At 37.0% G+C, this 139,372-nt stretch overlaps 12 protein-coding genes, 2 long non-coding RNA genes, 1 other non-coding gene and 2 pseudogenes across 18 annotated transcripts; 10 read left to right on the forward strand and 7 right to left on the reverse strand.

The window, feature by feature from the left end:
- Positions 1-14,094: 14,094 nt before the first annotated feature.
- LOC131018341 (protein LNK1) lies at positions 14,095-18,306 on the forward strand. Of its 4 annotated transcripts, none has more exons than XM_057947079.1 (8): positions 14,170-14,347; positions 14,939-15,034; positions 15,188-15,771; positions 15,846-16,164; positions 16,272-16,346; positions 16,564-17,253; positions 17,467-17,618; positions 17,700-18,306. In XM_057947079.1, exons 2-8 carry the CDS (start codon positions 15,011-15,013, stop codon positions 17,860-17,862), a joined length of 2,007 nt encoding a protein of 668 aa, XP_057803062.1. In that variant the 5' UTR covers positions 14,170-14,347; positions 14,939-15,010; the 3' UTR covers positions 17,863-18,306. The 4 variants fall into 4 exon arrangements, with proteins under 4 accessions (XP_057803052.1, XP_057803062.1, XP_057803056.1 ...); XM_057947073.1 differs by having other exon boundaries at positions 14,945-15,034; XM_057947069.1 differs by having other exon boundaries at positions 14,095-15,034.
- A 2,175-nt stretch (positions 18,307-20,481) lies between these two features.
- On the forward strand, positions 20,482-20,553 carry TRNAE-UUC (transfer RNA glutamic acid (anticodon UUC)). The gene has a single exon. It is a non-coding gene; the product is annotated as a tRNA-Glu (tRNA).
- A 3,062-nt stretch (positions 20,554-23,615) lies between these two features.
- LOC131018361 (uncharacterized) lies at positions 23,616-26,052 on the reverse strand. Its single transcript, XM_057947091.1, has 4 exons — positions 25,603-26,052; positions 25,351-25,471; positions 24,073-24,247; positions 23,616-23,970 (listed from the first exon to the last, which is right to left on the reverse strand). Exons 1-4 carry the CDS (start codon positions 25,870-25,872, stop codon positions 23,745-23,747), a joined length of 792 nt encoding a protein of 263 aa, XP_057803074.1. The 5' UTR covers positions 25,873-26,052; the 3' UTR covers positions 23,616-23,744.
- A 9,399-nt stretch (positions 26,053-35,451) lies between these two features.
- On the reverse strand, positions 35,452-37,633 carry LOC131005638 (probable inactive receptor kinase At2g26730). Its single transcript, XM_057932645.1, has 2 exons — positions 36,400-37,633; positions 35,452-36,332 (listed from the first exon to the last, which is right to left on the reverse strand). Exons 1-2 carry the CDS (start codon positions 37,631-37,633, stop codon positions 35,641-35,643), a joined length of 1,926 nt encoding a protein of 641 aa, XP_057788628.1. The 3' UTR covers positions 35,452-35,640.
- An 805-nt stretch (positions 37,634-38,438) lies between these two features.
- LOC131005644 (uncharacterized) lies at positions 38,439-42,035 on the forward strand. The gene is made up of 3 exons (XM_057932653.1): positions 38,439-38,625; positions 41,045-41,589; positions 41,703-42,035. Exons 2-3 carry the CDS (start codon positions 41,059-41,061, stop codon positions 42,033-42,035), a joined length of 864 nt encoding a protein of 287 aa, XP_057788636.1. The 5' UTR covers positions 38,439-38,625; positions 41,045-41,058.
- Positions 42,036-42,353: 318 nt separating this feature from the next.
- On the reverse strand, positions 42,354-44,254 carry LOC131005650 (uncharacterized). The gene is made up of 3 exons (XM_057932668.1): positions 43,699-44,254; positions 43,013-43,365; positions 42,354-42,923 (listed from the first exon to the last, which is right to left on the reverse strand). Exons 1-3 carry the CDS (start codon positions 43,757-43,759, stop codon positions 42,354-42,356), a joined length of 984 nt encoding a protein of 327 aa, XP_057788651.1. The 5' UTR covers positions 43,760-44,254.
- Positions 44,255-45,844: 1,590 nt separating this feature from the next.
- Positions 45,845-49,682, forward strand: LOC131018366 (uncharacterized). Its single transcript, XM_057947099.1, has 4 exons — positions 45,845-46,384; positions 46,458-46,518; positions 46,614-46,758; positions 49,239-49,682. The coding sequence occupies exons 1-4, from the start codon at positions 46,156-46,158 to the stop codon at positions 49,497-49,499; spliced, it is 696 nt and encodes a 231-aa protein (XP_057803082.1). The 5' UTR covers positions 45,845-46,155; the 3' UTR covers positions 49,500-49,682.
- A 7,486-nt stretch (positions 49,683-57,168) lies between these two features.
- On the reverse strand, positions 57,169-62,491 carry LOC131018375 (uncharacterized). The gene is made up of 3 exons (XR_009100073.1): positions 62,368-62,491; positions 62,078-62,272; positions 57,169-57,548 (listed from the first exon to the last, which is right to left on the reverse strand). It is a non-coding gene; the product is annotated as an uncharacterized LOC131018375 (long non-coding RNA).
- Positions 62,492-64,664: 2,173 nt separating this feature from the next.
- LOC131005654 (uncharacterized) lies at positions 64,665-66,224 on the forward strand. Its single transcript, XM_057932680.1, has 3 exons — positions 64,665-65,049; positions 65,514-65,626; positions 65,786-66,224. Exons 1-3 carry the CDS (start codon positions 64,996-64,998, stop codon positions 66,222-66,224), a joined length of 606 nt encoding a protein of 201 aa, XP_057788663.1. The 5' UTR covers positions 64,665-64,995.
- Positions 66,225-71,353: 5,129 nt separating this feature from the next.
- On the forward strand, positions 71,354-72,925 carry LOC131018381 (uncharacterized). The gene is made up of 4 exons (XM_057947111.1): positions 71,354-71,914; positions 71,986-72,093; positions 72,169-72,372; positions 72,455-72,925. The coding sequence occupies exons 1-4, from the start codon at positions 71,396-71,398 to the stop codon at positions 72,908-72,910; spliced, it is 1,287 nt and encodes a 428-aa protein (XP_057803094.1). The 5' UTR covers positions 71,354-71,395; the 3' UTR covers positions 72,911-72,925.
- A 124-nt stretch (positions 72,926-73,049) lies between these two features.
- Positions 73,050-75,687, reverse strand: LOC131005664 (uncharacterized). Its single transcript, XM_057932692.1, has 2 exons — positions 73,485-75,687; positions 73,050-73,386 (listed from the first exon to the last, which is right to left on the reverse strand). Exons 1-2 carry the CDS (start codon positions 75,659-75,661, stop codon positions 73,050-73,052), a joined length of 2,514 nt encoding a protein of 837 aa, XP_057788675.1. The 5' UTR covers positions 75,662-75,687.
- A 2,205-nt stretch (positions 75,688-77,892) lies between these two features.
- Positions 77,893-79,275, forward strand: LOC131005672 (uncharacterized). Its single transcript, XM_057932704.1, has one exon. The coding sequence runs from the start codon at positions 77,893-77,895 to the stop codon at positions 79,273-79,275; it is 1,383 nt and encodes a 460-aa protein (XP_057788687.1).
- A 14,236-nt stretch (positions 79,276-93,511) lies between these two features.
- On the forward strand, positions 93,512-95,295 carry LOC131018390 (non-specific lipid transfer protein GPI-anchored 11-like). The gene is made up of 3 exons (XM_057947118.1): positions 93,512-94,121; positions 94,553-94,579; positions 94,910-95,295. The coding sequence occupies exons 1-3, from the start codon at positions 93,779-93,781 to the stop codon at positions 95,083-95,085; spliced, it is 546 nt and encodes a 181-aa protein (XP_057803101.1). The 5' UTR covers positions 93,512-93,778; the 3' UTR covers positions 95,086-95,295.
- A 3,267-nt stretch (positions 95,296-98,562) lies between these two features.
- On the reverse strand, positions 98,563-104,318 carry LOC131018396 (sulfate transporter 1.3-like; annotated as a pseudogene).
- A 3,059-nt stretch (positions 104,319-107,377) lies between these two features.
- Positions 107,378-108,012, forward strand: LOC131005680 (phosphoserine aminotransferase 2, chloroplastic-like; annotated as a pseudogene).
- Positions 108,013-121,488: 13,476 nt separating this feature from the next.
- On the forward strand, positions 121,489-123,817 carry LOC131018406 (pentatricopeptide repeat-containing protein At3g18020). Its single transcript, XM_057947132.1, has one exon. It carries the CDS (start codon positions 121,592-121,594, stop codon positions 123,641-123,643), a length of 2,052 nt encoding a protein of 683 aa, XP_057803115.1. The 5' UTR covers positions 121,489-121,591; the 3' UTR covers positions 123,644-123,817.
- Positions 123,818-137,228: 13,411 nt separating this feature from the next.
- On the reverse strand, positions 137,229-138,110 carry LOC131018412 (uncharacterized). The gene is made up of 2 exons (XR_009100074.1): positions 137,889-138,110; positions 137,229-137,471 (listed from the first exon to the last, which is right to left on the reverse strand). It is a non-coding gene; the product is annotated as an uncharacterized LOC131018412 (long non-coding RNA).
- Between the last annotated feature and the right edge of the window lie 1,262 nt (positions 138,111-139,372).

The raw sequence follows: 139,372 nt of genomic DNA on the forward strand, positions 1-139,372 counted from the left end.
AGTATGTGATACTCGTCAAAATACTTTTGAAGGTGATAATCGTGTGAAGGGACATCGACTTCAACAACTCACTTTTAGATTTGAGATGTTGAAAATGGAAGAAGATGAGACTATTGGTGAGTTTCATTCCAAGCTTCTCACAATTTTCAATGAGAGTTTTTCATTGGGTGTGCGAGACTTAATGTGTTTGGATAGATGAAAATTTCACTTATGCTGATTAGATTAAATAAGGATTAAACATCATCGTTTTGAGACTAAATTAATTAGGGCAAATAGCGTCAAAATTCAACAAGTTTGAGCGAGTTCTTGTTTTTCCCATAACTTTCGAATTTCTTGAGTTCATCTTGAAGCTCTCTTGCACCAAAGTCTTCAAATCTGAATCATCTTCTCCACAATCCATTTCAGTGTTTGGTTTTTCTTTCATTTTGCTGTTATTGAGAAAACCCTAATCCAACTCCACAATCCACAATCGTCCTTCTATATCAACGCTATGAAGCGCGAGGACATGTATGAAATTGACGCTCTGGATTTTAATCTATGTGCAAAATTCAAATCACAGATGACAGCCCATGGCTACAGAGTATTCGAGCGTTAGGATGAGAGTGAGAGCTTGATGATGAGCGTGAGCTAGACATGGGAACTCCAGATTCGGAATTGAGAGTTTTTGGGGAATTGCTCTTCAAGAACCCTAATTTGAAGAACTCATCTTCAGAATCTGATTTAATCCCTGAAATTAAACTAAAACGACGACGTTTAAGGGTTAATTAAACGAAGTCGTTTTACTCGCTGGATGACGTAGCTTACGTGTATTTTCTGATTTTCATGTAAGCATTAATTTTGGGGGAATTTTCAATTTATGGGAAAATTACAAATCAGATCAAAGGTTATGAATTTTTATGAGAAGTTAGAAAGTCATGGGAAAATCAAGAATCAACTCTAACATGGTGGATTTTGACGCCATTTGCCCTTTATTTAACAATAAAAATAATTTTGTAGAAAAATCTGTTGCTACACGATTAGTTTACTTGAGATTTGAGAACTACAAGAATCTTCTCAATTTGTTCAAGAATAGCTCCTAACTTGGATTCTATATATAATTCAATCATCTACCAATGTAAGAATTCCTATTCATTATATTTCTTCAACTTATCGATATATTTATATAATTTTAATGATACAAGTTGGCGTTGAATTTTATATACTATACCGAAATTTGGCTAAATCTTTCTAGAGTAAGACTTGCTACTTAATTGCCTCTGTATTTCAAGCAAGAAAATGAAGTACCCAACAACCGTGTGTGGAGCATGGCGTTCCAATATATGAGAGTTTCTTAAGTGAATATAACTGAAATTTTAATATTTTCTTTTTTAAAATAAAATATTATGTGTTTACCCTTGGTCTTCAGTTGGTTGTTCAAGATCCCAGAAATAAATTGCCCCTCGACTACAATTGAAAATGTGGAAGATCGAAGTATGGATTAGTTGATGACTTTGATACATCTCTTATTTATTTTATTTCTATAGGCAATTCAGTATAAATGGTGAACTGTTTATTGGATATTGCAAACAAAGTTCAAGAGAGTCGTGTCACCATTAAAGATTATTATAATTTTATTTGCTACAATTAGAGAGATGGGAGCGCCAACAATATGAGTAGATGCACGGGCTCTCAACAGGAGGCCCCCTAGTCGAAATGTAAAAATTGATTAGAAATGTATAAATAAATAAGAATGAATGAGAATTGAGGAAAATTAGAATGGAGATTATACGATGCCACATAGGATATGATTTATTTTGTTATAATATAAAAATCGATTAGAAATATATATAAATAAATAAGAATGAATGAGACTTGAGGAAAATGTAAAAATTGATTAGAAATATATATAAATAAATAAAAATGAATGAGAATTGAGGAAAATTAGAATGGAGTGATTATACGATGTCACGTAGGATAAAATTTATTTTGCTATAATATATGTAGGATTATAAACTTTATAATTTCTAAAAAAATACAGAAATAACTATGAGTGTCTGGGGCTCGGAGTTTGGAACGGGTCTGATCTGAACTCGCTGCTCTGGAAGTCTGGAGAGGAACTCGCTGCTCTGGAAGTCTGGAGAGGAACTCACTGGACTGGAAGTCTGGAGGAGAACTCGCTGGACTGGAAATCTGGAGAGAAACTCGCTGCTCTGGAAGAGTGACTTCGCTGCGCTGGAATGATTTCGCTGCGTTGGAATGACTTCGCTTCGCTGGAACGATTTCGCTGCGCTGGAATGACTCCGCTGCACTGGAACGATTTCGCTGCACTGGAATGAGAAAGGGAGAACGGGGAACGCCGAGTCTAGATGAATCTCTTCCCGCAAGAAGATTATCGCCCCGGTAGTGCTCACGGAGTTGGCGAATCTTCTCCAAAGGTAAAACGGCGACGTCTCGTTGAATGTAGCACCACAATTCGACGAGCTCCGACGAACGGAATAGGATTAAGAACTGAGTGTTTATGCAAAATGACGTGAGGGAAGTATGCAGTGTTTTCTGGTAAATCTCGGTCCTTAATGCATTGCTCTAGATGCCTATTTATAGACAACTCTCACACATATGGAGGATTAAAGCACAATCAATAGCAAAGAGCTGTTATGGATGTTACACAAATCAAAACATTTGAATTGTAAACTGCAAATTGATTTTCCTTCAATTGCATCATTCAAAGTGTTGTGCAGTTCTGAAACTGCCATTGCCACTCTTTGCAGCCCTGGGCTGATCTTGGTGGGCTTCGATGGTTGGGCTGGAGACAAGCTCAGTTGGGTCAACAAGAGCCCAGTTCGCCCAACACTTCCAAGTGTTATTCCACTACTCAACATCCAAACATCGATATACAATATCTCACTCACCGGAAATCGGTTTTGAGACTTCAAGTATACCACGTTCATCTACTCGAAACGTAGATTAACCTCCAACAATTATTTCAATTAAATAATAAATATTTAATTAAATAATTAAATTCACATATGGTCAAAACCATATTTCCAACAATCCCCCACATGAGTGAGAAAGCCGTATGCAGATGTATGCAGACACTTCACCCAGTCCTCTTAAGAAACAATATTGCATTTGGAAAGGTGGCTTGTGACTTTGAACCTACCATAGTCAACATTATCGAGTATACCGGCGGCCTAGTGGATATGGTTCCTTGAACTAGTCCTCCTTGGTGTATACTAAGTCAACAATATTGACACAATATTGCTCCAATCCTCATTCGTTCTCACGTTTGTGTCCATTACAGGCCTTGGAACACCCCTTTGGATTCATAAGTGTTTCAATCGAAGCGGCCACACTTCACACTTATATAGGTAACTCTTAACTCAAGCATCCTGCTATACTTGTCCTCATTGAGGAGTTCTAGAGTTATTAAAAGTCAAAGACTTAACCTCACCACATGCAGGTTCTACAAGGAATAGGTAACTCGAGTGTTCAACACACAGATTCTCATAGCTTAGTTATCCCATTGAACCAAGTTCTTGGGATCCTCCAGTCATCATGGTTGGGTATCCACTAAGATCATCTTTAAGATGTGGATTTCAAACCCATTCCCCCTAACAGCCTATATATTTGATCTCGATGGATACTTTTAGTCAACGGATCGACTATATTATCAATTGATCTTATATAATCAATTGTGATAACACCATTCGTGATCAAATGTCTCACGGTATTATGGCGTCAACGAATATGTCTCGACTTACCGTTATACAAATTATTTTGTGCTCGTTCGATAGCAGCTTGACTATCACAATGAATTATTACGGACGACACAGGTTTCGACCAACATGGAATATCCTCGAGGAAATTTCTAAGCTACTCGACTTCTTCACCAGCTTTATCCAAAGCTATGAATTCGGATTCCATGGTCGATATAGCAATACAAGTTTGCTTCTTGGATTTACAAGACACAGCACCACCCCCACAGTGAATACATAACCGCTCGTTGAGAACGAGTCTTTGGTATCAGATATCCAATTTGCATCACAGTACCCTTCAAGTACAGGGGGCTCCCTAGTATAATGAATTGCATAGTTCTGAGTATATTTCAAATATCTCAAGACCCTTTCAAGAGCTTTCCAATGTTCATTACTAGGATTGGCTGTAAAGCTGCTCAACTTGTTGACCGAGCATGCTATATCAGGACGAGTGCAGTTTGTTAGATACATCAAGCTCCCAATAATCTTAGCATATTCTACCGCATCAACAGGTTCTCCCTTATGTACATTCAAATGTACACTAGGTTCCCATGGAGTCTTAGTTATTGGCTTGTCAAAAGCATTGAACTTCTTTAACACTTTCTCAACATAGTGAGATTGTGTTATAGCAATACCATCAGACTTTCTTAGAATTTTAATTCCAAGAATTACATCAGCTAAGCCCATATCTTTCATGCTAAAGTTTTTACTTAGCATATTTTTCGTTTCTTGAATCACTCGGGAATTACTCCCCATGATGAGCATGTCATCTACATAAAGACAAACAATAACATAGCCGTTATTGGAATTCTTAATGTAGACGCACTTGTCACACTCATTGATTTTAAACCCATTTGACAACATTACGCCGTCAAATTTCAAATGCCATTGAAGTGGTGCTTGCTTCAATCCATATAAAGACCGTTGGAGTTTGCATACTTTGTGCTCTTGTCCAGGTACTACAAACCCTTCAGGTTGCTTCATATATATTTCATCTTCCAACTCGCCGTACAAGAATGCAGTTTTCACATCCATTTGGTGAATCTCGAGATTGTGCAAAGCAGCAATAGCGAGAAGCATCCTAATAGATGTCAACCTAGTCACAGGCGAGTAGGTATCGAAGAAATCGTACCCTTCTTTCTGCCTAAAACCTTGAACGACAAGTCGGGCTTTGTACTTATCTATAGTACCATCAGATTTGTACTTCTTCTTTAGGATCCATTTGCATCCTAAAGCTTTGCTTCCAGGTGGTAGATCCACTAACACCCAAGTATGATTCTGCATAATGGAATCAATTTCAATATCTATGGCTTCTTTCCATAGAGCTGCATCAGAGCCAGATAAAGCTTCTTTGATCGTCACCGGTTCGCCATCTAACATTAAGACAACATAATCCGGTCCATAGACCTTAGTTTTTCTAACTCGTTCCCCACGTCTTGGTTCTACATCCACAGGTTTAGACCTTGGTCTTTTCCTATTAGGTGGTACAGGATTAGAACTCGTGGCATCATCTACTTATGTAGTACTGCTCGCTACGTCTAGAGGTTTAGAACTCGTAGCTTCACTCTCAACTCCATTGTTTGAGTTAGATACACCCTTATCCTTATTGGGATAGATATTTTCAAAGAATATAGCATTCCTTGATTCTATCGTTGTCCCAACATGTATATCGGGTATCTCCGATTTGTGCACTATGAAACGATAGACACTGCTATTAAGTGCATAACCAATGAAGATACAATCTACCGTTTTAGGTCCAATTATAACTTGCTTTGGTAAAGGCACTTCTACCTTAGCTAAACACCCCCACACTTTGAGGTATTTATACGAAGGTTTCCTTCCTTTCCATAACTCATAGAGAGTTACGTCTTTCCCTTTGAGTGGGATTTTGTTCAAGATATAGTTGGCCGTTAAGACAGCTTCCCCCCACATGTTCTGGGGTAATCCTGAACTAATCAACAAGGCATTCATCATCTCCTTAAGAGTTCGATTCTTGCGTTCAGCAACGCCGTTAGATTGTGGTGAATAAGGAGCCGTCGTTTGATGGATTATACCACTTTCGTTGCATAATTCAGCAAACGGAGCTACATACTCTCCTCCTCTATCACTTCGAACCATCTTAATTTGACATCCAAGTTGATTCTCGGCTTCATTTTTGAAGTTTTTGAAAGCTTCAATCGTCTCATCTTTACTTTTTAATAAGTAAAGGTAACAATATCTTGTGCAATCGTCTATAAAAGTGATAAAGTACTTCTTACCACCTCTAGTTTGCACAAACTTTAAATCACAAACATCGGTGTGAATTAATTCTAATGGTTTAGTGCTCCTTTCAACCGATTTAAACGGTAACTTAGCCATTTTGGCTTCAACACAAACTTCACATTTTTCTTGTGAGTTAAATTCATCAACTTTTAGTAAATTCATTTTTACTAATCTTTTTATAGCATTTAGATTAACATGTCCAAGTCTACAATGCCATAAATCGGAACACTCAATCAAGTAAGCAGAAGAAGTAGATTCTTTCTTATTGATAGTTGTCTTGGCAGGCTTACAAGCTCTCACGCCAAGTTTGAAAAGCCCTTCGGAGGCATAGCCTTTCCCAAGGAACTTTCCCCACTTGCGAATTACAACATAATCAGCTTTGAAAAACAATTCAAAATCTTTCTTAGTGAGCTTAATGCCCGAAATCAAATTCTTTCGGACGGTGGGAACATGCAGCACGTCCTTCAAGGTGATCTCCACGCCTGAAATGAGTTGAAGAACCACATCTCCCATGCCAAGGACTTGAGAAGTCCGCTCGCTAGCCTCCATGATCGTCTTGTTTTCCACTTCTTTGTAGTTGTGGAACAACTCACGATTGATGCAAATGTGGACGGTAGCGCCGGTATCCACGAACCAAGCATTTGGGCTATCAACATGATTCACCTCGAAAATCATCGCAGAAAAGTCGTCTTGGTTCCAATCGTCAAAGTCCTTCTCGACGTTGTTGACGTTGTTCTTCGCCTTCTTCCGCTTTGGCTTGCGGCAATCCTTAGCCATGTGACCATGCTTGTCACAATTGAAACATACACCATCAAACTTTGATGGTTGACCTCCACCTTGCTTTCCTTTGCCCTTGTTGTTGGGGTTTGGGCGACCGCGCTTGTTGGAAGGACCGCCTTTCTCGGTGAGATTGGCCTTTGCATCCATCGGCGCTTTTCCCTTTTGATCACGACTTCTCACGTGATCCTCCATTTGAAGCTTTGACACCAAGTTTGCCACGTACATCTCCGAGCGCTCATGCTTCAAAAGGTTTTGAAAACTCCTCCAACTTGGAGGCAACTTCACAATGATGATCACTACAAGTAGCGCATCTGCCAAGGGCATTCCTTCGGCTTGAACTTCGTGTGAAAGAGTTTGGAATTCTTCCACTTGGTCCATCACGGGGCGGGAGTCGACCATCTTGTAGTCCAACCACTTGGCGACGACATACTTTGTGGTATTCGTCTTGTCCACTTGATATTTGAGATCAAGTGCCTCCCACACCTCTTTCGCGGTCTTATGGACCTTGAAGACGTTGTAGAGCCGCTCGTCCAAGGACATGAGAACGGTGTTGCGGCACAAGTAGTCGCCTTAGCACCAGTTCGCATACCCGGCACGAACCTCGAAGCTCGTCTCCCCTTCACTCGGGGTTGGAGGTGCATCCTCCGTCAAGAAACCGGCAAACCCCACGGTTGTGAGGTAGAACAACATCTTTTCTTGCCAGTACTTGAAGTTCTTGCCCGAGAAAATGGAAGGTTTCTCGGCAAGACCCAACGTCCTCGACGTTTGCAACGGGGCCATGGTGGAAGTGGAACCACCCGTTGAGCCAAAAGATGAGCCGAAGAAGGTGGACGGGGTGGAGCCGACAGTGGCGGAGGCAGTGGAGCCAATAGTGGCGGAGGTGGTTGAGCCAATGGTGGCAAAGGCGGTGGAGCCGTTGGTGGCGGTGCCGGCAGTAGGGATAGTGGACGCCATTTCTCCAAGCAAAGGTTTTAGGTTTCAAAAGTTTTAATGTAAATTAAAGTCCAAACTCGAGCGTGCGACAACAGCGGATAATCTTCTTGCGATTGTGAGTGTCTGGGGCTCGGAGTTTGGAACGGGTCTGATCTGAACTCACTGCTCTGGAAGTCTGGAGAGGAACTCGCTGCTCTGGAAGTCTGGAGAGGAACTCGCTGGACTGGAAGTCTGGAGGAGAACTCGCTGGACTGGAAGTCTGGAGAGGAACTCGCTGGACTGGAAGTCTGGAGGAGAACTCGCTGGACTGGAAATCTGGAGAGGAACTCGCTGCTCTGGAAGAGTGACTTCGCTGCGCTGGAATGATTTCGCTGCGTTGGAATGACTTCGCTGCGCTGGAATGACTTCGCTGCGCTGGAACGATTTCGCTGCGCTGGAATGACTCCGCTGCACTGGAACGATTTCGCTGCACTGGAATGAGAAAGGGAGAACGGGGAACGCCGAGTCGAGATGAATCTCTTCCCGCAAGAAGATTATCGCCCCGGTAGTGCTCACAGAGTTGGCGAATCTTCCCCAAAGGTAAAACGGCGACGTCTCGTTGAATGTAGCACCACAATTCGACGAGCTCCGGCGAACGGAATAGGATCAAGAACTGAGTATTTATGCAAAATGACGTGAGGGAAGTATGCAGTGTTTTCTGGTAAATCTCGGTCCTTAATGCATTGCTCTAGATGCCTATTTATAGACAACTCTCACACATATGGAGGATTAAAGCACAATCAATAGCAAAGAGCTGTTATGGATGTTACACAAATCAAAACCATTTGAATTGTAAACTGCAAATTGATTTTCCTTCAATTGTATCATTCAAAGTGTTGTGCAGTTCTGAAACTGCCATTGCCACTCTTTGCAGCCCTGGGCTGATCTTGGTGGGCTTCGATGGTTGGGCTGGAGACAAGCTCAGTTGGGTCAACAAGAGCCCAGTTCGCCCAACACTTCCAAGTGTTATTCCACTACTCAACATCCAAACATCGATATACAATATCTCACTCACCGGAAATCGGTTTTGAGACTTCAAGTATACCACGTTCATCTACTCGAAACGTAGATTAACCTCCAACAATTATTTCAATTAAATAATAAATATTTAATTAAATAATTAAATTCACATATGGTCAAAACCATATTTCCAACAATAACGCCTAAAAATGATACAAAAATAGTGCATCAGTAGGAAATACAACATTCTATCCACTGCGCCCCTATATTATTTTGATATTCTTTATGAAAATATTTATTATATACGTTATCCTTACAATTGATCTCACATGCAACTTGTTTCATATATGAGATCAATCGTATGCAAGTATCTGCTTTCTATTAATCATGATCATTTTAATTGAATAGAAATTCCCTATTACGTAGAACTAGCATTTGCATGCACGAAAAATATTTTTATATTTTATTATATATAAAATTGATTATAAGTTGATTATTATATAAAAAATTTAAATATAATTAAAAATACTATAATTTAAGATAAATATATTTTAGTTTAATATAAAAATAATAAAGAATAATTCATATTAATAAAAAATGATATTGTGAAAAAAGAAAACAATATAAGTTAGTAAAAGATAATTGAAAAAAATAGATTTATTAAAAAAAAGAGGAGAGATGAGAGAGAATTTTCTTAAGTTTTAATCTTTAAATAAATATAATTTTTATATTTTAAATCCAATATTTACATAACATATATCAAATTAAAGCTCTTATGATGATCTTTAATTTGATATGCATATCAAATATTTTATAATTAGTCGAATTTCACAATTTTAAAAAAGAAATAAAATAGAAAAATAAGAAGTTAAAGAAAAAGAAAAAAAAAGATGTATAGCTTATAAATAAACCTTCAATTTTATTCTATTTACAAAATTGTCACTTAATTTTGAAATTGATTTGAAATCAATTTAAAATTGAAAAACTCATTTTTTTAATATAGTATAGATATAAGGAATTCATAAAGCTTTCAAAATTGTGCTAGTCGTTTTCGGTGTTGGCCTTGTTCATTTTATTTATTTATTCATGTTTGTGGGTGATTTTGGGCCTCGCATAGTGGATAGTTAAATGGATGGACAATGTGCAAAATCATATACTGTCTCAATTTTCCCCCGAGCTGTCAAAATCTTGCGTATTCGTATTCGGAGTCAAATCGTATCGCGATATTCTTTATCTAAGTGAAGGAATTTGAGTTGTACTATTATTCAAAACATCTAAATGGGATTGCAGCTTTGCCATCACAGTGTTTATTTGAGACGTTTAGCATATCAGAAGTCAACCTTCAACCCCTATTGATCGGAATAAGTGGGAGTTTGAAGGAAAACATCAATATTCTTGCGTAATACTAACATATTGTTGATATATATATATAGGAAAGATAGGAAAATTTTGTGCAGTGAGTCTGATCTAAGTGTATGTAAAGATTGTGATAATTAAATCATTTATTTGCTAAAAGATTGTGTAAAAAAAAAAGCGTTATGGCCCAAAAATACACGATTTTTTTTGAAAAATTTGCAATTTTTCACTTGAACTTTCAATTAAGCCAAAAAAATACATGAATTTGTGTTTTTGTTGCAATTTTCACCTAAATTTAACTTTCAATGAAATTAGAGCTTAATTGACAGTCGAAATTAAGTCAAATATATTAATTTTTATTTTCTTAGATCTCCGAACTTCTAAATACTTCTCATTATCATAAGTTAGACCAACAACAGATGAACTTACGACTGCCAACTAAGCTCTAATTTCACTGAAAAGTTAAAAACTTAGATAAAAATTACAACAAAAATATAAATTCATATATTTTTCAGCTTAATTGAAAGTTCACGTGAAAATTATAATTTTTTTTAAAAAAATTTGTGTTTTTTTTGGCCATAACCAGAAGAAAATAACAAGTCATACAAAAATAAGGGATTTATTAATTAACGGTTGAGATTGTTCTGGTAGTTGTATTCCATTCCCCTTGTGTGTAATAAATAATAACAAATGAGATATTTGCTACTTTAGGGTCCAAAGTCCTGGTCTTGTTGTGTGGTGAAATTGTACAACCTTATTCTTACATCATGCAAACAGATAAGCGTGAAAGGGATGTTTTATTATTATAAATATTATTATAATATTACTATATCATAAGATTCATAATTTTAGTTGTGAACTTTAGATACTTATATCTGACAATTATACATAGAAGATGATTATTCATCTAGCTAAACAGTACCAGCCCACATAGATCTCGTCTGTCCAGTTAAATTATACTCCATTTGTCCCATTACAAGTGGTCTGTATTTTATTTTGGTTCGTCCCATTATAAGTGGCCTGTTTCATAAATGAAAAAATTTAATCCTTAAAAAATTGTAGGTCCTACCACTTTTAGTCAATTTACATTTTCTCCTTAATTTCCGTGCTGAAAAATTTTGAGCCACTTATAGTGGGACGGCTTGTTCGCTAATATTTTCACCACGCCGCAAGTATACGGGTAGTTGTAATATATGGAAGCAAGGTCGTATCCCACAAGGATTAGTAGTTCAATCTAGTGATTATCCTAAGTCATTGTGCTATAGCTATTTAGACTAAACAATGAGGTAATTGGTTTGATTATCTACTAATTACTTAACAAGTTCAAAGACAAATAAAATCAAATAAGCAAAGTGGATTAATTAAGTGATGAAGGTGGTTTAGGGATTAGGCAACGATGGATTAGCAATGGACTTCAATTAGCTCAATATTAGTCTTGATATTCCTATTTATCTAGAGTGATCTCCCCACTAGTTCTAGCCCCCTCCCGGACGACTAAAACTGTAGATTACGGGTCATAGTTGCCGTCCCCGGTCAACTTCTAACCTATAACTCCCAAGAGCACAAATGATCGGTAAACTCTCACCCAACTCTCAACCTCCCGGTTTATTGAGTCAATATGTTTCAAGCTCCTAATCTATTATGATTATCCTCTCCCGATTCAAATCACAAATTAGAAATGCATAGAAAGTGGCCAACAATCCATACAAGAATTAAAGCTATGGCTTGAAAAGATAATAACAAGGAAATAATCAATACATATATTAAGCATAATAATCAATCCATCACATAATCAACTAGCCTAATCCCCAAACCAATGGGGGATTTTATCCAAACATGTTCACAAACAACAAACCAAAATCAAAGAAATACATAAATGAAAGAGAGAGTAAGAAGTGACAAATCCTATTAATGAGCTTTCTTCAATCTTCTCTCCTCTTCAATGCCTTCAATCTTGGTAAAAAGATGTGGTAATGGAGGCTAGGGTTTGGTGTGGATGAATTGGGGAAGATGGAAATGGGTGAATATGAGGTTGGGGATGATGAATAATGTGAGGAAAAGGGGGAGAAAGGGGTTTAAGGGCTGAAAAACGCGACTCCGCTCTTTTCCCGCGGTCATGGCCCGCGCCCGTGGTGCTCAAACGTGGGCAAAACTCAGGGAACCCGCGGTCCCGCCCCGCGGCCGCGGGTGGTGACCGCGGTACACCCCTGGAATTGGGAACAGCTGACCCGCGGTCCCACCCCGCGGCCGCGGGTGGTGACCGCGGGGTACTGGGCGTTTTGCACAGTCCGCTCGTTTTGCTCCGTTCTCCCTCGTCCGGACTCGGATTTGGTCGCCGTTTGCGCTCACGGATTCCTCTCGAGACGTACTTCAATCTCATATCTTCAAAATGCTCCAATTAATCCTTTATTTTTCCTGAAATTACTCCAAAACTACACCAAGATATCAAATCTTCATAAAACTAAATATTCGGGCACAAACAAGCATTCACAAGCAAAACATGAAGGGAAATGACAACAAAACATGTGGAATTGAGGTATGAAAACCATGTTTGTCAATGGAGTATATTTTTTTATTGATAAATTTATTATAAAAAATAAAAGATAACAAAAATTTCTTTAAATTTTTTCTTTCTCTTTTCTCATTTTTTACAAAGTAGAATTATACCCTCTCTTTTTTTCTCCCTTTTCACTTCAAGGAGAGATAATAATATTATCCCTCCATTTTTGATGTGATAATATTATTCTTCTTTGAAGTGAAAATGAAGAGGGGAGAGGGAGAGTAGAATTCTCTTTGTAAAAAATGAGGGGTAAAAAAAGAATTTAAAGACAGTAATATTTATTATCACTCATTTTCTCATGATAAATTTATCAATCAAAGATAACGAACACATAGTAGCTAATGATGATTGTGACATTTGGATCTTGCTGAAATGCAACAGGATCAATATCTTCTGACAACACATATCTCACTTATTAATTAATCCATTCGTTTATGAAAATTTTGTCATAATTTCTTTTGATCCGTTTACGAAAAATTTGTTACTGTAATTTATAATAGTAGGTTATATACAACTTCAGTCACATTACTCCATTAATAACTTCACTCACATTTTATTAAAATACATACTGTACATGATATGATAAATTTTTTGTGAACGGAAGAATATTATATATGAAGAATTTAACAATCTCAATATTCTCCTTTAAAGCCAAAAGAAAATCTCAACATTAACATCATTATTAGTATGCTAAAAAAAACATCATTATTAGTGCAAATTGTGCTTGACTTCTTGTTTAGAAGTGAAAAAAAGGAGGAAGAGATGTAGACATAAAATTATACCGACTTTCGTTTTGCAACAAAAGAAAAAAAAATGCTCATAAAATTATACTCTCTTCGTCCATGAAAGAACTTTTTAGGAGGGAGTGGCACGAGTTTTAAGAAGAAATATTGTTGAGTGTATTGAGAGTGGATAAAAGGTAATTGAGTGTATTAGGAGTGGTGAAAATGTGTTATAATTAATATTGGGAGTTGTGAAAAGTGAAAAGTAAGAGGATTATAAGAGGTGGGGTATAATCCAAAAATAAATAGGAAGTTCTTTTGTGGACGTCCCAAAAAAGAAAAATAAGAAGTTCTTTCGTGGAAGGAGGGATTAAAATTTACTTCACCAATAACAAAAAAAGAAAATTCACTAATAAGCATTTCCCAATAATAATCGAAATCCCAAAATTCATCGAAAGTCTCACAGTCACAATTGCAGATTTAAATCAAATTCATGGCAATCATTAAGGCGATAATGTAGGCCATCTCATATTTTATTACAAAAATGGAAATAAAAAAGTGGGGCAAGTGTTGCACTAAAACAAGCAACTCTACACATATGTCCAGAGCCGAGTACCACGTGGCCCAGCCGCACACCGGCTCCACTGACACGTGCCCTTCGCACAATTTCCCTCGCAAGCCTTGGACCAATCAGAACGCAGAAACAGATCGTATCTCCAACACCTCTCTCAACCACGAGTTCCGATACTCCAACTTCCAGCCGCCCTTCCTCCGCCACGTGGCTGTTTATTGGCTCTCCGTTTTCTTTAATATAACCCAACTTGACATTAACAAACATTTTTTCCCCCAAAATTCAAAGCGACAAATTCTTCTTCTGTTCAAAAAGCCTCTTTTGCTCTCTCTCTAGAACTTCCTCGATTAAGAATCAGAGTTAGGGTTGCTGGACTGATTTTGTGGAGCCGAGATTTCTTCAGCGGTGGATTTTTCTACTCGATTTTGCGGTGAGTTTTCTAGCGCGGTTGGCTGAGTATTAGTTAGTTACAGAGCATGCTTTAATTTGTTTTTTTGCTGTTGTTGGTTTGGAATTTGGATTGGTGGATCCACTCTGTAAAATAGAGCTGCTTAGATATTTATATCGGTAAAGAGGAGATCGAAACTTGTTGATGAGTTTTTGTTGGTTATGTGCCTTAGCTTTGAGATTTTAGAGGATTGGGGGTTTTGGTGTGATTCAGTTGATTAGTTATTTTAGATTTACCTATGTTGAAAATTTTCACTTGTAGTGACTTCGTATTCGGCTGAAAATCACCGTTTCATTTTGGCGTGTGCTAGATTCTGTTCTCGCAGAGCTGCTGTTTTTCGCTTTCTATTATGTAATTCCCGATGCTATGAAATTGAGGAACTTGATTTTGTTGGAATTCTTTTTCCTAATTTACCTTGTTGATATTCGTTCTTTTCTTGTTATGTTGTTTCCTTCTCTCTGTTTCGGGAAATAGGCAGGTAATTTCATGTACCAGGGAAGATTATTTAAGTTTCAATAAGTGAATTCTAATATTTTTTATTTCATTGGTTGTTTTGCGGGTTTTTTGATGGACGGAAAGGGAAGATTCGGAACTAAATATGAAGAAAACGACATACGGTCTGACTGCAGGCTGAGGATTCAAGGAATGTCGGACTTGTTCGCTCATGAGGTAAGTTTAACATAGATAGCTGGGTCCTGGTTGCATCATTCGTGAATATTTCTTCTCTAATTTCTGCAATGTTCAGTTCTTATATCTTCCACTCATCATATGGAAGTATTTTCTGCAGTTATTACAGCTAAAATTCTGTAACTGCTGTTACAGTGTGTAGACATTGCTTGGGATGATTTCTTCCTGGATGATGATCGTACAGTGCCCCATCATGGTTCCAAGAGGCCCGCTGATCATTCCACTCTGGGAGAAAACAACAAGAGATGCCGCCGTGAATTATCTAGTATTTCGAATAATACTGGAGAATCTGCCACTAAATATGTTGATCACAGAAAGGAGAAAAGTGAAATTTCACCTCTGAGTAATACAAGGGATACTATGTTGGAGAAAGATTCATGGTCCAGCAAACCGAGTGGTCCATTTACTTCTGGATCTGACAACGAACTAAACAAAGAAGCATCAAGTTTGGCTTGTGATAGTGCCATACCATTGCCTCATGGCTTGAAGAGTAAAAATAGAGACTTAAATATTAGTGAACTCCGTAAGCATGACGCCATTCTCAATAACAATACCAGTCTAGTTGATGACAGCCCGTTCAGTTTCCCGATTGGTGATGTAAATCATACTGGCAATGATAATAGTTTCTTTGAACATGCTCAGAACAAAGATTCTAGTGATCTCCTGTATTGTGGTTGGTCTGAAATAGAGAACTTTGATGATATCGACAGGATATTTAGGTAACCATGATCCACTTCCTTGCACACATTTTATTGTTTTCATATTCTCTTCACTTATGCATGTGCCATTTCAGAAGTGATTCAACGTTGGGCCTTGGGGTGTGTAAAGAAGATGAGTTGAGTTGGTTATCATCATCACTCTATATAGGCGGGCCTGGGGATGATCTAAAGTCAGATGCTAAGTTTCCATTACCTGATCCATGCGAGGTGAAAACTATTTCAGGGAAACATGACTTCTCAAATGGAAACTCCCCAAATAATTTTGCCATGACCAATGCGCCCATTACATACAAGGATTGTTCTTGGACCTCAGAAAAGTCTGATTCTTATACGTCTTTTTTGATTGGACCTGATATTGAGGATAGCAAAGATGGATTCGCCCCTCCGGAGCAGGTAAATATATGCATATGTTATCTGAACCATGCTTCTGTTCTCTTATAATTTTCTCAACAGTTCTGGAAACGACTTCAAACACTCATCGCTGTCTTGATATTTTGCAGGGAATAGGATCCAATGCTAATAAACAGCCGAGAATTTCAACTAGCAACCATTTCAGAGCAGGCGATCCTGCAGTGGTAAGTTGGGTGTCTTTCATTATTGTTTGCTTTTGTTAATTTTCACTCAGCTTTTGCACATGATAGTGGAATTAATATTGCATGATCATCCACCTCCTTTAGCTGCAGCATGGAGGAGTATGGGATTCTGCGGTTTTTGAAACATTAACTCTATTTATGCATCTGTATGACCTATTGTAACCTGTATGACCTTATAATTTTATGATATTCTTTTCAGACCAGTAAGCACAAAAAACAGATCAAGCTCCAGAGTCAACCTGAGAGTAAAAGCAACGTACATCGTCTTGAAAATGGTGGTCTCGCTCAGATCAGTGATCTTCAAAATGAAATCATGAAACCTCGTTCTGGCTTGACTTCTGACGAGGCTTTGGCATCACTTCATGTGCAACAACAGCCACTTACTCCGGCTTCCGATTCAAATAGCTGTTTAGAGAATCCAATCTCTAACATGCACATAAAGGACAATCATCCGTCTAATCCATCTTCTGTAAATCTGGAACAACCAATTGTCAAATCTGAGACCAATGACTTGGCATCCATTTCTTCAAGGGACTCTCACCATGCATCAGGCCAATTGCAATATATGGACGGTTTTCCTGGCCCTCCTTCTAAGGAAACTGCTCTTGTAGCATGTGGACAAAGAGAAAAGCTAGAAAGTTGTCAAGGTAATATAACCTCTGAACTTGACAGCTTGAGAACTGGAAGTGTGACCATCCAGGCCTCGATGTCTGATCCTGGCTTAGTAGGGAAATATGAGAATCACTGTGATCTCCAAGGAGTTAGCTCTGTTACTGCAACTGAAATGGGTTCCTCAAATATGCAAGAAAGCTCAACAATGGTTCCTGATTTGGATGATATTTCACTGGAAGCAGCTAGTTTTCATCAGCTACAACTTGTTACAAAACAGGTATCTACTTGATTCCTAATTTAATAAATCTCCTATGGTCCCCATGTCATATAATACTAGACCACACTTCTGCACTTATCTGCCTCGTATTGTTTTGGTCTAGATTATTTTTCTAAGAGTGTTATCTCTTATTGTGAGAAACCAGTCTTTCAAAAGTGATGAATATGTAACATGCCTATCTGTTGAAACTAAACTCTTCCATTTTTGGTTTAGTTGGATATAAGGACAAAGTTATGCATTAGGGACAGTTTGTACCGTTTGGCTCAGAGTGCTGAACAAAGACGCAGGAATCCAGACCTGAACGATAGCTTTGGAGATGAAAGCGATGTTGCTGGTGGAGCATCCGAGGCCGAAGGAACAAATAGGTAGATGACTTGCTTCCTGATTTCTTTTGTTAATTGCTCCTGTTCAGTTTGCAGTGACTTATGTACTCTGCTTCCTTTTAGGTGCACCGGTTTCATGGATATTGAAACAGATACGAACCCCATTGATCGCTCAGTAGCGCATTTATTGTTTCACAGGCCTACAGATTCATCTACCACTCCCGCCCGTGACTCATTTAATTTCAAGTCGCCTAGTGCAGTAAGCCTCTTTTGCAGTGTGCCATGAGCAGGTTCATGGGTCTGCTGCAAGGCCGACCATGTTGTCCGACAGTTTGGTGAGTGAAGGAAAGGTGTCCGAGGTATAGAAGGTGTGTATGACTGCTGAGAAGGAAATGCTCGAGCGAATATGGTTAAACGGCTGTAAATTATCATGTTTGAATATTGTTCAGGCTTAGTTAACTTAGCACACACCATGTATAGAAAGTGCCTTAGATCATATAGCAAATTCCCTCATATTTTTGTTGTAATGTTTTTCTTTCCTTGCTTCTAGTCTGCTATGGTGACAGCCCCATGATTGTCTCTTTTATTTTGTTTTTGTTCTTTTTCGATCGTTGTATTAAGCGTTACTAGAGAGACTTCATCACGGTTCTTGTTTACCTTTTTGTGTGCGTATTATGTCGTCGAGATGAATCCAGAGCTGTTCGATTTCAATAATACTTGGATTTGGATTTGGATTGTGTTCATGTATAAGGACTTATTTGATCTCTTGTAGTATTTTTAAGAGTCAATACATGAAACCATCCCTTCTCATATAATAGAATAAAAGGTATCCATTACGATAAAAAAATGTCTAAGCTTGCATAATTACCTCTCAACAAATCCTCCAGGTTGAAATTAAGTAAATTCCTTGTCTTTCCCCTTTCTCCTCATTGCAATGTATCATCACCATAGATGAGAATTATAGTAAGAATACATCCAGTGAAACAAGGAGAAATTTGAGCTGGATCGCTGCAAACCAAGCTGATAAAGATAATTTCTGAGCTTGCCATACCAGACCTTTGATGTCTACTTCAATCTATAGAGGGATTTCTGAAGTTTACACATGTATATGATCGCAATATTATTATTGTAAATACTGGTAGGGATGTTCGTGCATGCGACACCTTCTAAAAAATAATAATTTTAAAATTTGTCATTGATATAAATATTGAACGCAAGTTTTTTGATGCAAAAAAATTTCGTTTTACTCCCTCCGTCCCATTACAAATGTCTCATTATTTTTGAACACGAAAATTAAGAAATGTGTAGAAAGTAGATAAAGTGGGTTGATGAAAATTATTTAAATATTAGGTATAGAGAGAAAATATATTGTCAAAAAATGAATGAGACATTTGTAATGAGACAGAGGGAGTATCTTTTTTAGAAATAGCGCTAAAGAAATAAGAGCAATTTTTTCAATGTATGAATTTTATGTAGAACACATATGAATTCGATGTATAAAGGTATGAATATATATATATATATATAGGGTGTGGTTCTAGAGAGAACTACATTATTTGTGAGAACGGGAGAACCATCAAATCTAATGCATCCACTGTAAAAATTAATGCATTCGCTGTTAAAATTAATGCACTAAAAAAATTAAAAAAAAAAATGCTCCCTTCAGGATTCGAACCCAGGATCTGCATTCATCCAACAAGATGATGCATCCACCGTAGATCTTGATGATCGAATGGCTGAAAATAGTTCTCCGGTCTTCTTTTATTTATGGTTCTTTCTTGAACCTCTCCCTATATATATATATATATATATATTTGACATTAAACGTGCTTATACTGCATTCTCGGCTGATCATTCAATGATCAACGTTGGGTAACGATTGCGATTAACTTTCTAATAGTTTTTTTAGCACAAAATATCCTGTACACACTGGGTGTACAGTTCACCCAGGTTGACCCGTACCCAGATCCTGACCCGTATGTTAATCCAAATCGCATCCTGACCCAAATCGTATAAATGACACTATTCAGTTATACAAATGACACCGCTTATAATTGACAATGTTCAATTATATAAATGGCACTATAACATCTTAAAATATTATAGTGTTATTTTCAATTTTATGGTGTTATTTAAAATATTATAGTGTCATTTACAATTTTATAGTATCAATTACAGGAAGTGCCATTTATATTTTTTAATAGTGTCATTGTATAGCATAATAGTGTCAATTACATGTAGTGTCATTTGTATAATCGAATAGTGTTATTTACACGATTTGAGTCAGGATGCAGATTTGTATCAGGGTACGGGTCAGGATCTTGAAGACACTTGAATACTAGATAAAATTCTTGAAGATACTTGAATACTTGACAGAATTCTTGAAGATACTTGAATACTTGGAAGGATACTTAAGCTCTTTAGTTCTGGCAAGACTTCAACTTATGATACTAGAAGAATACTTTGAGCTCTCCATTCTTCCACCACTTCAACTTATGACCTCAACACCCTTATTTATAGATGTAGCAGATGGGTTTCATGGCCTTAGGGTTTAGGTGCCAATAGGCCCATATATTTATTTATATTAAATATTAATTATCTATCTATTTAATTTAAAAATAAAATTCTATTTAATAAAATAAAAATTATAATTAAATATTTAATTTATAAATTTACACGCGACACGATTTAATTCCACGAATAATTTTTTAATTGTCTACCCAACTCTACAATGATATAAGGAACCCAACGAATGCTTCTCTTTATCAGTTTTGACTAATCATCGAAGACATGAGAATAATGACGGAACCATGTGAAATCAACGGAAATATTGCCATTAATATTAAGAGGCCTTTTGGATTGGATCAAAGAATTATTTGTTAATATGTCGTAAAGCATTGTATAATCCGTTGTCGTCCAGCGGTTAGGATATCTGGCTTTCACCCAGGAGACCCGGGTTCGATTCCCGGCAACGGAATTTTTGTTTTTGCCGTTCTTTTTTCTTTTTCTATATATTTATTGATAATTCAATCTTATTGTCGAGGTTCCTATATTTTCCTAATAATTCACAAAAAAAATTGTGAACGATGCCAAAATAATACAGTCCTCAACTTATTATACTAACTAGTTTACAACCGTCGTGAAATTATTAGTTAATAATAATAGTGAAATAATATACAAAAATAAGATTTTTAATTTTTAACTTGATTTTTAGTTATATACAACATAATTATTTTCAGAATAATAAAAAATTATATATGTAAACTAATGTGTAAATTTTTCAAAATTTAATTATAAACACCACATGTATGATTGACAAAACAACCAAGTTTCATGCAGTCCACTTGGATATAAATTGCATTCGGTTCAAACTATTTATTTAGTTTGAAAAAATACACAATAAATTCATCGTACATATAACAATCATTTGACCAAAAACATTGAAAATAATATTGGAAAATACAATTATATCTAATCATTTGAAAAATACATATAATGTGTATCATTTAATATAGGCTTTCTAATTAGTGAAAGGTGATTTACCATTCATTCTCTTCCAAAACACATATAATATAATAAAGTAGGACATTTTTAACATACAACTTAAGGAATATGACATTTTTACCTATTAACATATAATAATATCTGCTAATTGTGTACCTGTACTGCTGTACCCTTCTCAAGGCGTGAAAGGTGATTTACTATTTATTCTCATTCCAAACACATATAGTACTCCCTCCGTCCCACTATAAGCAGGGGCGGAGCTACACTGTATAATGGTGGGGCAATTGCCCCCCCTCAATTGAGTTCTATTATACCCCCATATATATTCAATGTTACATAAATATCTAAGTTTGCCCCACCAAAAATTGTGAAAAGTAGGGGCAAAAGTTAAAAGTCAAATAAAAGATATTTTTCGGTGTTAGATGAAAGAATTCATACGTATCTATCTAACAAAAAGGAGTAAATTACATTCAAATAGATAAACTAAAATAAATTCAATTCAAAAATTGCACAAATAAAGTATTATTCCTAATTTACACAAATTTTAATTATTTTTTATATTGACAAAACAAAACTCTTTTGGTATTTTGAAACTCTTCTTTGTTTTTAAATATTGATTTCGTCTTACTTCTCCAATTTCTTATCCAAGTGAAGCCCCAATGTATATTCAATAATCTAATTAATTTATTGAATGATCATTAACTTTGAATTTTATAAAAGTAAATTTTTTCTATAATTCGTTCTAATCCTCAATTTTTTTTTTTTACTTTTCTAGCTTTCCTTTTGGCATAATTATTTGTTTATTATTATCAGAATTTTAGTAGTAGTATTTTTATTAGTAGAATTTTAGTAGTAGTATATGGGTCTTCCTTTTACACACATGAATCTTGTTTGAATTTTGTTGTAAATAATAATTCATAATTATATATATTTACATTATCCAAATTCCAAATTCTAAATTCCAAATTCACAAAATTATAGAATTATTGTGAGAGGACAAAGGGAATACAGAAATATATATACCTATGGCACTGTAGAAATAGCTTTTTTGCCATGAAAATTATAAAAATTCAGGTTCAAAATAGAACGAGAGATCGTCGTTGTCTTGTTAATTATATTGAGAAAATTTATTTTTACAATTAATAATGAGTTCATATTACTCAGTTTCATGAGTGATCATAGAGAATTATTTGTGGTTTGTAATAATATTATATTATATTATATTTATATAAATTATTTTAGTTATTTTAAATATTTTGCCCCCCAACGCCTTGGGGCCTGGCTCCGCCACTGACTATAAGTGAGACTCTTTCTATTTTGGGTGTCCCACCATAAGTGAGACTCTTTCTTTTTTGGGTAAAAGTTTTACCCTTTAAACACCTTTCACTTTTTCATCTACACACAAAATACACATTTCTTAATTCTCGTGCTCAAAAAAAGGGGTCTCACTTATAGTGGGACGGAGGGAGTAGTAATTTCTGCTAATTGTGTGCGCTTATCCATTAATTATGTTTAACTATTCAAACCAATTGTCTGCATGTACCCTTCTCGAGGCACATCAAAAGAATTTCACTGTACTTGTTCTTGTCTTAAATTCATATATAATATCTATTTATTTCTCAAATTGGTTTAAATTTATAAAATATGTGGTTAATCAAATAAAATTTAAAATAATATCCCCCCCCCTCCCAAAAAAAAAATCACAAAACATACATTAATACTCCCTCCATCTACTCATCTACGAAAAGTTGTCATAATTTGTCATTTTAGTCCGTCCACAAAGAGATATCCTAATCTATTTTTATTAACAATGTGTGGGTCATTTTCTCTACTCGCTAATTTGTGGGCCATTTTCTCCATCACCGATTTAATTAACTTTTTCATTTTTTCTTAATTTGTGAACCAATTGCTCCACTAACTAAATAAACAAGTTTTATTAAAGTTTGTGTCACCCTCCCTTTGGACATCATTTTGTCGACGGAGGGAGTAATAAATAGTACTCTCTATTCACGAAAATTGTAGTCTTATTACTCCTTTTGTCCCACATCACTTGACCTAATTTTCTTTTTGAGCCGTCACATCTGACTTGGGTTGTTTCCTTTTTAAGTAGTAATAAATTTTTAATACAATATATATGAGCACACATACTTTCCACTACAATATTACTCTATTTAATAACCGTGTTAAAAAGAACTAGGCTCGATCAAAAAAAAAAGTGAAATGGGACGGAGGGAGTACTATTTTCATCCGTCCACAAAAATTATACTTTTTCCTCTCTCACAAATTATCTTTTAAGTATTAATTTTAAACTATATTCACACTCAATAATCAATACGTACAAAAAAACAACTTTGAACTATTCATTAAACTCGTTTAGTTCAAATCACACTATAATTTTAAGGATGAACAGAGTATAAATAACAAAAGATTAAAAATAAATTAAATTATTTTTTATACCACTCTTTTTTCTATTAACTACATCAAGGCAACAAGAAATCGGCAATTAGTTATGGAGCAAACTCAAGAGAGATGGAATTGACGAATGAAGATAATATTTTATAGCACAGATGAGATTTCTCCAAGCCAACGGCTATGGAAGTTGAACAACACATAATCCCAAGTTGTTGAAATTCAAATCTAAAGGTACAGAATAGCAATTTTTTGCTAATCAAACTGCTGTCTAAGTTGCATTTCCGTTTCACTCTTCCAAGTCGCGTGTGATGACTGACCCTTCATTCTCTTGCTCTTTTCCTTATCTTTAATGGCTGAACCCTTCTTCTTCGCTGTGTCCTTATCCGAATCTGCCGGAGGAGGTCGATCACCGCACATAGGGCAGACCATTCCCTTCGTGTGAGAATAGGTTTTCGGAACCCCACATGCCAAGCACATTCTGGAAACACCGTGTTTACATATTAAGCACACATTTAATTTAATACTATGGTTCAAAGAATTAAATCGCGAGATTCAAGAAGTATATGTTTGGAATACACACCTCAAGAGCTCAGCAGCATCTTCTGCATTAGGATTGGCAACAGTTGCCACGCGTTTCCCAACTTTTGTGCCGATTGCAGAGTCACTGGATTGCCCTTCAGAGGCTTTGCCCACAATATCACTTCGCACTCTCTCATGGATCCCAACCAACTGCGCCTTAGATTCCAACACGGCTCCTGTGAATAACAAAGAATATATAGTGGAATATGTCTTACAGCGTCGAAAAATGAAGCAACAGAAGCATAGACAAAGATGTTGGGTACTATACTGCTCTCCTCTTCATATGGCTGGAAAGACATTTTTACATCTGTCGACATTACTACCTCCTTTGATATTAACATTCAGTCAACTTAACCATCAGAATCATCTAATCCAAATCCAATCAGGAATACCATACGTGTGACTATGTGAAGTCGACAAACCAAATAGGTGACATTGCAAGTGCGGATGAGACAGGAGATCGGACAAGACACATTGCACAAAAACGGATCAGCAGAACAGCTAGGAGTAGCAAATCACTTGCTACAATCAGGCAAAAACAAACGTGCTGATTCTTCTAGATTGTCATTGAAATCATGCACAGAAGAAGTTATATTAATCCAAATGTTTCAAATTTCAACACCATTAAAACATTTCTAATTGGCATAATGTCTGAACTAGCTTTAGTGGGATAATGAGCTTCACACAAGCCAAATCCATAAAAGTGAATATAAATGGATAAACGAAACATAAAAGAAAGAAACTTTATGCTCCCCTACTGCGTCATAAAGACAATGTCAAATTATTGATCTTCTTTTACTCCATACAAAGAACAAAAGGGAACTGAACCATTCTAAAAAAATTCACGGTTTATTTTAACCATCTGTGTGCATGAAAAGGATATTAGACTGAACTAAGGAGAGACGATTGAGTAGTGCATAGACTATTATATAGTAGTTATCATTATCAAACACTACGGATTTACTTGATAGCTTTTCGTAAAATGTATAACATGTCACTATTAGCTCATACAATACAGATTCAGAGATGAAACATTATTTATTCCACTAGAAACTCAACATCAAGATAACCATCCTTGCAACTTCAATCAAGACAGAAACTAAACTAAAACCCCATAAGCCCATAATTGCGCAGATGATGCAGAGCTCAAACAAAATTTCAAATTCCTACTCCAGAAACAAATCCACGCATCCAAGTGAATCTAATGAAAAGAAAAAGGGAAAAAAGAATGCCTAGACATCCATACTGACAGTTTCAACACAGAGAGAGAGTGATATACCTGAGGGCGCGCCTTTCTTCTCTTTACGCTGTCTTCTACCCCCATGCCTCCACCGCTGCACATCCTCTTTCACCGCCTCTTCTTTAACACTATTGTTCAGGAACTGCGGCGGCCCCTCAACCTACAACAATTTCCCCACCAGCCAAAAGAGGGTGAGAAATTCGAGTTTAATCCCTAATTTCAAAAAAATAGAGAAAGGGAAAGCGAAGAAACATAAATCAAAGAGAGTGATAAGGAAGTATTGATAATAACTTCAGAGAAGGCGTCGAGAGCGGAGGGCAGAGAGGAAGAGGAGGGCGGATCGGAATCGAACAAGGGTTTGTAGGAGCGGGTGGTGCGGGGAACGGCGTCCACACTCTCATCGTCGGAGGAGATTTCATCTTCTGACAATTGGTGGCGGACATCCTCTTCGTCTTCGTCGGCGGAGGAGTAGCTTTGTAGCAGAGCTAAGCTCATCGTTGCGGTGCGGCTGTCTGCAACGGCCGTCGCTCCCAGATTTTCCGATTTCAACTTCCAAACCATATAATTTATGTTTAATATAACAAAACTTTCTCCCTTTAAATATTCTTTTTTTTTTCCCTCATTCTTCACAAAATAATAATAATAATAATAATAATAATAATAATAATAATAATAATAGAATTTCGTCGCTTTTCATTCCTTTTATTCACACTAAGAATAATATTATCCTTCTATTTTTAATATGATAAATTATTATCTTTTATTTTTTTATTATAAATTTATCAATCGAATAGAACACACCTTAAAAAATTATTGCTTTTATTTTAGGACATGACCTCATATATTATTAGTATTTTTTTTAAATAGTGAAATTTTTTTATCCACTTAAATGATGCTCTCTTATGGGACGAAGAGAATATATACATTGGAGGATGAAAGTTAAGGGTTCTTGCATTTTCAAAATTTTGAAATTGGGATATATCCAAAGCAATCTTTAATTTTAAACAATTATTTTAGGGGTTATTGCCATAAAATACATCAAGTTTGCCAATTCCCCCCTCCCCGCCAATCCCCCTCACGCAGCAGCTGCCTCTCACTCTCCACCTTCTCTCTCCCTCCCTCGGTCCTCCTCCTACCGCCGCCACCGGACGACAGCGTCGTCGGCGGAGCCGGCGGCCCTGCCTTCTCTCTCTTCCCCCTTCGACCTATCTCCCTTCCCTCATTTCTCGCCACCCTCTGTCACTCTCCTCACCGCGCCGACGATCTTGGCCGCCCGTCACCATCTTCTCCTGCCCGGCGTCGCCGTCCAAACGCCCTTTCTCCTTCAATTCACGGCAAGACAACATCCACAGATTCCAAGCTTAGCAGTGAGAAGAACAAGACTGTATTCCCCCACCCCCGCCGGCGGACGAAACCTTCCCCTTTCCCCTACTGACGGAGCTGTCGTTTGAGCTTCGCGCAAATAAAATATCATGTACCCACAACTAGACTAGCTAGTGGTAAGTCCAGAGTCGAATCCACAGGGAACTGAGCAGTAACTCCTCCTGCAAGGGTGTCACTAAAAGGGTTTTGTATTCTGCAGTGTTCTGACCACAACGTGCATATGGGCAGAACGGGGTTTCCAACCTAAACTGAAATAGCAAAAGTAGATAAATCAAATAACAAACAATTCTGACTTGGGTTTGAATCACTAAACATGAACTAGACACTCGATCATTGGTGCAAAGATAAATCACTACACTCGCATACCAGTGGTTATAGGCATAAGAATTGTTGTGCCCCTATTGTCACTTGTCACGCACACAAAAACCCCTTGCCCAATCTATCCTTTCAGTTCATGATCCCTTAGAAGGGTCAGCTAATGGAAATCATCTACCCCGGGCAACATTCACGCTCTCTGCGATGGCCTATCGCTAGTTGTGCTTTGCCCAGAATGCTTTAAGATCTAGATAGACCCACTTGACTCTTACGTCGATATTTCACAGCAGTCACGGCTCCAACACTCGTTGTACTATTTTGGAGGTCGATGGCAACTCGCCTTATGCCCAAATTATTACTTGTGGCCAGAACTTTCTAGTTAACTAGTGATCAATTAATTAACCAAGTTGTTACAACCCTTTTGGAATCAAACCTAGTGTATCGGGAATATGCTCATACAGTTATTATGCCCAAATTAGACCTCTCGAGTTCATTTGTTCATGCTTAGATCATCTTGCCCAAATCAGAATATAAAATTTAGCCAAGCATAAAGTAAATAACACAAGCAAAAGACATAAAAGAAAACATAAAGTAAAAACTGAAATAGAAACTTACTTAAGGCAAAAGGGTACTTACGGCCAAAAGTGCCGCAGAAAACATGAACAGAAAATTAAACAGCTATGCCCATAAGGGGCGACTACTCCTACCTAACTATGGAAAGTAAAACTACAGCAATGGTCTCTCAAAATTCGTGCCTCCCTCTCTGCTCTCCCCTCTTGAATGGTTCACAGCTATGTGGTATTTATAGGCATGAGTTAGGGCTACTCAGGCTGGGCCCAAAGGAGTGGGCTGGAATTAGGGCTCCTTCTGCCCGAGATTGCATCCTGATCTGAAGGTTGATTTGTTCTTATCCAAGCCTCAAGGGATAAGGTTTTTGGATTTCTTTCCTTATCTACATCTTCTGATCAGATTATGCCTTTGCCCACAACACGAATTTATGTACTCCATCTCTTGCACTCTTATTCTCTGCCCCGTCTGTACCTTCTGCCCACGATCATCTTCTGGTGCAACTGGGTCCCGAACGGTACTTATGGGCAAAGGGTCGGTTTTGCCTTGAGCAACTCCAAACTTTATCTAAGCTTTTGTAACCTGCTGCTCCAATCTCCAATTGGCTCTGTAGCTGTGCTCATACTTCTTCCCCGAACCGAAGTCGCATTATGCCCAGAACCTTCTTCCGATGCAACTGGATCCCGCGTGGTACTTATGGGCAAAAGGGTCGGTTTGCCCAACATCCTGCTTTTCGGACTTTTGGTCTTCAAAACAAGCTTTTGAGTGTCCCAAACTCCTCTGCTTCAAACTCATGCCTCTTTCGTGGAATGCAGCAGCATTATGCCTTAAAAGCGCCTTCTGCCCAAAGAACGGGGCTGCCCTGGAACTACGCCCTCCCAGGCGACTGACTCTAGCAAAACAAAGGAAAAAGACTCTATCTAGACCTAAAACACACAAGAAAAATGAGCACAAACATGGGCTCATCACCAACCCCGCTGCCACCACTTCCCCTCTCGATCTCTGCCGCCTTCACCCAAAGTTTTCCAATTTGCAGATCTATAATTGAGCATGGTGAAATTGGTGGGTTTGGTTGAGTTTTTGAAGAAATTGCTGGTGGGGGAGACGGTGAGAGAGAGAGAGAGAGACAAGGGATGGTTAAGGGATGAGAGGGCGGCGGCGACGGCGACGTTATCGTCGCTGGAGAAGGAAGAAGGGGGAGGGGCTACACGCGCGTGTGTGTGGCGCAGTGGATGTGTGTGCGTGTGTGTGTGTGTGAGAGAGAGAGATAGAGAGAGAGAGAGAAGTGTGTGTATGTGTGATTTGAAAATTCCGGCAGCCACGTTGGCAATTCCGGTAGCCACCTCAGATTAGTTTGGGCGAAATTACAATTTATGGGATATTTAAGAATCAATCATAAATTCATGTATTTTTTGGCAAAAAAAAAAAGCTCATGATATAAACCAGAAAATTGACAAACTTGATGTATTTTACGGCAATAACCCCATTATTTTATTATGGTAGAAATAAAAAATAGTCATGATTCTAATAGTGAATAAAATTAATTATTGTCAATACTCTTCTATCAATAATAGAGAAACGACAGGAGGGAGGAGCGGCAGTGCCAACTTGAGGTCGGAGTACGGGGAATTGTAGTGGAGGAAGGGGGGAGTCTAGTGTGGGAGTCGGGAAAAAGAGAATTGGATTTGGGATTTGGAAGAGAGAAATATTTATTTTGTATTTTTTAAAATAAAATAAGCTATGTAGGATGTACATTGGCCATGTAGATGTTATTGTTAAAGGTAAAACCTGTAGAGTCTATATTATATATAAAGCAGCAGTACAATTGTAGAATCTATATCTATATTATATATAAAAGCAGCAGTACAACGGTAAAATATTACCGCCTTTTTTCAAATTTTAGTTTTGTTTTTAACTATCTTCGTTATTCATTCGGCCTAATTATTCGTCTTTGATCCCACTTCAGAAAAGTGGATATGACTCAAAAATCAAAATGAGCCAAACTTATCCCTTTCTAATTTCTTTTTTGCATTTCATTTATTTATTTTCTTTTCTAACTAATAATTATATAATTTGATCTATAATAAAATACTCAATATATATCAAATTAAATATATATATATATATATATATAAGACATAGATGATAAAATTACTGTAAGTTTTTTCATTTGCCAATTGTAGTAAATAAAGGCAAGATGATAAATTAATCAAAAACAACAAGAAAAATAAGTTACATTATGTCTTAATCAAGTTGTCAATTTTATAATGAAATCGAAACAATATTCAAAGTAGTACAGATCGAAAAAACAATTATTATAGCATATGCTATAAAATAAAATCAAATTGTGTTATTGTTATTGTTGGAACTCAGCTCCAACGATCAACAAACACACATCAACTCAATCAATGAAATCAGACTACCAAATCAGATCATAAACTTGATTCAAGAATTGAAACGAAAACCAAGAAAATGAGAATCGGACGCAAGCATGTACGTGGTTCGGTCTCAAAAGAGACCTACGTCCACGGAGGGTCAACAAGTATTTTATTCAGATCAACAAAAGGTATCTTCAACACAGCAAGAACAATTGGCAGAAAAATATAGAAACAAACTCAAGTTCTATCTCACTTTCCTCTCCAATTCTTATCTCTCTCTCGTGATGAAAACTGATAAAATCTATCTCTCTTCTAACTACAAATTATCAGCTTATAAACCAAGCAAGTAAACTCAATCTTAGCCCTTCATCTGAGAAAGATCAGAACAAAGATAATCGCCCCTTTTTCAGCTGCAATTCTGTTTTAACGGCTATATAAAAGTTGTGGTAATTGTAACTTAGATCCTTTCTCAGTAATTGCTAATAAGCCCCTGAAGACTATAAGCTTTGCAGTCATACCCTTCAAATCTCCACCTTGACTGTGAAGCATTTGAGTTGAACTGTAACACTTTGCTTTCCCTCATCTCTGCCCCATTAAAGGGCTTCCCTTTTACTCTTAGTGATCAAGAAGCTTCACCAACTCCATGCAATACTTGAGCTTTGGAGCTGGTAATGCTTTAGTTAACATGTCAGCCGCATTATCCAATGTAGATACCTTCACAATCTTCACCCGACCTTTATCTACCAAATCTCTTATGAAATGTATCCTTACATCGATGTGCTTGCTCCTTTCATGAAAAACTTGATGCTTGCACAAATGTATGGCGCTTTGATTATCACATAACACAGTGACTGATCTCTGATACACCCCAAATTCTTCAAGCATTCCTTTCAACCACACTCCTTCCTTCACAGCTTCTGTTGCTGCTAAGTACTCAGCTTCTGTGGTTGATAGCGCCACCACACTTTGCAATGCAGATTTCCAACTAATGGCTTATCCAAAAGGTGTAAAAATGTATCCAGATTGTGACCCCCTGTTATCCAAATTTGTGGCATAATTAGAATCTTCATACCCCAATAAAGGGTCTCCTTCATACTCATCAATTTTCTCAAATTTGATAAACCTGCCAGCTTCATTTTTCAAGTATCTCATTATCCATTTGAGCGCCTCCTAGTGATATTTACCAGGATCTAACATGTATCTACTAACCACACTGATAGAGTGTGATAAATCTGGTCTAGTACAGACCATAGTATACATTATACTTCCAACAATACTAGCATAAGGCAACCTTTCCATAGCTTTTTTTTCTTCAGTATCTTTTGGTTTCTGAACTTCTGATAATTTGAAATGTTGAGCCAAAGGAGTAGTTACTTCTTTAGCATTCTCCATGTGAAACTTTCTCAAGACCCTTTTGATATAATTTGCTTGACCAAGTCACAACTGACCCCTATCAGTATCTCTGTGAATATCAATACCAAAGATTCTTCTTACAGTTCCCAACTCCTTCATTTCAAATCTATCCTTTAAACTCTTCTTCAAAATGCCGATTTTTTCCTCACTCCTGCTAGCAATCAACATATCATCTACATAAAGTAGAAGATATGTTACTGGTACACCTTTCAAAAACTTCATATAAACACAATTGTCATGGGCTGATCTGGTATACCCTATCTTTGACACGTGTTCATCGAACTTTCTATACCACTGTCTACTGGATTGCTTCAATCCATATAAACTCTTCTTGAGTAGACAGAATTTTCCTTCACTTCCAGGCACAACAAATCCCTCTAGATGAACCATATATATCTTTTCTTCTAAATCCCCATTCAAAAATGCAGTTTTAACATCCAACTGTTCCAAGAACATATCATATTGAGCAACCATGGCTAGTAGAATTCGAATGGAGCAATGCTTAACCACTGGTGAGAACACTTCGTTGAAGTCTATCCCTTCCTTTTGAGTGTATCCCTTAGCCACCAATCTAGCTTTGTACCTTACTTGTTCATTTCCAAATTTGCTCATTTCTATTTTCTCTTAAAAGTCCACTTGCATCCAACTGCTTTTTGATTGTGTGGCTTGTCTGTTAATATCCATGTGGCATTTCTCATCAGTGAATCCAGCTCCTCTTCCATTGCTTTAATCCATTTCTCTCTATCTGGCCCATTTACAGCTTCTGAGTAGGTTATTGGCTCAAGGTACTCTATCTATTCGGCCAAACTTAAAGCATAAGCTATTTGATCAGCTTCACCATATCTGATAGGTGGTTTAGTGTTTCTTCTGGTCCTATCCCTTGTGAGCCAATAGCTATTATCTCCTTCTGTTTCAGTTGCTTGATCTGACTCTGTCTGATGTTCATCTTCAGAGCAGGATGAGTCATTTTCTTGAGTACCATTGTTTCTCTGCATCTCCACCTCAACTTGAGTGCTTTGTATATTGGCTTTATTGCCATCTTTTTGCTGATCAGATTGCTTCAAGAAAGGCATCACCTCCTCCTTAAACACAACATCTCTGCTAATTAGGACTTTATTGTATCCTGGTTCATAGCACCATAACTTGTATCCCTTAACTCCTTTAGGATACCCCAACATTATGCATCTTAGTGCCCTTGGATCAAGTTTGTCCTGTTTTATATGGATAAAAACTTGACATCCAAATATCCTCAAATATCCATATTCTGCAAGCTTCCCAGTCCACATCTCCTCTGGTGTTTTAAACTTCTTAGACTTTAATGGACATCTATTGATTAGGTAACAAGTAGTAGTCATGGCATCACCCCAAAACTTCTTAGATAAACCTGAACTGCTCAACATGCACCTTGCTCTTTCTAGCAAAGTCTTGTTCATTCTCTTAATGATGCCATTCTGTTGAGGGTTTGAAGGTACTGTCTTGTGTCTTTTTATACCCTTTTCTCTGCAGAAACTATTAAATTCTTCAGACATAAACTCCAGGCCATTGTCTGTTCTTAAACACTTGACTGTCACTTCTTTCTCATTCTCAACAGCCAAACACCATTCTCTAAATTTTGAGAATGCATCACTCTTGCTTTTGATGACATATAGCCATAGCTTTCTAGAGTAATCGTCTATAATACTGAGAAACCATCTCTCTCCTCCAATATTATCAGTCCTTGAGGGTCCCCACAAATCCGCATGTACATATTCAAGGGGTCGACCAACTGTATAAGAACTTTTGGCAAAAGGTAGCTTTTGGCTTTTGCCCAGTATACACTCATCACAAGTTTCAACTTTAAACTTGGTTGAGTTTCTCAGTATACCTTGTTTCTGCAATTCTTGCAACCCCTTTTCTCCCACATGCCTTAGCCTTTTGTGCCAAAGATTTGAATCATCCTTCTATGAGACATCTGCACTTCCAGAGATGGTTGTTGCAATGAGGAAGTATAGTCCTCTGACTCTTTCTCCCTTCATGACAACATTCTTTCCCTTTAATACTACTAGACCTCCATTGTCAGACTTCCACTCAAAACCTTTTTCTTCCAAAGTTCCAAGGAAGATAAGATTCCTTTTGAGTGAGGGTATATACCTGACATCAGTGAGTATTTTTGTAGTTCCATCATGAACTTGCAGCTTTATTGATCCAATTCTTTTGACTTTGCATAGGTTGTCATTCCCCAGCATGACTGATCCTTCATTTGTGGGCTTAAGATCAGAAAACCATGTCCTATGTGGACACATATGATAGCTGCAACCTGAGTCCAGCACCCATTCATCCTGAATCTGCATGTTTGTCACATTCAAAAGTTGTGCATCATCACAACCCACTGCTACCTCTGCTGCATCTTTCATATTTCTCTCATTTGACTGTAATTTCTTCCATTCAAAACAGTTCTTCTTTATGTGACCTGGTTTGTAACAATGGAAGCATTTTCTCGTCTCCTTTCCTGCCTCCTTCTTTCCCTTATTTGAAGATGACTTCTTCTTCTCTTGGTATGGTTTCTTGGACTTTTGTTTGACATTTAGTCCTTCCCCCACAGGTTCAGTCCCATTTCTTTCATGCAATTTCTGCAACTCCTTCGACTTCAATGCAGACTGAAGTTCATCTATAGTTATATATTTCTCTCTACCAAACAACATGACATCCTTCAAATTCTCGAAAGACTTGGGCAGCGCATTTAAGAGGATGATGGCCTTGTCTTCATCCTTTATTTTTACATCTATCTTGGCAAGATCATCCAGCAACTTATTGAATTCCTCTAGTTGATCTGAAATGTTTCTCTCTTCTTGTATTCTATAGGCATACAATCTCTGCTTCATGTAAAGGCGATTGGCCAATGACTTTGGCATACAATCTCTGCTTCATGTATATACTTCAACAGCTCCTTCACATTTAGCTACTTCACGAAGAACTTTATCTCCAAGGCACAAAATGATCGCACTATGCGCCTTTTCTAAGATCTCTTCGTGCTTCTGCTTGTCTCCTTCTTCCTTGGGCACTTTTTCCCCTATTATAGCGCTCACCAGTCTTTGCTGAGTAAGGATCGCACGCATCTTAATGCACCCCAATCCAAAGTCATTTTGGCCGGTGAATTTCTACGTTTCGAATTTTGCGGTAGACATCTTCTCCGATTATCTTGATGTTGTCGGCGTTAATCCTCTTCGTAGGTTCGATTCCTACAGACGGCGCCAAATGTTGGAACTCAGCTGCAGCGATCAACAAACACACATCAACTCAATCAATGAAACCAGACTACCAAATCAGATCATAAACTTGATTCAAGAATTGAAACGAAAACCAAGAAAATGAGAATCGGACGCAAGCATGTACGTGTCTCAAAAGAGACCTACGTCCACGGAGGGTCAACAAGTATTTTATTCAGATCAACAAAAGGTATCTTCAACACAGCAAGAACAATTGGCAGAAAAATATAGAAACAAACTCAAGTTCTATCTCACTTTCCTCTCCAATTCTTATCTCTCTCTCGTGATGAAAACTGATAAAATCTATCTCTCTTCTAACTACAAATTATCAGCTTATAAACCAAGCAAGTAAACTCAATCTTAGCCCTTCATCTGAGAAAGATCAGAACTAAGATAATCACCCCTTTTTCAGCTGCAATTCTGTTTTAACGGCTATATAAAAGCTGTGGTAATTGCAACTTAGATCCTTTCTCAGTAATTGCTAATAAGCCCCTGAAGACTATAAGCTTTGCAGTCACACCCTTCAGTTATCATAATTCTACTATTTTCTTTGTAATTTAATATTGTTATAAGATACTCATTAAATTTAATATAATATTCATTGAGTTGATAACATTATAAACATACACTACTTCAAATAAAATAAGAATATCGTTTAATTTCGATGTTTTTTGTGTATCACACAGGTGAGCGTACTAATTGTAGATAAATGAAAATAAAAACTCTCATTAAGCCACGTAGAAGAGTGAAATAAGGAGAGGCTAAATGAAAATAAAAATTCTCATTAAGCCACTTAGAAGAGTGATAAAAACTTTCATGAAGCCACGCAGATAAGGAGAGAGCAAGAATCAATAATTGTATTATATACTATAATGTTGTTTTTGGCTTTTCAAAAATAAAAATGACAGATTTGTCTCTACAATACAATGCTTGATGACTTATAAAATCATGTAATGAATTTGTACAAGTAGTAAGACGAAATAAAAAGATGGTTTGAAAAATTGACATAAGTTGGCATGCATTCCAATTCACACCGACGTAGCCGCTGAGGCTGAGGCTGAGGCTGAGATTGAAACTGAGACTGAATCATCCGTCAGCGACCGATCATACGACGAATACGAGTACTCCTCATCCTCCGATTCGCCGCCGGCTTTTATCTCCTCCACCTCCGCCGCCACCTGCCCCATCTCCGGCCGCTTCTCCGGCGACCTATCGCAGCATCTCAACGCGATCTGCATGAGCCTCAACATCCCCCTGTTGGCCCCCCTGTGCACCGCCATCTCCGCGTCGAATATCTCCGCCGTCCACTCCTCCCTCACGGCGCGGTGCACCCAGCTGCACAGATCCACCCCGCTCGTCCCCGCCGCCGCCGAGTGCGCCGACGCCCTCCCCGTCAGGAGCTCCAGCAGCAGGCTCCCGTAGCTCCACACGTCCGACTTCTTCGATACGCTTTTCTGCGATAAATATTCCGGGCACTTGTACGCCACCATGCGCTGCGCCGCGATCGGGAGCGCGATCAGCGATGTCAGCCCGTAGTCGGCCACCAGGATCTCGTCGTTCTCGTCGATCAGGACGTTCGACGACTTCAGATTCCCGTGGGGGACGGCGGTCTGCGACCGAGTGTTGCCGTGGAGGTACTTTAGTGCTCGCGCCACCCCGCGCGCCGCCGCCAGCCGCGAGCTCCACCGGAAAGGGAATCGCTCTCTCGTTCCTCTTCCTCCTGCGATATCACTCCAATTAGGGCAAATTTTCACAATCAATTTGCAGATTTCATGATTATTAATTACCGTGGAGGCGATTGAAAAGATTTCCATTGGCTGCAAATTTGTAGACGAAGAGCTTCTCATCCTTGGAGTAGAAGTAGGCTAAAAGAGGCAACAAATTAGGATGCTTCTGATCAGCAATGGCTGTGATCTGTCTCACAAACTCATCTTTGTTTAACGGTTTGAGATCTCTCAATCGCTTCACCACCACAGCTGGCCCCACCTCCATCATAGCCTTGTAGCAGTTCCCGAAATTTCCCTTTCCCAGCCCTTCAGCCGATGCTCTCAACAGATCGTCGAGATCAAACGTCGTCGTTCCCTCATTATTCTCCATGAACACCAGTTTCCCCCTTTCCCCTTCCGGGATCCTCCTCTGCATAATCCTGCTGTCGTGCTCTTCATCCTTAGTCGGGATCTCCTTCTCCTTCATCTCCTTCCTCAGCTTCTTGTATTTCTTGTAGTACATGATGAAGAGCAAGAGGATGATCACCATCACCACCGCATCAACCACCACCAGAACCGCCACTAAAATCCCGCTGGAGTGGCCCTTTTCGCCCGAACTTTGATCGCTATTTGCTTCCGAGACACTCTGTTTTCCATCAAAGCTGCAGCGTGTTGGAGTGGGAGGGCCGCACAAGTTTGCATTGCCTAGGTAGGATGAAAGGCCAAACGATTCAAGAGTTTTGGTGTGTGGGATTTCACCAGAAAGATCATTGTTGGAGACATTGAATCTTGTTAATCTGGAGTGGGTGAATCCTGGGATGGGACCAGTGAAGGCGTTGTCTTGAATCTGGAGGGATTCGAGGGAATCGAGGTTTAAGAGGGATGATGGGATCTCACCAGAGAATCTGTTTCTTGATAGGTCTATGCTTCTTAGCTTGTGATTGTCTGTGAAGTCCATCACGCTTCCCCTGATGGAGTTGTTGTTGAAGCTAAGAGTTTGTAGCTCGGTGAGATTGGCAAGTGCATCCGCCTTGATTTCTCCGGTGAGGCCGATGCTGTTCAAGACGAGGCCGGTGACTCGACCCTTAAGGCACTGGACACCATACCAGTAGGGCGTGTTGTCCATGTAGCACATGATGCCGGTCCAGTTTCTGTCGAGAAACGAGCTGTTGAGGCGCGCCTTGAGGTCTAAGAGCGCGTCCCTCTCATATCCGTGGAAGCCGCTGCCATCATCCCCGGCTGCGGCTCGTGTGTGTAGGACCAGGAGAGCTGCAGTGAGTAGGAAGAAGTTGGTGAGATTAGAGGAGGAGTGCATTGTATAGATGTAGAGGATTTTGAAAGAATTCCAAGTGTTGGAAGTGATATAAGTTGTGTTGTTTGAGACAGCTATAAGTTGGGTTTGTAGGAGGAAACAAGAAAGTTTGGAAGTTTAGTAGTCAGCTGAGAACACAATGAAGTGTGTCCATATGTTGTGGGCAGTTTTAGTTATTTTCACCACTTGTTTTGTGCTGGAAGGTTGAAAACATATTACCTCTAGTGGTTGTAATAAAATTATGGAATTGAATGTGTAAAACAGAACAGCAGATTAATTAGGTGAGTTTTTTAGTTGCCTATAGTATTGGGAATACAGTGTGGTGATATATCTAGGATAAATAAAACACATCCATGAGGGTTGCCAAAAAAAAAAAAAATACAAAATCCATGAGGGGCTACATGGTCATCGCATTAGATTCAATCGTGTATTTGTATCACGTGTACTATGTGTCATAATTGTGATAAAAAAGTACTATTAATTTTTTTAAACTATGTATCATAACAATAATGAATAATTAAGCCATCTTAGACCAGACCCCATACTCTTATTAAGTACCTAACCTATTTCCGTCATCCTTTTTTTTTTTTTTTTCACGATATAGTAAATAATGTATTTAGATTACTTTAAATAAGGGGAACTATAGGGCGTGTTTGATTGGGTGTTTAAGGCCATATTAGCAAAGCTAACCAGCAATTACTTTTTTATTAGCAAAGCTAACCAGCAATTACTTTTTGTTTGGTTTCCTGCTATCTTTTAATGCATGGCCCGTTTAAATCGCAAGGCTCGGACTAAAAGTGGAGTTTACACAAGCAAAGGAAACCGCAGCCCACCCTCGGTTAGTTTTCACGGGCATCCCGCTTAGAATTAATTTTCCCTTTGATGCCCTCTTCGAAAACATCAAAAAAATCGAAAATAGATTGTGGCGCTCATTTTTCGTCTTCATTTCTTTCTCTCTGATACTGAAGTCAAGCTTTCTCTCCATTTTTTCGAAGGTACACACTTTCACCTATCCTCTCCAAGTTATCTGAATATCCATCTAAATCCCTCTGAAGCTTGTTTATACGACATTTTCACCAATTTAAATCGATTTTGTTTTGCGTTGTATTTCCGATTTCGATTTTTAAGTTCAAAATTGCTTTGAATTTTACTCCCTCCGTCCCAATAATGAAGTCTCCTTTGTTTTGGGCACGTGTATTTAGGAGAGGTAAAGTTGATGTTAAATTAATAGGGACCACATAATTAGTGCTTTAATTAATGTTATTTTATTTCATAATTAACTGCGCCTCTCTCTCTCTCTCTTCAGCCCCAAAACTTCCTCCTCCAGAATCCGCCGCCGCCGCTGCCGCTGCTGAGGGGCCGGCGAGTCGCCGCCCTTATTCCTTCTTCGGTCGGCGTCAATTCCCCCTTCCTCTTCACTGTCATTCTCTCCATTTCTCTTCCTCACACTCAATTTCTCAAAATCGAGCCCAAAATCAAGCAGCATAAACCAAATGCTTTTATGAACATGCAATGCTACTAAAAAACTGAAGAAAATGAAACACCTTTTGGAAAAACCAAGAAAACCCAGATCCAGTGAAGCATTACCATCAAAATGTGGCCGAAAATTATGAACGGAAAACGAAAAGAGGAACGGTGGTGGTGAGGCGTTGGAAAATTCGAGCAGATCTGCCGCGGTGGAGGCGGAGGAGATCAGAGGTGAAGGCGGTGGATGCAGAGGGTTGAGGCGGTGGAGAGATAGGAGGCGGCGGCGCCTCGTCAAGATCCAAATTTTTTTCCCCCAAATCTGCAACAGAGCTGCCGCCTCGGTTGGTGGTGGCGGCGGGAGGAAGATGGCGAAGGAAGACCAGGCGAGAGGTTGGTGGTGGCAGCGGCGTGAGGAAGAAGGCGGAGGGAAGACCGGTGAAGGCGCTCGGTTGGTGGTGGCGGCGGGAGGAAGAGGGCGAAGGAAGACCGGTGAAGGTGCGAGGTTGTTGGTGGCGGCCGCGTGAGGAAGAGGGCGGCGGGAGGAACGGTGGAGGCGCGAGGTTGATGGTGGCGGCGGCGGGAGAAAGAGGGCGAAGGGAAGACCAGGCGAGAGGTTGGTGGTGGCAGCGGCGTGAGGAAGAGGGCGGAGGGAAGACCGGTGAAGGCGCTCGGTTGGTGGCGGCGGCGGGAGGAAGCGGGAGGAGGGAAGACCGGTGAAGGCGTGAGGTTGGTGGTGGCGACGGCGGAAGGAAGATGAGAGAGAGAGAGAGAGAGAGAGCAAGGGTGGGGATGAAATTGGGGGTGGGTGGAGACCTTTAATTAATTTACTAAGCCTTGCTTAATTATTGCCAAAAAAGGAAAGGAGACTTGAATATTGGGACGGCCCAAAAAGGAATAGGAGACTTGAATATTGGGACGGAGGGAGTAATATTCTAGGGTTTCGCTTTCATTGACTGTGGTTTCTGATAAATCGATTCTATGTTGTGAGCTATTTTTATTTTCTTTGTAATTGGTTCCAGCATTTGATTTAATTCTGATTATTCGTCATTTCTCTTGGCGACTATGGACAAATTTATATGGAGAAATTGCAGCTTATGCGTTCATTTTATATGTGAATCACTTTTTTGGCCGTATCTCCTTCGTTACTCGACGGATTGGGACGATTCTTGCGCCATTGGAAAGCTAATTCACAGGCCCACAACAATACTGAACTGTCCAAATCACAATTCCAGTCCGTTGAAAAATTATCGGGCAGGTTGACTGGTAATCCATGCACCGAGCGATCTCGCCCTCCCGGCCCGAACCGAGATGCGGTCGGAGCGTGGTTGGAACGTCACTGTATGTTTCCCATGACATATGGGTTCCAAAGGTGAAAGAATCAAGGCATTCCGACTTGTAACGAAGAAAAAGTGCGCATAATACCCGATTCATCGTTCGGAAGCAGTTCTGAACCGCACAATTTTCAAATACGATGCACTCGGGATCGTGCGGATCGGCCCGACCATAGTCGTAGCCCTCTGAGTTAGTTTGAAATCAGTATTGGTTTGACATTAATCCGACCCATAACGAATGAGTTATGGCCAAAACAATGGACGCCTACCAGCGCTGTTATGTATTCACGGTCGTGTCTCTTCTGCCGATTGTCGCTTCACCGTCGTGCCTCTTTTCTCAAAGAAGAGTTACGGGAACAACAATATGGGTGGCGACAAATAGATCAATGAGCTGATAAGAAAGAAAGCAAATATATATCATTAATTTTAGAGCTCACAGCAACATGAAAAGAAATGGCAAATAAATATTCATGCTCTAATGTTGTATGCATTATTTGACTTTTTTAATTAATTGGGTGAAGCATGCTCTGAGTTTACTGGATTATGATATTCTGTTTTCGATTTTGATTGTGAATTGTGCTGTTGTGCTGATAAATTGCTATTTCTTTTCTGTAAGATAATAACATCGGTATGCCGCCTCCACTTAAGCTGTCTGATAAGGACTATGTCTTCATAATACTACAAGAGATAATGCGTCAACACATTCATCAATTGTTCATTGTATTCGAATGTATTGCTAACCATACAGCAAGAAAGAGAAAGCGCAATACGAATGTGGCTCCCTATCGAATCATTCCCCGAATCCCAGACCAAGTAAAACATTTGAATAGGATGGTGGCTGTAAGTGACATAGATTGCATAGTTAATCTGCGTATGGACCGCAATGCCTTTGGCAGATTATGCATTCTATTAAGACAATTGGGGGGGCTGCAAGATAAGCGATATGTGACTGTAGAAGAACAAGTTGCAATGTTCTTGTCTGTTTTAGCTCATCACAAAAAAAATAGAGTTGTTAGGTTCAATTTTTGGAGGTCGGGGCAAACAATTTCACATTACATTCATGTTGTCTTAAGAGCTATCTTGCGATTACATGTGATTTTGCTTGTGAAACCTGAGCCCGTGCCGGATGATTGCACAGATAGTCGGTGGAAATGGTTCAAGGTACACAATAAAATCATTTGAAATATCTCAGTTTGCTTGATCATATCCTACTATTGATTGGTTTTTCTAATAGTTTTATTTCCTTTTTCTTGTTTGCAATCTGTTGTGAATAGGGCTGTCTAGGTGCTTTAGATGGCACCTACATAAATGTCACAGTTAGCAATATGGATAAGCCAAGATATAGGACCCGGAAAGGCCAAATATCTACAAACACCCTAGCTGTTTGTGACCGGAACATGAAGTTTGCATATGTCCTCCCTGGATGGGAAGGCTCAGCAGCAGACTCTAGAATATTACGTGATGCAGTAATAGGAAGGGATGACATTTCCTTAGCTTACCTCATTTTCTATGAAAACTATCTTTTCTATTGCACTGAACAAGATCAATACAAACAGGAGCGGTTATGTAGATCAAATTACTACACATGTTGCTTTTCACATAAGTAATTACTACACAAGTTAAATAGATCAAATTACATGAAAACAAAAAAATGCATTCCACAAATATGTTCAACATATATTCGAATAATTCATAAGTTAAAAGCTAATCTTCCACAAGATCATAATCAAAATATGCCGAATAATTCATAACTAAATTCCCAAATATGTCGAATAATTCATAACATAGGCAACATTCACATAAAAAAAGGGATAAAATGCGCATAGGCATTTGCAAGAATGTTTGCCAACAAAATGCAAAGTTAAAACATAAGAATATGCAAAAAACCAAGGACAAAACGACACCAAAATCCTATTGATTCAAAGCTAGTTGTATCTCATTGCGAGAATACGCAGCACATACTGTTCCTTGGCTTCATCAGGTAGGCTGGTGAAGATGTCAAGCTTCTCCACTTCCTTAGTAATCAACTTACAAGCGTCAAATTTGTCATTGAGAGACAAAGCTTCAAAGCGGCTTAACTGTGCAAAAATTTCCTTTCTCGCCTTCGAAAGATCAAAGTCGTAGCCAATTCTGCTAGCTATGGTCTCGAGCCTCTTGTCAGTGGTGCGATTGATTTCGACCAATAGCTCATGCATTCCAGGCAGATTATCATTCACCTTCCTCTTCTTAGAGGCCCCTCTTGAAGTTGCTTCCCCTTTTTGATTTTGACTCACACTGTCCTCCGATATATCTTCCGAAAAAGCATCATCTAGTTGCACATGGTAGCTTTCATCAATATGGGGTTGAGTCAAATCTGGATTGCGGTGAAGGTCATTCACAGCATCCATCACATCCTCGGCGTGCTCGCCCGTCGCCCTATCCTTGCCAAAAATCAGACTCCAATCATCTAAGTGAGGCCAACTTTTGAACCTCATCAACCTAGCATTTGCATCGCACTGAAAAAAAACAAAATTCGTAACCTCAACTGTCACAAACCCATATGAAATCAGAATTAAAAAATCCATATGTATATACCCATGTTTACCTTCACGATTTGTTGCCATTGATCATCATTGCACTCAATCATGTGGGTTCCTTTGAGATTGAAGCCAACTCCACTCCTGTTTAGGATAGCGGATAAGGAGTAGTAGTTCTTTTTCCAGGCAGTTGTCTTGGAGTTGATATGGGGCATCCCCTTCAAATCGGTATTTGGGAATTCCTTCCTCATGACATCCTCCAACTTATTCAGGTAACCTGCTCGGAAACCATTATCAGATTTCCATCCCTGCACCACTAAATCCTTCAAAGCCGCAAGTAAAACCTCTTCCTCTCTCATGGTCCAACTCCGACGAGTCTTATCGGTTTTGTTGCCACGAGCACGAACCATGTCACTGTTGCCTATGTAATGGAATATAGATATCCCAAATTCAACCAATGTATATGTCAGATTAATAAAAGCCCTTGTTTTATGTTTTTTGCTTAACACAAAACATCACAACACCACAAACAAATACTAGTTCAGCAAAATATCAAAATGCCATCAAATAGAACAGAACATAAGATAAAATATACAAAAACTACGGCTTAATGATATTTCACAAGAAATCAGCCTCATATTTGCGAAACTAAAGCAAAGAATACTACAAGATTTGTCATCAGTTCCAAATGATTCTGAATCTAGCAAAAATTCATAACACATTGAAATAATCACTATAGAGTAGAAGAACTTACCTTGCATCGCAGAGCTCATTGTTGCGCGAAAAATGACTTGGAAGAATGAAAAACACAACATTGATTTGAGGATATAAATAGCGCCAAAAAACCCTACACTGATTTGGGCCGCGCGAAAATCTGGAGTGATGAAAAAAACCCTACACTGATTTGGGGCGCGCGAAAATCTGGAGTGATGAAAAAAACCCTACACTGATTTGGGGCGCGAGAAAATCTGGAGTGATGAAAAAAATCCTACACTGATTTGGGGCTCGCGAAAAATCTGGACTGATGAAGAAAATCCTTCGCTGATTTGGGGCGCGCGAAAAATTGGAATGATGAATCGCCAAAAAATGGGGTATAAGAATCGCCAAAAAATGGGGGCATCATAGTACTTTCGAAAATATAATGGGGGTATATTCATCAATTATATTTGTTATCCAATGTTTTACCGTTTGAACCAAACATGCGAAATACTTATCAAGGCATTTATATATTGCGAATCAAACACAAATATACATTAGTAAAGTGGGCTTAGCCACGAAAGATAACCAGATTTAGCATATGTGAGCATAAACTACCTAACTAACCAAACACGGCCTAAAGGTAGTATCTAAGGGGGTGTAATCGTTCAGGAATTCTGTAGATTTTTAAAATTTATGGATTTTAAAAATCTACAGATTCCACACAGATTCTTCATGTATTTTGAAATTCTAAATAGATTATGAATAGATTTTGTAGGGATTTTAACAAGAATTTGACGTGATTTTTACGGATTTAAAATCTACCATCCCAGCGCTCGTTGGAGTTAATTGAGCATTGGAACAGCTCCCATCGATCGTTGGGAGCCAGCGATCGCTGGCTTTGATAAACCAACTGAGAATCCTTAAATCGATTAATGTTGATGGTGTTATGGTTGATTGCTGGTGGGGCATAGTTGAAACACATACCCCTCAGCAATATAACTGGTCCGGCTATAAGAAATTGTTTCAGATTGTACGAGATCTTGATCTCAAGCTGCAAGTGAGTGATTGAGTTTAGCTTTGAAATTCATATTGACTTTGTTGACGTTGCTTTTGTTTTTATCTGATTATTTGTTCACATAGGTGGTTATGTCTTTTCATGAATGTGGAGGCACTGTTGGTGAAATCGGTAATACAAATCCTGATATTTTCTTCATGGATAAAGAGGGAAGACGCAACCATGAATGCCAATCTTCTCGTCCCAGCGATCGCTGGGTGCCAGTTGTCGTTGGCTTCTTCGAGCCACGATCGCTGGAAACCAGCCAGCGCTGAAATATGAAATCTTTCGAATTTTCGTGGTCGGAGGTCGGATTTGTTCATGTGTATTTTTTGAATGAAATCAACGAAAATCAGTCCAATTTTAAAATCCATAAATTTTTAAATACCTCAAGATTTTCATAGATTTTTAAAAGTCTAAAACGAATATCTCTGGATTTTTATAGAATTTTAAAAGTCTTGAACGAATACCTCTAGATTTTCATAGACTTTTAAAAGTCTTGAACGAATACACCTAGATTTTAAAAGTTTGCAGAAATCTATTAAAATCCTGAACGAATACACCCCCTAAGTCCCAAATAAATGAATTTAAGCATCCCAACAATTGTGTGTGCCAGTAAATATGAATATGTCTCACAATATGATATAAATTCTTGCGGTTTTTTTAGTTACTAATAGTTACAATAAATTATAAAGAGATAGTGACGATGAAGTCCAGCCTGTTGGTAAGACGATTTTCCTTCAATCAATCAATAGGTCGGGGAGTCACCTATAAGGTTAGAGTGTGAGTGTGTTTTTTTTTTTTTTTGGTGTAATAATTTAAAAATAAAAATAAAAAGAGATAGAGCCGCAGTATTGAAAATTGGATTAGTTTGATGTTGGGTCCGGGTTAAGTGAGTGGTTCGATATTGTCCAAATTTTAAAAATATTGAGCTGAAAAAAATTTACAGTAGGTTGCGATTTGCGAATCAAGTATTTCTAGCTTAAATTTGCTTCTTCATTTTTCCTTTTTCTTTAAAGCTCAACATTGCTTTATTTTTTAACCATAAATTAATGTCCTTTTTGGCTTGTTCTTTTTTCCTTTTTTAGAAAACGCTTTTAAATATTCTGAAAAAGAATATCATGCTAAAAAATATTTGGACAGATATGTGAGTTTCGATAATAACTAAGACGGAGAAGAGCTCCACATGTGAATTGGCAGTCTTTAAAGCTGTTCATTCATTATTTATATTGAAAATAAAATAAGTTTTTAATGGGTCAAAATATACATAAAGATGTCGATATTTCCACAAGTAGCATAGTTATCATCACACTCTCATAACATAACATAAATCCCCCAAAATCCTACCTGCAAATCGCCACAACTCAACAACCCACCTTGGCGGCCACATCAATTTTGTCGCCCCATCGATACATTAATACCCTTTTCTCACACTCTCGCAACCGCAATCCTTCAGCAATGGCGTCCACAGTTTTCTCCCAATCTTTATTCTCCGTTCAGAGCTCTTCGTCGTCTCCAATTTCCACCAAGAGCATTGCCGGGGTGTCGCTTCCCTTCAAGCAACCTTTTGTTGCCCCCAAATCAGATATAATCTCCGCGCCTTCAAGGAAGATCCGCATGAGTTCTGTCGTCAGCTCCACCTCCACCGCCGGTTCATCCCACTCTGCTGATACCCCAATTGAACTGAGTATGACTGATTTATTTATTTATTTTATTTCATTGAAGCTACTCGCGTCTCATGTGGCCATCTCTCTCTACAGAGTTCCCCGCATTTCCGACGGTAATGGATATCAATCAGATTCGTGACATTCTGCCTCACCGGTTCGTGAAATCTACTTTAATTTTTAAAACATTTTACTCCATCAATCTGTTTTGCAATGCTTGTTAGAAATTTCACTCATCATTTTTTTTTTTAGGTTTCCATTTTTGCTTGTGGATAGAGTGATTGAATACACTCCTGGGGTGTCGGCTGTGGCCATCAAGAACGTGACGATAAATGATAATTTCTTTCCTGGGCATTTTCCTGAAAGGCCAATTATGCCTGGTGTGCTCATGGTTGAGGTGTGTCATTAGTTTTTGTTATTGAATTCATTGCTAGTTTTTCATCTTTTGATCGAAGCTTTGTTGTCTTGCTTGAGCTTCTGTTCCATTTTATTAGTATTGGTTGGGACGATTTGTGATTTTATGGCATGTTTTAAATTTCTGCAAGGATGTGAGTTGATGATGCTAACAACAATTTTCATGACATAGGAATCATGCTAATTAAAAGGTATTATAAATGAATTCAAAAGTCTTTCTGTTCCAATCCTTTGTCATCTCATCTCATCTTTGCTATTGCAAAACTAGGTCAACTGTAAACAGCCGGTCAATAGTGCTTTAGTTGTGATGGGTTCTGAAAGCCTCCCTTTTTGTGTCTTTGTCTTTAGACTGCAGAGTTTTGAATCTTGTTGATATATAGTAGGTGGTTGGTAGTTGACTGGAAAGTGATTATTATTTGTTGTTAAAGCTGAAGAGTTTAGAGAATTAATGATGTGAGGCGGCCATGCTATATTGAATGACTTGATTGCAAATTCTGAGATGTGCACAATAGTAGTTTCTTCACCAGTACCAGTTAGATGAATTTCCTGATGCAACGGAGATGCTAATACTGATACATCTGTCACAATTAATATATGGCATTGTATTTGTCATGTTACAGGAAAAACTGAAAGTTGTAATAGATCATTGCTTTTCCCTACGAGCTATTTAGGAACCTTTAAAATTCCCAGATTGAAAACTAAAAGCTACATGTTTTAAGTTTTTAATGATTCGAGAGCAAAGGTTGAAGTTTGGTATTAGTGACTCTAACATGGTCAGCATGAAACTTGCCCCTGCAAGTGTAATCCGACTAGTCCTAACCACTAAAAAGAAGGGTAGATTAAATCTCTCTCTCTCTCTCTCTCTCTGTAATCTGTATTGCTACTAGATAAATGATTTTAGATTAGGCAATTGATTGGTCAATTTCACGATGAGTCTAGTAGCATTTCTGAATAATTGTTATTAGAAGCTTCAGTGTATGAATTTAGGTAGTTAACATTGAGACTTATTGTGAGTTCATAAAACATGTAGATCAAATCTTGCAGTCTCAGAGTTGTTAATAAGTTCTTTAAGTTTCTATGATGCCTTTCCTAATGTTCATATATTATTGAGAAATACATTTTTGTCCTCTTAGCATCTATGGCATCTTTAGGCTTGTGCCGTGGCTACTTCACAAATCTATGATTAATGTTGGGAGGTCCCATAATATCACGGAGATGGAGCACATGCCTCTCGTTCAGAAAGTAAATCGTGAATTTATTTCTTCAACATACTGTCACAATCCTCAACTTTTTACATGAGGATGTGGCATATTTTGCCTAGTTCTTTCTTCCTTGGCAATGCTTGGGTCATCCCTGCATACTAAAAAATTAATTGAGTAATGATGAAGATATAGGAAGTAATTACAAAAGAATGAATATGATTTTTATCGACTGTCCTTTCCTCTTAGTTTCTCTATTGACCAATCTTCTTTTATTTGTTGTATCAGTTCCCAGTTGACCATTCTTATTGCTGACAATCGACAGTTTTTGACAAATTTCTCTCCAGAAACGAGTTTCAACGCCTGATCGTCTTGAGAATTCTATGCAAACTTCTTAGAATCTTAGTTATCATGTTGTCGAAAGGGGCACCCCATACTTATCCACTTTGCCCAAAAGTTAAAAAGATACATCTTTCCCTACTCATATTTTACTATTTTTTATTAACCTTTATGAGTTTAGTTCCTCTAAGACTAATTACACCAAGGGTTGGTCTCTCCCTGCTTATCAACAACCATAACTGCTACTTGCATCATCAGCTGCACATAATTTTATTCTCCAAGTTACACGATCTTCCCACATACTGCTTAGGGTGTATTTGGTAAGGTTCTGTTCTGTAACAATGAGTATAGGGGCAAGACTACTGCGCGTATCTGTGTTCTGCACTATAGGAGTTAACTTATTACGAAATTGGGTTTTTATTGTATTATGTTATAATTATAATATATTCACTTCGACATAGTGAGTTTTATGAATATACATTAGTGTGAGGATTAATATATATGTCGAAAATTGTGATTTGACACCGAAAAGGCTGATCATTTACAAATGAAATTAAACAATGAAAGTGTAGAAAGTTTAGTACTCGTATTATAAATTTTTAGTGAAGTTAAGATTATTCAGTTATGATTATTCATTAAATATACACAAATAGATAAAATAAAGCATATGCTACTAAAATTACAAAAAGTTCAGTTTTCTTGGGTGAGTTTTTGTCAGAAATGTGCCTTAGAAGTGTTTGTCCAAACACAACCTTTTTGTCCCAGTATAAAGGGAAATGAGAATTTCTGCAGTTCCTTTATTCTTGTCCACTGTTTATTATAGTAAATGGTCTATTTCTTGGATGTTTGAGCCTAACTAGAAGAGTTTAAAGCTTATTTTTGTACAAAAAGTGATGGATGTATGTATGTTGAGTGCTGGATTCAGGCAATGGCCCAGGTAGGTGGCCTGGTGATGCTACAACCAGAAGTGGGAGGGTCACGCGACAACTTCTTCTTTGCTGGAGTGGACAAAGTAAGATTCCGGAAGCCGGTGATTGCAGGAGACACATTAGTCATGAGAATGAACCTAGTGAAGCTACAGAAGCGTTTTGGGATAGCAAAGATGGAAGGGAAAGCGTATGTAGGCGGTGAAGTGGTCTGTGAGGGTGAGTTCTTGATGGCTATGGGGAGTGAGTCGAGTGGCTAATCTCCTCCAACACCAAACGCTGTGCAACTTTATTATTTCTCCGCGATTTTATTTTATGGCCAACCTGGAACTGCTTCTCCATTTTTATGAGGTTGAGATTGGATTAAGTTTAATTTGATGTTGTATAACCTAATGTTGATGTTAATGGGAGGTTGAATGTTAAGAATTTTTTTTTGGTTGGCATGGTATGTATGTAGAAACAGATGTCCGTTTATTCTTAAAGTGTAAGGTGGAATAAGAAGAAATTGCGGGTGATGATGAGATGAGGTGCTGTCAGCAATTGGTACGTGTTCTACTGGAATGCGGCTCGTCGCCAGATTTGCAAGGCTTGTTCGGAAAAGGGAACTTTCGTTGTCGCACGTGTTTCTTTTGTTGCAAGGGATGACACACTGCATCTTGCGGATCCAGAAGCTTTTATTTGGATTTAGACCTTGCAAAAATCGGACCTAGTATAGATTATTTGAATTTGGATATGGAGCAAGAGTTTTGAGACCCATATTTGGTTTAGATTCAGTTCGTGGATCCAATTATATATATAAAAAATATACTCTCTTCGTCTCAACTAACATGGTCTAATTCTTTTCGTCACGGATTTTAAGGAGCTAATGTTAGTGTTTTAAATGTGATTGATAATAAAGTGATTTAAGTGTTACTTTGCTTATATTTATTGTTTTTCATTTTATTTCTATTATTTATAAGCTGATTGTATTATGATTAATTAAATCATTTCTGCACTAATTAAATAGGATAAGGCAGTTAGGGCTGTAAATTCGGGTACTCGTAGGTACCCTACCCGCAAAATGCGGCTACCCGCGGGACAAAATCCACCGAAATCCCCACCCTCACCCGACCCTCCTGCATACTGCGGGTACCCGAATACCCGCAGCGGATACCCGCTGCGGGTATGAGGCTACCCTCACAGTCCCGCAATTTTTTTTAATTGTAATTTTGCAGGTTTTTGATCCTGCTGGAGGATATTTTGTCCCATGAGAGGGTATTTTGTCCCGCATTTCACAAAAAATTTGAAAATATCCTTTCTATTTCATCGATTATCCATAAAATCTATGACGAATAAGTAATAAATAAACAGCTGACAAACAAGCACAACAATCAAAATTATTCCTAAAATTCCTAAATATTCCTAAAATTCCTAAATAAAATTAGATGAGAGAGAGAGACGAACGAAAACGATTAGGGCTTGGAGGTTTTGGAATTTTAATTCCTAAAATTCCTAAATAAAATTATTTAATTTTAATTTTTAATATTATATTGCGGGTATGCGGGTACTCTCGGGTATACCGCGGGTACCCTCTACCCGCGATTTTTGAGAATATGCTATCCGCACCTGACCCTCCTCTTTAAATTTGCGGGTATCGGGACGGGTGAGGGTATACCCGATACCCGCAACCCGATTTTACAGCCAGTGGCGGATCCAGGGGGGCTAGAGCCCCCCCCCCCCAAATTTTGATTTTTTTTTTTAAATATAGAAATTAAAAATAATAATAAACTAAATTCTCTGTTAAGAAATACAAACGGGACAAACTGAAAGCTAGCACTAATAATAAACTAAATACTCTATTAATATTTTAGGTTGTTGATCTAACAATACAAGAGCTAAACACTCGGTTTTCCGAAGCTAGCACTAATTTGCTTAGATGCATGGCGTGTCTTGATCCGAGAAATAATTTCTCCCAATTCAACATTGATCAACTTTGGGCCAGGTGATTATTTATTATTTCCACAATTACTAGCTCGGGTTCGCCAAGTGTCTATTCATAGATTATTTGTAATGTAATAGACATGGTAATGAACCAGGGGGCTTAGCCCACTGGCCACCGGGTCCTCACTTAAGTGAAGTGACCCGGGTTCGATCCCTCTTGGGAGCGAATTGGAGATTGGAGATATAAGGTGGATTTGGTGAAGGGAGAGATAAGGTGGTTCTTGGAGTGGATGGGGAACTAATTACTAACATCTAACATGACTTTGCCCGATCAAAAAAAAAAAAAAAAAAAAAAAAAAAAAAAAATAGACATGGTAATGAATGAAACTATTGTAGGTTTTTATTATTGTTGTTGATCTAATGACAAAAAAACAATTATTTATTAATTACTATATATTATATCCCAAAAAAAATTTCCCGGGGGCTACCGCCCCCGAACCCCCGTGCAAGTTCACCCCCCCCCCCCCCAACAAAATTCCTGGATCCGCCCCTGTTTACAGCCCTAGTAATATTGCTTTCAAAATGGTGAAATACATGAATATTGCATAAACCAAAAAAACTGAAACAAAAATTAACAAAAAAAAAAATTTCATTCAAAACTTGGTCACAAATTACAAAATCAGCAACTTTTCAGTTTTTTGCTCTAATTTTTTAGACTTAACATTTTCAATTCTCCACCAAAATAAAAACTTCACTTCTATAAAATCCTAAGTCCAAGTTGATAAGCACAAACATAAACACCAAGAATGAAAAAAAAAAAAAAAAAAAAAAAAAAGGGAGGAAAGACTTTTCAACACAAACACAGAATCAATGTGTACAGTTCATACTCCAAGTTTGCATCAACGGAAAGCCGCAACGAGGGAAACTTTTGGAAGCAATGCGGAATCGCGGATTTGGGCTTGAAATTGTGAACACCTCCATACTCAAGGGTGTTGTTCCAAAATTGTGATGGATGTTGTCTTCTTCCCATACTAATAATAACGTGAGCTTATTCGGCTAGTCAGTTTCAAGTTAAGCATATTAGTAAGGAAGCTAATTTTGCAACTCATGTTATTGATAATCTTTATGTGTGGACTAAACACCTAAGTTGTGTGACTAATTTGTCTTTTTACGGGTGTACTTAGTATCTGGACTATTAAAATCATTATCTTTTTATTTAATAGAACTATAGGTTATAGCTTTATAATTTTATTCTTTTGAAATACAAAATACGTATCATAAATTTAAATACTACTGCAAATTCTAGCCATTCGCACAATATTAAGTTAGTACAGTATCCAAACAAAATGTACGGTCCAACCACATAATAATTTTATTCCAATTGTATTTCTTTATTTTAATAAAGAGTTGACGAAATGAGGGCAAAAAGTGAGTTTTTGAGTCAAACTTTGTAGTGTTTGCACCAAAAGTTGAGTGGCAAGGCGTGGTTTGGAGGGCCCTTCACCAAACTCACGCTTTTAGGCTGAATTGATGAAATCCCACTTTCTCAAATCATAACACCACTACTCTCTCCAATCTTTACACACTATTACAACACATGCCATCAAATTCAAAACACATTTCACATTATACATTGCAACTTTACTTGAAAGGCGCTCTGCTATATCTACTTGTAATTATATTTTTTGTGAAATTTATTACCAAATGAGTTTGGTTAAAAGATTATGTAGTTTGAACTGATGAAATTGGATTCACCGTTGCTTTTCGAATTTGTAGATTGCATCATTTCCAACAGTAAGATAAATGAGTTATACATCTGATTATCGACTCGAGTATTATTCAAACTTATCAAAACTAAGTGTTTATCTAAGAGGTAGATTCGTATGCATCCATCATAATTAATTTGAATTGTGATTAATAAATTCTAACTCAATATAACTAGAATTGATAAACCATGATTAAATGTAAATAGGATGTGTCCTAATATGCACAACTTTTTACCTTTATCTAATCAGGTTTTTAATTACCAAATTTATACTTCGTCCAACTTGAACAATTGAAACCTAGACATCGAAGTGTAACTCAATGGGTACACTTTCCCTTCAACTAATAAATTGGGAATTTTTGCATAACCACATGAAGAAATGAGGAATTTTTATTGGTCTCTTTAAAAAATAGAAAAAGAAAACTCTCACAATTTAATCCAACGGTTTGGAGTTCAACCACTCAATATGCTCCGACATATTCCTCAGCAGTCAAAACTTTTGTGCAAAAGATTGAGATACGCGTTTTAAAACCAATTAATAGATTTTCTGCCATTACAAAAATATTTCAAATGCATATTTCTACCATTATTGATCTAAGTGGGACTTTCCTTGGCTTTTTGAAATCTTTTTCCTCGTGTGCTGCTCCACCGGATGTTTGACCGCGAGTTGTCTCCACCGGATGTTTGACCGCGAGCTGCTCCACCGCGAGTTGTCTCCACCGGATGTTTGACCGCGAGCTGCTCCACCGCGAGCTGCTCCACCGCGAGCTATCTTCCTCGCGTGCTGCTCCACCGCGAGCTGTCCCTTGCCTTTGACCGCGAGGTGCTGCTCCACCGTGAGCTGTTTCCTCGAGTGCTCCACCGTGCTGTTTCCTCGCGTGCTCCTCCGCGAGCTGCTCGCCGCCCCGACACCGGACTTCCGCCTCCTCCGAGCAGCAGCAGCAGCAGCAGAGAGGAGAGCACGCAGCAGCCACCGCTGCTCGCCTCCGACGTCGTCTGGGTGTCACGCTGCTGCCTCAACCTCGTCAAGCAGATCTCGGCCACTCCAGCCGCACCGCTTGCATCTGCTGCTCGTCGCCTTCATCCACGCGTGCCGCTGATTGGTGTCGCCTCGCCGCTGATTGTGTCGCCGTGACTACTGCCGGTGATGGATTCGAGTTCGCCGGATATCCATCGTGACAAGGGGGGCCTCAATCTTCCCCTGGTATCTTCTAATTTTGACAGGTCTCGATCTAAGTCCCCTGCCAATGTTCCGTCTCAGCACCCGCCTCTCGTAAAGTTTTTAACCACTGCTGATCAGACGACAATGAACTCTACCACAGTAATGACTGCGCTTCTCTTCCCCGAGTCTGGGATCACGATGCCTCCGAGCATCACTGTCACAGATAGTTCGGCGGAGGCTGCTAGAGTTACTGCTGATGTTTCGTTCCCGGAAATCGCTGCGATGATGACTGCCCATACTGTTGGCGTCTCTACTCAGGCCGATGGTCCTAAGGGACTGATTCCGCTTCGCTCGATCGGGACTGCCCATCCGAAAGTGGTCAGTCCGCAGTCTGCTCCGAAGGTGTCGCCTCCTCCTCAGCCGAAGGCCTCTTTTGCAGATAAACTGAAAGCTAGGGATGGCAGTCCGACGGAACAAGTTTCCAAGCCTAGGGACGTCCCCGCTCATGACTTTACAATCCTCCGGCCAGAGTTGGTGGATCTCAAACGTTGTCTTGTTTTAGAGCCTTCTTTCCACCAACGACAAGTCCGGCGTTTCGCCCATGCGGTTCACGGCCGGCTGATCCTCCGCAAAGGTGAGTCACCTCGGTTTGCAGGGGATCTTTGGGAGGAACTTCAGCAACTTTGGAAACCGTCTTGTGGTTGGTCGATACATCCTCTCGGAAAAGGTTACTTCACTTTTAATTTCACCACCGACGAGGATAGGGCAGCGGCTTTCGCTAAAATGACTTGGCGTCTCCGCTCAGGTATACTCCATCTCCAGGCTTGGGTGCCGAATTTTGATCCCTACAAAGCGCATTCTACCCTTGTTCAGGTATGGATTAGAATCTTTAACTTGCCACATGAATATTGGCACCCAGAGGTTCTTTCCGGGGTAGCACGAGAAGTGGGTACGCCTATCTTGATTGATGGTCAGTCTGCACAGGCTCATGTGGGTCACTTTGCTAGAATTCTTGTTGAGTTAGATGTTTCGGCTGATATTCCTGAGGCTTTAGATATTAAGTGTGGCGACATTGATTTTACTGTCAAGTTTGGATATGAGAATTTGCCTTATTACTGCTCCGTTTGCAATGTTGTGGGACATATTTCTAACGAATGCAGAAGGAGTAAAACGACCACGACCGAGGAGGGCTTTACGGAACATCAGGGCCGGGAACGTGGTCAGTCCAAGGTAGATGACCACAGGGTTCATCCTCGTCCCTACACCGGAAATCAGGAATCTCCAGCAAGGGCTGGACAAGCTTTAGCTGAGGTTGGACAGAAACTGAACTCTTCAGACTCTCCTACCTCATCCAATCCCTTTGCTGTGTTGGTTTCTCTAGAGTTGCAAGATGAGCAGAGAGATAACATGGACAAGCCGCCTTCTAATGGAGGCCGAGCTTCAGATTCTTGCATCTCTCAGGACAGTCAGGGTAGAAAGGATATGGAACAGCCTGGGTCAGATGACGAAAAGAGCCAAATTGAGATAGTTGAGCAGGAACACGAGAGGACTTCTGCACCTCTGGTTGTTCAGCCGCTTGCTGTTCAGACTGACAACAACGCTGTGCTAACTTTGACTGGGACGACAGGACCCATTTCTCGTAGACGAGGGCGTCCGAAAGGGGCTATCACCAAGAAGGGGAGAGTTTCTGATTCTTCTATCAAGCACAGGCTCCGTCGTATCATAATCAATGGCATGTCTTCGGATTTCTCAGCACGCCGTGATGATATTCAGGGCCCTGTTCTTGACACTTCTTCGCCTGTGGAGTTCCTGAATAAAGTGAAGTATGCTCAGTCTGGAGGACAGATTCTGCAAAACTTTGTGATCAACTCCTCTAACTCTACTGATGCAGCCCATGCTATGTCGGTTGTGGCCTATTCAAAAAATAAGAAAAAATGGGGCGATATGTTGGACGATGAAGATGACTATGTTTTAGACGAGGACGACCCTCTTAATATGTTCTCTTAGTCTTGGTTTCTTTTTTGGTTACCCGGGGTTTCTTGCGGGTGCTTTTGCTTGTTTCCTTATTTCTCTTGTCTCTTTTTTTTTTCTTTTCTTTTTAATAAAATTTCTATTTCAGCATATTTCTACCATTATCATTATTGAGCAATATATCAAATATGGTCCAAAACGAGGGAAGAGCCTGTCCTCCCACAATATTAGGAATGTAAAGTTTTTTTTTTTTTTTTAAGAATTACAAGAGGTATCTAATATATAATTAATAAATAACTCGTACGCATACAAAACCTCTACACCACAAAGACCTCTCACAAAAGATGCCTCAACTTTGTCACTTAAACTAGGCCTCATTGACTAAATGTAAAGTTTGAATATATGGATAATTAAACACGAGCTAATTTCCAAATATTGCTATACTGTTTTGGTGAAGGATAACAAAATGATTGCAAATATTTAAGGGTATTACACTTTGATTTGTTTACTATGTGATATAAGATAATGTGTGATATTTTTTTATTCAGATGTCTATTGATTTATTAGATATTAATGTTGTGTTGCATAAGTTATTACATATTTCAGGTGTGATATATAATAAAAAAAATATAGATAATAGATAATGGACTATTGATTTATAAAAGACTTTAATTTTTGAAGCAAACAACATACTATTAAGACACTATAGATATTTATTCTACCATTATCATACTTAAGAAACGAGTCCTTAAGCTTTTCATTCTATTATTGTTGCATTCGAAGTGCATTAATATGAATGATTAGTTAATTATTCCTTTCAGATGAAATGAAAATCAGCACAATTGCGTTTGAATTGAAAGTTAAAAGTTAATTATACCGATTTGTAGGAGTCTATACAAATTTGAAAGTGACCAATCATATCTATATATCTATATATTATATTAAAGACCAGTTAAACGGTCATTTTTCCCGCCACCTACCTCTCTAAATTTTAAATTTTCAAATTAATATGTGTCATTTTTTCGAAAATAACTGTCTTAATAACATAAATACAATTATTTAATCATAACCCATTCAATGTATCCGAGTTAGTTAATTAACTCCCACTAACTTCCAACCATAACTGTCTTAATCAACGAATTTTAAAACAAAATAAATAATTTACACAATTTACAAATCTATTACAGTTATTTAGTTAAATCATATCCATAACTGCAGCAGTTACTCCATAATTTTTTAAAACAAAATAAATAATTTCCACCATCTATAAATATAACCTCACAAACTATCACAATACGAATTCTACCTATCACAATACGAATTCCATAGCCAAAAAATCGATCTCCACAAAAATCATTCTCATTTTTTCATTTTACGTTGAAATGGCTCCTTTGTTCGGCGTCATCAAGGAATTGGAACCGGGAAAGAGCAAGATTGCATTGCAATTGCGCTTGATAAGAAGTTATGACATCTTCAAGTTCAACAACAGATCTGAAACATTTTCTCATGAGTGTGTGTTCCATGATAAAGAGGTACTCACTCAATACACTATTTTTTTATATTTTCGAAAATTTCAAATATCTTACTAAATTTTTTGTTTATTTTTATAGGGCGATCGAATCCATGCCACAATTAATACTTCATCACTACAGCAAATTAAGCCACTCCTCACAGAAGGACATGTTTATGAATCAAGGATTTTGTTATCACCAACAACACCATGAAATACAAAACCACAGAGTCACAATATAAGCTTTTATTGTTCAAGCACACAAGAGTTGTAGAACTCGATGATGATACATTCCCAAATCACACATTCAACATCAAGAATTTTGGAGAAATTTCTTCTATTTCTGACGTCCAGAATGTGGTCATGTTTGGTAAAAACTTTTCAGCCATTTTATTTTAATTATTATTATCATCTTATGAATTTTAATTTCAAATTTATATTGTAGATATCATGGGAATCGTAGTTTCAAGTTATCAGCCAATAATCAAAGATTTCAATGGACAGCAAACAAAGCTTATGGATATCATCATAGAAGATTTGGAGTAATATTTATTATACTTTTAATTATGTTAATTGCATAAATAAAATATCTCAATATATGTGAATGACTAACCTAAATTGTATTTAATTGCAGGGGAAAGACTATGACATGCACACTTTGGGAACAGTATGCAGATAAAATGCATGAATATCTGTGCACAGAACCAAAAATGCCAATATGTATTATAGTACAATTCTGTTGCCCATCTATATTCAGAGGTAGAAAAAATAAAAAAATTTATTATCATTATCTATTATCTATTTGTGCTAATACATTTTGGTTTATGAAACAGGTGAAGTTTGCATATCAAGTTCATATCATGTGTCAAACATACTTTTTGATGAAAACATTATTGAAATCAAGAAGATGAAGGACAAGTAAGTATTTTAAAAAATAAAAATTAATTGCATCGGCATACATTATTGTTCACAGTATTTCCAATTGCAGTTTTATCAAACTTCACAAGGAGAGATCAATCAATCTCAAGTTATTGGCAGCACCAACAATTAGAACAATTGAAGATGAAATAAATGAAGGCAGTGCAAAATTCATGACTATTTCAGAGTTGACTGGTCAACAGGTTTAATATTATATAATTTTATATTTTTTAATATTAAAATTTTGAAACATTTAAATAATATATTTTCGTGTTTTTTAAGAGGGGAATGTACTGGATATATGGCACAATATGTTCTGTATCAACGCTTCGAGCTTGGGCTTACTTAGCATGCAACATATGCCTAAAAAAACTGAAAGCAAATGATGATAAATTTTTTTGTGACAACTGTGCAACCTTTGATGTTTCAGAAAAAATGAGGTAAATCCATTTTAAGATATTTGGAAAATACTATTGTTTATGACTTACTAACATGTTATCTAATAAAAAAATAGGTATAGACTAAGAGTATATGTTGCTGATAATTCTGGAGGTGTTTCTTTAAGCTTATGGGATAGGGAGTGCTTACAACTAATTGGGAAACCTGCTGAAGAAATAATATATGTAAGTGAATGCAAAATAAAATTGTAAATAAAATTATGGAGATAATTCTGAAGTTATTAATTTAAATTAAAAATTTTGCAGGATCCTAATAGCAATGAGTTGCCAATTGAGATAGATGCTATCACCAACAAAAATGCTCTATTTAAAATTAAAGTTGAAGAATCAACGATTTTTGATGGAGCATATGTTGTGACAAAAATCAACTGCGACCCAAATATTTTGAATAAATATTGTGGGTCAATAGTTGAAAGTGCGACCAAGGAAACTCAATTGAAAGCCAAAGAAATTGAAAACATTAAGGTATTGATTAAATAAATATTATATAGATTGGTTTTGAAATTGAAAACAATTATTATAAATATGAAATATTTCAGGTTCAAAATGATGGTGGGAGTAGCAGCTTTACCAATGTACATGAATCAGTGAACATCAATGACAATGAGGCAACAAAGAGACAACTCGAAGAAGAAACATCAACTGACCCAAAACTCGTGAATAAAAGAGGGAAGAGAGTTGTGATCAAGAAGGAGAAGCCCTAAAGTAGCATTTAGTTTTATGATGTTTTAGTAATTAGTACTTTAGGATTTGCACTTTCAAATTTCGTACTTTAGAATTGTAATTTTAAATTTCATTTTCAGGATTTCAGTTTCATACAATTTTAGTATTATGTTGCTTGGTTTTTTAGTATTTGCACTTTCCAATCATATTAATTTAGCCCATCAAATAAAAGTAAAAAAATACAGAATTAGTTAACCATAATATAATATACAATGCAACTACATCTTGACAAAATAACATATTTATATATTAAAACAAAATAATAAACAAACCGTTGACAAAATTGTAAGCCCATTAAATAAGATAAAGATGCAGACCAAATCAAATTGAATATATATAAACAATATACAACATAATATATAGCGTGAAAAATTAAAGATATAAATGTGATTACATATAGGATAAATAAATAAAATATTTTAAAAACTAGGATACAATTTTAATGTTCATATAATATAGCATAAAAACTTAAAATATTTAAAGGTGATTACATATAGGATAAATAGATAAAATATTTTAAAAACTAGGATACAATGTTAGAATACTAATAGTATATATAGGTAATTACATATTTTGATATCAAACGTGATATAATACAACTACAGACCATATAAGTTTACATAAATAGAAAAAAAAAATTATCCAATATAAAAGCTATAATAAAGATTGTAATAAAAATTTGGAACCAAAAGACCCAATAATAAATGTCGAAATTATATTTCAACTACAGGCCCACATGCACAGGATTATATAAAATAAATAATACCAAAAAATCTATATATATATATATATATATATATATATATATAAAAGCTCAACCTTAGCCAATTTATGCATTTTGGCGGGAAAATGGAGCATCTTTTTAACCAAAATGTTTTTCACTTACGTTTTGTCTCCTGTGCAATATTGAAAATATTCAGAGGATCCACATCTAAATGGTTATTATCCATTTCATCTAAATGTTTTTCACTTACGTTTTTAGAAACTAAATAGATAATTTTTTATATTGTATATATATAAATATATATATATATATAATTTAATTTTTTATTCATTTCGTCTACTCTAGATTATTCAGATATTTGTTTGTTATAATTTTTTTCTATTGATATAATTTATCACATTTTGATAGTTTTTTCAAAATAAAATATATGCAATTTTAGGAAATTTAAATGATGTGCTAATACAAAATTAAACTCTTCAATCTACTTTTATTTTTTATTTTTAAAGAAAAATTGATAATGGTTCTCCAATTAATGATTTTCCATTAAGTCATTTTCATAGTTTCTAGGTTGTATTATTATTTTATCTAAATACAAATTTTAAAATTAAACTATATATTCTATAAAAATAAAAAAGTGCATTAAATATAATATATTACCACTCACGTACACGCGCGCGCGCACACACAAACACACACACACACACATATATATATATATATATATATATATATATATATATGAGTACTGTATATATTTCAGTATAAATTTTGTATAAGTTATTTTTAATATAATGTGCATATATTATATCATCTTTAATTTTGCCATGTATGGTTTTGATTTGGACGAAATTAAAATTCAGTGTATTTATATCACAACTTTATGTAGTTGAAAAAGTACCAAAATTAACTAATAATTTGTGGATTTACAGTCAATTAACGCCTCAAAAAAATATGTTGTGAAATCCAAATCAGTAAAAAGTAATTAAAAGTTCCAAAAACCCTTTCAAGACTAATAGAAAATTTGAAAGAAAAATATCTATATATTTTGGTGGAAATTTTAAATAGATAATAATAATCATTAGATAAAAAGGTTTTGTCAAGATCTTAGTCAATTATTTGATAAGCCTCAAACTATAAAATGGTTTCATCTTCATTTTAATGCTGTTATCCTTATTAGATCTATTTTATATAAAAATATAAGTAATTTATAGAATTTTATTTTCTAAATATAATATTCTAAAAATATAATTTTTTTTACTATTTTAATTAAATAGGTATCACCGTGCATCGCACGGGAATAATACTAGTATATAAAAAAAGCCCAATGACAAATGCTTACATGATAATATAGCTATAGGCCCACATACAGGCCCACAAACATAAAATTACATAAGATTATATGCACGATTACATTAAGTATTAAGCAGTTACACAATTAAGCAGTTACACAATTAAGCAGTTACACAGATCATTATGCAGTTATACTCAGTTCTCATGTATCATTAAGAGGAACACGAATTATATGATCTAAAGATCCAACATATTTATTCAGGTAAGTTTTAATTCAATTATTCATATTTTCAAAGCATGTGATAAATATGAATTTGCATGAATATTGTTGTCTGTTTTCAAATTTTTTAAACATCATGTTCGATAAACTCTAGAGTATATAGATTTGTTAACTTACTTGTGATGCAGTGCTGCTCCGTTCAATATTTCTTGAATGATTGCCTGATGTCAAAATTAAAACATTCATTAGCTCAATTATTTGGCATATTATAAACTGCAGAGTAAATAGGTTTTGTTCAAATATATAAAACTAATAAGAGATTATACTTAACTTTTTCACTCTTGAATGATAGTAGGAAGAATTCATACGAATCTGGAAACAAAATAAATTTACAATTAGAAAGTCAGATCAAAAATTGTATTTCAAGAACATAAGATGATTAAACCGGTTCACATAATAATGTTTACCTTCTCTAATGGAATCCCACACTGACTGTCAAAATAGCTAATATTTTTCAATTATTAAAGGTTTCTTCCTCGACAGTCGAGATCAAAATACCAAATCAGCCCTTACAGAAGTGTTGGATCTGAAATATGAAACTATACTTGTGTTAGATACAAAAATTGTCCAAATCAGAAGAGAAAATATAATTAACATGTGATAGAAATGCAACTTGCCTCAATATGGAAACTGAACAAAGCCTCCATGTATAGGGATGAAGTACTAAAAATTGTGGAGATCCCAATTTTAGGAAAATAATTGTGTAGTATTATTACAAAATGATTTACCTATGTCACCCAAAATAAACAAATACAACAAAGGACAACTACATTTAGAAACAAATACAACAAAGGACAACTACATTTAGAATACAATGAAAATATAAGATGAACCTCACAAAGGAGAAGTTCTCCAAATGATACACCAATAATCTTAAAGGAAAAGAACAAAAAACTTTATTTCTTTGGACAAAACTATTTCTGCAACTCAAACATTAATTATGTATACTTAAGAAAAGATTGACAGTTAGGCTAGATTTCATATTAGTAAATTTTAATTTTTAAAGCACTTTGTGTAGAAATCATAGATCTACGAATATTCATAGATCTATAATCAGATCTTTAAATATTCATAGTTTTTTTATAGAATCAAATCTTTGAATATTCATAGATCTTTATAGATCTCGGATCTATGAATATTCATAGATCTTTATAGATCTCAGATCTACAATATTCATAGATCTTTATAGATCTATCATCTGTATTAATAGATCTACCATCTTTATGCAGATATATATATATATATATATATATAGATATTCAAAAGTGATGCACTTTGTGTAGAAATCATAGATCTACGAATATTCATGGATCATTATAGAATCAAATCTTTGAATATTCATAGATCTTTATATATCTCGGATCTATGAATATTCATAGATCTTTATAGATCTCAGATCTACAATATTCATAGATCTTTATAGATCTATCATCTGTATTAATAGATCTACCATCTTTATGCAGATATATATATATATATAGATATTCAAAAGTGATGCCTTAGACACAAAAATTACAAAAAAAAAAAGCACGAATTTGTGTACATTTTCTACAAATTTTGTTTTAAGCACTACACTTCTTATGTAGATATTCATAGATCTACCATCATGTGAATTTTGCGTTTAAACATTATTTTGTTTAGATATTGAAAAATCTAAACAAAATATGATATAAATCACGCAAAAATAAAATAAAAATAAAAGATTGCTTCGATCTGTGAAAGTATTTTAAAAACACAAGCAAAGATAGAACAAGAAAAAATACAACTAAACTCTGAAAAAGTCGAAATAGAGGTTGTGATATGTTTAGAGAGATAGAGGAGAGCAGGAATGTTGAAAGAGTGAGAAGATGTGATTTGTTTCGGACAAAAATGAGCTGAAATAGTGCAATCTACACATATTTATAGTATAAAAAATATTAGGGTTTAGGGTGAGTGAATGGGCCAATATTATGGGCTCCAATTTTAATTCCATTTTCATCTTAATTGAAATGGACGTGTCACGCATATATATTCATTCTAAAGGGCTGATGCCGCGTGTACATAAGCTATTTTAAACAAATAAACTATGCGGCGTGGAGTATGTAATAAAAGCCATAAACTCAACGAAAAAATTTTAAATTTGTAAAGTTACTGGGCTGATATTATGGGCACATTGATTTCAGCCCAATTCAATATTTTAATAAAATAATCATCCGAATTAAAATTAAAAAAGAGAGCTTCTCGGTCCATTTAAGATAGCTCCTAGGTCCATTTATTATTATACGTTATGTAATATATATATATATATATATATATATTTAAATGTAAATTAAATATGTAATAAATTTGTACTTTATATTTAGTCATATATTTTTGAATTGCCAATTCAAATATGTTTTATTTTCAAATATATTATATATTATCTTATATTTGATTGATTTTATATTATATAATAGTTACATTTTTAATATTAAATTTTAAAAATAAAAGAAAGTCCGTTGAGCCAAGAAAATAATTTAGCTCAAAGATTTTTTTATAGTTAAATATATTTATACATTTAAATTAGGAAACCAAATATTGATTTTTTTCTTAACCTTTTTTTTTTTGCAGATAACATGGAGCATGCTTCAAAAAAAATAAAATATCGTCAATCAGAGGATGAATTTGAGTGTGAAAGTGAAGACGATCTTTATGATACACCTAATGGTAATTATAGTTCTTTTCAAAATAGATATTAAAAATAAAAGTTGTTCATATTATTCATATTATAATTGTTATTTTAAATTGTAATATATTTTGTCATTATTGTAATGTAGTGGTTGGAATTAGACCACAAAATCCCATCAGAGTTTCTGTACTGACGAATAAGAGGAGGAAACAAACTAAAACTACATGTGAAGGGAGTAGTCAGATTCCAGAAATAATTGATTTAACAGATGACGAACCATGTCCCAAAGAATCTTCTTCATTTGTGGATTGTGCAAGCACGAGCACAAATGAATGTTAAACTCGAAGTAAAAGAAATGATGAAAGATCAGAAGTCACTGATTTAACAAATGAAGAGTCAAATGACACAGATTATCTGTCAGATTTGGTTGCTACGGAAGAAGGTAAATAAATTTTCTTAATTTTTAATATTATCATTTTACATAATATTTGTTGATAGTGAATGTTTTGGTATCAATTAGTTTTATTTGTATACTTATAATTTATATTTTTAATGATTAATTCTAAATTTAATTTAACAGAATACTACGATCTTGGTGATCCAGTTTGTCGGTGTGAATTTTGCAATGCATTATTTTGGTATGATGAAAGAAAAGGGAAGTCTTGCAATACTGAAAATCCAACATACTCATTATGTTGTCGTAGTGGTAAAATAGAACTTCCGAAAATTAATCCTCCTCCAACATTGTTGCATAACTTTCTTCATGGAAAAGATGCAAAGAGCAAACATTTTCGAGATCATATTCGATCTTATAATAGTATGTTTGCATTTACGTCAATGGGAGGAAAGATTGATTTGAGTTTAAATACTGGCAATTCACCGCCAACATTTCGATTGCATGGTCAGAACTATCATTTGATGGGCAGTTTGATACCGGCTGAAGGTACTACACCAAAGTTTGCTCAACTGTATATTTACGATACAGAAAACGAAGTTGCTAATAGGATGCAGTCTGTGAGGTAACTACAATGTTTACATGAAGTATGTAATGATTTTATTATTATTATTATTATTATTATTATTATTATTATTATTATTATTATTATTATTATTATTATTATTATTATTATTATTATTTCATTTTAGTTATGTAAAGTTATTTATTTTTATTTATGTAGGCAAAAAAGTGATAAAAACAATTTACATGCTGAAATTGTTTCTGATTTGAAGATAATGTTGGATGAAAATAATGTGTTAGTGAAGACATTTAGAATGGCAAAAGAGAAGATTATTGATCAAGGTCAATCTGATGTCAAGATAAAGCTTATTGGTAGACGACATGGTGATGCTCGAACATATAATCTACCAACCGTATCTGAAGTGGCTGCTTTAGTAGTTGGTGATTTTGATGAATCGATGGGGGATAGAGATTTAATTGTTGAAACACAAACCGGAGAACTCAAACGCATTAATGAATTACATGCAGCGTATCTTGGTTTGCAGTATCCATTGTTATTCCCATATGGTGAAGATGGATTTCGTGAAGATATTCCTTTAAATGTGCCGGGAAGTTCAAGTGGTAATAATGCTCGCAGTAATGTTACTATGAAAGATTAATTTGCTTTCCGGTTGCATGAAAGAGAATCTGATGCGACGATAATTTTGACTTCTAAACGTCTATTCCAACAGTTTGTGGTTGATGCATACACTATAATTGAATCATCTAGATTGATGTATATACGCATGAATCAGAAAAAAAATGCGGGCTGATTTGTATAAAGGCCTCACAGATGCTCTAATAAGAGGTGAAACAAATCCAGCAACCAGAGGAAAAAGAGTGATATTGCCATCAAGTTTTGTTGGGAGAGCTCGATACATGGTGCAAAATTATCAAGATGTGGCTATATGTAAATGGGCTGGATATCCTAATCTATTCATCACATTTACATGTAATCCAAAGTGGCCTGAGATTGTTAGATATGTTGAAAAACGAGGATTGAAACCGGAAGACCGCCCTGATATTGTTTGTCGAGTTTTCAAAATGAAGTTGAATAATTTGATTAATGATCTACGTAAAGAGAAAATATTCGGCATTGTGAGAGCAAGTATTATATTTAGATTACATTATTACTTTATGCATTATATTATTTTATTAATATTTATGTGATTTCGTAAATTAATTTATTATATTTCTATATTTATATTGTCACAGTTGTATACACTATTGAATTTCAAAAAAGAGGACTTCCACATGCACATATTCTGCTCTTCCTTTGGAATGAAGATAGAAATCCTTCACCAGATAATATCAACGAAATTATTTCAGCTGAAATACCGAACATGGATTTAGATCCAAAGTATTATACAGCTGTACATGATTTCATGCTTCATGGTCCATGTGGAGTAGCAAATAAAAATTCGCCTTGCATGGCAAATGGTCGTTGCACAAAATAGTTTCCCAAAAAATATGTTGAGACAACGAGTGTTGATGAAGATGGTTATCCAGTATATAGGCGTAGAAATAATGGGAGAACAATTCTGAAGAATGGTGTGCCTTTGGACAATAGATATGTTGTTCCGCACAATCGTTATCTTCTAATGAAGTATGGAGCACATATAAATGTTGAATGGTGCAATCAGTCACGGTCGATCAAATATTTGTTCAAGTATATCAACAAAGGAAATGATCGTGTTACTGCATCTTTCTATAAGAGCACGGATGATGGACATATGAAAAAGAATGTGGATGAAGTGAATATGTATTATGATTGCAGATACATATCACCATGTGAGGCTGCATGGCGAATCTTTGGATTTGAAATACAGTACAAAGATCCTCCCGTTGAAAGGTTGAGTTTTCATCTTCCGAATGAGAAAAACATAATATTTTCAGAGTCGGATACATTAGATGAGGTTTTGAGTAAACCTACAATTGGACAAACCAAGTTCTTAAAGTGGTTTGAGGCAAATAAGATAGTGTTAATAGGCAAAAGTGCCCCATTCCTTATTCATATTTTGAAAAATGCCCACCCTTATCATGCAAAGCTATCCATGCCCTAAATTACTAATTAACCCTTAAGTGGGTCAACATCAAATGTAATGATTTCGATTCTCTTACACAATCTTACACATTTTTGAGTTTCAAACTTTCAATGCATTTCTTTACAATAATGACCGAAATGATTTCAATCTGTGCATGCAATGATTTTGTAAGTCACTGTATATATATATATATATATATATATATATAGTGTTCATATCTTTAAATTGTAAATATATCGACCGGACACTAATTAACACTTAAACAATATATTAAATTAAATTCAGCAAAATAGTAAAAATTAATATAAAGATACAAATAGATAGAATACAAACTTTTATGTCGATATATCATCGATCCGGCCGGTAAAATGGCCAGAGAAATGTATCCGACCGGGTACATTTCAATTTACAAATGACCCGGCCGGATACATTTTTCCTTGACAATTACCGGCCGGATCGATGATATTTAGGCATAAAATATTCTATTTTATTCAATTTCATAAAAAAAAAAAATCAAGACGCTAATAATATATATCCATGCGTATCTATCTTAAATTTTTTATTTTTTTCCCTTTAATATCTTAATTTCAATACATATATTCTTTGAAATTATTTGTATATATATATATATATTTATATATATATATATATTGTGTTATTCTTGAATGTTGATATATAGTACTATATAACACTATATATATCGTGTAAATCAATTGATATCTTTAAATTTAAAATATACTCAATATCCGTCCCAAATAAATGCATGCTTGTTACCCAAAAAAATCATGCATGTTACCGATACATAAAGGTAAAAATATCTTTCTTCAAAATTTGATTCCCTTTTGATAGACATAAAGCCGATACAATCGGCTTCTTCACTTTTACCCACTTACTTTAAATACTAGGGTTTTTTACTCCACCACACACCTCTATCGGCTTCTTCACTTTTACCCACCGAGAGCTTCTTCACTTTTACCCACCGAGAGAGAGAGTTCAAAAGATTGAAGCACAGAGAGTTCAAAAGATTGAAGCACACTCGGACTCATCCATGGCATCTTCTTCACAGGTATTTATTTTTTATTTTCATGAAATTAAATAGAATAGAATAATGTATGCTAAAACACGATCGGTCCGGCCGGTGAAGTTGCCGGATAAATCGATCCGTCCGAGAACATTATTTAAATGAAACATACGGCCGGATCGATTTATCCGGCCACTTCACCAGCCGGACCGATCGTGTTTTAGCATAAATTATTCCATTTTAATTAGTTGTATGTTTATATTAATCATTAGAAATTTACTGAATTTAATTTAATTATATTTGTTTAAGTAATCATTATTGAATTATTATTGCGAGTTTTGCTGGGTATTACATTGCATTGTTTGTGTGGTTTTTGTGTAATTTAATAAAATAAAGTATTTTATGCCTATATAGAAACTATCTGGCCGGCACTATGCCCGGAATAATGCATCCGGCCGGAACAGTTTCAATCTGAAATGTACCCGCCGAATACATTTTACCGGACACTTCACCGGCCGGATAGTTTCTTTTTAGGCCTAAAATACGTTACTAAATATATCTGTATGTTTACGTTAATTATTGAAACTGTTATTTTACTGAAACTGTTATTGTTTAATTATTGAAACTGTTATTAAATAAATATATTTAATTGTTTAATTATTAATTATTGAAACTGTTATTGCTTGGTAAAATATTAAATTGCAGTTTTTTAATATTTTACTGAATTTAATTAAATTGCTTGGTATTAATTGCAGTTTAATAATTTACTGAATTTTTACTCAATTTAATATTAAATTGCTGAATTACTCAAATTTTACTGAATTTAATATTAAATTGTTGAATTACTCGAATTTTACAGAATTTTAATATTTTAATATTACTCAGAGGAAATGTTTTAATATTTTACTTGAATTTTACTATTTTACTGAATTACTGAATTTTAATATTATTTAATTTAATTGCTTGGTATTAATTAATTTCGTCTCTTTTTTAATTATGCCTATTTGTATTATTTTTAAATATTTTACTGAATTTAATATGTTTTCATTTTGTAAATGAACAGGCGAATGTCCCATATCTTCGTCGCGACACTATAGACCAGGCGGAGGTTGCTATCAGCACCTACTATAGGGATTCACATTTTCCGGAGCTGGTTGAAACTTTAAATGTGGTCGGCGAACAGTGCAATTCAGATTTATTGGGAAGATTTAGAGCATCATGTTTTGGGCATTTCACTGATTGGAGGCCCGGCCCGAAGAGCAATAAAGCATTACACCAGATTGTATCGAGGCAGATTGTGTCAGAAGAAAATGAGATGTGCTTCTTTCTGTGCGGAGCACGAGTCAGATTTTCCCCTGCGGACTACGCATTAGTGACTGGGCTCAATTTTGGGGGATCGAGGTTCGATGCGACATTACAGCACGACTGCAGTCGCGTGGAGGCATACCGACGATTCTGTGGTACGCGAAGCATGACCATACAGTCGCTCATCAAACGCGTGTGCGATTTGGATCGTCGAGTGGATGATGAGGATGGGAGCCTGTACCTTCGTGCTGTCCTCGTGTGTGTGGCTCACACCCTTGTTCTTGGGTTGGATGCGCGGGTACAGCCGTGGCTTTGGGTTTTGGTGGATGATCTGGCTGCATTTGATAGATTCCCCTGGGGCGCGTATTCGTATAAGATGTTATGCCATTATACGACAGATGTAGGAACCGGCGAGAAGTATCACTTCTACGGTCCTTCGTGGGCTTTATATGTCTGGGCATTGGAGCGCGTCCCGGGCTTCGGACACATGGTCGCAGCATCTAGCGGTGATCCGACAGCGCACCCTCGGTGTTTGAGATGGACTTTCAGGGGTAAGCCCCGGCTTCACGGTCTGCGCGATCTATTCGAGGGACAGATAATCAGTTATTTAAGATTATCCTCCACACCGTTACTGGTTTTACTTATGTTCTAATATATTATCTTTGTTGCTTTCTAGGGTGGTGTCATGCCCCTGGAGCCCGATGGTGATGATCTGTCGAGTCACTACTTCATAACAGCGCTGACACCGGGCGAACTCTCGGTGAGCTTCAGGCCCCCCGACAACCCATTAGCTCGGGGTGTCCAATTTCCACAGGGCACCGGAGCCCGTGTTGTGGAGGAGCGCGGGGACGAGGAGGATGTACCTAGACAGCCTCGTACGACTCGCAGTCACAGTGTCCGGGGCCCTGTGAGGGATGCTCGACAGCACGAGCCGGCTCATCATTCAGTAGATCCGGGCAAGCGCCCTGTGAGGGATGCTCGACCCCACGAGCTGGCTCGTCATTCAGTAGATCCGGGCAAGCGCCCAGCGCCGCATACTTCTTCATCGTCGAGCGGATCTCGGATTGTATCCAGTCCCAGCGAGGGTGAGGTGGATCGTAAGTGGGTGAAGAAGACGATCCGTCAGGAGATTAAGAAGGCCTTCGGCAAATTCGTGGAGAAACTGAAGGGCAAGGGTAAAAAGGATAGGTGCAAGAAGAGCAAACATTTCCGAGTGCCCGACTCCCCTGATGATGATGACCAGCGACGGTCCCCTGATGATTACCAACCACGGTCTCCTCCACAGTGACGGTCTCCTCCACCCAGTACTTCAGGGCCCGACGCTTCAGGGCCAAGCGTTTCACGTTCCTGCGACGACGACCCCCGCGATGAAGAACCACGCCATCCAGAGACCCAGGATTACAACGAGCAGTGGCGGGCCATGAATCAGTCTGTTCAGGGCGACTACACACCGGCGGAGCAGACTTTTGACTGGTCGACCCAGGTCTACCCTCATTGGTCTTCCCCATTCCTGAAGCCGCAGTATAGAACAGAGACCCCGATATTCTTTGCTGAACCGCTCACTTCTATTGCACCACATGAGTGGGGACAGTCCAGTTCGGCAGGACAGGCTCAGACGGAGGAGCCTGAGCCACAGGCAGAGCAGCCACAGGTACTGCTGCTGCAGCACCTAGAGCAGCCGCCGGCAGAGCAGCCGCCAGCACAGCCCCCGCGTCGCAGTCAGAGGGTGAGGCGTCCGTCTAACAATCAGCGATCGCCTTGGGTTAATAGCCAAATGCCACGTCCAGTGACACAAGTCTGCAGTGACCATTATGAGAAGTGGATGGCTAGGTGTCGAGAGGGTAGGGGTCGTGAGATTTATGTCAAGGCAAGTGGTGGTTTGCGGGAGTACGACGACTTCGCGCGGGTGGATAATGTCAGCCAGGAATTCACAACTGGGGTAAATAATCTATTGATTTTAACATTGTTAAATTACTTTCTACTAACTTATTGATTTTAACTTTCTTGCAGGATATTGACTTGTATTTCTTCAGCTTGAGAAATAGACTTCGAGCTTCAGCAGATTTACTGGATGACGTAGATATGAAAAACACAATCATATTAGACACGGATTGGTTTGTAAGTAAACTTTCATTATTTGTATGTTTTCATTGGTGCGAATATAAATTATTAATTACTTCTATTGATCTGTAGATATACCTCCAGGGCGAGTGGGACGCTCTATTGGAGAAGTGGGCAAGAAGTGAGTTTACTCCAGAGGAGTATCATATATTGACGCATGGAGCAGTAGCTGATGGTTGGCAGCCCCGGATAGACTGGCTCTGCCAAATACGTGGAAAAGCCGTTAAGGGCCATGAACTTCCTCCTGGTCATATAGGATGGATGGATGCCACACAGGTAATCAGTTAAACAATTATTTGTCATTAGTCATTTGTGCTTTATATGTTGTTTCTTATCAATTCATTGTGGTTTGTCATAGGTTCTCATGCCAGTCATAATTGGCCACCATTTTGTCCTATGTCGGATCCGGTTAGGAGAATTGGTTTGCGAGGTCTATGACCCAGTATTCCACAAGCTATCACCTCGACAGCAGGATGCTCGAGTTGGTGAACTACTGCCTTTACTGAGATTGTTGCCAATTGTCCTTCAGTTGGCGAGGTGGCTAGACGACACATCCATTGATTCGACAGTGGCAAAGGAGAAGTACCCACTTATGACGGCGGTGTTTGCTCCAGCGGAGGTTCAGTTTCACCAGCAGGACTCTGTCAGCTGCGGGCCTTTCGTCTGCATGTATGCAGAACGACTGATATCTGGCTCTCCATCCATTGAGTGGGGTAACCACAACGTGGCGGCATATAGGGCCAAGATTGCTAGATCTATATTTTCGTTGTGTGAAACTTGGAATGCCCGTACCACTAGACTTGGTTTTGCATAGCATTGTATATTGTTACATTAATGTGTGCTTCATTTTGGTTATTGAACGAGCTTTATTTCCAGTAAATCATTCCAGCTTATCGAATAATAAGATAATTCAATCAATATCATTAACTGTTACAGCACACAAATACATCCCACTACTCCCTGGGCTCAGTCGCCCTGCCAGCGCACGTTCTCTTGCTGTGTCCTTCTTCATGGCAGATGCTGCACTTCTTTGGTTTACGACGCCTGATACTAGAAGACTCATCTGCTTGTGTGCTGCTGCCTTCACCACCACCTCGATGTCTACCTTCTTTTGGGCGCCCCGCTTGACCTTTTACAATCAGAGGTAATACAACCTGATGCGCGATGTGCTCGGGAACCAACCACTGGCGTCTCGGCGGGAGATTATTAACTTCGCGAGAGTAAGTATCGATAAGAAAGTCATTCGTGTAGTACGAGTCTACATACTCCGCGATCGTATCACCGGCTTCACTATAAAAACAAACAAACTCCGATAGTAATCAATATAACGAACATTAGAACATATTTACATTTCAATGAACCCGACAGTAATCATTTCATGATCGTACCTTATTGCAGCGATTGAATGAGAACATGGCAGTTGGTCTAGCTGAAATACTCGACATTCGCATTTTTTCTTCTCCAGATCCACCTTGAAGCTTCTGTCAGCAGTTTGCACCTTATACTTCATGCCACTCAACCTTTGTGCAGTGTATCGACGACTTTTTTGGACTTCAATAGCTACCCTTTTACCAGCCTCAGCAGTCAAGCCTTGCTCGATTTGTTGTGCAGCCCTTAGTCGCTCGCTGAACCATTTCTCAATAACAATTCTGATTGCCTCTAGCATCGAGCATATAGGAAGTCTTCTTGCCCACAACAATCTGGAATTAAAAGCTTCAGCAGCATTTGATGTCATAAAACTGTAGCGTCGCACAGGCATAGGACACATCGAACGAGCCCACTTCTCCGGCCCAATCCCCATTAGTTTATCGTACGCAGCTCTCTTCATAAACTTCAGGGCGTTCATAGCCCTATTGAAGTCGGACTTCTCGTACGCAAATGCAGCTTGTCGATACACCTCGACCACTGCCTTACCGTAATGCTTCAGGTTATTTTGCAAATGGTAGTAGCATAGGCCGTGGGTTGCATTTGGTAACTCATTCCTGATAGCATTGGCAATGGAGATATGCTGATCAGAGACAATCAAAAGTGGATCGGCTTGGCCATAAACACGTCGAATGCGTGACATGAAATAAGTCCACGATTCATCGTTTTCTTTCGGGCCAACACCATACGCGAGTGGGAACAAACTCTCGTTGCCGTCCTTCGTCACTGCAACAAACAAAATACCCCTATTCTTGCCCTTCAAGTGTGTGCCATCGACGACAATCACTGGCCGCAAGCTGAACATGAAAGGGGTAGCCGAAGCTGCAAGAGCAACAAATAAGTGTTTGAATCGGCCATCATCGTCAACTTCCCACTCCACCATCGAACCAGGATTGGATTGTCTCAACATGTATAAGTACTTGGGCAGCATCTCGAAGGACTGATCATGTCGACCATAAACCATCTCAGTGGCTCGATTACGGGCTCGCAATGCAACATCGTACTTGATCTGTACGCCAAACTCACGTCGCAGCTCCAACTGGATGGCCTTCGGCTTCAAGATCTCGCAATCGTCGTGTATTTTCTGTGCTAAATATGCTGCGACGACTTTTGCGGGGGCCTTTATTCGCGCTACGCGCCCTAGCTCACCGTCGCATGAGTGCTCATTGGTGAACTTATACACTCCCCAAATGGCTCCATCTTGTGACGATGCATGGAGCTTGAAGGGGCACGTATCTGAATGCTTGCATTTGAAGTAGACTCGTCTGCTGTCTGATTTGCTGACAGAAAATTCCTTGCCCTGCTTCATGTTCCACAGACCGATTGCAACGATCAGATCATCTTTGCTATTGAAATACATATTCTTTGACAACTCCCGAGGCAGTAGCTGATAATCTTCAATATCAACAAGTGCCGCTGCAGCGTCCAACGGGATAACCGGAACTAACCAATTAGTTAGTTCATCTGCTCCAGGAACCTGTTCGTCATCATCATCGTCGATCTGCAAATTCTGCCAACCTGCATATTCAATCCCCGCCCTTCTCACGTTCTCTGGCTCCGACAAGTCTTCAGAGGCGCTTGTATCAGTCTCGGCTTCAGACGATGGAACATAATCTTCATCTACATTACCAGCATTCTCCACAAACTGAGGCTCGTACGTATATTGATCATCAGCTGGACCCCAACAACGATCAATTGTTAGGCGATCGTAACGGTACGGATTTGGCTCATCCCATGAAGGCCAACCCGTTGATTGATCATTACCCCAAGTGACCGACGGTTCAACACTTTGTTGCGCCGGTGAATCTCCGGCTGATAGGTCTAAATAAGCATATCTTTGGATTGCTTCCAATCCGTCCCCACCTTCGAATGTTGCACTGGATTCACCTCCATACCCGGAAGATTGAGGGAGATCGAACGAAGGAACATACACTCCTCCACTGTAATCGTCTTCGACAACATAAATCTCAGGAAAATGTGGCTGGGACGCCAGCAACTGAAGCAAATCATTGTCATCGGCAAGAGTATTTTTACTGTATACCCTGCCATTTAATCTCTTCGTCAAATAATACAAGCTGTAATTAGTGCTCAATGAATTCTCCAACATCAGGTGATTTATCATGTACACCGTACTGGCCATTGTGTCTCCGAAAATATGCAAATTCTTAGAAGAGCCGCCGATGTACTCATAACCATTGAAGGCACCTCCATAATTAACCACAACTGTATCTCCCATATTCATTCATCTACATAAAAAATAATAAATAAATAAATATATGATGTAAAGGGAATAAAATGTTAAAATACAACATATAACATGTTAATACACTCGAAAAACATCTATCCGCCCGGGGAAGTTTCCGAGGAAATGTGTCCGGCCGTGTATTACATGATATATAATTACACACGGCCGGACACATTTTCAAGGACACTTGTCCGGGCGGATACATGATTTTCGAGCATATTAACATGAGTTATGTAGAAATATATATGTATAGAACTAAAATGCAACTAATAATTACTAATTAATACTTTAAAACATGATAGAATGTGCTCTAATTCACATGTATTTCCTTCTAACGTGGCTTTAAATCATAGTATGCTATAATATGCTAATAATTCACATAAGCATATAGGATCAAACAAAACATTGAAAATAAACAATAACCAACTTAAATTACATTTCAAGCGTAAAATGACATACCTTTAAACTTTCGGATGAGAGAATTCACAAATAATAGCTTCACCACTTGGAAAATATTAGAATTTTTAATGAGTTTGAGTGTTTTTTCACTTTGAGTGCTCGGATGAGAGGATGAGAGAATTCACTCATATATAAACAAAGATTCCTTCATTTCACGTGAATTTCAATGAAATTAGAGTGTTTGACATGAATACTTTACTGACAAGGCTATTTCACATCATATTTGTCGTTTATCATCAATTTTAAAAAAAAAATTATGTCCCTTAATTGAAGGCTAATTAATCGATGGAATATAAATACAAAAAATTAACACAATCCATATTAGCACTCAAAACACACATCGGAACCAAAAAAACATCTGTCCGACCGGAACATATATACATCCGACCGATGAAACCTTATGTCCGGTCGGACACTTTATTTTTCCGGTCGGACAGGTTTTTTTTTTCCAATGTGTGTTTTGAGTGCTAATATCGATTGTGTTAATTTTTAGTATTTATATTCCATTGATTAATTAGCCTACGATTTACTTGTAAAACCTTCGATTTTAATTCAAAAATAAATAAATATTATTTTTTCTGTCAGTCTTTCACATGTTCCAACACTTATTTGACCGATTTCAACACTTAAATTGATGAATTGATGTTTTTTTCTTACACTTTAACAACTTTTGTCATAGATGTGTAAGAACTTTTGCGGAAAACAATGCACATCCATCACATTCAAAGGGCATTTTCGGTTCTTCACTTATTTAGGGCATGTAGTGCTTTACATAGTAAGAGAGGGCATTTTTCATAAGAGAAAGGGCACTTTAAATTTCGCCTCAATAAGATATATCCAGAAGCAAGGAAACTTACATATGCAGAATTACCAACACAATTTGTTCGGCACGCAAAGAAAATAAATGCATGGGAACCAAGAAAAGAAAGGTACTCGATTGGAAGAGTTGTTTATTTACCTCCTGGGAGTGGAGAAATGTATTATTTGAGATGTTTACTCAACATAGTACGTGGACCTACATGTTATGCGGACATAAGAACTGTTAATGGGATTGTATATGGTTCATTTAAAGAAGCTTGCTATGCAATGGGATTGTTGAATGATGATAGAGAATACATTGATGGTATAGTTGAAGCAAGTTGTTGGGCATCTGCTAAGTCTTTAAGAATGTTATTCGTCACATTATTGTCGTCCGACTCTTTTGGAAGAGTAGCAGATGTTTGGAATGCATGCTGGATATATTTATCAGATGATATCTTATACAATCAAAGAACTATGCTGCATCATCCAGGTGAAATCATTACAGAGTTTTATATTATCATTTTACATGTTTTCTTTTTTATAATTACATTATATTATGGGATTATATATATATTTTAAAAATTGCAGAACTACAACTAACTGAAGAACAAATCAAGTGTTATACACTTGTGGAAATTGAAAAACTATTGAGTAGTTTTGGAAGGACTTTGCGAGAGTTTGAAGGCATTCCTTATCCAAGTTCTGAATTCTTCGAAACTGATCAAAATAAATTGATCAGTGATGAACTAAGATATGATCGAAAAGTATTAACAGATGAACACAAAGCTTTGATTTCTAAGCTTACCGATGAACAATGATGTGTTTATGATACTGTTATTAATGCGACACGGTCAAATTATGGATGAATGTTTTTCATATATGGGTATGGAGGTACGGGAAAAACATTCATATGGAACACTCTTTCAGCAGCTCTAAGGTCAAAGGGAGAAATTGTTTTAAATGTTGCTTCAAGTGGAATTGCGTCCCTGTTGTTGCCTGGTGGAAGAACAGCTCATTCACGATTCAAAATTCCCATAAATGTCAATGAGGATTCCATGTGCAACATCAATCAAGGTTCTCCACTTGCAGAATTGATTGTTAAGTGTAAGCTTATTATTTGGGATGAGGCACCGATGATGCACAAGTTTTGTTTTGAAGCATTGGATCGAAGTCTACGAGATATAATGCGGTTTGTCAATCCGTCAAGTGCATCCACCCCTTTTGGAGGAAAGACAGTTGTGTTCGGGGGTGATTTCAGACAGATACTACCTGTTATACCAAAAGGAAGTAGGCAAGATATTGTTTTTGCAACAATAAATTCTTCATATCTCTGGAAATATTGCAAGGTTTTACGGTTGACAAAAAATATGAGGCTTCAAAATATGGGCTCCAGTGCTGAAGCTGTGGAGTTGGAAGAGTTCTCTAAATGGATTGCGAGTATAGGCGATGGAACAATTGGAAGTGCGAATGATGGTAATGTCAATATTGATATTCGAACAGATTTTTTGATAAAATGGTCTGGAAATCCAATTGAGCACATAGTTAACACCATTTATCCATCAGATTGTTCCAATAATGTAGATACAAGTTATCTACAAGAGAGAGCAATACTTGCTCCTACTCTTAATGCTGTTGAATATGTAAATCAATACATGATTTCTTTGAACAAAAGTGAAGGACGTTTATATAGAAGCTCAGACTCAACTTCAAGATCAGATTCAATCACTGATTTGGTACAACAGGTGCATACCCCAGAATTCTTGAATAGCATCAAATGTTCAGGAGTACCAAATCACGAAATATATTTGAAGGTTGGAACTCCGGTTATGTTGTTGAGGAACATTGATCATGCAAATGGATTGTGCAATGGAACTCGATTGAAAATAACAAGACTTGGACAACATGTTTTGGAAGCACAAATTCTTACGGGAGATAATGCAAATACAAAAAATTTGATTCCAAGAATGTCATTGACTACTGCTGATCCAAGATTGCCATTTAAGTTTGAACGACGACAATTCCCCCTGATTGTATCTTATGCAATGACGATCAACAAAAGTCAAGGGCAATCGTTTTCTCATGTTGGTTTATTCTTGCCAAGACCAGTTTTTACACATGGCCAATTGTACGTTGCAGTGTCAAGAGTACGAAGTCGAGCAGGACTTAAAATATTACTTTCTGAAGATGGTAGAAATGATGATACTACTACTACAAATGTTGTGTATAGGGAAGTTTTTCAAAATGTATGACAACATGTGTGCTATTATTTTGCATTTAATTATAATTAAATTTAATTTATATGAATATCATGTCTTATTTTCATATTTATTTATTTAAAATATTATTTAAAAATAACACTCAACGTGCAGCACTTGCCGTGCAACGCACGGGTGGGTGTTCTAGTATATATTAATAGATCAGTTTAACAAAGGCGTCGTTTGTATTATAATTAAAAATAAAACAATTGTTCTTGTAAGAAGTGGAAAATAGAACTTCTTGGAAGCGGAGTCTCTTGACTTTGAAAATAATATATTATAGTATATAAACACAAAAAAGAATAAAAGTTCTATTTTATTAAGTTAATAAACTTGTAAACTTGTAGTTGTAGATATAATTATCCTTTATTTTCCGAAGTCAATGTCACCTATTCAATTCCCATTGACTATTACAAATCCAGCCGCCTTCGAGAATAAAGTTTGGCAAATTGCATGGAGAATTAATCATGATAAAATCCACTGAAATTTTTAGTTTAAGCCGTAATCAAGTAAAAACGTAGAATATTTAAGATAGATAAAATAGCACACTTTCTAGAAATATATTTCAATAAATTAAATACACAAATTTATAACAACAGCAACAAGCCATAGCTTTCTTGGACTTACTTCTAGAACTTCTCCACACGTGTTCCCACAAAAAATAAATATTATGCGTTTTACATTTTGCGTTTTCACTGTCAATGCACGACAATATGCATTAGATGTTATATAATTATAATATATATATAGAGGTTCAAGGATCGTTAATTTGATTATAGTGAAAATGATTATTAATAAAGAACTAGAACGCATGGAAGACCACTCAATAATTTTTTTTAATGATGTTTTTTTAATTATTCGATGGGAGAAATAAAAAGTTAAAAGAAAAAGGAAATAAACCTTTTCATAGATTATAGAATTGTAAATAAATTAACCTTTGGTGAGTTAGTGAGATTAAATACTTTAATTAATTAGATATGTCAGAATGTGAGTGAGAGATTGTGGGGTTATGAGTGGATCATTTAATTCCTAACCTCCATATTAAAAAACATTTTCAAAATTATTATTGAAATTAATTTGAATTGATAAACTCCATTTTTAATATAGTATAGATAATAAATAAGGGTCGTCATTAATGCGTCACTAATAAAGCATAATATTTTAATATTATTTACATATTATTACATGTTATGTTGATCAAGAGTTGTTAAATATTAATTTTATTTTTAATTTTCATATTCAATAAAATATCAGTCGTTATTGCATCGTGAATAAAAAATATAAGCATATATTTTTTAGATAAATTTATTAATTTAATGTGTCATCGTAACCGTGATACTAATAAATTTTAATATATATATATATATATTTATAGATATATATATTTCTAATTTATTTTTTTTTATTCGTTGTAAATGTGTTGTTGAATAAAATTTATTTTATATTAATTTATTGAATTAGATTTCCGTAGTTGGAGTGCATGTGAATTTAGGGCTGTCAAAATGGGCCGAAAATAGCCCGGTCCTCCCGTAGTTTTGGCTGGGCTGGGCTTGGATTTTCAAGGCCCAAAAAAAAAAACGGGGCCTCCCTGGCTCGGCCCATGCGGCCCGCCGTGTTACCCGGCCCGCGGGCCAAAAAGTCCGCCGGGCTTTCAGGCCTAAATCGGCCCGTCAATATAGAAGTGAAAATTTCAAAAATTTATATCTCCTCCCAAATTCCAATCGGTCAATCCCAATGGACCCAACCCAATCTAAGTCCATTTCTTCAATTGACGACAATGACGAGTCGAAGTCTAACTTAGGATTTAAATTAGCAATCAACAATCAATATTAAATTATTTTTACTTGAAAGATTTATTTATTTTTGATGGTTGTTATTTGATTCCAGTTGATTTGATTACTGTATTAATTAATTTGTGAATAAATCGTTTTCAGTTTTTGTTGTTTTTGCAATTAGTTTTTGTTTTTTACTTGTGTTCATATTGTTTACATTTAGTTTTAGTCATATTTGTTTACATTTAATTTCAGTCAATTACGTAATTTAGATGTAGATTGTTTAAGGCCCTTTTTGTTTCATCGAATTTGTCTTCAATTTTTTTCTTTAAATTTGATTTAATTTATTAATTTTTGGAACTAAATATATATATATATATATATATATATATATATATATTAATTTATCAAATTTTGGCCCGTTTTGGCCCGACCCGCCCGGCGGCCCGTATAGAGCCGGGCTGGGCTTCAATGTTCAAGGCCCGCTGAAATTTTGGGCCGGCCCGACCCGACCCAAAAAATTGCCTAGGCCCACTGGGTTGGCCCGGCCCGGCCCGGCCCGTAAGGTTTGATAGCCCTACATGTGATGAAAGAAACTTCACTTTTTATTAAACTAGTTTGAAAGAAAAAAGCAGTGATTTGAAAGTTGAAGTCGGTATAGACTACACAGTAACGGACGAAAAACGTAGTTCAAGAGAAAAGTTGGGTCCAACCATCATTTTATGTACCATGAAAAAACATTTCAATTTCTTCACACCTTAGACCATCTCCAATGCATGGTGTCTTAGATGGTGATCCCCACCTAAAACACACCCTCTCCAATGCATTGGGTCTTAGAGAGTGTCTTAGATTTTCATTTCCACAAAATACATATTTCTACACTTTTATTTTTAAATTCTCAATTTCATTAAAATTAAAATTAAAATTAAACATTACAATAATTAAAATAAAATTAAAGACATAATTAAAAAATTACATAACTTTAATAATAAAAAAATTACAATAATTAAAATTAACAATAAATATTATTAATTTAAATACAATACAATGAATTAAATAACAATAATTAAAAATTGGGCTAAAAATTAAAAGGAATTAAAAAAGTCAAATCAATTACCTACCACCCCACCCCACCCCACCCCACCACCCCACTCTTTCTTCTTCTTCTTCCCCATCTCTCATCTCTCTGCAAATTTTCGATTTTTTTTTTAATTCTTCCTCCCCCATCTCTCATCTCTTCTTGTAATTGTTCGTTTTTTTTTTTTAATTTACGCGCGTCTCCCACACGCGACCATCTTTTCTCTCCTTCGCCCCGGGTCTTTGCTAAGACACCGCCTCGCATCAGGGCGGGTCTCCAGTGCGGCAACCCTCCTAGCGCCTCGGATCGACGCTCCCTTCGACCCGACGACTGGAGATGCTCTTAAAGGCAGCTAATCAACGTGAATGATATTTACTTGGGTAAAACTGCAATAATCAAAAGCAAACACAAACCTATGCTATATTAAAAAGTCAATATTTTAAGTTAAAATTAATTTCAAAATTCAATAATTATTGTATATTCCGTAGTATAATAAAATTAAAAATTTATTTGTAAGTTATATTTTTCTTTTTTTATTATATTATTTATCGTGCTATTTTTTTATCTTATTTCTTTTAAAATTGTGAAATTCGACTAATTTTAACATATTTAATATGCATATCAAATTAAAAATTACTATAAGAGCTTTAATTTGATAATATTTTATGTAAATACTCCCTCCATCTCGGCCTAATAGACTAAGTTGTTTCCGGCATGGAAATTAAGAAACATACTTTTTGGAAGAAAAAAGATGGATTGCACACCAATTAAACATTTAATCACAAAAGCCTGAGGGTTTAATGTTGGAACATAATCCTTTGTGGCACATGGATAAGTTGGAAGTGATGGTGCCCCAGGAAGACCTTTGAAAATTTACTGATAATTTATGATTAATCCGGCAGTTCCTAATAGACCCATCTGGCCGACATGTAAGGGAAATGCTTATTCGGTTAAATCGGGGTATTTACTTGCGAATTTCCTTAGGAGTTGTCATGAAGCCTCGACGTCGGCGGATGATTCAGAGATTTGGAATTGGGTGTGGGGTCTTGAAGTTATTCCCAAGTAAAGCTTTTCATATGGAAGTGTTTGAGTGGAAGCCTCCCTACAACGACGGCCCTTGTTTCCCGATCTGTTGGGGTTGAGCCGTGGTGTAGCAGATGTGGAGAGAAAATGGAGAGTATCGAGCATGCTATCCGGGATTGCACGTGGGCAGCGTTTTTATGGGAGACTTCTCCTCTTCGTCTCACATCGGTTAATCAAAGCAAGTCATGGAATGTTTAGGTTTGGTTTGAGAAGATACGTTGCATCCGTGATAAAGAAGTGCAAAACCTTTTTGCGTCTCTGTGTTGGGCTTGCTGGTATGCCCAAAACCCAAAACTTAATTGTTTTTCATGATAAGAAGCTGACCCACATTGAGTGCCTTACGATTGCAATGAGAGCTATCGAACCACAACTTGTTGTGTCTTCTGTACCGAGCCAAAAACCTGCTCAAATCTTCTGCAGTCTGGAAACCCAGGTGAAGATCACTTGTGATGCAGCAGTTGGAAAAGGTAAGGGGATTGGTATTGGTGTGGTGTTGTGGGATGCGGATAACAACAAGATTGGTGAAAGGTCCGGTTTTTTGCTGGGGTTTTTTCGGCTGAGGAAGGGGAGGCTCGTGCGGTGCTTGAAGGTCTGCGCCTTTGTGTTGGTTTAGCGTTTTCGGATATTATTGTAGAGATGGACTGTCAAAGACTGTTTTGGAAGCTCAAAAAGCACGAAGATGATCTTTCCTTCATTGGGGATACACTCAAAGAGATCCATTGTTTAACTGACTCTTTAGCAAATGTGGAGTTTAGCCGGTGCCCTCGGGAGAACAATTATGCTGCTGATTCTTTGGCTAAACAAGCCCTTTTTTCCCGTTCTGCTTTGGCTTCCTGTTTTTTTGGTTTTCCTTCTGTAAACCTTTCCTTTGATACTTAATGGAAGTTTCTTTTCCCTTCAAAAAAAAAAACATTTAATCACACCTTTAGTTTACAGTTAAATTAAGCAATTTAAATAATGAAGATTAAACAATGGACAGCCTTCGGCAAACCTCAACATAAATCAAAGTATTCAAAATCCATAGTCACGATAAGCAAATGGTTGTTCAAAATCTAGAAATTCATTATTCAAAATCCAAAAATTCGACCAAATAGCTTGTATGTCACCGGAAATTAAGGAGAGAACAGAGGAGAGAAGGGGAAGGGATGTGTTGTAAAATTGAGCTCTCAACACAAACTCAACACTCCAACAAACAACAACTCTCAACACTCTTATTTCAGTTTGCAAAGTAGAATTCACAAACAAGAATTGAAAGTAAAAGTTTGAATGCTCTAAATCGAAAAACAAGAATCAAGACACCAAGAATTTTTACGTGGTTCGATCTCAATAGAGATCTACATCCACGGTAGCACAACTACAGATGAGTTTTCACTATGAATCAATCAAGAATTTACAAGTTACAATCAGCAACAAAAAAAGAAAAATCTCACAGTTCACAAGCTACTTTCTAGCTACTGTATCTCTCGATTTCTCTATTTCTTTTCAGCTGAATCTCATCAATCCTAACACTCTAATCTACATAGAGTATATATACAGAAATTTGGGTAAAACTAACTAAAAACTAGATCACCACGCAACCCGCAAGTTGGCTGCTTGCAACGAGTCTGTTCAAACAGATTCTGTTTTAAACTTTAGCTTATTGCAGATTGGTCCTCCATCTTCCAGTATTTACACCTAAACCCCTGTATATATGAATGAAATATGAAGTCACCTTCAACAGGATGGCTTGTGGCTTTGTTGCCTAAAATTGAAGAGAGACGAGGGGGGGGGTTGCGGTGTTGTTGCTAGAAATTGAGGAGAGAAGGGGAAGGGGGTAGCTTGTGGTTGTTGTCGCCAGAAATTAAGGAGAGAACATGGGAGGTGGCCGCAATTTAGAGATCTACAAATTTGGGTACCTAGAACTCGGCCGCGACGGTGGCGGACTTTCGGTTGTGTGGTCGCTCAAGATACGGGCGGCGACTGACAAGGAATGAAGTCAAAAGTGAGAAATGAAAATTAGGGTTTTCAAATTAAATGGTATATCTTTCCTTAATTAAGAATTAAGAAGTGCCTAATTGTTTCTAATTTTAGATTGAGCCTATTCTAGTAGGACGTCCTAAAAAGGAAAACGAGCCTATTAGAGCGGGACGGAGGGAGTATGATTTAAAATGTAAAATTATATTTATTTAAAGATTAAAATTTTAAAAAAATCTCTCTCATCTTTCATCTTTTTTTGAATAAATCTATTTTCAAAAAAAGTATATTTTTTTATTCACTTTTTATTTATTTATTTTTTTGCCTTTTCATAATATCAATTTTTATTATTGTGATTTTTTCTTTATTTTTTTATTTTTTTAATATTTAACTCAAATATATTGAGTTAAAATTAATTTTTTATTATCTTTATAAATATGATAATTGAGTTTGTCTATTTTATATAAATATAGAAATATAAAAATATTTGATGTGTATTGCACAAGGTGGAAATGATAATATACATATAAGAGTGTCCATAGTAGGACACAACTCAAATAGTTATAGAAAATAGTAAACATTAATAGTTTCTCAAAAATACTACTCCTTACGTCCTAACTTTTAGTATCCATTTAAGAAAGACACGAGTTTTAATAAAATGGTTGACTGTCATGAGTTGAATAACGGTCTCACCTTTATGAGAATGTTAAAGTGATTAAAGTATAAAATTAAAAGATGTATACTGAAAATTGGGGCAGAGGGAGTATTTTATTAAAATTTAGTTACTTTTTAAATTTTTGGACGAGAAAATGTTTGAACCTTTTATTTCTTATAATTTTTGTAAAATTGTAATAACTTTTTATATAGAACTCCTTTACTTCTTGTGATTCAGGTGGTCACGGAAAAGCTCTTTCAAAGTGTTGGGAAATTTATGGAATATCCTAATCCTTGTTTTGATGATATCAAAATCCATAGTACTTAATTGTAATAGACTAGAACCTTTTGAACTCAAGTGTTAGAGTTCATTTCTAGTTTAGTTAGCGGTTCTGAAGACTGAAGACTGAAGGACGAAGGATTGAAGACTGAAGATTGAAGATACCAACTGAAGTATCAGTTGAAGAATCAGTTTGGAACTGATTACTTAATGCGTGCCGCGTGGATTCAGCGGACTGATACTAAAGTCAAGTATCAGTTAAACATTCTTCCTCGGACTGAACCTCCAACGTTCAAAGGAAGCCACGTATTCAAAAAGTACAGCCGCATTAAATGCAGAGATCTCAGGATCATCCCTCTCTGCAGAGGTCATTCCTATTTGGTGGCTACTTTATCAGAGACGTCACATCTCCTGCTCTTCAACATAGCCGTTCTCACCAAACAAGGAACCTCGAAGATTGAAGCCTCAGCCCAAATTCGAAAAGCTCTCCAACGGAAGAAATCTTGAAGACGTTCTCTGCCAACGGATCTATTCAAGACCTCTCCTATAAATAGCGCTCGATGATCACTTCAATCTTCACCGATTCAACGACATAAGCTGAAACTCTGCCAAAATAGTTTCTCAGCCAAAGCTTAACCTCTCCAAAGCTTGAATCGAAGAAGAGAATTCCAAAGCCAAAAATCAGTCACTGCTGATTACTGTTTAGCCCTATTTTGTGATGAATCTCTGGGTGTTTACGTGTTATATTGACTTTTATTTTGGTCTCTTTCACTTAAGAGTTGAATGATTTGAGCTTTTGTGCTAATTTTGTTGTCTCAGGATTTTGTGCTCACATTGATTGATATGTGAACAAAATTAAAGTCAGAATTTAGTTGAATGGTCTGATGAAGAATCAAAGTTCGTCTCGATACGAGTTCGTAGGCGAAAACGGATCTAAAATCCGACTTGAAACGAGGGAGAACGGACCAAAACAAAAACGCCGCGCGCACGGCGCCCGCCTAGCCTCGCCGCTCGCCTACTTTGGATTTACGAAAGGGGTAGTAGGCGGCCGCCTACTTCTCTAGGCCACCGCCTACTTCTAGGCCACCGCCTTCTCTAGGCCACCGCCTACTTCTAGGCCACCGCCTTCTCTAGGCGGCCGCCTACTGCGTGATCTGGCAGTTACGAATTTTTTAGTTTAAAACCCATCTCTAGGGTTTCACTTTATACTCTCGAACCCAGCAGCCTCCAAGGGCGATTTCCACATTTTTCCTTGGGTTTTTAGAGTTTCAAATCAATTACTTTCGATTGTGGATTCATTGGATTGCTTGGGATGTCAATTAACACTTCATCGGATTGGTTTTCCTTGGATTGCTATGTTTTGTAAGAACTCCCTTTGATTCTCTTTGTTTATGAATCCCTTGGTTATTTGAGTTTTTGTTTCTTGTCTTTGATGAATATGATGATTGAAGATCATTGTTGTTGATGCTATATTTTCTTGGTTATATGAATCTTTTGGTTAATTAAGTTTTGTGTTTTATGCTTTGATGAATGTGATGATTGGAGATTATTATTGTTGAGTTTAGATAATCTTGATTATATAAATTCTTTGGTTAATTGAATCTTTGTTTTATACTTTTGATGGATGTAATGATTAGAGATGATTGTTGTTGAGTTTAGATAATCTACGTGATTCGTAGTTCGTTGCTATTGCTTACGTTTTTCCCTTCTTGTTGGTGAAAGTTTAGAGATTTCTTTTTATGGAGATTAAGATTTTCTTTGCATTCGAATCTTATGCTTGATTTAGTTTCTTGCCTAGGTAGTTATTAATCTTTGATGTTTACAAGTTTATGATCGTTCGGTTTAGTGTTGGAGTTGGAAACTCTTGTTGATTTCGTAATGTTCAAATACCATGTTCTAGTTAGTTCGTCGTTGAGTTGCTTGCGGAATTCTCTTGGATTGTGTGTGTTTGCTTAACATTCATTTGATTAAATGTTAATATGTTATTTCGCCTAGATAATCGTTGTTTATGGTGTTGAATTGATGATTGCTTTCTAGATTGCTAGTTTAGAACCTTAGCTTTGTTTTCCTTCTTGCGTTCTTATTGGCTTCCTATCTTTTGCCTAGTTAACTTTATATGCTTTATTTTAATTACGCATTAGTTAATCGGAGAGAAAGTGTCAGACCCAATTACCCGATTAGAGTGTTTAGATTTCTTTTAAGTTTCTTGTGAGCAATACGATTAGAGCCCTGCTAAGTCTTCCTTGTGAGACGACTTGAGTCACCTTACCACCCTAGGACGACCTCGTATAAATTCGAGTCCATCCGTTAGGTGTTTTTGGATGAGTCAATTACACACATTTTCTTAGACGTTAGGCAAACCTCTGTTCACCCAGAAGCCTAGGTCAAACTAGCTCCAAAGAACTTGTTCTTTGAAGTTTAGTTGGCAGGATTTCAAACCTCCCTTCGAGATACTGAATCGAGTGCTTGAGTGAAAAAGAGTTCAGGAAGGTACTCTGATTCCGTGAGATCCTAGTGCAGGTCGTGCTAGGAGTGAGAAATCCAACGCGAGTGAAGTGTTGGTACTGAATAGAAGATCTTCAGTTGTTTCGGTTGTGTGCATCCGGCTAAGCACACGGATTGGTTTGCAGTGCACCAATTAAGCACTTGCGGAGTGGATTGTTGGTCTGATCAACTGACCGTGGATGTAGGAAGTGTTTTCCGAACCACGTAAAATTCTCTGTGTTATTTACAGCTTTCAGTTTTACATTCATACCTGTGTTCTTACATTTGATAAACTGAATTCTGATTAACTGCAAAGAGAAATCTATGATTAACAACATGCTCAACCGAGGCTATTACGAAACAAAGTTATTTCCGCTGCGTATGTTATGAGTCTGACTGATCTATCCTCTGATAGTCAGGAAGACTTGTAACATCTCTGTCTTAGCAAACTCGACTGAAGCCTTAACGTGCATCAGTTAAGTTCCAGTGACTTAACTGATAACTCCTTACTGAAGAGTGTTTCAGTATCAGTCGTCAACCCTGTATGGTTAAAACTCCTTTCTGTTAACAAATGTCTCAGTTTGCTTGTAAAGTTTCGTTTTGATCTCTATCTTGAGATCCCTCTGTTTTAGAGGAGAAAAATAACCCATAGGTGTATTCTCCATCCCCATATACCTATTCGAGACCCTCCGGACCTAACACAAAGCAGAAGAGATCGTATTTCACGACCTAAAGTCAAAAGAGATTGTAAAAGGCCTCAAATGTGGCTCTCAAGTTTCTGGCAAATTCTTTTTATGTGAGCGCGCCGAGCAACACTTGGAATGATTGTTACGAATGAGATTATTTAATGTGTCATTCATCCTGAAAGATAACGCGAAACACTTGAAACGACTGCTACAAATGGAGTTCTTTCGTAGCATTTATCCTAAGAGGTAGCGTACAACACTTAGCATGAGTGGAACGACTGGTACGGATGGAGTTTTTTCATACTAATCATTCAAAGAATTGGCGCGCAACACTTGGGACGACTGGTACGAATGAAACAATTAGTACCATTCGTCTCAAGAGGTAGCGCACAAGACTTGGGACGAGTCAGGCACGCTTGGTACAAATAATCCTCTTTCGTACCGGGTGCACTATATATTTAAATTTGCAATATACTTGAATGAAATATCACGACTAGATTTGGTAAATAAGTTTTTTATGAAGAAATACAAAAATTGACTAGTTAAATATAATAAATATGATCGAAAAGTATTTTAGGAACCCTAAATCGAAGAAAGATGTGAAGCACCAAAGTCGTCAGAGAAGTATATAAAAAAGATGACCGAAAAAAATAAATAAAGATAAGAGAACTTTTAACAAAATAAACACTTGATAATATGATCACCGTCGTTGGATCTATGTTGAAAGGAGTTGGGGTTGAAATCAGAGAAAATATATAGAGAGATAAAGAAATAGCGTGAAATAGAACGAGAAGAAAGAGAAATAGTTGGTTGTAAAATTGACTAGTGGAAAAAGAAAGGGTTGTGATTGAAAAGTAAGGATAATTTGGTTCATTTAGCTAAAAGTTGTCTTATATTTATTGAAACTATGTTTATGGGCAATTATTGATTTTTCACTAATCTGATGGACATTTTGCACCATTAACATTTGTTTTAAACAATATGAATAGTGTAGTTTCCGAAGTATAAAATTGAAATCCAAAAGAAATTTTGGTATAACGTGATATTAGTATATGTGTTAATGCCTTAATGGGTAAAAATGCTCTCGTTTTATTAAATGATAATTAAACATGCTCACTTTTATAAAAAAAAAAGGGAAAAGGTGCACATTGGCCCCCGAAGTAGTAGCCCCTATAGCGTATAACCCCTCTTACTCACTGTGTGTGCAACTAAACCCCTGAACTCCGAGAAAAGAGTGCAAATTCCCCCCTCTGACCTAACACCGTTAAGTGTCCGTTAACGTTTGGGTTTAATTGCACCCTCTACTTCAGGGGTGGATTTACACCTTAATTTTTTTTTTTATAATTTCAGCAACCCACCTCCGGCATCAACTTAACCGCCCCCCGTACTCATCGGCTCCAACTTACACTTTGTCAGCTTGCACGCGCTCAATCTCTTGATCGTCGACTGCTTACCGCCGACATGCAGCAGCATCACCAACTCCATATATGGACCTGGATCGAATCCTGCTTGGTCCAAATCTATATCCGCATTTTTTTACTTAGGTCAGGATCCGGTCCAAATCCATTAGGTCCAAAAAAACGAGATTCATGTCCAGATCCATTAGATTCACAGGGTCTCGAGTTCTGACCCAGATCCATTCGTTTTTCTCTTTTAAAATAAATTTACAAATATTAAATTAACCAAAAATAAAATCATAATTATTATCTAGAGTTTTAATAATTATTCAAAAATAAATAAATAAAATTTAAATATATATTATATAGATAAATATATACACAATTAATATCATAAGATAAGGCTAAAAGGTTAAGGTGTTGGAGGAGATGCTGTTGTGCGGGGTGGTGAAGAAGCTGGTGGCGTTGCTGCATCTAAGTGGTGGGCAGTCGACAACCAAGAGATTGGGCGCGTGCGAGCTGACAAGGTGCAAGTCAGAATCGATGAGTACGGGGGCGGTAAAGTTGATGCCGGAGGTGGGTTGCTGAAATTATAAAAAAAAAAATAATAAATTAAGTTGCAAATCCACCCCTGAAGTAGAGGGTGCAATTAAACCCAAACGTTAACGGATACTTAACAGCGTTAGGTCAGAGGGGGGAATTTGCACCCTTTTCTCGGAGTTCAGGGGTTAAGTTGCACACATAGTGAGTAAGAGGGGTTATACGCTATAGGGGCTACTACTTCGGGGCCCAATCTGCACCTTTTCCCTAAAAAAATATTGATTTCATGTTCTAGTTTAAGTGAATGGTCTAATATACCCTTTTATAAATGTTGATCGATTGCTTTATTTTTTGAAAAAGAAAAATACTTTTCTTACATAATTGTACTTGTCTAAGAAGAAAATAATAAAAATATATAACCATGATAGAATTATTGTACTTTGTTCAATGATTGTTTCAATTTTAATAATTAAGTAATGCATTTAGCCCTTAAAAAAAATCTCGAATTGATTCATTACTCACAAAAAAATATTAAAAAAAATCGCAATGAAATTTATCTAGAGGCTACTTTTCTGACCACCTATCTACATTTTCTCCCAAGAAATTAAATTTCCTGAAAAAAAAAAAGTAGGCAGCCAGTTAAAACAACAACAAAAAATTGAAGTAGCCATAATTTATTAAGAAAATATATATAACATGTAAGAAAAGTATAAAAATATGTAAGATTTTTGTCTTGTAAATATATTTATAATTGCGAATTCTCTTGTGAGAGTAAGACTAAATATAAACATGAAACGGGTCGGATCAAGGCTGGGGCGCGGGTCTGAACGGGTTTGGCGTGGGTAGGGAGGGATCATGTCGGCCTGGACACAGGTCGCGGGTCATATCGGGTTGAAAAATACGGATAATTCAAAGTAATTATTGTTGCGATGAAAAGTAATAATACACCAACTCATTTATATTTGAGTCATTAAGAACAATTTAGTCAATTTGAACATAGATACAACGCTTATACAATAGGTATTTTTTATTAGTACTTTCTCCGTCCACGGAATGAGTACCCATATTTCTTTTTTTTGGCCTGTCCACCAAATGAGTACCAATTTCATTTTTTTGTAAGTGTACCTCACACATCTCACTCACAACAAAAGTTACGCACACTTACTCAATTTTTTAAATCCGTGCCACCTCCAAATGGATATTCGTTTCGTGGATAGAGGAAGTATAACAACCTTTTTAACTTTTACTCCTAATATATTATTTTAAATTTACGAATACATCTTCTTCTCATTCTTTAACTTTTGAACAATTTATATGTACGTGAACAATAATTTCTAATTCATCTCTCAGTTCTATTATAAGGGTCCGTTTGATTTGCAGTTTAGGATTGATTAGGATTAAAATTATCTTGAAAAATTAGTGTGGATTAGTGTGGATTTATACTATTTCATGGGTGTTTGATATCATGGCTACTTAATCCTATATTGTGTTTGATATCCATAGGATTATGTTGGATTATATTATCAAATACCAAAACTATCCTCATATAATTTTAAAAATACCATGTATGTCCACCATTACTTGGGCATTTACATCGATATGCGTGAGGAAGGGTAGCAGAATTTTTATCCAACTTCGCAGTATTAAAGTTATCCAAGGGGGGAGGGGCGGATTATTAGTATGGGTTATTCCCACAAAATAGCATGGAGAAGTGAGATTAAGTAGGAGTTGACCATATTAACTGCACATGATATCAAACATCACACTAATCTGTATTAATTTAATTTATCATACCTATAAACCCATATCAAACAGGCCCTAAATGTTCAATTACTTTTAGGCATGAAGATTAAAAAATAGTCTTATCGTTTCATTATTGTTGTCTCACTTATCATTTTGATTATTTCATTATTATGTCTCATTTTCATATAAGGTATATAAAGTTTTGAGACAACAATAGTGAGACGGAGTGAGTATGTAATTAATTGATAAAGTGAGTTGGTGGAGATTGTTTAAGTATTATTTCTAAAGTAGATATAGAGAGTAGGATGAGTGAGCCAATTAATTAATGAGTTCAAGATTTTTAATTATTTATCAAAAGAAAAAAATAAAATATTTATAATAAAATGTAAATTGTGATATTTATAACGAGAACAAGAGAATAATTACATGAATGTGAATTGTTGAATCATCCAGCTCAAAAGGAAGATAAAAAATGGCAGTCATTTTCTTTGAAAGGAAAAAATGGTATAATCATTTATTTTTTTATTTTACATAAAAAAATGGTAATAATCATTACTAGCACTGATAATATCTGTATTTATTACTCTTAAGCGCGCTCTCTCTCTCTCTCTTCTTTCAAATTTTTGAACTAACGTCTCTTATAAAAACACCGAAATCATATCTGTAACAGAGGCATGTCATTCCACGTGTCCCACCCTTACCCCCACCCCCTTCTTATATAAGGGCACCTGCACAATTCATTCTCATTTCACCCTCTCTCTCTCTCTCTCTCTCTCTCTCTCCTCTCTAAGCACAATCGCAATCAGCGCAAACGCACGCATAGGAAAATGGCAGCGATGAGATCGAGAATGGCGGTTATCTGCACGGTCTGCGCCCTCCTAGCGGCGGTATGCTCGGCGGCGCGTTCTGCTCCGGCGCCGGCGGTGGACTGCTCGAGCCTGGTGCTGAACATGGCGGACTGCCTGACGTTCGTGACGGCGGGGAGCACGACGAAGAAGCCGGAGGGGACGTGCTGCTCGGGGCTTAAAACGGTGCTGAAAACCGACGCCGAATGCCTGTGCGAGGCCTTCCGGAACAGTGCGCAGTTGGGGGTCACGCTCAACATCACCAAGGCCATGTCTCTCCCCGCCGCCTGCCACGTCTCCGCCCCCTCCGTCAGTAACTGCGGCCGTACGTTTCCTCTTCTCTTCCTTTCCTTTTTATTTCTCAAATCCCCCAGATTCGCTTGCTATATATCGAATCAATTCTGTTTAGATTTATATTGATAAATGTAAATCCTTTGAAATCGCACGAAAATAGGATATATGGTAATGCCTTTTGATTTGATTTGATTTGATTTATGAGATCACATCCATATCCTGTGAATAAATCTTAAACTTTACTTTCAACCCAAAAAAATAAAATTCTTTTTTCGGTCGAAAAATGTAGTACTCTAGAACAAATTCTTAAAATTTACTTTATTCAACATTTCTCACTACTGCTTTTGTGGGTATTTGCTTTATTCTCTATTGCACTGTTTTCTTTTCAATTCTTTTGCAGATTCTTACTTCAATTACTAAAAAATTTAATGCTACTAATTTATTTTTTTCTTTTGTGAACAGTGAGCATTGGCACCGGTGCTGCCCCAGGTACTTGCACATCCCCCCATTCTTCACCAATTTGTTTCCGTCGTATTAAATCTGACACAATTTAATGTTGAATTTCCTCAACCCACTAACCAAATCTAATTTAATCATCAATTGTTGGTACTGTAAAAATTTACAGATAGTTTCACTTAACGTACCTTTTCAGATCACCGCAAATTGTTTATTCCATTAAATGTAGCATGCCTATTTCTTGTTCCTTAATTTTAGGTAATTCTAGTTTTAGGGAATTGTTCTAGAATCCTTGCATTTGACTATATTCCATTATTTTTGTTGTGATTATGATCGAAGATGATATATGATTTTGTGGTGCAGCTCTGTCTCCATTGGGCGTATCTCCGAGCTCAGTTGCGGCACCTCCTAGTGGCAGCTCGGGTGCCAATGAAGTCTCTCCTGCCCCAACACCCGCCGCCACCCAGTCGGCCGCCTCTCCGCTGGCGGCTTCCGTCTCCCTGCTCCTCTTAGCCGCCGCATCCTTGACTCTCTTCTAAGTTGAAGCCCATGATTGGGTGTAGTTTTTTGTGTTGCTGAGAACGCCGACCGCTGTGATGCTTGTGGATTCATCTCCGGGAGTTAGTTCTTTAGATATGGGTACATAGGTTTATTTATTTCAGCTCCAGCTATTTCTTGTTAGTGTTTATGATATTTGAGAATGAATTCTTGCGATTCCATTTTACATTCAACTATGATGATTTTGATCCTTTTGCGTTGTTGATTGTCACGGAATAGATGTTACTATTTCTTATTTTCTTGGTGTGGGGCACTTCGCATTAATCGCGGCGTGCTTCTCTTTAGAAAATATGATGACCCCGTGCGACCTGCTGTCGGTAGTCCAGTCGAGCAGAATCATAAAAGCTGAGAATTACAAAAAATTAAGATATTTGATTTGATCAATTTCTCAAAATAAATAAATTGGCCGAAAGTGAAAAATGTCCACATTTTTTGTATTTGACATTTAGTATACCGATACGTTAAATTTATATTAAAAATAAAATAAAGTCTTCATTTTTTATGGAATCAAATGTGGTTTTACACAATTTTACTCTTGTAAGAAATATGTAAAATTTTCCGCAAACAATCAAGTAAAGTGTATTTAGGCATAAAATACATATTTTTGTAAAAAGTGTATTTTTCATAAATAATTAATAATTAATGGGAGTGGGCATTTTTATCTATATTACCCTTTGTAACATTTTTATCCTTATTTGAGGCAGGAAAGAAGCAACGCCACATTCCCACTTCTTTCTACTATAGGGTCTCATCGTTTTCAAGAGCCCAAAACTCCAATACCGTGGAGCTCACAATATTTCAAAGCATATCGCACTTAAGATACTGGTATAAATTATTTTCAAAAAAAAGAAAAGAAAAAGATACTGGTATAAATTGATTATCTAACGTAACATAGCATATTTCAATTCAGATTTTATAAGATTTTTTTGTATTTTAAATAAAGAATATGTTGGTATTCAATTATGACTTTTAAATATATATATCTAAGTTTAGTGGTATTGAAACTTCCAAGTATTTTAATATATTATAGATTTTGAAGGATTTTAGTGCCATAGAATAAATACAAAATTTCTACACAAATCTCACCTCTCCATAAGAGATTTTAAAGTATTGTCTCTCTCCTCTGCCGTCTTATACTCCCTTGCCGTTTCCTACAGAGCCGCACCGTCCAACTTCCTCGAATGTTGCCTGATTTCGGGCTTCTGTCGAACCCATCGGGTTAAAGAAGTCGTGAAACTACTGAAGTTTAAAGGGGTTGGGGAGTCGTGGTTCTGGTGGGGAGCTGGCATCATGTTCTGCGATTGGAGGGTGCTGGCGGGCCACGGTCAAGAACCTAGATGGATATACCAAACATGCCTTAATGTATAATATAATATTCCCTTTGTCCCATTTTAATAGGCTCATTTTCCTTTTTGGGACGTTCCCATTAGAATAAGTTCGTTTTCCATTTTAAGTAAAAAAAATATATTTGACCACTTTGCTCATAAAAAGTAAGTTTCTTAATCTTCTTGGCTAAAAGAAGTGAGCCCTATCAGAGTGTTGTCCCAAAATTATTGTCTTATTTTTTTCATTTAAATGCTTTATTATTCTTTTTAAACCACAACTCTCAATAATGCCAAGAATGTTCTACTTTGATGATTTCATCTGCAAATTTGCTACTTTCTGAGCCTGAATTTAATCATCTATATATGCCCTATTGTTGGTTGATGCATGGTTCTCTCTTTTTGTATTCTACTAATAAGTTTTCTATTGAGTGTTGAGGTTTTGGTAAATAAAATCACGAACTATTTCGAATTTGCAATTTTAACGCGACTTTTGAAATGTGGCGAATTAAATCACCACATTTTCAATTTTTGCAATTTCGTTCCCCTAATTTCTTGCCGATTGCTAGAGTGTTGAATTAGAGTTTACGAAGATTAGTAAAGACGATGTCATTTTTGTGAGGTCTAAACGACATCGTTTCATACAATTTCAATTAAAAATTTCTCTAAATTATAAAGGGATCATATCCTATATTTGCACCATAATTTCCAATATTTAGTAATTTTATTGCAAACGACGTCGTAACACAAATATTACGTGGAGAACTAATCCACATAAACTCAAACTTAATAATACAACGATTGGAAAAAATTGAGGGGATGAATTGCAAAAATTAAAAAGGTGGTGATTTAATTTGCAACACTTCAAAAGTCACGTTAAAATTATAAATTTAAAATAATTCATAATTTTATTTGCCAAAACCCCTCGGGTGTTTGATGTAACGTTGTTTTTTTTTGTGAGAATGTGTTTGATGTCAAGTTGATAAGGATAATTTGATTTTTTTTAGTGTTAATATATAATAACAATCTATAGATTTATAAAAGTTTATGAAAATAGAGATAAATATATCTAACAGAATTTGATAAACTCTACGTAAAATTATAACAACCGATGAAATTAGCAGAATCCACAGATTATAAAAAGTATTTCAAAATCTTTTAAATTCTTAATTGAATACACCCTCTGAGTCTCTATGCCACTATGTCTCAATTTTATAGGAGTATCTGTCATTTTAATACTAATATTTTTTTTATAAAAATAAAGTTTATTATTTATTATAAAGTATACGTAATTTTTATTTCAAGCAAGTAAAATTTTAAAAGTTTATATACATAACTTTGAATTTATCAATATATTATTAAATAATAATAAAAATAATTATATACCTTAATTATATGGAATAAACTGTAGTTAATAATTGCAAAATTAAACTAAAGTACACAAAGTTGAAATTGAAGAAAAATATGAAGTATATAAAAAAGTAAATAAAACTGAAAATGATACATAAAATGGAATATTAAGTGTGGTACATTTAATCTCAATCAACCCTATGTCCCTATGTCTATGTAAAGTCACCTTGAATGTAGCGTCATTCTAATGTTACGTCGTTTTTGTTTTTATTTGGGTGAATATTTGTGTACATCGAACCCAATTACTAACAATTAATTTTTTAGGATTCATTAATCTCCAGCTAAAGTTTAATTATAATTATGATTTAATATGAACTGATGTATGGGGGGATGAGATTCAGTGTCCCACAATCTTATGTGTGCCACTATGTCCCATGATTATATTTATTATTTTAAAAATATTTTTTATAAAAAAAAATTTATTATAATATTATGAATTATATTTAATTTTTATTTATGAAAAGAGGTCACTTATAGTGGAACGATCCAAAATAAAATACAGACCACTAATAGTGGGATGGAGGGAGTAATTAATATCATCTGCATAGACTGTTCTTAATCTTGTAATTAATTTGTAAGTATTGGGTCTACACATGAAGAAGACTCGTGGAGAGAAAACAAATGGAGCGATGTTAAGAGTTATTGAGGGCACCGAGCAATCGATAATGTCATGGAACGTTTTTGTCAAGGGTATAACATTATGGAAAGTTAAATGTGAGCAAATAGTGAGCAGAAAAATGCTTTGCGGGTTACAGATTGAAATACAAGAGGATGGGAATACATGTAAAGTAATTAAGAAACGTTGTGACTAGTACAAACAAGAGACATTGGGAAAAAAAGAATTAATTTGTATATATATGAGACACAAATTAAAGCATGAATGATCAAGGCTCCATCTTGGGAGCGAGAGTGGAGACTGCATCCGCCACGGTGAGGAAGATCCTCTCGTCTCCGACTTCATCAGCAAAGTCGGAGGCGTGCAGCTTGTCCAGCACCGCCTGCCCGGGATTCGCTAGAACAAGCTGAAACAACCCAACCTAACTAATTAATACTAGTATTTCATATACATACATATATGATGGAATATCAGAAACAGATATATATAACTCACCTCTATATCTCTCTTTTTGAGAGCCTTGTGCAGATCTTCCATGGCATGAATCCCACTGGTGTCTATATCAGTCACAGCTGACACCAACAAGAAAACAAATCAACCCAAGCTACAAATATATATATATATAATTAAGTAGATAATAATATATATTGAGCTTCTTCTTACGAGACATATCAACTGATCAAATGGTGGATCTTGTGGTTATCCCCTTCCTCCTCATCCTCCAGCAGCCTCAGTATCCTCTCCCTAACGTAATTGGAGTTGGAGAAGTAGATGGCCGAGTCGACGCGGACAATCAGAAGGCCGGCCACCTTGGTAGCCTCCGGATACTGCTGGATGTTCCGGTACACTGAAGTCCTGGGCACTTTCCCCAGCACCGGAACCCGAGGGCGGGTGACTTGGAGCAAGGATCTTGGCAAAGGAGATGCCCACCGCGATGAGGAGGCCCTATCTCAACGCCTATGAAAACCACCCCGAAGAAGGCTCCCATGCACGCTACGAAGTCGAATTTGTCGATCTTCCAGATGAGGGCCATGGCCTCGAAATCCAAGAGCCCCACCACGGCGGAGATGATGATGGACGCCAGGATGGCGTTGGGGGTGTACTTGAAGAGAGGGGTGATGAGCAGCAGCGTCAGCATCACCACGCACGACATCACTATGTTGGACGCCGCCGACTTGCAACCGGCCATGAAGTTCACGGCCGACCGGGAGAAGGACCCCGTCGCCACGTAGCACGACGTCATCGACCCCACGATGTTCATGGTGCCCAGCGCCACCATTTCCTTGTTCCCGTCCAAGTGGTAGTCCTTCATGGCCGCGAAAGTCCTCCCGATCGCCACTGCTTCCTGTTTATCAATTAGCTTAGTTAGCATATTTGCATCTGCATGCAATGCAAGGACAATGAGATTCAGATTCAGATCTTACGGTTAGTGCCACAAGCCCCGCGATGGCACCGATCTTGAAGCCTTTGGCAAGGTAGGTTCCTGAGAAAAATATTTTGTGGACGGATGGCGGGTTGATGCCTCGGTCGATTTTTCGGACCTTTGGAAAGAATTGTTGTTAATTATTTTGATTAATTATTTTCAAGTATTAATTAAATATACGTACGATTTCGACTCCTTGGTCTTCGGCATGAGTGAGGAATACGCACAAGGTGGAGATGATGACTGAGATCAAGGGAGCTATTGCCGGAACCCAGAAGAGTTTCTTCTTCTTTTTCCCCTGATATACCATATATATAGATAGCAACTCAGTTAGATGTAGAGATAATTAAACTAGTTAGAAAAGAGGATTAATGTTTAGTTATAGGGTTCTTACAATATACTTGGCAACGAGGAGAAATGCCAAGAATGAGGTTCCTATGAGAATGGTTTGCCAATTCCACTGCAAACATACATTTCGATTTAGTGAGGGTGTGATAGTGATTGAGAAGGATGATTCCTATATATATATGTACCCACCCCGTGATGCGCGGTAGAGAAGACGGAGCGCATGACAGAAACTATGTCAGTTTTCTTGGTGAAGTTTTTACTCTTTATACCGAGCAAACCCTTGAGCTGCTGAAGGCTGATGGTGATGGCTGCTCCCCCCATAAACCCCACGATCGCAGCATGCGATAGAAAGTCGATCAAGAATCCCAACCTTCAATTAATCAATTACTCCATCATCATCATTTATGTATTACTACTTAATTAGTAGAATCAGTTGATCAACTAGCTAGGTACGTACCTGAAGAAACCAAGAACGAACTGAGTGAGTCCAGCAAAGAATGTAGCCGTGAATGCAAGGCGCTCGTATTCAGCTTTCTGCTTGACGGGGTCCAGCTCCGCTCGAAGCAAACTTCCAAGCAACAGAGACACCACCGCCACCGGCCCGATCGCTATGTCTCTCGAGCTCCCCATCATCGCATATATCAACGGCGGAACGAAGCTGCTATCTGCCATGCCATCAAAACAATTTAATTAGTAATATTAGTTAGTGTAGAAGTCATGCAGATAGGATGTGATAAACGAAACCTACATAATCCAAACTTAGGATCCAGATTGGCCAGCTTGGCGTATCCAATATCCTGAGGGATGCAGAGGCTGGCAATAGTAAGACCGGCGATGAGATCTCCTTTGAACATGTGGAGTTTGTAGCGTCGGCCCCATTCCAGAATGGGGAAAACGGCTTGAATCCCGAGCATCAGCTTCTTGGATTTGGGCTGATCCTTGAAAGGCCGGAGAGGGTCGTCGTGGAAGAATGTCTCCTTCAAGGTGTGCTTGATCTCCTCCATCAAGTGCTGCTTCGGCGGCTTCCCCACCTTGTGCACGTAATGCTCCTTCTCGCCGCCATGCCGCCGCGATGAAGCTGCGCTCGCAATGTCGCCCTCGTTTCCTATGCGACTCATCCTAGCAAATTCCGATCCGGGTGATTAAATGGATACCAGAACCCTCGTTTTTATACTCTGCAATTACCTAATTTAATAATGCAATATTAGTATATATTCTAATCATGAATGATTGATGGTTATGGTACTCAAGAACTGGATAAGTTCGTGATTAATTACCAAATTAATTGAGTTGACTTTGGGAGCTGATCAAGCCGTAGTTTAATTAATTCTAAAAGCTATAATTTTGATTTAGTGAATCTTGCTAAGAGAATGGCCTACATTCAGTAAAGAAAAGTGTGATAAGAGCAGGTTGTCCAGTTTCGGCGCTCAGCCCATGAAAGTGGAAGTGACTCTTCATATTCTTGAATCATCAGGTCAACCACACAACTAGTCTCGTGGCATGTGTTTCTATATCTATATGTAAACTTCACTTGACTTTTGGGTTGGAATCATCTCCTATACACAACTCTAAATTTTTTTTCCTTTTTTTGAAAGGTAAATAAAGTAATATATCAAAACAAAGGAGTATAATGGGTACTCAAGTTCGTATAAAGTACATAAAAATTCAAATTACATCGCCAAGAAATTAGGCAATGTTTGATGGGAAATAACTAATGGGATCCTAAACCAATTGTGTTAGACGAATAGCCAAAATTGCTAGCATACACAACTCTATTTAAAAAGCTAGTAGTATTTACTTTGGGTAAACTCAACTTGTATGCAATAAGATTCAAAAATTTCCTAGAAAGTAATACTCCTTTCGTCCACCAAAAGTATAGCATTTTTGGTGGGTACAAGTTTTAATAAAATTGATGGTGATTTTTATGTAATTGAAAGAATCTCACCATTTTTTAAAATGAGTGGTTGAGATTGAATTGAGAGTGATTTTTTTTTTGTAAATAAATGATATTTGTAATGATAAAAGATAAAGAAAAGATGTGGATCCATATTCAAAAAAGGAAAGTATCATACTTTTGGTGGACGTCCAAAATAATAAAAGTATCATACTTTTTATGGACGGAGGTAGTAATATTCAAACTTTTTCGTTTTATTGAGTAGCGATGTGAATACTTTGGAAGAAAAACAACATGTTTTCCATCTTCCGTCAACACTTTTCGTAAACACTACTCACATTTAATTCATTCTTCTTGTTTATATTATAATTATTTTGATTCTGATACATAAAAATTAAATAATTTTCGGCATCATCTTATTGAAGTTTGATTTTTTTTTCTTTTCATTTCTTTATTTAAAGCTAACTTGGAGAAATTAATTTGGTGACCGTTAAATTCATTTATTAGATAATTTGTCGGCAATATTTTTCTATATACAGTTGGGTCAATGATTTCTATCAAATAATTTGGTCTGTACAATACTAAATTTAGGCTAGAGGATATTTCTACATAGAAATGAAATATTCCATCGGTCTCAGTTTAGTAGGGGCCCTAATGGCTGGACACGAATATTAAAAAACAAATGTAGGAAAATAAATTTTGTGGGAAAAATAAAAAAAAGTATGAAGTTTGGAGGAAAAAATTAAAAAATGCTAAATGTTCGTATATTTACACGCAACTCAAAATGATAGTTTTTAGTATTGTTGGCCCATCATCCCACGTTGGTAGCTCCGATCAATTTAGGCAAAATAAGTTTCATGGGAAAATCAAACGAGCACAAATTTGTATATATCTTAGATTAAAAAAATAAAATTTGTTGGAAAAACCAGAAAATGTTGATTGTTCGTGTATATATTTACATGCAAAGGTACCCTTAGAAAATTACGACGATCCAACTAGATTAATCAATTAAAACGAATATTAACATATAATGAAATTTAATTAATATTTTATTATGAAAATAAAATTTAAAAAATTGTATATATATCTAATTTTGGAATATTCAACCCAAATAATCAAATTTTTAACTAAAAAGATAGTCTACAAATTAAATATAAAAAATAATTATAAAGTATAATGAGTTAATAATGGAGTACTTGTAAAAAATAAATAAAATTGAAGACAAAAAATAAAAATAATTAAAAATTAAAAAATTTATTGGGATACCAGATTCAGAATAGGAAATCTCTATGTGCGTAAACTGATACAAAGTAAAAATTACGTTATGACATTAGTCACGAAACTTTAGATAATTTTTATTTATTAGATGCTGTTTAGATAATTCAGTACCATTGTTATAATAAGAGTATCATTATCCCCCCAAAAAAAGCAATAAAACATACAATAAGCTCAAATATACATGTCTGACCTTTTCTCTGCAGGTGACCGGGCTTCGTAACGACGACAGCAACTCTACCACTTATCAAACTGCATTACCACCTCGTCATCACAGCTGCAAGAAACTAGAAATGATTAAACAAGATCAGAAAATTAATATATAAATCTAAGTTTGACAGCTTAAGATTATCCGATAAAATCACAAAAAAAAAAAAAAAAAAAAGGAGCCAGCGATGCATTGAAGAAGGAGAAATTACCTGAGAGGAGAAGCCGGGTTTGTGTCCAGGTTCAATGAACCGGAAAGCGTTGAAACAATCACGGATATACTAATATACAAATGTTTTTTCATCTGGAATTTAGAATTGTGAACGTCTGTGATCATAGTTGTAGAGTGTGGAGTGCAAATTAATGAAGAAGGTCAACTACTCTAAAAAGATTGGATTGGTGGAGGAGAAAACAACTTACTTGACGAACAAAACGCGTCTACTTATAAATCGCAAACTACAAGAACGAATCTGGACAAATAGTGTGGAGACATTCAAGACAAAGGGAAGACGAGTCAGAGAGAGAGTTTTCTTCGCTACAATTAATGCAACATGCAATGTTTTTAACTCTTTTTTTTTTTTTTTCGCTTCGCGTAGATGCAAATTAGTGTAGGAATCTGACAACTGAGAAGACGCTCTATTAATGCAATTTATAACAAACTCTAAGCTAATAAAATGAAATTTATATAAGTGATTAGACGTAACTTTTGAAAATATTCTTTAATGTGTTTGATTTTTCTTTATAGTGAAATTTATAGTATAATTTTTTTTTTTTTTTTTTTTTGAGAGGGAGTTGGATGTAATGTTTTTGGAGTGTATCAGACCGCTTTTGGAGTCAATTTTTTGTCCGTGGCGACGACTTGCCGCTCTTGGAAAATTATAGTTTTGGAGTCATACAGGCATCACCTCATATATATCAATAATTCATAATGAAATGCTACGAAAATAATAAATGAAATCACCAAAATGATAAATTGTGATCATATATATATATATATATATATATATATATATATATATATATATAGGGCCGCTCCAATGAGACCCCCTAATTTTTGGTGAGATGTAGGGCTGTCGATCGGTTCGGGTTCGGTTACCCGTACCCGAATTTTCGGTTATCCGAACCCGAAATTGCCAAATTTCAATAACCGTTCCCGAACCGTTTTAGAAGTTCGGTTACCCAATACCCGCTTCGGTTAACCAATTGGGTTATTTGGGTATCCGAAATACCCATTTAAAAAATAAAATTCAAATAATTTTAGCTCTATCTACTCTAAAAGAAATTACAAATATATAATATATATTTACAAATATATATTATATATATATTAAATAATTTACAAATATATAATATATATGTAAATTTACAAATATATAATATATATTTACAAATATAATATATTTGTAAATATAAAATATATATAATATATTTGTAAATTTACCAATATATATTATAAATTTACAAATTTATAATATATTTGTAATATATATGTAAATTTACAAATATATAATATATATGTAAATTTACAAATATATTATATATATAATAATTTACAAATATATTTATATATTAATTTACAAATATATAATATATTATATATGATATATTGATAATATATATATTAAATAATTAATAAAATAATTTTCGGTTATTCGGGTTAACCGATAACCGAAATTTCCAAAAAAACAATAACCGAAACCGATCCATTACCCGAAATTTTCGGTTATTGGATACCCAAACCCGGGAATTTCGGTTCGGTTAATTGGACACCCAAAACCCGATAACCATTTAGACAGCCTTGCATATATATATAGGATTGATAAAATAAACGCATCAGATCGTGTCCTAGATCTCACTAAAAATAGGGGGTCTTATTCGAGTGCTCTCCTATATATATATATATATATATATATATATATATATATAGTTTAATATTTTAGTACTTTTTCAAAAACATCTAGCTCATTTAATTCGCTTTATCTGTGATATTTATTTATGCATTTAAATTAATTATGTATATTTATTTTAGTTTGATACTTGTTATTCAATAAATAATACTCCCTCCGTCCCTGAAATAAGTTCCTCTTTTTTCCATTTTGGGACGTCCTCCAAATAAGTTTCTCTTTCTTTCTTTCTATTTTTGGACAACTACCCCACCACTAATAATACTTTATTTATTCTTACTTTTCACTTTTTCATCACTCTCAATACTAATTATAACATTTTTTCACCTTTTCACCACTCCCAATACTAATTATAACATATTTTTTTCCACTATCAATACACTTTACCATTTTCCTTAAAACCCGTGTCATCCCCAAAGAGGAACTTATTTTGGGGACGGAGGGAGTAGTAAAATTTAATTTCATACTTAAAATAAAATATTAGTATTCAAAATTAAAATTAAATAAAACCAAAGTTTATATATATATATATATATATATATATATATATATATAGATTAAACATACATGGTAGAGTTTGCTTAAAATTTCATTTTCAAATATAAAGAATGAACTGTGAACACATGTCGGTCATCAATTCATTATGAAAAATAAAGAATTAAAATAAATATTGTTCCTCGTGAGATTTGAATCCAAGACCACAACAAAAGTGGTAAATTTATAATACATTTTACGACCTAAGTGTTGGAAACTAATTTATAATTCATTTTAAAATGACTTTTTATGTTATCTAATATCTCAACCATACATATATCTATAATATATTAAAAAGACAACTTTCAATCTGAAATCAATTTCAAAATTGAGCGGTAATTTTGTAGTTATAATAAAATAGAAGGTTTATTTTAAACTACTACTTTTTCTTTACCTTTTTTTGTAATTCTAAAATTATGAAATCAACTAATTATTAAATATTTAATATGCATATCAAATTCAAGATTATGGTGAGAACTTTAATTTGATGTATTTTATGTAAATATTTGATTTAAAATGTAAAAGTTATATTTATTTAAAGATTAAAATTTTAAAATATTATTTCTCTTCTCTCATCTTTCTTTGAATAAATCTATTTTTCAGTTATTTTTATTTTCATTTTCATTTTTTTTTACCTTTTCATTATATCAATTTTATATTATTGTGAATTCTTCTTTAATTGTTTATTTTTTTCATATTCAACTCAAATATATTTAGGTAAAATTAATTAATTATTTATTTTTAAATATGATAATTAAGTTATAGTATTAATTTTATATAATTATAAAAATATAAAAATATTTCTCGTGCATTGCACGAGTGTAAATGCTAGTATATACTCCCTTCGTCCATGAAAGAACTTCCTAGGAGGAAGAGACACAAATTTTAAGAAAAAAGTTGTTGAGCTTATTGAAAGTGGAGAAAAGTTTGTTGAATGTATTAAGAATGATAAAAATGTGTTTTAACTAGTATTGAAAGTGTGAAAATGCGAAAAGTAAGGGCAAATGAGATATTTATAAGTGGTGAGGTATGATCCAAAAATAGGTAGGAAGTTCTTTTGTGAACGTCCCGAAAAGGAAAAAGATGAAGTTCTTTCGTGTATGAAGGGAGTATATAATTTGTACCAAACATTTAAAGAGGTATTCGCCTGTACAAGGAAAAACTCTAATTTACTGTTAACGTGGACGCCGAAATACATATTTCAGTCTAGATAAGTTCAATCTGAAACAGTTAAAAACTATGAAAGAGCTAGACAATGCTCAAATATAACATAAATTAGTGTTTTTTCTTTGTCGGTGTCAAAAATCAGAAAAGGGGCTAAGTTAAGTTCATGTATTTATGCTGCCACCGTTTTGTCTTCAACTTCGCCGCCATCCCCGCCACTTTCCTGGAGAACGTCCTCCTCAAAGCTCAATCGGAGATCTACAACTAGCGCGGTTTCAGCATGTTGGTGATGGAGATGAGCCACCGTGGCAAGGAGTTCCTCTCCATTATCCAAAAGGCCGAATCAGATCTTCGGACCCTGCTCAACATCCCCTCCGACTACACCGTCCTCTTCTTCCAGGTTGTTGCCACCACCAATTCGCCATCCCGCTCAATCTCTGCATCCCCGACGACGTCATTGATTACCGTCATCGGATCCTGGGGCGACAAGGCCATCTAAGAGGCCGCCAAGTACTGTAACCCTAAATCGATTTGGAGCAGCAAATCGGAGAAACATGACAAAATCCTCAATTTCGATTTGCTCGAATAGACCCCCAACGCAAACTATTTCCATATTTGTGCCAATGAAATCATCCAAGGCGTCGAATTCAAGACCTACCCGATGCTAGCGGGCGAGAACGAGGTGCTTGTTGTCGACATGTCGTCCAATTTCTGCTCCAAACTCGTCGACTTGACCAAATTCGACATGATCTACGCCGGCGAGTAGAAGAATGTGAGTCCCACACGAATTAAAAACAATAAAAAAAATTAAGGGGTATTGGCCTGTAAATACTCGAATTTTTTTCATTTTATGGTTTGCACCCCAACTTTAAATCTGTCTATAAATACCCGAACTTTGTATTTATTTTTTTTTATTTTGCACACCCAACGAATTTTAACCCCCAAATCGTTGCTAAAATGACAGTTGGATTGACATCCCAAATCTACAATTACGTGTTCTAAATCTCACATTGACAACAAATTTATTTGTTTCGTTGTGAACTTCAAAATTCCCTCTCAATTTGGCTGCCATCTCATTAACGATTTAGGGGTCGGGTATACAAAGTTCGGGTATTTATAGGCAAATTTAAAAGTTGAGGTGCAAAACCAGAAAATGTGAAAAGTTCGGGTATTTATAGGCCAATATCCCAAAAATTAAAATAGTTATCGGTGTTAACTCACCGTCTAACACAGGGTAAATTGCTCAACTTAATGGACGTTAGGGGGCGAACATGGCCAAACGTTTCGTTAGGGTGTTGAACGCGATAGGGGGGTCAACGTTGGGGGGAAATTTGTACTTAATCCATTAATAAATTAATAAATTTTAATTAATAATAAATAATATTAATTGAAATTAATTCAATACTTAATTATATCAGAATACTATTTAATACATCATTTCACTAGTTCTCACACACGATCAATTTGTGCGTCAAGGATATACAAGGTGGACTACGTTAACTTAATTACGTTCGGTTAATTTAGTTACTTACTACCTAACAAGATTAATTACGTGCATTTTATTTACTCCGTAGCAGATTACGATTGATGATAGCCCAAATCCACCTCATCAACTTTGCCTTTTAGAACATCCACGCGAATATGCCTAATGATTTAATTTATTTTACCCAATGCATGTCCATTATTGTGGTTGTGAATGCAAATTTTCAAAAATAAATTAATGAAAATTATTTAAAAAAAAATTCAACATCAAATTCAGACAAGTAATTTTCAACGCTTGAAAATTTCTGAATTACCCAAGCACTCATGCTGCTATATTGGACCGACGACACTTAAAGATTTTTTTTATTTTTTTTCTAAAAAAATGGACAAAAACGGTAACGCTTTTTGAAAATTCAACTTAATCAAATTTGACTTTTTGCCGGAAACCAAGTTGTTTCTGAAACCTACTCCTGAGCCATGATTACCTATTTTATTACCCTCTCTTTTCAATATTGAAAATTCTTTACAAGATTCGATTGGGTCCATAAATTGATGGGGACTGCAGTTTAACCTTTCATTTATTGTGTTATAAATTGGACTTTGTTACAAACATCTATGAAGTATTTCACATTAAATTGACTTAATTAAGGCACAAGTTGGACAGGTGGAAAAGAACCAGAAATCCTAAACAAATTAAGCTTAAGCATGTATAATAGGTTCGACTTATTAGAATCACTCAAGCTCAAGAGTAGTCAACATGATTACTATAAGAAATGTTTAATTTTGCAATTATTCAAGATAAGTATAGTGTCTATCTAGAATCCAAAAAAGAAAAGGTACAGTGTCTATCTATGAATGCGTTGAAATTCATGTATTACATCCAAATCAACTTTAAAAGAGAATATTGACTAACACATTATGTGGGATTCTCGTGCGACATTGAGAAGTTTGGTGGTCACATGTGTAGAAATTGATAAAGAAATTCAAGAATAGCACGGCAATTGCAAAAAATTAATTACGTGGTTCGGCAAAATTTTCTATGGTCATGGAGGGTTACTTTTTTTTTTTTTTTTGATAAGGAAAGTAAATATTATAGAACGAAAAGGCACCAGTAGTACCAAGAAGATTACAAAATCATCGGGGATTCCTCATTCGACATCCACCTATGAAACCTAACTCCATCATTAACAAAACAAAAAATTCTACCCCAACTCCACACTCTAGCTTTGATTTCTCCAAACAAGTTTGCACTCTCCCATCTTTTGTTCTCAAATCTACTCTCATTCCGCATTTTCCAGATAAGCCAAGTAGTACAACACCAAAGAGCCATCAAGAGCTTCTTATTTCTTTTCCGGCCACTCAAACTAGTAAAGAACTGAAAGTGCGAGGGCACGTCATATGGCTGCGCCATGCTAACTCCGAGCCATTGAAAGATTGCTTCCCATACCTTTGAGGTCTTTGGACAGTGGATCAACACGTGGTTCGTGGATTCCTGCCGATGAAAACAGGCGTTACATCCCACCTCGACTTCACACAACATCACATTTCTTCTCGAGAGGTTGTCACACGTCGGAATTCTGTTCTTCAAAATTCTCCATGCGGTAAGCTTGACTTTGTTTGGAATAGGGATCTTCCACACCTTCGTACTCGTATCAGTTTCCTCCACCGCCTCCGTAGTCTCGTTTGCTTGATCTTTAATAGCTTCATAAGCGGACTTGGTTGTAAAGCCTCTCCCAGTGTCGCCATTCCATGTCCATCCGTCCTTGTTACCTGCACACAGATTAGTACCAGAAACAAGGCTAAGCAGCTCCGAAACTCCTTCCCTCTCTCTCTCAAACAGCTCTCTTCTCCACCTTAAATCCCAACACCATCCAGTATCAGTCCATTCCCCAACTTCACAGATTGCAGCTTCTTTATTCGCACTCAACTGAAAAAGTCTAGGAAAAGTAAACTTCAACGGCTTTTGACCAACCCACCACTGAGTCCAGAATTTAAAGGTCTTCCCATCCCCCACCTTTGGCTTCAAATTTTGAACAAACCAAAAATTGCTCGCCCCTCCCGCCGCAGAAACGATCTTCGGCCACCACCCATCTCTAAATCTACCTTTCCCCACGTTTTCCATACCTGTCTCTCCCCACTCAACCTCACCATAAATGGACCTAACAATTTTTGCCCAAAGCATGTCCCTTCCAGTAAGGTACCGCCACAACCATTTAACGACTAGTGCCTGATTAAACCACTCAATATTTTTAAGCCCCAAGCCTCCTTCATCTTTTGAAGCACAAAGCACCTTCCACTTCACCCAAGCAATCGCACTTTTACTAGCACCCCCTCCCCACAGAAAATTACCAAGTAAAGCATTTAGAGAACTCACAATTGATTTTGGTAAACAGGTAAAAGAGAGCTGATAAATCGGTATGGATTGAAGCACAGCCTTCACCAAGGTCACACGGCCCGCGAGAGAGAACTTCCCATTTTTCCACGAATCGATTTTCTTTCTCACCTTGTCAACCAAGTATTTCCAATCAGCAACCTTTTTGCCCTTGCTGCCCACTTTAATACCGAGGTAATTGAAAGGTAAGGAGCCCACATCACAACCCAAAACAGCCGCCATCCTCTCGATCGTATCCTCCTCGACCCCAACTCCGAAGAGACAGCATTTTTTGAAATTGACGGCAAGCCCTGATAGTAGCTGGAACACTCTGAGAATCATTTTAACTGCCACTGCATTTCTTTCATCATCCTCCATCAAGAAGACCGTGTCATCGGCGTATTGGAGGTGCGAAATTGAAATGTCATCATTTTCTACCTTTACCGGCTTAATCAGCTCCTTCTCAACAGCTCTCGTAATCAAAGAGTGGATCCCCTCCACTCTTTGAAATGTCATGGAGGGTTACTGAAATCTTATTACTGTAAATCTTTGATATAATACAACCAATAAATTTGAAAGTAGCAGAAGAAGAAGGAAAACTCTCCTCGAAAATTTCCCCGGTTTACAAGTTCACTCCCCTTTTATTTCTCTAATTTCGTTGTGATTATCCCGTGAAAAATATTGTAGAAAATACTATGCTAACGTCCCTATTTATAGAAGAAAATGTAACCGTTAGTCATCAGCTGACTCTTGTATTCGGCATCTACTGACACTTCTTCTACACATTTGATACTTCTAGGCAGTTAATCTTTCTGCACTATTTATATTTATGTTGATCCATACTTAACACTTCTGAAATTTTGTTCATACTTAATAATCTTCGCATTGAAAATAAAAACGTTCACTTCCATAAAACAAGATTCCCCAATTCCCCTTAGTTATGCCCCATTACATGTCAGCTGCATTTTTATATATATGTTGTAACCTTCATCATTTCTATGATTCCTTTATTGACAATATCATATACTTTGATCACTCCTGAAAAATCTGGTGTTTCACAAGATGCGATGCACTCTGACTATCATAGTTTATTTCCGTGGTTGAAAGTGCTATTGTTAATTGCAAAATATATTTGCTATGTACTCAGCTTCCATGATTGAAAGTGCTACTACTAATTGCAAAATATATTTCCAAGTTATAGTTGATCCATGAAAGTTAAAAATATAACTTGACTAAGATATTCTATTATCTAGATTTGCAGCACAATCTGAATCCACATATCCTACTAATGGATTCTCATGATTAACTTAATTCATTTGGAACAAAATTTCAGTATCAGAATGACCTTTAATTTAGATATCTCATAATTCATTTCCATGTCTCTCACTGGTGTTTTCCTGGATCTCCCATACATCTACCAATATCATTGATAGGATAAGATGTTGGATTTGTATACTGAAAGTATGAATTGTTTATGCTTGTATACAATGATTTCTAAGTTCTCTGTTTTATCTCATATCTGAATTGTTGATGATTGCATATGTATGCCCAATTATCTCTCTCTATATATAAGTAGATTATATGGTATGTTGTAAATCACAACAAACCATATAATTGGAATAACCTTATGAGATATAAAATTGATCACAGCCGAGACGACTCTAGGACGAGTTGTTGGCTTAGGTTGTAGTATAGATGGAAGTAGTTTATCTTGACTACTTGTCTATATTGGTGCGTGTAAGCGTATTGATATGATCATAGTGAGATGTATTCTTCTGTATGACCTAAGTAAAAAATCAAGATCTCGGTGATTAACGAGACTAAATCCTAATAATATTTTAGGTGTATGTATAAATTATTGTGTATCACTTTGATTTACTATGGGGGGTGGCATATTAACTTGATTACTCTGTATCTTAGGTGATAGCAATTTGTATATGACATTTGGTGATCTGTATTTGGTAACTGTATCTGGTATAAAATGGTTGCATCCCCTTGAGAAGCTCAAAAGTTTATTGCACTAAACCCTGCAGGTTGATTAAGTTCATGTGCAATAATTAGGTTGAGTGGTACTACTTAAGGGTTAATAAAAAATTAATTAATATTAGTTGTCAGAAACTTTAATTAATGAATGAATATTGGATATCCTAAATACGAGGGTTCGATAAGTCTAAATATTAGCTCCTATTCATCATCTGCAATAAAGAGGTAAGTCAATATTGATTCTCTAGTGAAATGAATTAATATTATGAATTAATTATTGTTGGGGTCCTGGAGGCTTAAAGGGTGGGAATTTCAGTTAAAGCATTTTAAATGAGATAGCAAAGCAGTTCAGTTAACTGATACAAAGGGGATTAGTCGAGCAAGACTGATTTTCAAAATCAGTTGAATGACACAGGAAAAGAAGAAATCTTTTAGGAGGATATTTCAGTTAACATTTCCCAACAATACTAATTGACCAAGAGGATCATAAAGAAGTATGGAAAATCGTATTAATACAAAGTCACAGAGACAGTCAGGGATGCTTACAAATCGACTGATCATTGTAGTCAGTCGATACCCTATTTTGGCTGTATTGAAGAAGTTCAGTTTCTCCTTGATTAGGAACTGATTTCCTTTGAGCTATCATGACTTTAGTTCTGATTCTTCAATCGTTTGAGTTCCCCCTCGACTGTTGCAGTAGTCATGTTCTCAGATTGATCTTCAGGGTCTTTCCTTTTATCTCCCTGGTCTTTTTCTACAAGAAGCAGTCCCCTTAGATTTTCTGTCATTGACTGGAACCTTGATCTTTGTCTGATGTTTTCTTGGAAGTCTGAATTTGTTTCTTCAGAACAAAGAAACTAGAAGAGACTCTCTGATGTCAGGTCCTCAATGCTGAAATCAACTGTCCTCTCTTTAACTTTTCTTCAGCTAATTCAACCAATGTCTCATCAAGAAGTCTTCTTGATTGGATTAGTTCACCTTCAGTTTGTCTAAAGACTCCTTGTATGAGTTGATTTCTCTCAATCTGAAGTGTCTGCATCATATCCTCCAGTCTGATAAACTCTTGAATTCTCTCTTCCTGATTGTCTCCACCATGGATGGTTGAAGAGATCTCATCTGTTCTGGATGCAGTCATGGCGATAGCCACTTCCAGCCTCTATTTTTTCACAAGGATATATTCAAATTTAAACCTTAGATCCTCGTAGGAGCACACAACTTGTTCCAGCTCACTCACTTCATGGATCACTTGTTCAGAGGAAGAAGCTCCAGAATCTTCTACACCATTTCCGGTGAAGAGGAATTGATTCTCAGCACCTGAGCTTGAAGATTCACTTGAGAAGGTGTCTGACAGAGGACTGAGAACATCTGTGTCCCAGTCAGCAATCTCTTTCCCTTCATACAGCTGCTCAACTACATTTTTATCGGAGAAGGTTTGGAATGCTGAAGAACTGCATGGGTCACCTGCCATTCGTGTCTTCACGAGCTCTTCTTCCGGATATGAGGAAACGGTTGATCCATTCTCAACTGGATCTTCAGGAACACGAGTTGCCTTCTCTTGTTTGTCCTCCTCATTATTCTTCTTCCATTATTCTTCTTCCATTGATTTCTCAACTGGATCTTCATGAATAATTTGTTCAAGCTCCTTTGATGATCGCCTCAAATCATTCTCAACAACTTCAAGAAAAGACCGCAGCTTTGTCTTTTCTAATTGTAGAAGTTCTATTTTTCTTATCAGTCTGTTGTCTTCTACAATCCTCTTATCCATGTCTGCTTCATCTGGGAAGTAGAGGATGATCGTTTCTTGATCAAACCAAACTTTTCTGATCTCCTTCTCTAATCTCCAATTTTCCCTAATGAGGTCTTCAAAAATATTTCTCAAGTCTTAGTATTTATGCATGACTTGATCATACTCACTTGCTTCTCCCCGAGGTGAGTATTTAGGACTCTCATTTTCTTCAGGGAAAACAAATGAATCGTCAGAATCAGAATTCAGGGATCCAATTTCAAGGTCGTTGACTCCACGGAAGTAGATGTCGATGTAGTCGCTTGCAGAGTCTTTAAAGTTTCTGGCCATAAGAGAAGAGAGGAGAAAGAGAGAAGAAGAAGGAGAGGGGAACACAAGACACATTGGAAATAACAAATAAAGTTTTGAAAACAAGAAAACCCTCTTTGAAGGATCTAGTTCAGTAAGAACGAGGTCAGAACAGTTTGTTCTTGCAAACAACCTGCTCTGATACCAATTGTTGAGATCCCGGAGGGTTGTCTGACAGGTGTATGGGGGGGGAGGAGGAATACACCTGTAGGCTATTTTTCGCAAATAAAAAAAACTTAACCAGATTTCACTTGGAAATAGATTAAAGACTGATATTGAAAAGTCTTCAGTAATATGACATTAGTCGTGCACTGGGCTTAACTAATGTCCACGTAAAACTTCAATCTATAGTTTGTTAAACAGAGTAGAGTTATTAATCTCCTTGACTATCAGTTGAGTCTTCAGTGAGATCAATAACTCAGCAGCGGAATAAAAACTTAATGCGAATAGCCTTTAGAAAAGGTTTGTCACTTGTAAAATCCTTAGTTACACTTTTCAGTTAGTCCAATTCAGTTGAAAATAGTTTAAGCACAAGCAAATGAATAACTGAACGCAGATAAAGAACACAAGAATTTTTACGTGGTTCGGAAATAACTTCCTACTCCATGGCCAGATGATTAGTCTGACAAACACTATGGGCTTATGCCTCAAGGTGCACAGCAAACACACCAATCAACTATGAATTGGATTTTTTACTTAGCACGCCCTGACACTCTCGTATCCAATCAGCATAGTTGCTAAGGACTTTGGAGACAGAACCCTTGGTCTGAACTCCCTCTTGGCTTTCTAGGAGCCAAGGTAACCGAACTGTTTAGTTTGCTGGTACTAAACAGCAACCACTTGGCTTACCCGGTGCCAAGAAACTGAACTGTTTAGTTTGCTGGTACTAAACAACAACCATTTGGCTTAACTGGTGACAAGGAACCTTCTGTTTAGTTTCTTGGTACTAAACAACCACTCAAACACACTTTTCTCTCAGTTGAAAAGGGTTCGGACTCTTCCAACTAAGACTACTGAGAACAGGCTCTCAAGTAATCCATCATAGGCTTAAGATAAAACAAGAGGTGCCTAGTTTATTAAGAGAGTTTAGGTAATCAGCTAGACTGATTTTAAAACGTTTAATTACTCTCTTCTTCGATTCGAAATCTATATATCTATGAAAATAGTGGCTCTCAAATTTGATAGAGCTTCAGCGTATGTCTTCGAATCGGCAAAGATTGCTTGGCGTTCCTCAAGCTCTATTTATAAACGAAGTCTTGAATAGATCCGTTGGAAAGATGGTCTTCAGGATTTCTACCGTTGTGAGAGGATGTCGCTTCTTGGGCTGAGGTGGCAATCTTCAGATACTCCTTTTGACAAATATTTGAAATGTCTTGTCCTTAGAGTATGGTGTTTCTATATCTTTACACGCAAATGGAGGCTCTGGTACTTGCAAGGACGATCTTCAAATCTTCGGTATTTAATGTTGTTGTACTTGAGCATTTAATGCGGCGTGTCTGATACTCTTTAATTCAGTCAGATGAATAATGTTGACTGTTGCTTGATTTAAGCTTCAGTTCAATGCTGATACTGCATTGCAAGAATATCTTCGACTGATGACCGATGTTTTTCAGTAGACGCGTTCTTCAGTGATCCTTTGCAAGAGGCTTCAGTCAGGTTGTCTTCAGTCTTCGGTCTTCAATCAGCTGAGCTTTAGTCATTGTAGCTTCAGTCACGACTTGAGGACTAAAACACTTGAGTCTATAAGAGAGAAATAAACAAGAGAAGCTTTACAGATGATTTTGGTATCATCAAAACTAGGGCGGGATATTTCATTTATTTTTCGACAATTATGATCTGCGCTGATCATAAGAATTAATTCATTTGAGGCTCATCTTTATTCCTTGTATTTGATCCATGGACTGGCCCAAATAGTCTCCTGAACCTACTAGAAGAAAATAAATCCAGTTCATTAAATAGACCAAAACATTGTATTTATAATTATAAATACAATTATCTACTCTCGGAACAGAACACAAGTAAAATCATAAAATTAGATTTCTGTGAGAGCAGAAAGAGAAAAGGCGTCGTTTTTTGAGCTGTGTTATTTTCTCCGGAAATCTTTGGAGTTCGCCATCCATCCGACATTATTGATTGAGTGGGATATAGTTGAGAAGGTCAAAGATGGAGTCTGCCTTGGATGATCTATGTAGTCAATTCGCAAGTAAGTAATTCTCACTTCAATATGTAGTATTTAAACTAATAGGATCATGCTAGAAATTAATCGATGTATGATGAATTATGATAATCCGAGAAACGATCCTATGGGCAATCTTAAAATTGGTATCAAGTCCAGAATAGTTTTCTTGGCTCTGTCTGATAATTTATGTTCGATTAAAATATGTGTGTTTTTATTTTATTTTATTTGTCGTTGTTCTTCGTGGCTTCTTGATTCGTGGGATACGTTGTTTTGACATTGTAATTATTTTTTCGCCACAAGAAAATTCGTGTTTAGATTATATTTTCGATTGTAATTGTTTTTTTTTGAATTCTAATATATTTTTAGGAAAAAATGACACGAATATCCAGCCTATCACAAGTAACGATGCAATTCTGGCCGAATTCTGTGAGGACTGTCACGCGCATTGCTGCATGGAGAAGCTTTCTTTGTGGCTGATGTGTTTTTAGAACACATTACCGATTCACCGCCTTCGAGCTCAATGGCATCGAGGGCTGGGAAACTTTTAACAAATTGAGCCCATTCAGGATAAATTCCATCTGTCAAATAATATCCTCTGTCACATGACGTACCATTGACAGTGAAATTAATTTGTGGGGCAATTACTTTTAGGATATCATTGAATAAGGGTGATCCATGAAGAACATTTATATCATTACTAGACCATGCTTGCCAAAAAAAAAAAATGCCATATCCATAAGTCTGCATATGTGATGGATTCAAGAATTATAGCCAGGATACCATAATCGCATTGAGTATATTGGGCTTTCCAAGCAACGAGACAATTTCTCCATTCTCAGTGCATACAGTTGAGGCTTCCTAATATTCTTGGGAATCCACGTCTTTGCTCATGAAGTTGAAGCAAATGTTGAATGTCAGCTTCATTTGGACTTCTCAAGTATTGAGCCCCGAATACATTGATGACACATTGACAAAAAATACCTAGACAATTCAAAACTGTTCTATCGCCCATCTGAATATACTCATCGAGTGAATCACCCGGACACCTATATGATAATTGACGGATAGTTGTTGTGCCCTTTTGGAGTGTGGATATTGAACTCAATCTTAGTGATTTTCCAATGCATGAGCAATACGAAGGAATAATTCTCTACTCATTCGAAATCAACGATGAAATATAACAACACCAAATGTCAGAATGTCAAAGAATTAATCATTCACAAGCTTCACATACTCGCTCCACATATTTTCTTCGAGTTTTTCTTGATGAGTTTGCAACTTCTTCTGCTTCTTCTTGATCAGCCATGACAATCAATTCTTGTTCGATATCGTCTTTAGTCGTTTCACGTATGAAATTCTTCGACATTTCTCTTATTTCATGTTCAGTTGGTGAATTAGACATTTTGAAAAAAAAATTATTATGTAGAGATATGAGATCTAAATAAAAAATTTGCGTCGGCACATTCAGATATGTGTGAGAACAAGTTATATTTATAGGCAAAAGCAACAAAATTAATTCATCAATTAAAAAAAAACAAATACTAGATTCCCTTTGTGCAAGAGCCGTTGAAACATACTCCCTCCGTCTCACTATAAGTGAAAAAAACTTTTGAGTACATAAGTTAAAGAAAATGTGTAAATTGGTTAAAAGTGGTAGGGCCTACACATTTTTAAGGATTAAATTTTGTCATTTATGAAAATGTGTCATTTATAGTGGGACAACCCAAAATGTAATACATGCACTTTTAGTGGGACGAAGAGAATATACTATATTATCAATATCAATCCATTATAAAAAACAACAGTTAAATTCCTTAGACATGAACAAAACAGTTTGACAGGAAATCTTGTTGTTAACTGAAAGATTGTTGACTGATACTGAATGAGTTTGACAGAGAAGAGCAGTTAAACTACAGAACTTTGACTGATATCCAAAAAGGGACTTCAGTTAGGTTTTGAAACAGAGGAGTGTTATGAATCTTACTGATTATCTAAAGATTTATCAGTTAGACTAATAACACTGGCAGCGGAAAAACTTAAACTAAGCACGTTGTCAGGAGTTTGGTTTCACTTTGCAATTAATCAATTTCTGTTAAAAAGAAGTTTGTGCACAGATAAGAAAGTAAAACTGAAAGAGAAAAACAACAAATGATTTTTACGTGGTTCGGAACAAGTTCCTACATCCACGGTCAGTTAAACACACTGACAATCACTCTGGGCATGTGCTTACGGGTGCACAGCCAACCTTAGACTAAAAATACAATTTCCAGTACCAACACTCTGAGTTGGATTTCTCGCTCACTCTTAGCACGCTAAGACATAAGTGCCTTTTCCAACGGGTGGCTAAGATCTCTTGGAGTCAGAACACTGGTCTGAACTCATCTCTACTTAAACTCTCTTTTCTCTTGGGTGAAAAGGGGTTTGAAGTACCAACTAGATTACAGAGAACATGCTCTCTGTAATCAGAAAATTAGGCTTTGGATATTACAAAGAATTTTCCTAAGGAACTAAGAGAATGTATGAAATCAGAGAACTGATTTTGGCTTTGAAAATTCTCTTCTTCGATTCAAAATTTTGAAGGCAGTGAATAGCTAAGTTGCGATTTAGGCAGAGTTTCAGCTTGTGCGTTTGAATCGGTTAAAAATATAGTGTTCCTCGAGCTCTATATATAGGAGAAGTCTTGAATAGATCCGTTGGCTGAGGTGGTCTTCAAGAATTCATCCGTTGTGAGAGTAATTTGAATTTGGTTGAGGCTTCAATCTTCGAGGTTCCTTAATTTGGTGAAGAACGGCGTCTCAGGTACAAGAGGTAAGGCGCTTCTGAAAAGTTATCACCAAAAAGGAATACTCTGCAAAGAAAGGACGATCTTCAATATCTCTGCATTTAATGCGGCTGTACTTGAAGGTACGTGGCTTCCTTTATACTCAGGAGTTTCAGTCCGAGGAAGAATGCCAACTGATACTTGACTTGAGTATCAATCCGCTAAATCCACGTGGCATGCATTATTACTTAAGCCATAACTGATTCTTCAGTAAGCAACTCTTTCAGTCAAAACGTCAGTATTTGACTTGGCCTTTTCATAGCTAACTTCAGTTGAGGTCTTCAGTCTTCACTCTTCAGTCTTCAGAACACTAGATAAAGTAGAAAATGAACTACAACGCTTGAGTTCGGAAAGTTCTAGTCTATTACAAAGAAATCCTAAGGATTTTGGTATCATTAAAACTAGGGATAGGATATTTCATTAAGTTTCCAACACATGTGATTGCGTGAAGAAAACATTCAGCTTGAATTATTTTCAAATTTTAAATTAGTAAGAGCATTTTGATAAGAATTTATATATTTTGACTAAAATTCTTACCTTAAATTTTAAGTACTATTGACCCGGTAAAATGACTATTATACCTTTTTTCATGTTAGGATGTATTTGCTTTTTATCTTTCTAAGTGACAAGCTAAAATTTATTTCGAATTATAATATATTTATCTCACTATTTATAAAGTAGTATGAAACTATAACACCTTTATTTAAATATAAAATTATACATTGTTCAAGGAAAATTATGTTGCCTGAAATCTTTGTATAGCCTAACTAAATTTTTTGTTAGATCAAAACAATTTAAATGCATAAATAATACTATGATTAATCACCTATAAATACACGAACTATACCCAAAATTTGATTTTTAACCAAATCATATTTTTGGTAAAAAAAAATACACTTTTATATTTTTGAAATTTGACTTGAGTCGAAAGTTCGCCGGCTAATGACTTGATTGTTTGAATTCTGATGAGCAATCTGAAGGTACCAATGGAATGCTTTTGGCGGTATCTTTCTAATGATACTTATATTGTTGGTTTTTGGCCACCAAAAGAGGTAAAGAAAATGACATGAAAGTTGATATGATGAAACTCTATATATATATATATTTTTTTTTCTGACTACTTTGGGTGACCAAAACCCAATAATATAAGCAGAAAGATAACGTTAAGAACTTTCTAACAGTACCTTCGAATTGTCCATCAAAATTCAGACAATCAAATTATTGGTCTACATATATTTAGAGTTAGGTCAAATTCTAAAGATTTAAAATTAATTTATTTTTTGACCAGAAAAAAAAAAATAACTAAAAATTAAATTTTGGATATAGTTTATAGGCAATTATTTCAAAAATAATAAATGAAATTTGTCGCTCAACAAACTTGAGAATGCATAGAGTAAGATAGAGTGATTATAGACTTAACAAATTGATTTGTGTTCATTATGAATTTGTGTTCAACATCAAAATGTATCTTTGGAGAATCCGGTCAGGGCGCCATTTTCCAAACCTCAAAATTCTTGCTTCATTTCACTCCCACCAAATCAAGATTTCTTCCCCACAGCCACAGTCACAGCCACAGCATGAAATCCCAGCAGCAGAGCCCAACGAAATTGAAATCATCGGTGTATCCAACACCTTCCATTGGACAAGATGCATCCACAAGCTATGCACGGTCGACGGCGACGCCGATGCCGCCCTCCGCCTCCTGCACCAGCTCCGCCGCCGCGGATTCCAGCCCGACTCCCTCAACATCAGCAGCATCATCCACGCTCTCTGCCACGCCAGACGCTTTGAAGAAGCCCACGACCGCTTTCTCGCCTTCATTTCCTCCAACTGCGCCCCCGACGAGCGCACCTGCAACGTCCTCATCGCGCGCCTCCTTGACGGAGGAGATCCCCACCGCACATTTGGCGTGATCAACGCGCTGGTCGCAGAGAAGCCGGAGTTTGTGCCGTCTTTGGTGAATTACAACCGTTTGATTGATGGATTGTGTAAATTGAGGAGATTGGGATCCGCTCATTTGATGTTTTACCAAATGTTAATGAGGGGGCATTGTCCTACTGTTGTCTCGTACACCACTTTGATCAATGGGTATTGCGCGATTGGGGACATGGAAGCTGCGCAGAAGCTGTTCGATGAAATGTCTGAGAGGGACGTGCGCCCTAATGCGCTTGCTTACTGCGCTTTACTTGGTGTGGTTTTGAAGAGAAGGGAGTTTGAGAAAGGGAAAGTCTTGATAGGAAAAATTTGGGAGGTCATGGAATGCACCTACGAAGTGAAAGTTAATGGTGCAGCATTTAGCAATGTGATTGATTGTTTGTGTAGAGAAGGGTTGTTTCATGAGGTGTTTAACATTGCAGAACATATGCCACAGGGAAACAACGTTCGCGAAGAGTTTGCTTACGGGCAAATGATCGATTCACTGTGTAGGTTCGAGAGGTACAATGGTGCTGCGAGAATTGTTTATATAATGAGAAAGAGGGGATTTGCTCCAAGTTCAGTTTCATATAATTCAATTGTTCATGGTCTATGTAAGGATGGTGATTTCTTGAGGGCTTTTCAGTTGCTCGAAGAAGGCATGAGTCATGGTTACTCGCCTTCCGAGTTTACTTATGCAATCTTGGTTGAGGGTCTTTGCCACCAATGTGAAGTAGCTAAAGCAAACCAAGTGCTAAACGTGATGTTGAGTAAGCAAGGCGTGGACGCGGCTAGGATATACAATATCTATTTGAGGGCTCTTTGTCGTATGAATAACCCTTCGGAGCTTCTAAACGTGCTTGTTCTGATGCTCCAGACCAACTGCCAGCCTGATATCATTAGCCTGAACACTGTGATAAAGGGGTTTTGCGAGGTGGGAAGAGTCGAAGAGGCTTTACAGGTGTTGAACGATATGATCACGGGTAAATTTTGTGGTCCAAATGGGGTGACCTTCACTACTATTATGCAGGGACTTCTGAACGCGGGTAAGGCTGAAGAAGCACTGAAATTCTTGATTCATGTGATGCCGGAGAAGGGTCTCCCCCCCGGTGTGGTGACGTACAACGCTGCGCTTCGTGGATTGGTTAAACTCGGGCGAGGCAGAGAAGTTATGCAAGTATTGGGTCATATGGTATGTGGTGGGGTGGCTGCTGATTGCGTGACTCACACGATCATAATTGAAGGGCTGTGTGAGCTGTGTTGGATCGATGAAGCTATCAAGTTTTGGAGCAAGGTGGTGTGGCCTTGTGGAGTTCATGACAACTTCGTGTATGCTGCTCTGCTGAAAGGGCTTTGTGGTGCAGGGAGATTTAGTGAGGCGTGTCACTTGCTGTATGAACTGGCAGATTGTGGAGTGGCTGTGAACAATGTGAACTACAACATTGTGATTGATTGTGGTTGCAAGTTGGGATTGAAGAAGGAGGCGTATCAGATTGTGGGCGAGATGAGGAAGAATGGCATGAGGCCCGACCCAGTCACGTGGAGAATATTGGATAAATTGCACCATGCAGTTGGAACAAACCAACTTCAACTCATCTGAGGCCGTTTCTGATCATTTTCTATCAATGGGCTTTTTTTTTCAATTAATAATATTGAACAAAATATTTAAAAATTATGTACCTGTAAATTTGAACCCAAGATTTTTAATTTTAGACACTAACCAATCTATGGCTTGACCAGCACTGTCAATATCAATGGGCTTTTGGTTCTTCAAGGATGAATGTGTGAAAGACTTACGCTTGTCGATGTTAGATTTTTTGGTGGAAGATCAAGATCCTACCGCACTTGGAGACAACAATGACATATCTATCTTAATTATGCCATCTAATTTTTGTCACGGATTTTAATGAAAAATTATTGTGTATGTTAGTGGAGAAATAATTCGACAATGAGTATATTGTTGACTTGATAATCAGTAAATAAATGCAAGTCATGTACATTTATCTAATTATGTATATGAAATAATGTTTAAAAATAAAAAAAATATCAAATAAAAAATAAATATTTAATGATTTTGACAAATAAAATTACGAATTATTTTAAAATTGTAATTTTAACGTGATTTTTAAAATACAATATATTAAATCACCATATTTTCAATTTTTACAATTTCGTTTCCCTAATTTTTTTCAAGTGAGAGTCTAACCAAGTTACCGCGAATAGACCTAAGAATGACATGACAAAAAATTTAAGGAGAATGCCACAACAAAAGAACATGTAAAATTGCATGTCTTTGACAACACTTCGACACCGAAAAAAAAAATCGAAGGGATAAAATTGTAAATAATTAAAAATGTGTCAATATATAAAAATAGCCACTTTCATATAGTAAAAATAAATTTTAGCCTATAGGATAAAAACATAAAATTTTAGCCAGTTTTTGCGTGAAAAGACTAAAATGCCCCTCCTTAAATATTTGTAATTTCTCTTTCTCTGTTTGTAGCGCTCTCTTCTCTCTTCTCTCTCTCTCTCGAGGCGATTCACCGCCAGATTTCCGCCCATTCCTTCACCGCCATTCACCTCCGTGAAGACTAGGGTTCTTTGCGCCCCGTCGCCGACTTCGTCGTCCGCAACAGAGTTGGCGATTCCGGCGGCGTGGTGGTCGCAGCACCACCGCTGGCGAAGATCTCCCATTTTCTCTCTCTCGCGGACAGATCGAAGCTGCACCGATCTGTTGATCTGAGATGAGAGTAGATCTGAGAGAGAGCTATGAGGAGAAGGAGGGGTGAAAGGCGGCGATTGGCCTTATCGGCTGATGCGGTCGCCGGGGGGAGTCCTGGTGTTGGTGTTTGCGGAGGGTAGAGAGAGCAGAGGAAGGCAAGGCACGCGGCGGTGCCGTTGCTGCCCGGCCACAGTCAGGCGGAGGCGGCAGTGCGGCTGGTGTCGTGTCGCCGCCAGAGTCAGAGGGTGGCCAGCGCGCCGCTTGGTCCTTTTTATGTATGTGCAGGTGGTTGAGCAGAAAGAGAGGAAGTCAAGGGGAACGAGGGTGGCGGCAGCCGGCGACTGTTCGCGGCGGCAGACGTTGAAGGGCGGAGGAGATGGACGGATTCCGTGAGAGAGGGAACTGGCAGTGTGCGTGTGGGTGATATGTTGAATTTAATTCACAACTGAGATTGTTGATTCGAAGGAATTGTTGTATTTTGATTGTAGATTGAATTGATTCGGATAATATTTTGTTGTATTTTGATTGTTGATTTAGAGGAATTGATGTATTTTGATGGTAGATTGAGTTGTTGTATTTTAGTGTTGTACAGCAATTTGATTGAGCTGTATAATTATTTTTTTAATGTTCTTAAATTTACAACCAAATTTATGAATTCACAATTTAATGTTCTTGAATTCACGACCACATTTATGAATTCACAACTAGATTTAAGAATTCACAACCAGGTCGATGAATTCACAACTAGCTCGATGAATTCACAACTTAATATTCTTGAATTTACAACCAAATCTATAAATTCACAATCAAAATAAATTACAGTTTTAATTGTGAATTCAAACTTTAAAAACTCAAATTCACAACTACTTGAATTAACAACCAAAATAAATTCTAGTTGTGAATTCGACTGATTGTGAATTCACAACCAACATAAATCTGGTTGTGAATTAAATTTTGGTTGTGAATTCGTTTGTTGTGAATTCACAACAAAAAAATTTTAGTTGTGAATTAAATTTTGGTTGTGAATTCGACTGGTTGTGAATTAAATTTTGGCTGTGAATTCGACTAGTTGTGAATTCACAAACAAAAAATTCTGGTTGTGAATTGACTGGTTGTGAATTGCGGGATTTTTTAAAGGGGTGATGTAAAGTGTAGGGCTGGGAATTTCGGGATCGGGTATCGGGTACCCGATTACCCGACCCAAAAAAATCGGGTATTGGGTACCCGATACCCGAAAAAATCGGGTTCGGGTTCGGGTTCGGGATCGGGTATTTAGGGTGTTAGAAAATCGGGTATCGGGTATACCCGAAATACCCGAATTAATTAATTTAATATATTTTGAATTATTTTAAATTATTTAATACATTGGAACAGCTGTAATCCAATCCCAACCCTATTTCCCTTGAATCCATTCGGCCCTTCCAATTTCGCAAATCCCAAATCCCAAATTCCCAATCCCAGCTCGCCCGGCCGCCCCCACTCCAGAATCGTTTCCGTTTCCGGCAACCCAGCGGCGCGGCGCCCCTGGCCAGTGAGGAGCTCGCTCCCAGCCCCCCCAGCCGTGACCTCGCCCAGTCGCCCCTTTGTTCCGCCGCCGAGCTTGTTGCCCCGCAGCAGCCGTGCCGCCAGTGGAGCCCCACAGCAGCACGCAGCAGCTTGCTGCCCCCGCCAGCCGCGACCTCGCCCAACCCCCCCCAGCCGCTTGTTCCGCCGCCGAGCTTGTCTACGCCTTTTCTTCTTTTTTTTTATTGAATTTAATGATTAGCCTCATTTGAATTTGCTGAGTCTCGATCTGTATTTTGTATGAATTTTCTTGATCTGTATGAATCTCGATCTGTATGAATTTTCTTGATCTGTATGAATTTTGTATGAATTTTCTTGATCTGTATTTTGTATGAATCTTGATCTGTATTTTGTATGAATTTTCTTGATCTGTATGAATCTCGATCGGGTATTAGGGTACCCGAATACCCGACTCGGGTATTAGGGTACCCGATTTCGTTTTCGGGGTCGGGGTCGGGTATAGTGTTTAGGGGATTTTCGGGTTTGGGTACCCGATTTTTTCGGGTAGGGTACCCGAACCCGACCCGATTCCCAGCCCTAGTAAAGTGGCCATTTTTTTAATGTGGAAGGGTATTTTGGTAACAGTGGCCATTTTTTTATGTTTGTATTTTAGTGGACAATTTTTAAGTTTACTATTTCAAAGTGGCCATTTTAAAAATCCACTCATTAAAAATTGTGAGTTATTTCGTCACATTTCAAAAATTAAGTTAAAATTGCAATTTCAAAATAGTTCGTAATTTTATTTTTCAAAATCCCTAATTTTGGGGGACAATATTATTTTACCATCACATCATATAGCTTGAGGTAGGATTATAGGTCTACGTGGTTCGATCTAATTCAACAGTGTCTTAGAGAGTGTTTGGCTGAACTTATAAGCTCTTTAAAACAACTTATAAACTGTTTATGAGCTTATAAGTTTATTTAAAGTGTTTGACAAAATAAACTTCTAAAAAGCTTATAAGCTGTAAAAATGAGCCCTAAGAACTTATAAGTGCTTGCCAAAAAATAAGTTTTTCTACCTCAACTTATTTTGTCATTATCTTATAAGAAACACTCATTTTACGAAAATTATTCAACTATGATTGTTTATTTTCATCATATATCATTCTAATTTCATCGATTTTCTCTCTAACTAAAAATTCTCTCTCTAACTTATAAGCTCAATTATTTAAATAATTAACAACTTATAAGTATTTAAAAAATTATATCTTATAAATATTTGAAACATTTTATAAGCTCTAAGAATTTGTAAGCTTTTAAAATAAGTTTAGTCAAACAACCTTCAATAGTATTGGTGGTAAAGTTTCCTTTCAATTATCAGTGGTTCAAATTTTGTGAAAGATTATGATGCATCATTACATGATTCTCTAAAAAATTTGCTCTCTATCAAAAGAATTGACACTCTCGAAACCAACACATTTCTAATATTCTATGTAACTACCCACAACTTATTGAAGGCCAATGCCCAAAATGGGAATGGGTGGATGACTTTTCAACAAATAAATTTCTTCGATTTAAATTAAAATTTACAATTTTATACAATTGCATGTATTAGGGTTAATTGCTTATAAATTCACAAATTTTTTTAATTTTTTTTATTTTTTATGATATTTAAAATTAACAAATTAATCTTTTAATTAAAAATTTATTCTTAATGTTTTCATGGGATATAATTATCTCCAAATTAAAGCTGAACTGAACATCGGAATTGCCAACATAGCGCGACCGTTTGACGAGTGAAATGGTTCTAACCTTATACTATCACGCCACGCTGATAATTTCGATGTCCAACTCAACTTTAATTTAGAGATAATTGTATCCACGGGAACATTAAGAATAAATTTTCAATTCATGAATTAATTTGTCAATTTTAAATATCATACAAAAAATAAATAAAAAATATCAAAAATTCGTGAATTTACAGGCCAATTTTAACTCTATGTATAATATAAGTAGAAAATGTCTTCAACGTTGGGATGTCTCCAAAAAGACATTAAGAAAAATGATACTATAATTTTTTATTGATTTCTTAATAATTTGAACTGTATTCAAGCATATTCATGTTTGTTTAATTTATTTTCTTTGAACTAGTCACGTAGCCTATATTTATTCGAGTAACATATGCAAAATAAATATAAATAAACAAATTACACGTACGAGAATACATATTACTATAAGATGATATTGCCATTGAATTTGTTCTTCCTTTTAGTTCCACAAAGGCTGCATGGTTAACAAACTGTGTTCCCAGCCGTCTTGATGACTTTGACATGTATTAATCTTTCTTTAAGTAGTTTTTGAAGACTAATTAATTAACAAACTTTTTAATTTTTATGACAAGTATACGTACTAATCATCAAGTTTCGTGTAAGGCATACAATTATATTTATGAAGACAATTTTAAATTTTCGAAGAAGATAGTCATCAATATAATTCTTTTTTTTTTTTCTTGAAAAAGTAGTAGTATATTTTCGTGAAGTATCGCAAGATAAACTAATTTGCATTTGAAACAGAAACTTGTACAGTATTTTAATAGTTTTTTTTTTTTTCATTTAGGATGCGTTCTCTTTTATTGTAAATTTATCATGGGAAAATGAGGGTTAAAAAAAATTTCACAATTTAAATCCTTCCTTTCTTTGACCCTTACTCATTCCTCCTTTGGATGTCTTTGGGTGTGTGGTTTTGCTTGTGCTTTTCTGTGTTTACCTGTGTCTGTATCCCGGCTTGCTCTTTGTTGTTGCAGGTGGCTGCTAGGTCCTGGACTCCTCGATGTGCTGGTCCCGGCTCCACCCGCGTTTCTCCCGTTGGGTTGTTAGTTGGTGTCCCTTCTCTGGATTACTTTTTTACTTTTCCGTTGTTGGCTTTCTTTGTTTCTGGTTTGTGTGAGCCGAGCCTCCTAGGGGCAATGGTTCGGCCAGAGCCTTTGAGGTGGCTCATTCCCCGCTCACCGCCAGTACTTTTTCTTTCTCTTTTCTGTTTCGTCTTTCTTTTAGACGGGCACTCTTTTTCCTCATTGAGGTTTCTACCTTAATGAGGTTCTAACGAGGTCCGGCCCTCAGTTGCGCTTGTGCTCTCATGGGTTTAGGTTTTTCTTTTTTCGATTCCTTTTAATAAAATTTCTATTTCAATAGTAGTACAGTGCATTCCAGTTTTTAGAGTTAATCTCATGATAAATTAAGCTCCACTTATAACTAATTTGTAATCTAACTAAGAGTTTCTTTTATAGACATATTTATTTTTGACAATATAAGTTTTATCCAATGTTAGGATTCACGTCCCAAATTTTGAAACGTTGGGAGTAGGGCGGATCCAAGGCAGGGCATTTTTGATGAATTACTTAAATAAATAAAGAAATTAAAGAGATCACGTGACAAATATTTAAGTTGTATATTGTATTTTCTTTACATTTTATCCATAAAAATATAAGGGCAAATTGCATGGAAATACCTCACTTTAATCCAAATTTGATTTTTTGACAATTTTTTTAATTGTTGCAAAAATTTCAACGATCTTTCAATTTGTTGCAATGTCCGTCCGGAGAAATTTTTCGACCAAATTAAATCTGAGTTGGCAGTTGGAATGCCAACGTGGCATCAAAAATACCAAATCACACTCACAAACCCCCCTCCCACGTCAGCCTCCCCCTCCCACGTCACTCTTCCCCCTCCCAAATGAAATATCGGCTGTCCTCTAGTCCCGCCGCCGGCGCCATCATCTTCGCCGTCCCCGGATTCCCCAACTCCCGCCCCTTCCGCGTCTCTGAGATTCCCTAACGAGTGGTCGAGATTTCTCCAGCCCCAAATCACGCAGTCGCTCAGCTCCTTCGACTGGCTGTGCGCCACCGCGGCGAAGATCGAGCCACTAAAGTTGGAAATCTTCTCCAATTATACCAAACGCCCCATCTAGTGCGTCGAACCGCCACGCCACCGCCACCATCTTCCTCTCGCCTCATCTCTCTCCACGTCTCACCATCTCACAGTGCACACACACACACACACACATTGAATCATACGAAAGGGGGAGAGCCGACAGAGGTTGAGATTCTGGACTCAACAACAGACACCCAAACCCACCGCAGACTTCATCCCCATTCCTCCTAAGAAACCCTAGATCCCCTTTTCTGACTCCTTCGTCTTACGATTTTCGATGACCTCAGCAGCCTCCATGGAGCTCTTGACTTAATTAAAACTCAAGAAAGTTGGCAACCTAAATGAGTTTGGAGATACAAGGGGAGGCCGCAATGGAGTGAGAGAGAGAGAGGGGGGCGGAGGAAGTAGTGGGAGATGGGGGAAGGGGAAGCGTCTGATGGAGGTGGAGAAAGGGGGAGAGCCGACGAAGGTCGAGATTCTGGGCGGCTATGGCGGCGGTGGAGGAAGTGAGAGAGATGGTGAGAGCCGACGGGAAAAGGGGGAAGGGGGATGGGAAGAAAGAGAGAGAGGGCGACGTGGGAGGGGGGAGGGGAGAGGGGGGAAGAGAGAGAGAGGGTGACGTGGGGGGTTTGTGAGTGTGATTTGGCATTTTTGATGCCCCATTGGCATTCCGACTGCTAACTCAGATTTAATTTGGCCGGAAAATTTCTCCAGACGGACATTGCAATGAATTGAAAGCTCGTTGAAAATTTTGCAACAATTAAAAAGATTGTCAAAAAATCAAATTTGGATTAAAGTGCCTTGCTTGCGGGGGGGCTAATAACTCTTTGAGTTCGGACAACAGTCTAGAACTCTCTCTCTCTCAAACTCTATTTTCGCTCTTTTGAAAAAGGGTTCGAAATACCAACATGATTACAGAGAACAGGCTCTCTGTAATCAAAACTTAGGCTAGGGATTTTACAAGGAAAATGCCTAAGGATATAAGAGAATTTGGGTAATCAGTAAACTGATTTGGACTTTGGATATTCTCTTCTTCGATTCAAACTTTAGAAAGCAGTGAGTTATGCTGAGTCACAAGTTAGCCAGAGTTTCAGCTTAAGTGTTTGAATCGGTGAAGATTGAAGATGATACTCGAGCTCTATTTATAGGCAAAATCTTGAATAGATTCGTTGGCGAGATGGTCTTCAAGAATTTGGCCGTTGTGAGATAGATTTGAATTTTCAGCTGAGGCTTCAATCTTCGAGGCTCCTGATTTGTTGAGGAATGGGCGTCTCTCTAGCAGTAGGAGCATAGTGCTTCTGAAAAGTTAGCACGAAATAGGAAAGCTCTGCTCAGGAGAGTACGATCTTCATATCTTTGCATTTAATACGGTTGTACTTGATGCATACGTGGCTTCTTTTAAACTTAAGACTTTAGTCCGATGAAGAATGTTCATTGATACTTGACTTATGTATCAGTCCGCTATTTTCATGTGGCCAGCATTAGTTATTCAGTCATAACTGAATATTTAGTGAAGACTTCGACCATTAAATACTTCAGCATTTGTTTTCAGCCATTTCAGTTGCGATCTTCAGTTAAGCTATCTTCAGTGTTCAAACTTCAGTCCGTCGGTCTTCAGTCTTCAAACATCAGTCTAGCTAGTTAACTGAACTCTAACATTTGAGTTCGAAAAGATCTAGACTAGAAAAAGAAAATTTAAGAGTTTTGGTATATTTCATTAATTTTTCAACAATATATATATATATATATATATATATATATATATATATATATATAGGGGTGGCTACCATGAAAACACTCTTAAGTGTATAAAGTAGGAACAAAATCCTGCCATCTATCAATCTGAAATCAACGACCCAGATTTAAAATTAATTAATGATTTCGATGGTTCGTAAGATTTGTATTCTTGATTCGTAAATGCCACGGTAGAAAGGGTAAAAAGGTCATATGATGAAGTTGACTTTCCGTCTTTTCATCTTTACTCCGATTCTTTCGCTGTAAGATATGTAAATCTTTTGGAAGGCACTAATTTAAAAATATACTATTAATCTTGAGTTTTATAACTAGGGTTCATGAACCAAAAGTTTCCCCCAAATCTTTTTCATTGTGTCGTCGAGTTTCCAGAGCTTTTTCTGCTTCGTCGCCGCCGATTGAAGCTTTAATGCTGCCGTTCATTGTGCCGCCGTGGTTCTAAATAGTTGGTTCGCGTGTGGAAAACTGATTGCTAACAATGACGAAGACGAAGGGTAATCTATTATGTGTATCAAGGGTTGAAACGCTCGGTCCAAAGGTAAGCTGGGCTCTCGGGCAAAACACCAGCAGGAACCGCCTGATGCACGTCACATCATGTGACAGTTGTCAGCCCTATCCATCAAAAACCTTAAACCCTACCCACGACGTCACTACCCTCAACCATCCAACTTCCCATAATTATCACCCCCTTTTTCTCGCACCCCTCTCATACAAAAATCCACCACCGCACCACCATGGTCTCCACAAGGTCGAAGAACAAACTCAGAGGAATTCCCCAAGGTACAAAAATCGACCTCCCGAAGAAAGCTCCACGCCACCCAAACCAAAGCCACCAAGAAAACCCCCACGTCAGAAACCTATCCTCATGGAAACCACACCACCTCCATCAACAAAAACCCTCCCACAAGCCGAGAGCCCCTCGCCGGTGGATGAGAACGTCATCGACCAACTTACGACGGAAATGGACGCGCCAACCCTTGGCACTGGTGAACCTCATGCAGTCATGGAAGAGGACAATCCCACATCGAAAATGGTGAAAGAGAGTGGAGAGGTGTCCGCAAAGAAAAAACAACCACTCTCTGCCTCAAAAAGAAAGAAACCGACGGCCAAGAAATCAAGCCATGCCGGCCGAAGGATCGTCAACCGAGAAAAATAAACCCTCGGGTTCAGTGCTACAAGAAGAACATGGGAAATTCAGTGAGGATGCAGAGGAGACGCCCACCAAGAGGAGAAAGAAAGTTCTGAACCCAGCCCCAATCCGGATGATTAAGGGAGAGCCGGCGTCCACCCCGAGAAGCAGGAAGAAGACAACAGAATTATCGAAGAAAAAGGGGATTGTTGTGCCCAAGATCCCGGATATGGACTCGCTGGAGCAATTGGGCGTGGTGGGGAAGATTAAGGAGTACTTCACCAATATAGGGTGGGAACCATTTCTGGAATGGCCGAGCCACGCTTACGAGGAAATAGTGAGGGAGGTCTTCGATTCAGTCCAGGTGGACATCAACCCCAACTGTGGCCCTTTGGGCACGAGTTTCTCCATGAAGGGGGAACCCAGAGACATGTCCATGAATGAGCTGAATCTGAAGTTGAGAATAGTGAAGCTGAATGATCTACAGAAAAATAAGTATAAGGAAGAAAATAGGGGAGTTTCGACCTTTGATGCACAGGAATGGGATGTCATGTGGGCAGACATTGGAGATGAGGGCTCTTCAAGACACAGAAGGTCAAGGGGCACAGAATCCGTGATTCTGCCCTAAGGATGTGCCACCGCATCCTCTCCTACTCTTTCTTCGGGAAGCTGGATAGTGGAAATGCTATGTCCAAAAATGATCTCTACATCATTTGGGCAATGAACAACAATGTGAAGCTCAACTTCGGGGCCTTCCTGATCGAGCACATAGAGTCCATCATCAGCAAACCCAACCAAAGGCTCTCGTGTATCCAGTTCACCACTGCATTTGCCCTGCAGAACGAGATCGAGGTTGAGGAAGGAAACACCAAAATCGAGGCAGAAAAACTCAATGTGGAGGCTTTTATTCGGATGAGGGATGTGAGGATAGAGAAAGATGTGCCCAAGTTCACCAACCCAGAGGAGAGGGAAGTTTTGACGGCCGAAGGCCAAAGCCCTGCTGTGGGCAAAGGAAAGGAGAAGATGGAGGAATCGAAATCGGAGGAAGAGGAGAACTAGCTCGATAGGATTGAGTCCAGGATCGAGGAGACCCAAGTAGTACTGGCAGCGACCCAAAAGGCCCTTCTGGCCTTCTTCAAGCATCAAAGGTTCAGGTATCCACCTGCACCTGCCCCATGAATTTTCACCCTCCCTAGGATGTTAGTTTTGTTTTAGTTTTTCTTGTTTTACGTTTTGTTTTGTCTAGTCTGTTTGGCCAAGGCTAGGGAAAGGGTAACCTTTTGCCTGCACCTGTGTTTTGCCCACGAGGCAAAACACATGGTGCAAGCACCCAAAGCTTTGGCCGTTTGTGTCTTTTTCATTTTTTTTTTTTTTTAGTCTGTTTTTTTTCTTGACCCCCTCTACACACCCACTGTGCTCAAAGCAAAGTGTGTGTGTGGAGGGGGCAAGGTGTGTTTTGTTGTTGTGTGGGGTAATCTCCGTTCTCGCACCCTTTGCCTTAAGGCAAAGTGTGTGAGTGGGGGGGAAGACCCATTTTTTTTTTAGAGTCTTGCGTCAGCATGCTGTAATTCAAGGTTGCTCTGATATGATGTTTGTTGAGTTATGATTTTGTAAGTAGTTAAATCTAAAATGTCGTGCCGTATGTGGTTGAGGACGATGGAGAGGAGTGAGCATATCACCCTATGAAGATTAGAGCTAACCTGTGCTGCCTTATGCCCATAAGCAGCTTTTCTTCTCTTGTGTGAAATTTGACATCTTGTATAGGTTTGTTGACTAGAACTTGCCCTGTCTTCTTGATCGAGTTCTGAGTACATAGTCTAGGTGCGTTAAATGATTTAGGCATTTCTTTCTTAAGCCCACTTAGCCAAAAATGACCAACCATACATCTATCACTTGTTAACCCTTTTGAGCTTAATAATTCGTTTAAATTCACTAAACTTGCCTAGAATCGAGCCTACCTGGTCAAACTGAACTTAAGGGCAAAAAAATGGGAGATAGTGTCGAACACACTTTGGGCAGGACTAGTGCAAAACCTTGCAAAAAGGGATTCCTAATTCCCAATAAAGGAAAAGTCCATAGAAAAGAAAGAAAGAAAAAAAAAAGGACGGAAAAGAAAAGAAATTGAAAAAGAAAAAAAATATATAAGTCCAAGAAGGTAGTGTGCCTAGGCCCGAAAGTAAAGGGCAGAGGGTCAATCATGAGTCTAGGAGTTCTTACGCCCAGAATGCAGTTCAGTAAGACTTTAGCCCCAAGCCAAAATGATCTCACCTTATGTCTTAAGCCACATTACAACCAAATAAAGACCTAATGAGATGCACTAGAACTGTGACTAAAGAAGGAGATAGTAGAAGCTAGGCAAGCCTATTGTCAAAATCCAGCAAGATGTCCAGAGCGAAAACACTAGCCTAAACACTTGAGAAAATAAGTGAAATGGGAAGAACATCCTCATGCCCACAACCTAGTCTTGACTCAACTGATGGCACATGTTTTTGTTTGAATCTACTGTAATTCTTTCTTTATGATCATCAATATCTTTTGTGGCTAAGAATTAAAGCATGCTTTGTTGTTTTTGTCTTTGCCTCTGTTTCGTTTGTGTCTGCTTTTGGGCAAAACCGCATGTGCACGCTTGAGGAAAATCGTGTTTAAAGTGTGTGCGTGTGATGAGCCCAAGTTTGTGTTCTTTTTTCGAGTCTGTTTTAGGTCTAGATAGAGTCGTTTCTTTTTATTTTTGTGGTGTTTGGTCGCCTGGGAGGGCGTAGTTCTTTGGCAGGGCCCGCTTGCGGGCAAAAGATGCATTAGGGGTCAGAATGCTGTCACTTTTCGCGAAAAAGGCATGTGCCGGAAGCAAGAGGGATTCGGAGGCAAAACCATCCCTTATGCCCAAAAGTACCGCGCGGAAGCTGGTAGACATTAGGAGGAGAGTGCAGAAGGAAGTAAACAGCGCAACAAACGGGCGAAGTAGGATTGAGGTGTAGGCGCTTGATATGGGCCGAAGGCGGCAGCATCCAAGAAGAGACCGATAAGGCTAAACTATGGCTTTATCCAAAAGGAAAGAAATCTTCTAGATACTAGATCTGAAAATGGATTGCATCTCCATGCCCTGCATGGATCCGGCCGCAACAACATGGGCTGGGCCTTCCGTTGCCCTAGTCGCGCCTATTAATACCCAAGGATCACCCGAGGGCGAGGGTATTCAGTAACCGGCTGCTGCGCGTTAATTTTTACTTGTTCTTAGTACAAGCTTGCCCAGGCTGTGGGCGTAGTTTAGTATTTTGCTTATGTTCAAAGCGGCACTTTTGGCCGTAAGTACTCTTCTATTTGTCTAAGTATTTTCAGTTTGATTTCTATTATGTCTTTTACTTTTGTTATTTCTTTTATATCCGGCTAGTTTTATATTCTGATTTAGGCGAGATGATTTAAGCATGAACACTTAACTCGAGAGGTTTAATTTGGGCATAACAACTATATGAACATATTCCCGATACACTAGGTTTGATTCCAATAAGGTTGTAACAACTTGGTTAATTAATTGATCACTAATTAACTAGGGAGTTTTGGCCACAAGTAAACTTTGGGCAAAGGCGAGACGTATCGACCTCCAAAATAGTACAACAAGTGTTGGAGCCGTGACTGCGGTGAAATATCTGCGTAAGAGTCAAGTGAGTCTATCTAGTTCTTAAGGCATTCTGGGCAAAGCACAACCAGCGATAGGCCAATTATATTTCAAGTCACACAGAAAATCACAACAATTAAGAACAAAATCAGGCATGGCCTTTGTAAGTTTCAAAGACACCTCATTCCAACTGAAATGATTAGAAATTTTTGGTGGACAAAAACTAATATTATACTATAAATAATTAATGCAAACGTATAAAATGATATCATCACAATGACACAATTCATAATAAAATGCATGAACCCATCCACTATACACTGCTACCATGATATCAGCATGTGCAATTAATTCGTTTGTAATTGCGATGTGATTCGTAACCAACAATCATAAATATTTGTGTCACCAAGCAAGCCATCTACACGAATAATGGAAACAAGAAAGCGGCAGATCGGAAAAAAAATACTACCAACAAAGATTACTTAAATGGACTACTAAAAATTTTGGTTCCCGAACCCATAACCTAAATCTATAAACCAAAAATGGGTGTTCCATTATAAACTGAAACTGAGAAGAAAAAAAGCTAATCTAACGAACTCCAATATTCAATATTTCATGATTTAATCCTCGCCATTTTAGATCACACGAAGTAGTGCAACTCACTCCACAACCTTGCAATATCGCACGATTTCACAACAGAACAGTATTCACGAGAGAGCACGGTTCAATGACAGAGGATTTCTTCGCCCAACTCATTCGCCGCCTTTGAATATCGTAGACCTAGAATTTCGCAGAAAAAAAGTGGCGCTTGAACTTTTGGTTCGGGAATCAATTTTTCACAACAATCCAAGAAATTTAAAAGTGAGAGAAAGAGTGCAGATGGGTTCCACGCACATAATCCCACATTCGCACCCAAGATGGAGAAAATCAATTACTGGAATCAATAGAAAATTATACCCTAAATCTAAAAAAAACCTAATTTTGGACCACACACATATAAAACCCCACAATCGTTTAAAGAAAAGGGAAACTTTCAAAAATCTCACTGATTCTACACATAAGCAACCGATTTTTCACAACAATCGAAGAAACCTAAGAGATTTATAGAGAGACTGTAGATGGATTCCACAGTAATAAAAAAAACACCGCTTACGAATCTTAAACCATTGTAAACAAAAAGAAACCATTGTTACGAACCTCCAGCACCACTCTTCGTCTTCGCCATTACGTCTCTCCAAAATCCTAGATTCGTTGCCTTCTCTATGCGCCGTGACTGGAAGATTGTGGATGTGTTGCGTAATATTAATTTGCTCATTCAAATCATTCCCACAGAACCAACAATCGAACCCTAGTTCGTCCGCAGTCTGTGAATGGAGAAGATGGAAGAGTGATTTCTATGAAGTTGATTTGGTAGGTTATAATTGAAGAAAAAGAGTGATATCCGATAGATAGATACGAATAGTCAACCTCAATTTTGATGACATTTTTGCCCTTTATACAATATTAGTTACGAATTACTAATTAAAACTGGAAGAACCATAAAAAGGCTGAAATTATAATATGGATCGTTGATTTCATACAGATGGAAGGGCCGGATCTTGTCCATAGTTTATACACTTAGGAGTGTTTTCATTGTAGCCGCGCTCCAGTGAGACCCCCTATTTTTCGTGTAACATGAGGACAATGAATAAGACATATAATACTAATGAACAAGACGTATATCTAACGAACAAAATGTATATACTGATGAAAAAAATAAAATTTAAAAAATTGGTAATGAATAAGACATATATACTGATGAACAAGGCAGTATATACTGATGAATAACAAAATTTAAAATATTCTGCTCCCTCCAGGATTCGAACCCTGCGAAAAAAAATCTCTCTCCAGATACAATATCAGCCATATGATTGATAAAATAAACGCACCAAATCGTGCCTCATGTTACACGAAAATTAGGGGGTCTCATTGGAGCGGCCCCTATATATATATATATATATATATGTGTGTGTGTGTGTGTGTGTGTGTGTGTGTGTTTAGGAATTGGTTCAATTGAAATTTCTAAATATTTTGAGATAAATGAACATATAAGTACATTTTGATGAACTTGTCAATTGATTTTTATGAACGTGCGTTGGTCTGGGGCTCAATCCCTGCAAGTGGCATGTTTTTTTAATAAATTAAATAGATTTATATGTTCATCAGTTATTGACTCAACTGAAAACATCTATGAATCGACTCGCAATCGTACGAGGTCAATTGCTGTGGAATAAGCAAACCCAAGTCGTCTCTCAAGAAAGGCTAAACAGGGTGTTCTCTCGTGTTGCACACAGATAACATAAAATAAACCTAAACACTCTAATCAAGATTTTGGGTCTGACTCTCTCTCTCTTTATCTAGCGCGTAATTGAAATAAAGCATGTAAAATTATCTAGGTAAGAATATAAAATAAATAAGAAGGAATAAATAGCATGTAATTCTACGCTAGGGTTTTAACTAAGAGTATTAATTCAATAACGCAACCAACCAAATAAGCAGTAATTATCTAGACAACGATCTAAATCACAAATAAGAATTAATCTAAAGAACATACGCAAGAATTAATAGATACTACAATGAAATCATAAATCCAGAGTTTATCTAGGAAATAAATAGAACTTACAGTAAATGATGATAACTGG

Source organism: Salvia miltiorrhiza, chromosome 1 (genome assembly GCF_028751815.1).
Source record: "Salvia miltiorrhiza cultivar Shanhuang (shh) chromosome 1, IMPLAD_Smil_shh, whole genome shotgun sequence".
In the NCBI taxonomy this organism is placed as follows: Eukaryota; Viridiplantae; Streptophyta; class Magnoliopsida; order Lamiales; family Lamiaceae; genus Salvia; species Salvia miltiorrhiza.

Coding starts and splice junctions, on each gene's coding strand:
- LOC131018341 (XM_057947069.1), top strand. CDS start 14,933: ATGGACGGAAAGGGAAGATTCGGAACTAAATATGAAGAAAACGACATA. Junction 15,772..15,845: donor GATATCGACAGGATATTTAG/GTAACCATGATC, acceptor GTGCCATTTCAG/AAGTGATTCAACGTTGGGCC. Junction 17,619..17,699: donor GAGGCCGAAGGAACAAATAG/GTAGATGACTTG, acceptor GCTTCCTTTTAG/GTGCACCGGTTTCATGGATA.
- LOC131018361 (XM_057947091.1), bottom strand. CDS start 25,872: ATGGTTTGGAAGTTGAAATCGGAAAATCTGGGAGCGACGGCCGTTGCA. Junction 24,248..25,350: donor GAAGAAAGGCGCGCCCTCAG/GTATATCACTCT, acceptor TGTTATTCACAG/GAGCCGTGTTGGAATCTAAG. Junction 23,971..24,072: donor GATGCTGCTGAGCTCTTGAG/GTGTGTATTCCA, acceptor CGGTGTTTCCAG/AATGTGCTTGGCATGTGGGG.
- LOC131005638 (XM_057932645.1), bottom strand. CDS start 37,633: ATGCACTCCTCCTCTAATCTCACCAACTTCTTCCTACTCACTGCAGCT. Junction 36,333..36,399: donor TCTTTTCAATCGCCTCCACG/GTAATTAATAAT, acceptor GTGATATCGCAG/GAGGAAGAGGAACGAGAGAG.
- LOC131005644 (XM_057932653.1), top strand. CDS start 41,059: ATGCCGCCTCCACTTAAGCTGTCTGATAAGGACTATGTCTTCATAATA. Junction 41,590..41,702: donor GTCGGTGGAAATGGTTCAAG/GTACACAATAAA, acceptor TGTTGTGAATAG/GGCTGTCTAGGTGCTTTAGA.
- LOC131005650 (XM_057932668.1), bottom strand. CDS start 43,759: ATGTTGTGTTTTTCATTCTTCCAAGTCATTTTTCGCGCAACAATGAGC. Junction 43,366..43,698: donor AATGAGCTCTGCGATGCAAG/GTAAGTTCTTCT, acceptor TCCATTACATAG/GCAACAGTGACATGGTTCGT. Junction 42,924..43,012: donor AATGGCAACAAATCGTGAAG/GTAAACATGGGT, acceptor GTTTTTTTTCAG/TGCGATGCAAATGCTAGGTT.
- LOC131018366 (XM_057947099.1), top strand. CDS start 46,156: ATGGCGTCCACAGTTTTCTCCCAATCTTTATTCTCCGTTCAGAGCTCT. Junction 46,385..46,457: donor TGATACCCCAATTGAACTGA/GTATGACTGATT, acceptor CTCTCTCTACAG/AGTTCCCCGCATTTCCGACG. Junction 46,519..46,613: donor CGTGACATTCTGCCTCACCG/GTTCGTGAAATC, acceptor TTTTTTTTTTAG/GTTTCCATTTTTGCTTGTGG.
- LOC131005654 (XM_057932680.1), top strand. CDS start 64,996: ATGAAGAGTCAAATGACACAGATTATCTGTCAGATTTGGTTGCTACGG. Junction 65,050..65,513: donor TTTGGTTGCTACGGAAGAAG/GTAAATAAATTT, acceptor TTGCATGGTCAG/AACTATCATTTGATGGGCAG. Junction 65,627..65,785: donor AATAGGATGCAGTCTGTGAG/GTAACTACAATG, acceptor TTATTTATGTAG/GCAAAAAAGTGATAAAAACA.
- LOC131018381 (XM_057947111.1), top strand. CDS start 71,396: ATGAATCAGTCTGTTCAGGGCGACTACACACCGGCGGAGCAGACTTTT. Junction 72,094..72,168: donor TATTAGACACGGATTGGTTT/GTAAGTAAACTT, acceptor ATTGATCTGTAG/ATATACCTCCAGGGCGAGTG. Junction 72,373..72,454: donor GATGGATGGATGCCACACAG/GTAATCAGTTAA, acceptor GGTTTGTCATAG/GTTCTCATGCCAGTCATAAT.
- LOC131005664 (XM_057932692.1), bottom strand. CDS start 75,661: ATGGCCAGTACGGTGTACATGATAAATCACCTGATGTTGGAGAATTCA. Junction 73,387..73,484: donor CATTCAATCGCTGCAATAAG/GTACGATCATGA, acceptor TTGTTTTTATAG/TGAAGCCGGTGATACGATCG.
- LOC131005672 (XM_057932704.1), top strand. CDS start 77,893: ATGTTTTTCATATATGGGTATGGAGGTACGGGAAAAACATTCATATGG.
- LOC131018390 (XM_057947118.1), top strand. CDS start 93,779: ATGGCAGCGATGAGATCGAGAATGGCGGTTATCTGCACGGTCTGCGCC. Junction 94,122..94,552: donor CTCCGTCAGTAACTGCGGCC/GTACGTTTCCTC, acceptor TTTTGTGAACAG/TGAGCATTGGCACCGGTGCT. Junction 94,580..94,909: donor TGGCACCGGTGCTGCCCCAG/GTACTTGCACAT, acceptor TTTGTGGTGCAG/CTCTGTCTCCATTGGGCGTA.
- LOC131018406 (XM_057947132.1), top strand. CDS start 121,592: ATGTATCTTTGGAGAATCCGGTCAGGGCGCCATTTTCCAAACCTCAAA.